General features: G+C 37.4%; 11 protein-coding genes, 1 long non-coding RNA gene and 3 other non-coding genes across 21 annotated transcripts; 6 read left to right on the top strand and 9 right to left on the bottom strand.

The window, feature by feature from the left end:
* Positions 1-5,785: 5,785 nt before the first annotated feature.
* Positions 5,786-11,257, bottom strand: LOC133794341 (tRNAse Z TRZ4, mitochondrial-like). Its single transcript, XM_062231557.1, has 12 exons — positions 10,800-11,257; positions 10,293-10,382; positions 9,690-9,734; positions 9,506-9,560; positions 9,361-9,401; positions 8,850-9,230; positions 8,471-8,736; positions 8,205-8,352; positions 8,026-8,076; positions 7,275-7,678; positions 6,515-7,187; positions 5,786-6,407 (listed from the first exon to the last, which is right to left on the bottom strand). The coding sequence occupies exons 1-12, from the start codon at positions 11,217-11,219 to the stop codon at positions 6,105-6,107; spliced, it is 2,877 nt and encodes a 958-aa protein (XP_062087541.1). The 5' UTR covers positions 11,220-11,257; the 3' UTR covers positions 5,786-6,104.
* A 107-nt stretch (positions 11,258-11,364) lies between these two features.
* On the top strand, positions 11,365-11,438 carry TRNAN-GUU (transfer RNA asparagine (anticodon GUU)). The gene has a single exon. It is a non-coding gene; the product is annotated as a tRNA-Asn (tRNA).
* Positions 11,439-12,326: 888 nt separating this feature from the next.
* LOC133794340 (photosynthetic NDH subunit of subcomplex B 3, chloroplastic) lies at positions 12,327-14,087 on the top strand. The gene is made up of 6 exons (XM_062231556.1): positions 12,327-12,640; positions 12,766-12,876; positions 13,015-13,071; positions 13,298-13,360; positions 13,632-13,694; positions 13,867-14,087. The coding sequence occupies exons 1-6, from the start codon at positions 12,446-12,448 to the stop codon at positions 13,942-13,944; spliced, it is 567 nt and encodes a 188-aa protein (XP_062087540.1). The 5' UTR covers positions 12,327-12,445; the 3' UTR covers positions 13,945-14,087.
* Positions 14,088-16,971: 2,884 nt separating this feature from the next.
* LOC133794339 (aquaporin TIP2-1) lies at positions 16,972-18,255 on the bottom strand. The gene is made up of 3 exons (XM_062231554.1): positions 18,042-18,255; positions 17,645-17,895; positions 16,972-17,489 (listed from the first exon to the last, which is right to left on the bottom strand). The coding sequence occupies exons 1-3, from the start codon at positions 18,166-18,168 to the stop codon at positions 17,118-17,120; spliced, it is 750 nt and encodes a 249-aa protein (XP_062087538.1). The 5' UTR covers positions 18,169-18,255; the 3' UTR covers positions 16,972-17,117.
* Positions 18,256-30,426: 12,171 nt separating this feature from the next.
* TRNAR-UCU (transfer RNA arginine (anticodon UCU)) lies at positions 30,427-30,499 on the bottom strand. Its single transcript has one exon. It is a non-coding gene; the product is annotated as a tRNA-Arg (tRNA).
* A 3,080-nt stretch (positions 30,500-33,579) lies between these two features.
* LOC133794336 (protein JINGUBANG-like) lies at positions 33,580-34,992 on the top strand. Its single transcript, XM_062231552.1, has one exon. The coding sequence runs from the start codon at positions 33,580-33,582 to the stop codon at positions 34,990-34,992; it is 1,413 nt and encodes a 470-aa protein (XP_062087536.1).
* Positions 34,993-35,401: 409 nt separating this feature from the next.
* Positions 35,402-38,405, bottom strand: LOC133794337 (uncharacterized). The gene is made up of 8 exons (XM_062231553.1): positions 38,274-38,405; positions 37,975-38,092; positions 37,535-37,647; positions 37,392-37,457; positions 36,989-37,079; positions 36,738-36,805; positions 36,343-36,380; positions 35,402-36,212 (listed from the first exon to the last, which is right to left on the bottom strand). Exons 1-8 carry the CDS (start codon positions 38,361-38,363, stop codon positions 36,038-36,040), a joined length of 759 nt encoding a protein of 252 aa, XP_062087537.1. The 5' UTR covers positions 38,364-38,405; the 3' UTR covers positions 35,402-36,037.
* A 2,170-nt stretch (positions 38,406-40,575) lies between these two features.
* LOC133794935 (glutathione S-transferase T3-like) lies at positions 40,576-41,493 on the bottom strand. The gene is made up of 2 exons (XM_062232376.1): positions 41,203-41,493; positions 40,576-41,025 (listed from the first exon to the last, which is right to left on the bottom strand). The coding sequence occupies exons 1-2, from the start codon at positions 41,491-41,493 to the stop codon at positions 40,576-40,578; spliced, it is 741 nt and encodes a 246-aa protein (XP_062088360.1).
* Positions 41,494-42,201: 708 nt separating this feature from the next.
* Positions 42,202-42,780, top strand: LOC133794934 (uncharacterized). The gene has a single exon (XM_062232375.1). It carries the CDS (start codon positions 42,202-42,204, stop codon positions 42,778-42,780), a length of 579 nt encoding a protein of 192 aa, XP_062088359.1.
* Positions 42,781-43,523: 743 nt separating this feature from the next.
* On the bottom strand, positions 43,524-83,385 carry LOC133794334 (uncharacterized). Of its 7 annotated transcripts, XM_062231551.1 has the most exons (15): positions 83,254-83,339; positions 82,832-82,895; positions 82,390-82,630; positions 81,978-82,000; positions 81,771-81,904; positions 81,505-81,542; positions 81,344-81,423; positions 75,978-76,045; positions 75,396-75,702; positions 75,049-75,161; positions 74,902-74,967; positions 74,599-74,689; positions 74,367-74,434; positions 73,894-73,931; positions 43,524-45,030 (listed from the first exon to the last, which is right to left on the bottom strand). In XM_062231551.1, the coding sequence occupies exons 4-15, from the start codon at positions 81,997-81,999 to the stop codon at positions 44,760-44,762; spliced, it is 1,296 nt and encodes a 431-aa protein (XP_062087535.1). In that variant the 5' UTR covers position 82,000; positions 82,390-82,630; positions 82,832-82,895; positions 83,254-83,339; the 3' UTR covers positions 43,524-44,759. The 7 variants fall into 7 exon arrangements, with proteins under 7 accessions (XP_062087535.1, XP_062087529.1, XP_062087531.1 ...); XM_062231545.1 differs by having other exon boundaries at positions 44,102-45,030; positions 81,771-82,000; positions 82,390-82,534; positions 83,266-83,370; XM_062231547.1 differs by having other exon boundaries at positions 44,124-45,030; positions 81,771-82,000; positions 83,254-83,338.
* On the bottom strand, positions 46,597-46,703 carry LOC133799105 (small nucleolar RNA R71). The gene has a single exon (XR_009876308.1). It is a non-coding gene; the product is annotated as a small nucleolar RNA R71 (small nucleolar RNA).
* LOC133794335 (uncharacterized) lies at positions 76,026-81,314 on the top strand. The gene is made up of 2 exons (XR_009875188.1): positions 76,026-76,114; positions 81,283-81,314. It is a non-coding gene; the product is annotated as an uncharacterized LOC133794335 (long non-coding RNA).
* Positions 83,386-86,750: 3,365 nt separating the features above from the next.
* LOC133794332 (protein JINGUBANG-like) lies at positions 86,751-88,983 on the bottom strand. Its single transcript, XM_062231543.1, has 2 exons — positions 88,232-88,983; positions 86,751-87,509 (listed from the first exon to the last, which is right to left on the bottom strand). The coding sequence occupies exons 1-2, from the start codon at positions 88,868-88,870 to the stop codon at positions 86,784-86,786; spliced, it is 1,365 nt and encodes a 454-aa protein (XP_062087527.1). The 5' UTR covers positions 88,871-88,983; the 3' UTR covers positions 86,751-86,783.
* Positions 88,984-113,148: 24,165 nt separating this feature from the next.
* Positions 113,149-115,670, top strand: LOC133794330 (uncharacterized). Its single transcript, XM_062231541.1, has 4 exons — positions 113,149-113,613; positions 114,202-114,646; positions 114,747-114,862; positions 115,042-115,670. Exons 1-4 carry the CDS (start codon positions 113,235-113,237, stop codon positions 115,455-115,457), a joined length of 1,356 nt encoding a protein of 451 aa, XP_062087525.1. The 5' UTR covers positions 113,149-113,234; the 3' UTR covers positions 115,458-115,670.
* Positions 115,671-116,016: 346 nt separating this feature from the next.
* LOC133794331 (auxin-responsive protein IAA27-like) lies at positions 116,017-118,516 on the bottom strand. The gene is made up of 5 exons (XM_062231542.1): positions 117,694-118,516; positions 117,044-117,273; positions 116,738-116,879; positions 116,492-116,553; positions 116,017-116,389 (listed from the first exon to the last, which is right to left on the bottom strand). The coding sequence occupies exons 1-5, from the start codon at positions 118,224-118,226 to the stop codon at positions 116,349-116,351; spliced, it is 1,008 nt and encodes a 335-aa protein (XP_062087526.1). The 5' UTR covers positions 118,227-118,516; the 3' UTR covers positions 116,017-116,348.
* Between the last annotated feature and the right edge of the window lie 9,593 nt (positions 118,517-128,109).

The raw sequence follows: 128,109 nt of genomic DNA, 5'->3' as shown, positions 1-128,109 counted from the left end.
CATGTCATTGTGTTTGGTGCTTGCCTTAAACCATATAAGGATTTCACCAATTTACATACTTTTCTTTCTTGACCTGGGGAGGAAAACCCATTGGGTTGTTCCATATAAATTTCTTCATTTAAATCCCCATTTTAGAAAAGCAGTTTTCACATCCATTTGATGTACTTCAAGATTGCGTAACGCAACAATAACAAGTATCATCCTAATGGAATTTATTCTTGTCACAGGAGAATAAGTGTCATAGTAATCAAGGCCTTCACGTTGCTTATAACCTTTAATTACAAGTCGTGCCTTATACTTATCGTTTAAGTTGATTCTCAACTTCGGTCTTATGGAGAACAAATTTCTCTATAGCCTTGTTTTTGCTTTTTAGCAAATACACATAGCAATATTTAGTGCTATCATCAACAAAAGTAATAAGATACTTATTGTCTCCCCTTGTTTAAACAAATTTAAAAATTACATACATCGCTATGTATTATTTTTAAGGGTTCATTATTCCTTTCAATCGTTTTGAAGGATGACCTTGTTAGTTTTGCTTTAACACAGGTTTCACACTTATGATTTTGAATCAATGTGGAATTTTGGTATGTGATTCAAGTTAATTAATCTACACAAAGTGTCATAATTTAACATGTCCTACTCTACCATGCCAAACATAGGAAGACTCAAGCAAGTAAAAAGAAGCGTTATTAACTTTATTGATAATTGGTTTAACAACCATTACACTGAGTTTAAACAACCCATCAGTTACATAACCCCTTCCCACATACATTCCACTTTTAGACAAAACAACTTTGTCTGACTCAAAAACCATACGAAATCCATGCTTGTTCAGCATGGATCACCTCTTCGACTTCCTCCATCGGCTCTATTGCTTTCTCGATTCCCACTCTTGGGTCGAGTTCGTCAAAGTATGCCTCCTGAGCACCCCTAGTTTCTGGCAATACTTCCGCCAAAGGAATGGCAGCAAACGTCTCTCGGACCGTGTAGACGGCTCGGACGGAGACGTTATAACAGCTCCGTGCACTTCTTTGGTCTCCTCGGAGGGTGCCAATACGCCCATCGTCGCAGGGAAACTTCAAGCATAAGTGACGTATCGAGGTTATGGCCCCACAATCGATCAGGACCGGTCGGCCTAAGATGGCATTATACGTCGTGGGGCAGTCGACCACCACGAATGTGCTATGCTTGAAGGCACAAGCGTCGCTTTCTCCTCTGAGGGTGATTGGAAGTTGAATTTTGCCTAATGGCATGAGTGCGTCCCCATTGAAACCTTGAAGCTGGATGGGGCATGGGGCCAGGTCCGTCTCGGTCAATCCGATCGCGTGGAAGGCCGCTTTGAAGAGGATGTTCACGGAGCTTCCGTTATCGATCAGGATCCGTGAGACCTTCTTATTGGCAATCTGGGCTTCCACCACGAGGGGATCGTTGTGGGGGAAGTGCACATGTCGAGCATCGTCCTCCGTGAAGGTGATGGGAAGATCCATCATTCGGGGACGCTGAGCAGGTGATTGGACCAAGGCGCACATCTCCTCGGCGTGCTCTAACTCCCTCAAGTACCTCTTCTGGGAGTTGCGGGTGCTTCCGGCAAGGTGTGGTCCTCCGGAAATGGTGGCGACGTGTCCGTCAACGGGTGGCGGAGCAAGGCCGGGCAGATATGGGTTGCCTGGTCCTGGAGCCAACAAGGCAATGGGCGCCGGAGCAGGTGGAGGAGGAAGTGCTGGGAACTGAGACCCGGGAGCTTGGGGGTGACCGGCTCCAGGAGCGCTAGCGGCCCCCCTCTGTCCCGGGGAATATGCAGCTCCGTGAACTACCCCCTGTCCGGGATAGATTATGGGTATTCTCACCCACTGACCGAGGTGTCCCGCTCTTGCCAGGGACTCGATCTCATCCTTCAGCTGAAGGCACTCATTCGTGGTGTGCCCCACGTCTCCGTGGAACTCACACCTCTTATTGGAGTCTCGCGGACGCCTTCCTCCGTGAGACACTTTCGGGGGCTTCCTGTAGTTGACCATATTACAGGTCGCCCGATAGACATTCTCTCGCGAGTCTATCAAACTGGTATATTCCGTGAACTTGGGCTCATAGTCCTTTCGGGGTTTCTTTGAATGGTCTCCCCGGTTGGAGTTTCTTCCGCTTCGTTTGCTCCGCGATTGGCTCAAACTTCGTTCCGGGGCTTCCGCTTGCGGCTGCGGCATGCTAGGAGCGATACTACATCCGGTTTGTACTGCTCCATACCCAGAGAAATGGGTTTGACCCGGCGTCTGAGCAGACGCGGAAGGCCCATACACACTCGGAGTGAATCGGGCTCCTGGAAGCGTGAGGGCTGGTGCGGGAGCTTGCGAAGCAAAGCTCGGCGCAGTCACGGAAGGGGTTGGAGCCGGGGGAACTCCAAAGGCTTGCTGGTAGGCATCCTCAAGGTTGATGATTCCCTGAGCTTTTGACATGAATTCGGACAGGGTTTCTGCCCGTCTCCTTTGCATTTCCCCCCATAGCAGGGAGCCGACAGTAAGGCCCGATTGAAGGGCGATCAGCTTCATGTCATCGCTGACCTTGGTTTTTGCAGCAGCTTCCATCATTCTCTGAATGAAAGCTTTGAGGTTCTCAGTGGGTTGCTGCTTGATGTTGGTTAAGGAACCAACCTCCATGTCGTGGTCGCGGGCGGCAATAAACTGCCTCCTAAACGCGGACTGTAGCTCCTTCCAACTGTGGATTGATCCGGGAGCTAATCTTTTCCACCAGTCCTCCGCGGACTTGGTAAGGGTGAGTGAGAAGCACATGCATTTGGCGTCCTCACTGACGCGCGCCACTTGCATCATTTTATTGTATTTAGCTAGGTGGGTACGCGGGTCTGTCCTCCCATCATATAATTCTATGTGAGGCATTTTGAAGTTATCCGGGAGGGACGTTTCCGCGATCCTCCTAATACATGGTTCCGGGTCTTCCTCCTCAGAATCTGACAGGGCCCCACTTTGCTTCCGGACCAGCTTGGTCAAGGCAGCAATCTGTTCCTCGAGCCTCTTCGTATCACTTTCCGGGAGGTCACGTCCCCGGAGCTTGTCATTAATATGATTTCGGAGGTCATCTCCGCGAGGCCGGGCTTTTTCCCCTTTGGCTTTCTCATACTTGGCCTCCAACCTTCTTCTTAGATCCACTGTGGACCAGCTATCTTCGGAGTGCGAGTTCGCAGCCCGACCTTCCTGATTGACGGAATCACTGGGGCGGTTGTTCCTTCCCCTAGGCCTGGGTGCCTTAGCACCGGGCCCTTTAGGCACAGAGTGCCCCCTTGGGGCTGAAGGGCGTCTGGGCTTAGGAGCGCCAGAGACCTTCTGCGCGCGGGGGGGGCAGTCGGCCTAGTGATTCACGCCTGTAGGAGGTGCAGGGGCGTCAGCGCGCACAGGCTCTCCAACTTTTTCTTTGCCCTTGTTAGGGGCGGCTTTGGATGGTCCAGCAGCGGCTGGATCCGGCATGGGGGCATCAGCACCACCTCGAACAGAGGTATCCTCGTCCGAGTCGCCTAGATCTCCGAACTTACTTTGGAGGCGTTCCATCATGCGTTGCATTCTTTCGGAGACGCGCTCCTGCTTAGCAAGCTTGGCCTTAGTGGCCACCAGTTCTTCGGCTACTTGGACCAGTTCTGGGTCCTTCTCATAGTAGCAGCCGTCCTTGTAATAACCGTCTTGGACATACTCTTCTTCGTCTTCTAAGTATGTTGTATCTTCGGTACTGACCTGATCCTGGCGGGATGTCGGGTCTTCACCTCGGTAGTCTAAGGGTTCGCTTTGCACCACATCTTCCATCACGGTATCGGGGTTGACCGTAGCATTTTTGTCAACAGCGGATTTTCGCGTAGTCACCATCTCTTTAGTACGAAGTGAATACAAAAAACGTACACAGAAAAAGAGCTGACTAACAACTTCCTACAGCTCTCAATGAAAGCACCAAAATGTTTACCGAGTTTTTCGGAAACGAATAACTAACAGAATAATAAAAAGACAAGAACTGTAGAAATACTGAAATGTAACCAAACAAACAGTGTTTTTACGTGGTTCAGTCGTTAACAAGCCCTAGTCCACGAGTCGATGTTATTATACTTGGAAAAGGTTACAATAAGATGGCTGGTGCATAAGAACTTCACACACTCCCAATGTTTCTCTCGGGTTCTCTTGAAGAAGATGAAGCTAGAGAGATTTTTGTAGAGTTTTTGCTATGTGATCTCTCGGTCCCCCCCTTCTTGTAAAATAAAAGGGGCCTTTATAGCTAGGGTTTCGGATTAGGGTTTTTCTCCACGTACATGAGTCTTAATTACACCAGCCATAAATAGGGGATACAATTACTGTAGTCGCATGGCTACAAGACTCTATGTGGGTATATTTACGTGAAAGTATGGGGAACACACAAAGTCAGCCGTCTTTTCCAAGTTGTCAGCGGAACAGTAGGCGAAAAGGTACCTTTAGGCGTGCTGGGATGTGTGCGGCTTTGTCCTGACGGGCGTGTCAGGCGGGATCCTGTGTCAGACGGATATCATTCCAAATATGCCTTCTCCCGGACTCGACAGTTCGGTTTTGTTCTGTGCGAGGCACGGAACTGTTTCCGCGGAGACCACTTGAAGGGCCTCTCCTGGAAGGGGCCTCCCCGAGGGGTATCCTTCGGGAGTCCGGGAGAGTCAACGAGTTTCCGTGTTGTGCTTGCTTGGAAGAGTAATCCGGATATCAAACAGGGGAGGCGAAGCCTTTCTGTCCATCCGCGAGCTCTGGTCACCTACCGTGAAAGACATCGATAATTCTGCTTCCCCGAAGTCATCAATCTAAACGCTATCCGGAAATCTGGATAACATATAGATATAGAAATATCACTAATAGACATATTCAAATATTATATTTAAACAATAATCTGTTTTAAGATTGTAAGAAAAACATATAACTAAAATCATAATATAAATATAATTCAATATGATTATATACCTTAAAGAAGGAATTTTGATGTGTTTTAAACAACAAGGCTAGACTCCATTATATAGCCCTTGGAAAATGAGTAAAACATTTTGCAACCAATGTGGGACAAAAAATCTCAATTGCTTTTTTCATTCAAAATATCAAACATGAAGTTCGCTTTTATCTAAGTGTTGTGGGATTGATGAAGGTCATTCCCTTGGCGAGTGACGGTGATTGCGGTGTCTCGCCACTTCATTTCTTATTTTGACACATCATCAGCTATGTGGGCACCGCGTGGTATAACAAAGTGTAATTAAGTTATTTTGTATTAATATAAGAAAACAAAATAACAATGTAAATTTTCCTTTTAGATTTTTTAATCCAATCCACATAAGTGCTAATATCCCACTTTGTGAATTTGATTGGATTAAATCGTGCAAATCGTTCAAATTGGATACATTTTGAATACCACTTAAAATAATAGACACATGCAATAGTTCAAGAGTAAATATACATTTTCTACAATTATTTAACAATTAAAAAAGAAAGATGCTTTAACTTGACAATGCAAGGACTATACTCACAACTCAGACTACAACAACCAAAAAGGTGCAATTAAACACAATAATAGAATTAAGATGGTGGAGCTAATTAATAATATTAGAATAATGTTACACATATAAGAGTTACACACATTTACGCATGCGTGAGTCGAATTTTATGATACCTTTGGCTAAGAATAATTATTGTATGCTTCTTAAGAAGTGCTATTCCACTAAACATCATTCGTAACCTCTTTTGCAATGCACACAAATGTACTTTTAGCATAATTACATAAGATTAATACATTGAAGAAACTATGATTATTCACTCAACTTTTTATAAATTAATTCACTATAATAATTATAGGTTTCACAGTAAGATACTCTTAGCCTTCCGATTTGAGAAGGATACTAGGAAAAAAAAAAGAAAGCCAAGGATGACGGTGCTGATGATTTCCAATAAATTCCATTGCTTAGGGGACTGACTATACATGCAGTGAATCCCCTCAAAGAATATTACAAAGATACTTCAAAATAACTACTTTTTTTTTCTTAACCTATTCCATCCGGAGAAAAAAATAGTAAATAAATAAACTACAATGAGATGAAGAAGAAATTGAATTCACTAGACCATAAGAACATCATCCGACTCCTCCAGAGCCATCTCGTTTCTAAACAACATCTTCAGATATGGAAGTACTCTTGGGAGCACAGGCAAATCTGCTACGTTGACGCTCATCATGTCAAATGCGATGCACGTGTTGTGCATGTGTGTCTCATCAAATACTGGGATTTTTGGATATCTTTGGCTGAAATGGGTGAGAATTATTCTATACGCCTCAGCAGAGTTCCCCACTCCTATGGCTTCCTCTGTCGTGCTGTGGTTTTTTGCTACGGCCTCCTCAAACATTCCATCCTCAAATGTTGCCTGCAAAAATCACAGATGTAAATGACTGAGAGGGTTACAATCAGAGTTACCAAGATCAAGCTAGCATGGAAAACTATTTTTGGGAAATAAATTATACAAGTACTTGCCTCGTGTATAAGAATAGTTGCGCCACGGGATGCTACTATCAACTCTTCACAGGGCCTAGTGTCGCCGGAATACACAATCTTCCATCCTGGAATAGCTTTACCGACACTATTAGTTCTCTCAGCTGCCTTAAGCACAACACCGAATGCCTGTGGGCAATGAACAACAGGAAAACTAATCAAGGCCTCCAAACCTGCATCACTGAGCATTTTCTTTAAGCTCTTTATTTCCGTGACATTGTCAACTGGACTAGCAGGTCTCTGCCAGTAGCTCTGCATGCGAGAGCCTCTAGCAAACAAAGTAGAATCGATTTTCTGGGACATTTGCCCATTAGTTGGTTTCTTTCTAATGTCATTGGAATTAATTGGATCTCCTATAGAAATGTGGTCGTTACTTGACTCAAAAATGCTCCTGCAAGCATCCAGTGAATCTTCAGTGGTGTGTTGACAGTCAAGAAACATCATGTCCAAATCTTCTAGTCTTTGATATGCATCTAAATATCTCTTAAGCTGTCTCGGTCCAACAACAAGTATTGGCTCGTGAGGCTCTTCTTTCAACAATTCACGTCTAAGGGCAAGTATTCTTGCCAAGCCTGTGTGGTGATCAGCATGAATATGGGAAATCCAAATACACCTTAGACCTCTCACTGCATCATCAGCACCATCGACACCGTATCTGTGGCACCATAACCATTATAGGTCAGTACATGGGATAACAGTGTTAATATACTCATATGCATTTGGAAAATATGCTTAGGTTTACCTTCGTTTAAGCTGTCCTAAGGTTCCTTCACCACAATCTAAAAGCAAACCCCCCTTTGAGAAAAGATTGATATGGATAGAGCTGACATTCCGATATTTCGATGGCTGAGATGATCCAGTCCCAAGAAAGACAATCTCCAAGTCATCTCTCCTTATATTTTCCAGACAACTAGGAAGTGTATTCTCATCTAACCATGGCTCTTCAACCATAAACTTAACATCTTGAGCAGAACTTATTTCTCCTGTTGATCCAGTGGATGCATGCCACAACTTACTAACATTTTGGGCGGCAGCTACAATATCTGGAATCTCAGAATGTAATTCATCAATGATTTCTGTGGGCACCAACAAACTTGGTACACAAGATTTATCCAATCCGTGCTTACTATGAGGACGCAAAACAAACTGTTCACCAACAGAGGAAGTAGACTATCATTCATCAAAATAAATAAACTCACCCTAGAATATTCCCCTATCTTTACCAGTTTTCAGATCAATATTTCATCAAATCCATTTTGCGAATGATTATGTCAATTAATATGTCATTAACTTCTTTACATAATAGGAAAACAACAGGTTTTCAATAATGAAATTGAAAAGTTTGGGGAGTTTCCCGGATGAAATTAAATAAATGGGGTCATAGTCAAGATTAATATGTATAATGATTATATTCGTAAAACAGAACACTCTGTTAAGCAGACAGATACTGAATAAATTACTAGAATAAATTTAAATAAAGAGGCCTTTCGTACCTTCTGAAGATTTTGAGCAGCAATGCTTTCACAAAGGTTTTGATCAGAATCCTGGTAGATAAATTATATTACAAGTGTATAGGTTTAAAACTTGTAAAAATAACTATCAGTCCAAATGTACGAGTTTTTTCTTAAATACAAATAAAAATTGAAGGCTCTATTGAAAGATTTTGACAAACCTCACTTAAAACAATGGAATTTGATGCTGAGCAAGCAAGGTGCTGAAGAGAACAGAAATCTGGAGCTGGAAAGAACTGGGGACATAAATAATTAAGCCTTGCTGTAATTCTTGCACTTGATTTGAGAATTGGAATTTTCATATTTTTCCTGTCAACAGTACAGGTAGTCAGATGAGCTCACTTAAATAACATTCATGTAATTTATTAATTATTATTATTATTATTATTTTAAGAAAAAGAAGAAAAGACAAGCCAAACTAGCAAACCTTTCATGTCCAGCCATTATATGCTGTGCGGAACCGAATCTCTTCATCCAATTCTGGTAGTTCGGCCTGCTAACTACAGATGTGGGAGTCAAATGAATAATACAACTCACCACCTTAGAACTGTCAGGTGAACCTGAGAAGTCTGCAAAATAATTATTGAGATATTCTGTGGACAACAACTGTTGCAAATGAGATTCCTTGGGGCAGTCTACAAGGATTACAATGGGACCAGGAAGAGAGGGGTCCATTACATCACTTGGATGAACCTAAACAGAATTGGAGAAATAAGCTTACTTTCAAAACAATAAATGCATAACAGATAGGAGATGCATTACAGCATTGACTGAGCCCTTAGTTTCATTATGTTTCTATAACCCACCATGATATCTTGGCGATCCGACTTTACTGATTGTCCTTCAACAAGTTGACTATACTTTCGCCCAGGTCGAACACCCAAAGCCAGGGCTTTTTCTTTGTCAAATCTCCCCTTGATTTCAGGCAATTCACAAACATATACTACAGACATATCACCAGGCTTTCCTTCTGGAAACGTTGGTTGTAAAACAATAGCTGATATTTTGACAACCTCGTCGTCAATAAGAACAATGGGTTTTGTGAAGCTGCGTTGCTCAGGCATAGCGGTTACATCAGAGCCAAGTGAGGGTCCAAAGCTCTTTGTATTAACCATAGCAGCATTTGGGATGAAAGACCTCATTGCATCAACTAAGTACTTCAGATCTGATGGGCCCCATACACAAACCTTCAGAATATTTGAAAGTACAAATTAAAATATTAAATGAAAAAGTATAGAATATCTTTATCAATCTTCAATTAAATTTAAAATAGACGAAGAGGGTAAGAGATAAACAACAAGCCAATCTGATACTCACAGACAATCCTTCACCAACGCCAGCCAAAGTCAAAAGCAAACCTGTAATGCACGCAAAGCATTTTAGGAGACAGCAATAATCACCCTTCAAATAACCATTTAATGTAGTAAAAGCTCACACATAGCTGGAAAATCGAGAAACAAACCTGGAAGACCACCTGCAGTCTCGGAGCATACACGAGAGAGAAATATGTGATCTATCTGAAAAAAACACCATGACCACCAATGAGCTTCCCAACAATACAAACAACCCTCTTGATTTGACAAATAAATTTCGAGACATAATTTTGCAACTGAATGATTGGGTATACTTCTTTAATTAACTCACACCTTTGACAACTTGATCTTTTGCTCTGTGCAAAACCGTTGTAAACCCTGCAACACGAGTCAAATGTTAAGAGACATAAAAAATACAAACTTTATATTAAAGAAAAATAATAAGATGAATTGCCTGGAGAAAAAGAATAGGAGGAGAAAATCTGCTCCACAAAACAAAATTGCTGTAAAATATATTCCAGTCATATGACTAAAGCCAAGCATAGTTTCATAAAAATATCCCAAGCATTTCGTAATATTTTCTCCACTAGTTTCAAACGCTAACAGAGAAATATGAAGTGACATATCTGGTATTCTACAAATGCGCTTGTCAACCGTTGAATCTTCCAATGAAGTTTACAGTTCCAGTATAAAGGAAAAAACTTTTGATAACATAGCCCCTCAAGGTTAAATAAAATCTTTTTGCAATTGAAGACTATAAGTAGCCTTAAATAACTGGAGTAGAAATTCTTGTATTTAGATTAAGTAGATATTTGACATAATCCAATTTTGCATTTTTACCATATACAGCACAATAGACGCGGAAAAAGTTGTCTAAAAAGTAATGAGATCAATTCACATGAATGATTCCTTAACAAATCTGTCTAGAAGACTTACCTCTCCTGCATTAAAGATAAATCTCTGCCTGTCAAAGAAAAGCAACACTGAAGGTGATGTATCTTGGGTGTCCATTCCAGTCCCCAGTATCTACACACAACAAGTAAAGACGGCATTAAAATCCAATCTTATAAATAACTCGAAGTGTACTTTACTCGAGCGATTATAGTAACTGCTAGTGCTAACAATATCCCCCATCCTAAATCGAACAAAACCATTATCTTTCTCAAATAACTACATAACGACAAAGCTACATCTTTTTCAGACTATCAAAGTGAAGAAACTTCACAACAGGAAACTGAATTCAATTCACCCACTAAACAACGATGTAGGACGAATATTGAACAACTCGAATTCGCACAACGTATAACACGAGAAACCTATCAATTCAAATAAAAACACACAAAATGTCTTCCCCCTCTCTCCAACTACTTAATCGCCAATCGCAAATATTAAAAAATAAAATCCAATAGAGGAACACGGCATACATGAAAACTCAATATATACCTGCAAATAACAAATGGTGTTTGAAGGATTGAGCTTGCGCGTTTTCAAGTGCAGAGTCTTCTTAGGCCTATCGTCCTTGTCCCGTCCCTCAGCCCTTCTCTTGTTGAACCCAGAAGACTCGTTATTCCCTTCCATCGGCGCTCCTCCTCCTCTTTCCCGGTTTTTCCTCTCTCTGAAAGTGCTAATGTTTCTTCGGCCAGGGCCACGAGGAGGGTGCGGATTGAAACGGGGTCGTCTTTGAGAGGAGGATGAAGAAGAAGAAGATAAGGCAAGAACAGTGAAGGAGGAGGATGCGTTGGTTTTGGCTTTGGGTTTAGGAAGTAAGGAGAAAGTGAAAGAGGGTTTAAGCTTAAGAGGAGATATAAAAGGAAAAGAGTAGGAAGAAGGGAAGAGTAAGCGGAGGTTTGTGATAGTGGGCATTGTTCCTTCTTCACTCCTAAATCATTTTTTTAAGACCCGAAAGGGTTTTAGCCATGTCCATGGGGGTGGCGGGAGAAGAAAATGTCAAAGATTTTCCCAATATTAATGATATAAATACAATTGTTAAATTCATAGAACATCGAAAGCTGGAATAGCTCAGCTGGTTAGAGCGTGTGGCTGTTAACCACAAGGTCGGAGGTTCGAACCCTCCTTCTAGCGATTTTGTTCCCAAAATATCCTTCTGGGCCGGTCCTCTTTACTCCATTCATTTTCACCTTCACTCAAAAAAAAGTCAAAATTACATTTTATATAGGTTTTTTAATAAAATTTTAAAAAATATGGTTTTTTTTTATAAGTATTATTTTATGGATTTTTAAAACTTGTATTCTCTTTTATGAGATTTTTTTTTCCATAATTTTGTATAAAAATCATTATTATGCCATATTTTTGTAAAAAATCATTATTATGTCATATTTTTTTTTCCTATAATCTGATTTTTTTTAATTAAATTTATCCATACAAATCAAAAAAAGTTTAATGACCATATTTTTGTATATTAATGACTAAAAAGGCATATTTATGAAAAAATCCCCAAAATCAATAAGGCAAAAGGAAAGAAAAGAACCACTTCTGGGCCTGTCTACTTGTAATTTGGCCTCCTGAAAGGCCAGCCCTCTTTCTTTTCCTCTTCATTCATTGTCATACCCATTCACTCAAAATCAGACAAGGCAAAATGAAACAAAAGAACCACTTCTGGGCCGGTCTACCTGTCATTGGGCCTCCTGGAAGGCCGGTCCTCTTTTCCTCTTCAGTTATTTTCTTACCTTCACTCAAAATCAGACAAGGCAAAGGACAGAAAAGAACCACTAATTTAACCGTGCTTTCTTCTCTGGTCAGCTTAACCTCATATTCTTCACTGAAGTCTTTGGTAAGAAAAGTTTAAATATGGCAACTTTTCAAGATGGTTCTATAGGGCTGGACTAACTATCTGTTATTGGGTCTCCTAAAAGGAACTTCATGGCCAGTCTCTCTGTAATTGGGCCTCCCCAAAGGCCGGCCCTCTTCTCCTCTTCATTCATTTTCATACCTTCACTCAAAATCAGATAAGGCAAAATGAAAGGAAAGAACCACCAATCAACCATGCTTTCTTTTCTGGCAGAAATATCCAATTCACTTAGCTTAACCTCATATTCTTCACTGAAATTTTTGGTTTGGAAAGATTAAATATGGCAACGTTTCAATTGGGTTCTATAGCTCTATCTTCCTCCATCTCTTTAAACTTCAATCCCATTATCAAACTATCTAAGCCCCTCAGCTTCTCTAGGAGAAGAAAAATCAGAGCTGTAAGCACCATCCCAGATACTGAATCCGAAGCCACAGAGCCCGAAGGACCTCCCTCAGTTGATTTTGCTTTTGTTAATGTAAGTTTTCTAGTGACAACAATTTACTTAATATAGACACACTATTAAATAAAAACTCCACTAAATATTACTAATTATATTGACCACATTTTTGTTAACTTAATTATATGTGCTTTTCATTTTAGTCTGTGTTACTTCCTGATGGAACCCCAGATGTGCATCTCCGAACAGCAAGTGGTGGACAAAAACTAAGGAATATAATGTTGGACTCAAACATTGATCTATATGGCCCATATGTAAAATCTCTAGATCTAATTATCTCATGATTTTGAATCTTATATTAAATTTAAAGGAAAGGGGTCAATCAATATGTTTTTATATTTTCTATGATTGTTTTTTTTTTAATTTTTATTTTATCAAGCTCAAATTTGCAGGGTAGGCCTCTTTTGAATTGTGCTGGGGGAGGAACTTGTGCTACGTGCATGGTGGAGGTACATACATTTTGTTAAATAAAGATTTTGCCAAATGTATTTCATTTACCATTTGAATTGTATAATAATAAATGGGGTTTTTTTTATCGAGACAAATGACTAAAGAAATATAATGTATTATAATATTTAAAGAATTTTAGGCGCAATTTGATTAATTCATTTTGGTCTTAGTGCTACATGTTTTAGTATTCTTATTTTTAATGAAACATTTCTTGTGTTGAGTTAGGTTGTTGAAGGAAAAGAGCTATTAAATCCTCGAACTGACAAAGAGAAGGAGAAACTCAAAGGGGTAATAATCAAATTGATATGATGCTATCTTGTATTGATTATGTGATCGTTACACTACTACAAATTATGTCTTTCTCATTTAATAACTACTTTTTATGACTAATCTTATGAAAATGCCACGTTATCACCTATTATGCAAAGGGGAAAAATAATTTTTGAGAAAAAAAATAAAATATAAAAGAAGTAATAAAGAAAAATAAGAATTATAATTTTTCCTCATCTGCTGCATATGTGAGTAAAGTTTTAGCTAACGATGCTTTTTGGCTATGCAGAAACCAAAAAATTGGAGACTCGCATGCCAAACCACAGTTGGTCAAGCCGATTCCAGAGGACTGGTTTGTGATTTTGCAATAATACCATTATGCTTGAGAATTTGTACCATAAACTTATACTAATTAGGATACAATATTTTATCCTATGACTTTGAATGATAATAAAAAAAATATATATTTATATGTATCGACCGACCATTTGGTTATGAATAATATTAATTTTGTTTTGATGCAGGTCGTTGTCCAACAATTGCCTGAATGGAAAGTTCACGAATGGAATTATGAAAAAGTAGACACTTCGGAGCTTATTTAAAGACATTTTTGTCATAATTGTAAATTATTAAAACAAAATTATGTATATTGAGTGACATTGTTTACCTACGCAGGAAATATTTGTTACACATATAATACACTAACAGAGAAATTGGCAGTTATAAATACTCATTTTTTGCTATATATATTAAAAGATTGTTAATGTTCCTAATATCGTGTTAGAATGTGAAATGTAGTTTATAAAGTAAAAATGGTGCATGACAAGAAGTATGAGGTTTCATCTCAAAATTAATTGGTAATGCCTAAAATGGTAATGATTCAGCAAATCACTTTGATTAAAGATGATATTATTTATTCTGATTGATTTTGGCAAATCACTTTAATCAAAATTAAGATATTAGAATATTGTATAATTAATTCTAATTAAGTGTCAGAAAATTACTTTGGATAACAATTTATATTACCAGAATAAGTGTGATTAATTCTGATTGATTATCAGAAAATCACTTTGGGTAACTGCTGGTATTACCAGAATAAGGGTAATTAATTCTGATTGATTTTCAGATTTTAAGATACCAAATTTGTTGGATATTTGGGCATTAATGCATTTGATTCACACATTTTTCAACTCTCCATGAAGCCTATAAAATGAGGCTTCTCCTCTCATTCTAGGACACAAATACCAAGTATCACACACTTAGTCTTTATTTTCTCTTCAGTAGTAATTTCTGGTGATAGAGGGAAGGTTTGTTTCGAGTTCGCCTAAGCAGACGCATTCATCCTGCTTGATAGCTGTTGTATCCTGGGAAGTGGTTGCTCACGAATCCTCTAGCACCATTCAGGTAGAGGGGGCAAATTTGTTTTAAGCAAAGCGTGTTTCGCGTGCCTCGGCTTTGGTTCATTCTTTCTATTGTATTATTTTTCATTTCTGTTATTCAATTAAATATATTAATATATATTTTGTTCTTCTCCGCTATATTATTTCTAACAAATTTAAGATATTTTCCATGTGATATATAACGAACCTATAAAAATCATAGCCATTATCAAAAGTATGACAATATTTGGAACAAATGTAAACTATAGTTAGGGGTGTTCATATAAACCGCAAACTGCGGTTTGGAACCAAACCGCACCGTACCAAACCGCCAAAAATCGTAACCAATGAAATTGTTTTTCGATGGTTCGGTTTAACCAGACCGCTCAACTTTAATGGTTTGGTTATGATTTCTAATTTTTTAAAATCAATTAAACCGGACTGGACCGTGATTTTTTCTAAATAAATAATTTTTATGTTCAAAGGTTTAAACCCCTACACATAAGTTAATATAAAGTCTACCAAACCATCCAAGCCAAACAATTTAATTGTTTATGATATGTTTTTAGTAGTATTTAATACATGCATAGGTTTTTAAAACTAAAAAATATAAATGTAAAGTCCCATATTGTTTAGAATGTAAACATTTTTTTTTCTCACTTCGATAAAATGATTCAAAATACTTAAACTTACAACAACAAAAGACAATAAGCTTCTTGTAGACTTTTATAACCTTAGAAGTAAAACTAAAATTATTATTATTTAAATACAATTATTTAGTTAATTATTTTATAGTAAAAAAAGTTTTAAATTTTAATAATTTGGTTATATAATTAAAACTAAACCAAACTGCACAAAACAATTTATTTATGGTTTGATTTAATTTTTTAATTTTAATGGTTTGATTTGGTTTGTCATTTTGAAAAAACTGCACGAGTAATTTGGTTTTCTAGAGAAACACAAAGGAAAAATGCAGAGCAATGAAAAATTGAAAGAATGCAAGAACAATGAGGATGAAAAATATGAGCTCAGCCAACTGACTAAGCTTTGCCTCTGATCATATTTATATATACATAACACCCGCACAGCTGAATTTGTAACTAATTCTATAACATACTAACAATTGAGCTAATAGTAACAGAGAGTCTGAGCAGGGTCTTTAACATTAAGATATAGCTCATATTTTATAGTCATCATAGCTGCTTAATTGAAGACCAAAAACATTTTAGACATTGAAGCAAAAATATTTTGGTAGTTTTCACAATATATTATAATTTAAATGGCTCTTACAAAACCAAAACTATGTGCGTTCGCACGTCTTAATATATTGGTTAGGATAGTGCAATATATTGTAAAGAAATACCATCATGAATATTTCAAATATATATTTGAACTTATCTCAAACATATTATATTATTTATTTTGTCAAATTTGTATATTTTATAACCGTCACGTTCGATGACTTTCTATCACAATGCAATAATTTTATCAATTTTTTTAGTATCTAGAATTATTTGTCTGTCTATTTCACATAGTAAAAAATGGCCGACTATCACCGAAAATTTATCCAACAAGGCAAGGCTGACGTTGATAATTTTTTTAAGTTTTTTTTTTTGAGATTTTTTCATAAATACAATTTTTTCTTTTCTTACTTTTTGACAGTTATTACATTTTAAAAGAAAATTCTCACTCAATTTTTAAAATATAATTTTTAAAATTTTATAATTATAAAAATATGTTTGAAGAAAAATAATTTGAAAATAACTTACTGCATAAAAAAAATAAAAAAACAAAATATAAATATATAAGAACAATTAACATCAACAAAATAAACTTGAAAACAACACAAAAAAAGAGAAAAAGATAAAGTTGTAAATTTTTTCTTAAAACCATAAAATTAAAAAAATATATATTTGACCATAAAAAATGTAATTTTTTTAGCGAAAACGAGTACTTTATGTCTATTTTTTATAACCAAGATTTTAAAATATGCCATGTTTCTAATAATTTTTTGAGGTATGCCAATTTTCCAACAGTTTGGCTAACATCCGAAAATGAGTAGAAAATACGATCATAAAATTTATTGTAGAGAAAAATAAATAAATTGATTTTATGTCTATTTAAAAGTGATCGAGCATTAATTTTCCTCCGGTATTTCGAAAATTATAACATTATTTTTATTCTTTACTCCAAAAAAAAGTCTTTGTCCACTGCACAGTTGCAAATAGCTTGATGTAAAAAAGAGATGAATGAGACCAAATTCATGCATTAATCCCATAAAGCACAAAAGAAAGTTGACAACAGCTACGCTTTACAAGAAGAAAACAAAAGAGAGTCCCAATAAGAAAATTTGATTTTATTACAAAGACAAAACCACACCAATTTCAAAAAATTGATCAGTACTCGCTGCTGGCTAAAGGTTGGTGTTCACAGTTGATGTACACATTGCCGTACACAAGGCCAGCAATGGCACCCCCAACGAGAGGCCCAACCCAGTAGATCCAGTTCCCTGCGAAGTCTCCACTCACCACGGCAGGCCCAAATGAACGAGCTGGGTTCATCGATCCGCCGGAGAATGGACCGGCAGCCAAGATGTTTGCGCCCACGATGAAACCAATGGCGATGGGGGCGATTATTCCGATGGATCCCTTCTTTGGGTCAGCGGCGGTGGCGTAAACGGTGTAAACCAAGGCGAAGGTGATGATGATCTCCATCACTACTCCCTCAATCGCACCCACTCCGGCAGCCACACTGTGGATTGGAACAGCCTATACAAAATAACAGTAGAACTAAGTTTAGGATGTGAAAACTCATATTTGCCCACGTTTTTTTTGAACGAATACGTAACTCACATTATGGTCATTTCAAGTTCTAATTACGACTAAGTACGTAACGTTGTTATTATAAAGGAAAAAGTTATTACCAAGCCTCCGGTGACGAATTTGAGAAGGAAGCATGCGACAATGGAGCCAAGAAGCTGAGCGATCCAGTAAAAGATGCCGGTGAGGATGGTGATTTGGCCACCAACAGCCAAACCTAAGGTGACGGCAGGGTTGACGTGGCCGCCGGAGATGTTGGCGCCGACTGCGACGGCAACGAATAGAGCAAAGCCGTGGCATATTGCTATGGCTACTAAGCCAGCCGGATCAAGAGCTGCGTTGCTCGTTAACTTGTCTGCACGTACACAAACAAATATAATTAATAATAATGTGTTTTAACACAAGGGTTTTTTTTTTGGTAAGAGATCAGCTATGTAAGTATATATAAATATTGTGTGTGTGAGTATGAGATATATAGAGGAGAAGAACTAAAGAACTCACTGTAAGCAATGGCAGAACCAACGCCAGCAAAAACAAAAAGCAAGGTGGAGATGAACTCAGCAATATAGGCCTTAATGGAGGCCAAGCTGAAAGAATCATCGAAACGTCCGAAGGCAATTCTGGCCATATTCTTTGCAAGAGAATTAAACAATTAATGAAGATAAGAATAGAGGGGGAGAGAGAAGAAGAATTAAAGCTTTCAAATGGCACTGAAATGTGAAATGCCTATATTTCTGTCTCATGTATTTATAGTAGAAGCAACTACAATATTATATATTAATACACACATGGAGAGAAGTGGGGTATTAGTTTTCCTCTTTATTATATATATTTATACATATTTTGGATAAACAAGTATAATTATGTGGATGAGTTAAATTAGTAGAAGAGTGTATTAATTAATTATGAAGTAGGAGTTAGAGTTAGAGTTAGAGTGGGAGAAAAAACTTTTTATTTATTATAAAAAAGATAAAAAGGGAATATCTGAATTTGGAAAGTGGTGACATATCCACACACATCGAGTTGAGTTAATTTTGGCGGTATAGTCATAGCTAGCAAGCTGTCAATTGTAAGTAATATTACGATGCTTTAATAGAAATGTCCAGAAGCTCATCAATTATTCACTCCATTCCACCATGTGACCAATCTCCACATACTGACCAAAAAGACAGATTAGAGTGGCCGTTGATGGTGTGTTTGGTGGGGCCATTCATGGCCAATAAAGAAAAAAAAAAAGAAAAAAAAAGAAAGGAAGTGATTCAGCGTGATATCAACTTTTGAAATTGGGCCCACAAAAGGTAACCGACCAAACATGGAGAGAAGTGGTTTGAGTTGAAAATGTTAAACTAAAATGATCAGATGAGTGGTTGAGGCTTATTTTTAGCCATATATACTATGTTATGTTATGTTTATTCAAGTATACACATAAATAAAAGAATAATAATAATGAGGGGGTGGCTGGCTTGTGTTTGGTGATGTGGTCACCCTATATTTTTGTGGTTTAAATTATGCAATTTGGCCGGTCGCTACCGATATCGATCGATGTACAAGAATCCTAAGAGAAAAAGAAAGAAAAAAAAAAACCAGAAGGGCCATGTTTGATGTTTTGATTTAATTTGGACTTATTATTCATTGATGAACCTAATACACATGTTACTTTCTTTCACATTTTAAAAGTTTCCTCTTGTTATTATTTCCACTTCCTTTTGTCGAGTAATTCAAAAGGCTGGATTTTTTTATTTTTTTTACAAAAGTGATTTGATTATATAAATGTAAACATATTCATATAGCTAGGCCGGTCTTCTTCATTGTGCAAATTTTCGTTTGAATTAGCGTATGCTTTCTTGTTGAGATTGGCAAATGATTGTCGATTTAGTTAAATAATAATAATAATTGAGGTGGAGGATTAATTTAGATAATCATAATTAAGCGAAACTGATAAATTAAAATAATACTAGTCGGCTACTGATCGATCTCTGCCCTTATATGAAGCACACGAAATATAGTTGGGTTTGGGTCCTTTTCAGGCAACATTGACATTAATTATTTGTATTTTGTTCTTCTTCCACTACTTAACATGACCTGCACCTTAAATGTGTATTTAATTAAACAACTTAACAAATCAAAATTTCAAGCCTAATTATGTTTGCAAGTACCAAAAAAAAAAGAGTAATGCTGAAGCATAATATCTCATAAAAATAAATTTTTTACTATTTTTAAATGGGAACAACTCGAGCTCCTCTCATCAAGTTAGCAACTTTCCTATATAATTTGACACTAAATTCGCGTTTATGTTTTATAAGAACATTTTCAATGTAAATAATAGTGAGTTTCTAATCTCTCTTCCTTTATTTTGAAATCGTATAGATGAACTAAGATTTCAAGAAAAAAACATATACTAAAATTTAACTTGTATTTCAAGTTTATAAGAGACGGTGATAAATGTTGGGATGATGGTAGTGCTCTCTTTTTTTTTAAAAATAAAATAAAATCGAAGTTATTAAATCTATTCCTATTTTATAATGTGATAATTTTTTTTTTTTAAAAAAAAAAAATGTGATTTGAGACTGTAACGTGTCTCATATGGTTAGATTTAACAATTAACTTAACGACATAGAGTTAAATACAAGAAAATCCACTACTTAAGTAGTTTATCTGTCAAAATTAAATTTTTACACGAGTATTTAACTGACAAAATTGCAACTAATTGAGTAATTTTGCATCATTATCCATATATATAAATAATATAATGTAGGGGTGAACATTTGATCCGAAAAATCCACAAACCCGACCTGACCAAACCCGAATTTTTGCAACCCTTCAAATTCAGGTGAAATCCGATCCGAACCTTACATGGTTCGGGTCGGGTTCGAATTTTGAAATTAAGGGCACATGGGTTCAGGTGTAACCCGAACACACCCGAACCCAAACATAATTAAAAAAAATTATCAAGACCCAATTTGTAAAAAATCAATATTACCAAACTAACAACAAAGTTAAAAAAAAAACACATGTGAAAAGTAAAAAAAAAAATTCAAATAGTGTAAAAAAATTGTATTTTTGAATTTTTTTTACCAAGGCTCATTTTCGACCCATAGCCTATTTTTGGACCAATCACACCCGAAACCCGACCAAACCCAACCCGAAATCACTACAAAACCCGAAAATTTCAGACCGGATTTAGTACTACTTTCCTCTACCCAAAACCCGAAAATCCGACCCATGTATACCCATCATATTGTAAGTGTTTAGAGAAGAGAAAAAATATATATTTATCATTAATATTATCAAGCCTTATATAGGCAGCAAGTACAAAATATTTACAAAATATTCTGTAAAACAAACTCCTGAAGTACTCCTATAATATAGCAGTTTGACTAGGAAAACAAAGAATAAGTAAAACAAATATATATATATATATATATACAGCATATAACAGAAACAAATATTTCCTTTAATTTGTAACAAATTCTGGTTTGTGTATATCTTCGACATTCCCCCGCAAGATGGAAGGTGGTTGAGCAAGGCCAATCTTGGTAAATAAGACATGAAGACGAGTCTTGGGTAATGGCTTTGTGAGACAATCAGCCAATTGATCATGACCTGAGATATGTTGCACACGAAGGGTGCCTTTCTGAACTTGATCTCGTACAAAATGGAAAGCCAAAGCTAGATGCTTCATGCGAGAATGAAAAACCGGATTGGCAGCATAATGAGTTGCTCCAAGATTGTCACAGTAAATAGTAGGAGCTTGGTGGAGATGAACATTTAGCTCTTGGAGAAGAGATTGAAACCAAATAACTTCAGCACTAGTGGTTGCCACAGCTCTAAATTCGGCCTCCGTTGAAGATCAAGCAAGGCTTTGTTGTTTCTTTGAACTCCAAGAGAGAGGATTTCTGCCCAAATATACAATATAACCAGTGGTAGATAGGTAGGTATCACGATCACCAGCCCAATCAGCATCACAAAAAGCATGAAGGTGTGATGGAGATTGACGATGGATGATAATTCCATGATGAGACGTACCATTTGTTGGAAAAAACTTATACAGGATCTTTATTTATTTTCATGTATATCTAATATTAAACAAATTAATACGAGATAGCCTAAAACATGTTTCTAAAATTGAATTCAAAGAGAAACAAAAATAGAATACTTACAGTATACGCAGCGGAATTAAGAGTCCTTCCTTCAGTTTCTCTAACTCTTGTATCCTCTCTGTCGCAGAGTATTATCAAGAAACTGAACCGATCTTCTATTTTCTTCACGATCTTCCAATGTATCCTTAGAACCACCTAGACTAGTGTGGGCAATTCTCAACACATGCGATAGATATAGAGAGAAGAAGAGAAAATAAGAAAGTGGCTTAGAAAAGGACTTGTGTTTAGAGAGAATATAAAACTATCAGAAAATCTGACTTATCAAAAACCCTTGTTTTGACTTCTCTATAAGCACTCCTTTTATAGACTCAATTAGACAATTTAATTTAATTAAAAAATCAATAAAATAGCAGCCATTTTGAAGCCCTAGGTCGAAATTATCATGGGCTATAGGCCCGTGAAATTTCCCATTTGATTATAAGCCCATTGGACTTAAAATCAAGGCCTGTGTTATTTTCTATTGATTTAATTAATTAAATAATTATTTAAATCCTTTATCAAATTAATTATTTATAATTTGAACCTTGATTTAAATTTATTTATTAATTTAGATACCAATTTATCTTAATTAATAAATCTGCCATAATTTCTCTTTTCTTCTCAAAATTACACAACTCTGTGAAACTATCCAAAATTGACCTGGTCAACTTTGATAATTCTAATTGATGATTAAATCAATTAATTGAGACTATCTAGATGATTTTATCCAAGGTACAATGGGGACCATGGGCCTATGAAATCAAGCTCCAATAAGTTATCATAAATCTAACAAATAAATTTACTAACTTATTAATTCCTCGTGACTCCACTATAGACTTGGAATTGCACTCTTGAATTCATAGAACGCTCTATAACAAATATAGATACGCTATTAATTATCCATTGTTACAACCATAATTGTCACTCAATCCTCTATAGACGGTCTACAATGAGATAGGACTAAAATACCGTTTTACCCCTCATTGTATTTTATCCTTAAAACACTTAGTTCCTTGTAAATGATATTTCAGTAAACTAATTTAATTACTGAAATGAGATCTCTATCATTTAACACCTTGAACCAAACTAAAAGGAAACCATCGTTTCACTTCTTCATCAGAAGCTATAGATGTTCATATCTATGATTAACACTCCCACTCAATTATACTACCGAGTTCCCAAGATGTAAGTATGGGCTAGTCCGAAGGGTAAGCTGGTAACGAACAAGTCAAAGAACTCAAATAATACAATCAGTTAGAATACTAACCACTCAGAATTGAGATTGAATTGACCTATGGTCAACTATATGATATGACTAGAATAGATAATAACGGTATGTTTACTTATCTTATCAACTGTCAATATCGGTCATGTCCGATGTAACAAATACATCCGATCTTATCTACTTTGCTAATGTTCTGGAAAGAACATAACACTGTAATGTGTAAGTAGATCATATCGTAGATTGACAAGTCAGTGTAAATCCAGTGCACTGACTAATCTTAGGACTAACTTATTTTGAACATATAATCATATTTATATTCCACTGTGATTACGTCACTATAAATAAGATTAGCTATATGCTCGAGATTTAATAGAAGTTTATATTAAACAAATAATCATGAAAATAAAACATGTGAGCAAAGTGATTGACCAAGTCAAAAAATGATTTCTATTCTTTTATTGATAATAAAATGAGATTACAAAGAATTTGGGTTTTAATTAGGGCATAAAACCCCAACACCATTAAGATAGCGAAGGAGTCTTTTGAGTGCAGCATAGTGAAGATCTGTAGGCTTGTGCATGTATTGAGAGAGCTTGTTAACCGCAAATGCAACATCGGGCCTTGTGAAGGATAGATATTGGAGACTGCCAACTAGTACACGATACTCAATGGGATTGGCCAAAGGCGAGCCATCAGTGAGGTTGAGAGAGGGATAAGTGACCATAGGTGTAGGTACTGGTTTAGCATCAGACATCTTCGTACGTTCTAATAAATCTTGAATATACTTCTTTTGAGTTAAGAACAACCCATGCTCATGAGGCCGGACCTCAACACCAAGAAAATATGAGAGTGATCCCAAGTCTTTTAGGGAGAAGCGGGAGGCCAAGCTAGTAAGAAACACTTGTAGAGCGGAAGATGAAGGACCCATAATAATAATATCATCAACATATACCAGTAGATAAAAAGTGACATTATGAAGCTTGTAGATAAATAATGAAGAATCAGCAATAAAATTGCGAAAACCATAAGACAAAAGATAAGTGCGGAGCTCTTGATACCAAGCTCTCGGAGCTTGTTTGAGACCGTAGATAGCCTTTTTAAGCTTGCAAACATGAGTTGGATTATCTTTATCCAAGAAACCCGGAGGCTGAGACATGAAGACATTTTCATTGAGATTACCTTGAAGAAAGGCATTGTTAATATCAAGCTGCCGAATATTCCACCCATTTGTTACTGCAAGAGAGAGCATGAGTCGAACTGTTGTAGGTTTGATAACTGGACTAAAAGTCTCTGAATAATCAATACCAGGTCTTTGATGAAACCCTTTAGCAACAAGGCGGGCTTTGTAACGCTCAATAACACCTGTAGATTTGTATTTAACTCTGTGAACCCATTTGCAGCCAACAACATTTTGAGATGGGTGAGAGGGGACAAGTTCCCAAGTAGCATTACGTACCAAGGCATCATATTCTTCGGTCATAGCATGACGCCACTGAGGATCTTTTAAGGCTTGAGTAATGTTACGTGGTTCCATCGATTGAGTTTGAGTAGTGGTGGGGTTGACAAACTTTGGGTTGGGCTTAACAATATTATTTTGTAGACGAGTCACAATGGTTCTAGTGGGTGGAGGTGGTGGTGGGGGAGGGGGAGTAGGGGACACAGTAGGAGTGGATAAGGTGGTGGATGGCGACTGTGAGGGTGGCGGTGAGATGGTGAGAGTAGGCAGTGTTTGAGGCTCAACAAAAGATTGAACAGGGGGTTGCATAGGGGGCGGCAATTTAATGGGGAGGGCCACTGTGCACCATTCATCAATATTGGTAGGAGAGGTGGGAGTAGAGGTGGGACTAAATGTGGGAAAGGGGAAGACATTATCCACAAATCTTACGTGCCTAGAGACATATACCCTATTACTTGGAATATGTAAACAATAATAGGCACTTTGAGAGGGAGAGTAGCCTACAAAGATGCATGGAAGAGACCGATTAGCAAGCTTATGATTAGTATAGGGTCGCAGCCATGGATAACACAAACTTCCAAAATTTTGCAATTTGGAATAGTTGGGTGTAGTGCCAAAAAGTCGAAGATAAGGAGAATCATTATTGAGTGTTGGAGTTGGGAGTCGATTAATCAAATATGTGGCTATAGCAAAGGCATATGGCCAATAAGTTAAAGGCATTTGGGCATGAGAAAGAAGGGATAAACCAGTCTCAACAATGTGTTTATGTCTGCGCTCTGCAAACCCATTATGTTCGGGAGTGTGAGGTGGAGTGGTAAGATGAGAAATGCCATTCTGAGCAAAGTAAGATTTAAGTTTTTCATATTCCCCACCATTATCACTAAACACTTGAACTATTGGCTTTTTAAAAAATTTCTCAACAAGTGCTCGAAAATGATAAAAAGTTTGCTCAGTATCAGACTTTTTTTTAAGAGGATATAGCCATGTGTATTTTGTAAAATGATCAACAAAAATCACATAATATTTGTAATTGTCATTAGACAACAGCGGGCTGGTCCAAACATCAGTAAAAATTAAATGAAGAGGGGCACTAGAGGTAAGAGTGGAATTAGAAAAAGGGAGCTTGCGGCTTTTATTTATATTGCATGAATTACAATGCGACATAGAAAAATCAGAAATAGCTAATGAAAACTGGGATTTTAAAAGCCTAAGAATAGAACTAGATGGATGCCCAAGCCGATGGTGCCAATCATGAATGGGCTTTGTAAAACTTGTGTAGATTTGAGGAGGTTTGGGGAGCCATTCATAAATACCAGCTTTAGATGGCCCTTGGAGAAGAGTGGTGCCCTTCGACTGTTCCTTGACACGAAAAAAAGAGGGTAAGAATTCAATGGATGTGTTGTTTTCTTGACAAAACTTTGAAATGGACAAGATATTTCGTGAGATAGACGGAACATGTAGGACATTAGAGAAAGTAAAAATTTTAGAGGGAGTAGTAAGAGAGAAAGAACCAGTATTAGCTATTGGAAGGGATGATCCATCACCAATGACAATTTCATCTGAGCCATCATATGGTGCATGTAAGGAGAGATTGTTGAGATCATTAGTGACATGATGGGATGCGCCACTATCGAGGAGCCAACCATTGGATGAGGTACCATTGTGAACAACTTGCATTATGTGTGCTTGAGGTAAAGAGGGAGGTTGTTGACCCATTTGAGCAGACCGGGTATAGACTGGAGTGGGAACCTCAATGGTAGGAAAAAGAGTCTTGAAGATGTTACATTTGTTGAGAGCATGACCAGTAACTCGACACCATTGGCATTTACCCAAATATGGTCTTTGTGGCTTGGCCGAAGAAGAAGACTGAGGAGTGGGAAGCAAGGGCGGTGATGAATAGTTTGATTGTCGACCCTTTGTATAATTTTTTTAGTATTGCGTAGCATGCACAGTGGTCGGGAATTGGGCAGGAGAAGAGGTGTTAGCAACAACAACCTCTTTTGTGATCAATTTTTCATGTAGTTCCTCGAAGGAAATAGAGGTGTCTCGAGCGTTGACGGCATCAATTACGGACTTGTACACTTCATAATCAAGGCCTTGGAGCACCTTGTCAATGATGTCCTCATGGTCCATAGGCTTTCCCATAGCAGCTAGACGGTCTGTGCACCGTTTGATGGATTGCATATACTCATGAATGGATTGACTGGTGTGAGTAAGTTTGGAGAGTTGGGTCTTGATTTGTTTGAAGTGACCACGTGAGGTACTGGCATATGTAGACGAAAGAATATCCCAGGCCTCTTTAGCCGTGCTAGTTTGAGAGACAAGAGGTACAAAATCTTGGGAAAGGGCTCCAACAAGGGCACCAAAAACTAGTCGATCTTGGCGGAACCAAGTCAGGGCTGCTGGATTGGGGGCAGAGACATCCCCAGTGGTGATGGTTTGGGGAGGAGAAGGAAAAGAGCCATCTATATATTTCCACAGATCATAGCCAAGAAGTGTTGCTTGCAACTGGGTTTTCCAGGCTATGTAATTGGTGGGTGTTAATTTGATGGTGTTGTGCAATTGGAGAATGGTAAATGGTTGAGCAGGCTCAATAATATTAGGAATAGTGGATTGTTCACGTGCCATGGGAAGGGAGAAAAAAGAAGAAGGGAATAGGGTGGGATCGTATGAGCGACTGATACCATGTAAGTGTTTAGAGAAGAGAAAAAATATATATTTATCATTAATATTATCAAGCCTTATATAGGCGGCAAGTACAAGATATTTACAAAATATTCTGTAAAACAAACTCCTGAAGTACTCCTATAATATAGCAGTTTGACTAGGAAAACAAAGAATAAGTAAAACAAATATATATATAGCATATAACAGAAACAAATATTTCCTTTAATTTGTAACAAATTCTGGTTTGTGTATATCTTCGACAGATATAACGTCTATTGTTTAATTGAGATCATGATGGGACATTCAATTTAACTAATCATATTTGAAGTACATATATATGCATCTACATTGATCACTAATCGGCCCATTGAATTGAGATTCATGCTTACCAAAATACTATTTATGATATATTGGCCGTAAGGATTTGAGAGAAGAATGGTTAAGAGTGTGTAGTGGATAAGTATCCATATATCCCTCCTTGTTTTTGTTTTCTCTGAATTGGCAGGTTTTAAGGACCCATAAATTGTCACCATTGGCCATGTTATTGGGGTAATTAAAGTTTCTAATAAACAAAACTCTATTTGATGTACCTCATTACCTTATGAGAAAGATTTAGAATATGCATCCTCATTTAATAAATTCTAACCATTAATAATAATAATAATAATAAATGAGAAACTTGGTTTGTAGTGGAATAAACTTTGGCATGCTCATATAATCGATCCTCCCAAGGTAATTGTGTTCATTTGGAAAATTTATTATTATTCTGAATTGCATGTTTCTGTTAAATTTTGTGCATGCTTGAGTTATCGCAGAGCTTTTTGTGCTCCATCTGGGTCTCCAGTGTTGTCCTTGTAATTTTGTGCTAATGAATAAGAACAAAATTGTCAACTTTAAATAGCTAACTATGATTATAGTTTATTTGCACCATACGATCTGTCTGGCTAGATTTATTTTTTAAAATTTCTTTAGCAGTTGTTGAAGATTTAATTAATACAACTTGTTGTTTAAATTTTTTTTATAATAATAATTAATAAGAAGAAAAAAAAATTGTAAATGAAATACTTTTTTTTTTTAAGACTTTAGCCATGTAGTCTGTGTTTTGTATTGCATGTTTGTATACATGCGATTCAATTATTAAACTTAGCACACACAAATTTATTTTTCAACAAACCCACATAACAAGATGTGGTACTCATGGGGCCAACGTTTTCTTAAAGTGAACAATTATAATTATTATCCATCTCACATTCAGTACTATATTTCTTTTTTGCATATGCTGAGAGTGACTGAACCTGCCATATTCCTAGACAACCATACTTATGATCATCTTCTTGGAGTACGTAGTGTAATGTAAATCAACTAATTCCATCCAATTTCATTAAAAAAAAATGCATGTATATATGTATATATTTTTTTTCTTAAAAAATCACTACTCACAACACTACAAGATACCAAACAAACTAGTCAAATATACCATTACACCATTACTTTACAACTCTTAATCCAACTGTTTCCTAAGAGAAAAATGATAGTAACCTGCCACACAACAAAACTGGCTCCGCCCCGCAAAGTAACCCATCATAATTAATATTAAATGGGGTGGGACGGGTCAAACTCAATGGGGCAGCGGGTCAACCCACTCAATCGGTTAACCTGCTTTTTTTTTTTATAAAATAACATTTCTTAAGTTGTGAGATAACTATTATTCTCTAAAACAAAATACAAAACCAATAAAAAAAATTTCATTGTCAACCATCACAAAATACAAAGTGAATAAAAAAAAAATATATCAATCTTCACTTCTCTTTATACTCTAATTGTCCCAACAACAAAAATTTGCACATGAATAACAACAAAATAAGTCACTAAATAAAAAAAATCACTAAGAACTCAACGTCTTCTCTAGGGGCATAAGTTGTACGAGTTTTCATTTAAGTCCACGTGGCACGCAAGGATTGGCCCTTGTGAGTTCTCAAACTTGATTGCACCCTCATTTCTACAATTGCTCGACGAAATGTCAATAAATTATGGATAAGAAAAAGATACTCCTTGGCTTTTGAGCTATTTTTATTTTTGTTCCATTCTCGTCCCTACTTAAAAAAAAAATCAAAATTGAAGTGAAGATTTATTGTCATGATATTTGGAGAATTACTTGTTAATAAATAGAAGTAAAAAAAAAATACAATATATAAAATAAATATTAATAACAATAAAATTTATAACTTTTTTAAGGAAAATTTGTGTTATATAAGGTAGAAATGCGTAACTGTCTCGTTTTGGTATTTGCTTTTTTTTTTTTATATTGGGGAGGGGATTGGAAGTTGAAACTTTCTCTTTGTCAAGAAAAATATAATACCATTAAGCTATACATATGAACACTTTGGTATTAAACTTTTAATCTAATGCAAACTTATATTTTTATATTTTGACATTTTTTTCATTAGTAGATTTCCTTTTTCAAAAGTATGAACACGTGCTTTATATTTAATGGGGTGCTAATATAATCACTAAAGGTAATTATAATGGGAATGATCGTCAATCAAAAACATAATAATGAAGTAGAAAAAACGAAATGATCGTTTAAACGGTATCATGGCGAAAAGAATGAAAAGAAAAAACTAAATAAAAAATGGGTATATGCAACATAAATATTAATATTTTATATTTGTTACAGTTAAATATGTAATTTTTTTATTTTTACAACAAAAATACACAATGTTTAATATATATTAAAAATAAATATCTAATTTTTTTTCTTTGCATAAAAAATCCCTAAAGTTGCTAAAACATTATTTTTTTCAATATTATCTCCTCCGTTAGTCCATATAAGCATATTGACTAAGTAATATTTGTCATTCTGTAATCGGCCCATTTTATATTTATTTTTTTTAAATATTTTAAATTTGAAAAATGAATTGAGAAGACATTTTAAATTATTACAAATTTAAAAAATACATATTTTGATAACAAAAATACCTAAATTACATAATGATATATATTTGGTGAGTCAACAATTAAGAGTTTTAACACATGAGGTATTGAAAAAAATAATGTTTTAAAAACTTTAAGTATTTTTGCCACAAAAAAAAAAAAGATTAAGTATTTATTTTTACCATATATTCAACATTGAATATTTTTGCCGTAAAAAAAAAATACTATACATTTAACTATAATAAGTATAAAATATTAAATATTTATATCGCAAATGTCCCAATTAAAAAAATAAAACTAACAACAATAACAATTAAAATGAGACGATATAATATTTGATTATGTGTATTATTATTATATTAAAATAGCTGTTGAAGTGTAAAACGACAAAAAGGATATGAATCAATAAAAATTATAAAAAAATAAAAGGAAATTGAGAAAAATAAAAATAAAAATAAAAACTTGCACGCCCAGTGGGACTCGAACCCACAATCGCCTGATTAGAAGTCAGACGCCTTATCCATTAGGCCATGGGCGCTTGTTGAGATGTAATTATATTTGCATAAATATATTCTAAAGTTAATACAACAAAAGTGAGAGCGACATCGTAAGTAAAACGACGGAAAACAAAAGCGATTGACAATTTAATGTTAAACGGCAAAAAAATAAAATAATACAAAACGTAATAAATAACATCATCATAAAGTAAGGATAAAAGAACAAAAATGACAGCACGAAGTATAATTTGTTTCAAACGATCGACATTTGGAAAGGACTTTCATAAAACGACATCATGAACAAAAGAAGACAAGTGAAAAATAAATAAATAATAAAAGTATGGCTAAAAATTCATATAAATATATATAATTCATACAGCGATATAACGTATGTTTAGCAATATAAATTAATTTACAAAAATGATTTAATTTGTGTAATAATTCATGATGTTGCATATTTAAGAAAACTCATTTGTGTAATAATCTCTACAAATTCTTGCAAAAAATTACAACAGTGAAAACTAAAAGAATGAACGAACAACTTTTGAATTAAAATGATTAGAATCAGCCGTATTGCGAATAACCTCGCCGAAATGTAAAATAAAGAGAAATGCTAAATATAGTATAATACATTTTTTTTTATTCTCTTAAATCAATAAATAATATTTAAATTCTACTAATGATTTAAAAAATATTAAAATATAAAAAATTAAATAATATACACATATTATACATGAATGAATGAAAGTGCAAAAGAGAGAAATAAATTATAGATATTTTATTATAAATAGTGAAATTTGCGGCGAAAATTATTAAGTAGTCTGAAAAGTTACACTTAAATTACTAAATAGTATTTTTGGCAGCAAAAATGAATAAGTAAGCTAAAATATTGCATTTAAGTTATTAAATAGATTTTTTGGTGACAAAAGTTAATAAATAATTTAAAATATTACATTTAAGTCACTAAATAGTTTTCTAGTTACAAAAATTATATTTTATACTAATTTTATCTCAATTTTAATTAATTAATAAAAATATATAATTCTAACATTAAAAAATTAGTTGAGATTTGTTTTACAAATAAAAAAAATCAAAGTTATAACAAAAATGATACTAAGTCTTAATTCAATTTAAGTTGTATTATTTCTTAAAATTAATTTAGCTAATATTAAATATTATTTTTATATTAGAAATTTTAAAATTATTAATTATTTTTTAAAAAAAATTCTTTTTATTATATTGATGTTATGAATTATTAGACTATTGTGTCCCACATAGAATAAGTGTAAAAATATTGAACCATTAATAAAAACATGTGTAACTCCACTAATCACCAATTGATTTTTAGATGGAGCCTCATGATTCTTGTCATGGTATCAAGAGCCAATTCCCTAGCGGGCATTCGATCCACACCGATCTAAAAAGAGTGAGTCAAGCCGCAAGAGATCCGTATAGTGCAAAAAAGACACTTGAGATATGAGATCCGCATAGTGCAAAAAGACACTTGAGATAAAAAAAAAATAAGTGAGCTGAAAAAAAAATTTGGCCAATTGTGATCAGGTGATTCAAGATTGTGAGTAAAAAATCGCTACCATCTTGAGGATTGGTTTTTAGATGGAGCCTCGTGATTATTGTCATGAATATATAATTTAATATATTTATTTATTAATAGAAATAAAATTTGTGTAAAATGTGACTTTTGCAACAAAAATAATTATTTAATGGCTTAAGTGCAACATTTTAGATTACTTATTGATTTTTGTCACTAAAAAAACTACTTAATGACTTAAGCGTAATGTTTAAGACAACTTGCCAACTTTTGCTACAAAAAAACTACTTAGTCATTTAAGGGCAACATTTTAACTCCTTAATGATTTTTTATACAAATTTCAGTTATAAATATATATATACCAACAAATTACGAACAGTCTCGAGTCATTATTTTCAACTATATAATTTAATAATATGATCCCATGCACTTTCAAAAAATATTAGTAGAAAATAATAATTAATAATAATCTATGAGTTTTTAAGAAATGATCATATTCATATATAGAATATATATTAGTCGAATCACAATTAATGAGAAGGTGGAGTTGGTGGGGTTAATATTGATCTTGTCTCTTTAAGAATGGGAATAATCCAAGATGAATAACTCGAAACACTTCAAAAGAGATGAATGTTTACGAGTTATAAGAGGTGTTTTAAAGCATTTTTATCCATGTACCTAAGATAATAGTTTTTTCTTTTCTTATCAGAAACATGAATATTAATTAGTCCAGAACTAATTATTTTAAAGTTTATAAACTCTACTAGTATATGATTGAGATTATTTACAATATTTGCATCTATCATTACTCTTACAAACAGAACCCTTCACTTTTACATGTGTAACATAGCTCCAATATTTGCACTCATAATTATTGGCTTGAAAAATGTATTGCAGCGTCTGGATTTGCTTCCAATATCTCTATTTTGAAATGAATAATCATAACAATAATTTTAAGTGCTTGGTCATAGATTCATAGACAATGGCGCATATCTAATATATATATATATATTTATAGTTGTGCACTTGACTCAATCTTTATTCTACTGAAGAGCTGGTAGTTCAAACCATTACTCGGACATTAAAATCTAAAACTACTTTCGACTGTGTTATTGAAAGGGTTAAGACCACTAGACTAGTCTCTCCCCTATGCTGTGGCCTGTGCCCTGTGAGGTATGCCCTTGTTGCATTTTGATTTTTAAGCTATTAAAACAACAAAATTTGCAGCCAAAACCACATAGAACACTTGTAAAATGAGCATTGATAATCAGTTTAACAGTCAAGATTTCCCTCTTAATCAACTTAGCGCAAGTTAGAATATTAATGGCTTTTGGTGGAGATTTTCTTGCATTTTTCTGTATGGACTGGTTAGGTAAGTGCTTTTGATCATTGAAATGAAATGTAGGGATATTTTAAAGATTTAATAGCTTTAAACCAGTGCGGTACTTTCCAAGCTAACTCCCCCAACTACAAATTTAACACCAGGACACACAGCAACGAGACATTTTTTAGTTAACCACTCTTTTAGAAAATTTCAATGTTAGATTGTTCTTTAGCGCATGTTCATCTCCCATGGAGTTCCATGGAGAGAGAAACAACCAATGGACTTTCATGGACGATGAGAGAAAGAGCATCAACTTGCCTCGGAGACTCTCTTTTGGTAACCACCATCACCACCACCACCACCACCACCACCAAAACTCGCCCGAGCGCGGCGGCATTCACTTTGCTCCCGCAAGGCCCTCTGCTGCTACGGCTACGTCTGTTCCGACTCAGCACCTGCCTCAGCGGCCAACGAGCCCCGAGCGGACAGCTGAGACTCCATGGACGCTCTCTCCTGTTCGGACCTCTCCAACTCAGCCACTTCTTTATCATTGCATAGCGTCTCTTCATCGCCATGAAGGTAACATTTTCTCTATTGCTCTCTGTAAAGATTTCATATTCACTGGCTCCGAGAGTAGTCGTATTCATGCATGGAAACAGCCAGATTGCACCGAAATGGGATATATAAAGGCCAATTCTGGTCATGTTCGTGCCATTTTAGCCTACGGAAAATTGCTCTTCACAACTCATGGTGACTTCAAGATTCGAGTTTGGGACGTTTCTGAAAGGGAGAGTTTTAGGCCTAAAAAGATCACGACTTTACCTCAGAGGAGCCCTTTAATGCTGTTCTCCAAAAAGAATGTTCTACAACACAGGGAGTACATATCTTGCATAGCTTATAACCACGATGACAAGCTTTTATATACAGGGTCTTGGGACAAAACGGTCAAAGCTTGGAAGATCAATGAAAAGCGTTGTGTTGACTCGTTTGTGGCACATGAAGGTCATATAAATGCAATCGTTATAAACCATGAAGATGGGTGTGTTTTCACTTGCTCATCTGACGGCTCGGTGAAAATCTGGAGAAGGGTTTTTGGAGAAAGTTCTCATATTTTGACAATGACACTTAAGTTCCAACTTTCTCCTGTTAACGCCTTGGCTTTGAGCTTGTCACCAGGGACTTGTCTTCTATACTCTGGTTCCTCAGATGGGATCATAAACTTTTGGGAAAAAGAGAAGACCTCAGGGAGATACAACCATGGAGGCTTTATGCAAGGTCATCATTTTGCTGTTCTCTGTCTGCTTGCCATAGGAGAGTTGGTCTTTAGTGGCTCTGAGGATGCGACTATTCGAGTTTGGAGAAGAGAAGGGAATTGCTTCCATTCTTGTCTTGCAGTCATTGAAGGTCACCATGGACCAGTGAGATGTTTGGCAGTTTCTCTAGAAACAGAGAGCGGAGTAAAGGGATTGTTGGTTTATAGTGCAAGTTTGGACCAGACTTTCAAGGTATGGAGAGTTAAAGTTTTCCCTTCTGAAAAGGCAAGCTTAGAAGAGCCAACAATTGATCCACAACGAGAAATTGTTGACGATATAAGTCCGGTTTTGAGTCCAGTATTGTCACCATCTTGGGTGGAGAAAAAGCTTCAAGGCAACCATTTTTAGCTAGAGACAAATGGAAAGTTTCAAGAACAAGTAACACTGTTTATATGTTGCTACAAATCCAGCTTTTTGTTTTGGGGAAAGAATTCATAAATTTTATACCAGTGCCTAACCAAACAAACCATGTTCAATAACAACAACCACATAGTAATGAGTCTAGCATAGTTTTTAACTATCTAGTAGTAGTTGCATATCAATTATATACCACTGTCTGAGGACAGACTCATTACATGTGTGTCCCACTTGGATACCAGCTTGAAATGTTAGAAACTTAAATTTCTTTATCACTTATATAACCTCATTACAGTCCCAACGAGGGCAGAGAGGAAATAAATAATACTGCCGATTCTTGTAAGCTGCTAATAAACACCTTGTTTTTCATGCCAATTTTGTTTCTTTTTTTTTTTGTTAATTCCTTCAAGGTCAGTTCAATGTTCATATCTAAATTAGCTATTTAGCTAATCCCACTTAGGGATATTGATAACATAGCTAATGCTAATGATATTTCATAAGTAATAGGTTGAGTAGCAGCTTTTCTATGCAAGTAATATCACATAATGTGATGAAATGTCCTAGAATAGCAATAGCCATGATGAATTATGTCAATATAGATTTGGTTAAAAGCATCGCAGCATTTGGTGCCAACAAAACATAAAGCTGTTTATTAAGGTTTTACAAAGATAACTTAAATTAGCTTTGTGGGGCTCTCAGGTTTCAGAAATTTACAATGTAAAGAAAGGCAAAGAAGCAAAACTATGTTGGGAGAAAAGATAATTTTCAAGCACTTCAAAATAATAAAGAATCAAAGAAATTTACTGGTTTGGTAAAATTACTTACCTATCTATTTTCACTTAAACGATCAATATTACATATACTCAAATTCTCTCAATCTCTCCACCCAAATCCCAATACACCTTTTGATTCTCATTTCTTTTACCCTTCAAATTCACTCTCACACTCTCTTCAAAAACCACACTCATACACACACAAATAATACATGTTTATAGAGCTATAAAACTTGACAAACACACATTTCTGAAAAGGAAAATCAGTCTACATGAACGTTTTCAGGAAATGGCATGGAAGTACAACAGTGAAAATATCCGTTGTCATCAAACTTACCTCTCTGAGACAGGTGAGCTTCACGTATAACATACTCCCCCCATTCCTCTGATCCAAACTGCTTAAAAATGGACTGCCCATCAAAATAATTGAACTGTCCCCTGCTTTGCCAACCCGCCCATAAGAATAATAAATTCTCACATTAACAAAAAAATTGTGCATTCACCATATCTTGTAAACAGCATTGAGAATAGAAAAAGAGAAATTTAGAGAGTCAAAAGGTAATGGTACCATTTCCTATAAATTGTATTCATCACAGTAGCATGCAGCTGTAATTTAAGAAGACAATAAACAGTTAGTGCAACAGTACATATCTCAAGACAAAGTGAAAGTGTAACAGAAAAAATTAAGCTGGTAACTATTAAGGCTGTGCTAATCAAATCCATGTAGTTGGGATGACACTTCATGTGTGTGTTGTTTTTCTGTTTTTTCTTATTCCATGTTAGACTTAAGCCTCAAGCACTAAACACTCTGAATTGTGGCAAAACAATTCATAGCTTTGGTTATAAAGATGTACCAATACATATTAGTTCTAAATAAGGGTATGCTGTTAACATGTTCCATAAACCCATGCATGGCAGTAGCTGAAGGAGTTAATAAATCACATAGAAGATTGAACATCATACCTTCAATCTGTCCTTAGGATCTTTGTCAAGAACAAGTCCAGCTTCGACAAATGCATCGATAATGACATCTAAGAAAGCAGAAAGTTAAAGAAACTACCAAGGTATCAAACTATTACTTTAAAAATATAAGGATACTGAAACCAGGACACAATTTTTTTTATCTACTTATAATATTTGTTTTAAAAATTTCAACTTCGGAGTATAGAAATCATAAAATCAAATGTAATGAAATTCTCCAGAATTTAGGATACGGCAAGCACGTAGGAGTCTGCCCTCACTGCCAATTTCTTCCACAGGTGCATAGACAACTTGTGCTTTATCCCAAGAACCCCTCATAATGTCCTGTAGAAATATGAAGGATTATTTCTTTTTATAACAATATTTTAAAACTCAATGACATTTTTAAGCCAAATGGCTTTCGTTCCAACTTCCAATTTTAAAGTCACTAATACAGAACTTAGTAATTAGAAGGATTGGTTATAGTGACTGAGCCAAGATTAAGATATAGAGGGAGCCAAAAAAAAATTAATAAAAATTATACTAATATATACTAATAATTTTTTTTCACAAATACATTGTGAAAAACATAGAGAAAAAAGTTAAGGGCCCAGGTCACCCCAGTCCCCTAGCTCCGTCATTGATTGGTAATCTTACCAGGCCCTGAAGTCTAATGGAGACAGGCCGATTCTGCAAGGTTTCCATCACTTTAGAAGAGACATTCTGAAAAAAAAAAAGCTTAACAATTAGTACTAAAACTCCCAGTCTCCAGCTGATATCAATTCCTTACTCAAATTTACCTGCAAAACTTTCTCGGCTTTAGCAACTAGATCCTCGTTCCACAGTTTTAACATGAGAACAGTTAAGTGAAGAGATTCTGGCTTAGTGAATATGGATTTGTCGATTCTCATGTCTGTCAAGTTCGTACAACAATTGAGCTTTAGATGTATTAATAACAAATTGAGAGAAGAAGACATCTAACTAATCAACTGAATCATAAAGAATGACGATGATCTATACTCAGTTTCAATGATGATAACATGGAAATAAATATTCACAATACACAGGTAGAGCTAAGAACCAGGTGAATTAAACATATTACAGGAAAGAGATATCACACTAATTGTCCTTTATGCAAACCTCTGATAAATGAAACCCTAAACTGAAACAAATTGTTAGATTATGCTAAATCTTTTAGCATCGGTAGCATCACAAACACAAAGTATGACAAGTTTTGTACCAGATAAAGGATCATCACTTTCCAAAATGGAGTCCTGGAACTTATTAAGCTTGTCAACTAATTCACGATGTATTGCCAATGGAAGTGAAATGAAGTGAGAGTAAGGGCCGTTGACTGCCTGTAGTTCACAAGAAAGTATTGGAAAAGGAAAAAAATAATTAGTTCTGCTCCAAATATTAGCAGGTGAATAGGCTCATGATCAAGAAACTTTAGTTTGTTTTTGTTTTTTATTTTGAAGAAAACGTTAGAGTAGGCCGTAAACAGCTCAAATCATGATAAAAAGATATTCAAATTCTTACCTGAACTGAAATAGAATGCTCTCCACTTGAACTCATTTTGTATATCAGCTCCTGCTTCACTTCAGTTACCTTCACTGCACGCACACACATATATCCTTAATCAATAGCATCGGACTTGGTCAATATCCTTAATCAAGAAGCATTGTATTTGACTTAGTGTCCCCTCAAAAAAAAATTGACTAAGTGAATATCGAAGCTTCTATAGCTTAGTGGCTTTGGCCCAATCATCTTGTGCCACAATAGCATTTGACTTGGTCCATATCTTAAAAAGAAGCATGGAAGATTCTATAGCTTAGTGGGCTTTGGTCCAATCATCTTGGGCCACAAAAGAGAACACCTTAGGGAAGCTTCTATAGCATTTGACTTAGTCAATATCTTTAAAGTTTTCCCTTCTGAAAAGGAAATCTTAGAATTGATCCACAAAGAGAAATTGTTGATATGAGTTTTCCCTTCTATAGCATTTAAGTCCAGTCTTGTCTCCATCTTGGGTAGAGAAAAAGCTTCAAGACAATCATTTTTAGCTAGAGACAATCATTGTTTCTTTGTTGTTTCAAGTCTAAAGCTCACCTCCTTTTCTTTTGGGAAAAGAATTCGTAAATTTTATACCATTACCTAACCAAACAAACCATGTTCAGTGTAATTATCTAGCAGTTGCTTATCAATTACATACCACTGCCTCAGAACAGACTCATTCATTACATGTGTCCCACTTGTCACTTACAGACCCTCATTACAGTCCCAACGAGGGCAGAGGGGAAATATATTATACTGCCAATTCTTGTAAGTTGCTAGTAAACACCTTGTTTTTCCTGCCAAATTTGTTTTGTTTGTTTGTTCATTGAAGGTCAATTCAACAGTTCACATCTAAATTAGCTATCTAGCGATTCTCACTTAGGGATATTGATAATATACATAATGCTAATAGTATTTCATATCTAATAGATTGAGTAGCAGCTTGCAGATTACAGAGTAGTTTGGCATAATGTGATGAAATGCCCTAGAATAGGAATATGGCTATGATGATTTATGACATTAAAGATTTGGTTATAAGCATCGTAGCATTTGGTGTCAACAAACATAAAGCTGTTTATTAAGGTTTTACAAAGAGAACTGTAAATTAGCTTTGTGGGGCTCCGGTATTTGGAAATTTACAATGAATAGAAAGGCAAAGAAGCTAAGCTAGTATAGAAATATAGTTGATGATGTCTCAGTATTGTGCGTCGTCTCTTCCTCTTTCTATTCCTCACATTATTATAAGTTCCAGTAAAGAGAAAAAGAAAATCAGTCTACTCGCATGTTTTCAGGAAATGGTATGAAAGCACAACAGTGATAATATCCGTTGTCATCAAAGATAAATCTCTGAGACAGGTGAGCTTCACGTATAACACACTCCCCCATTCCTCTGATCCAAACTGCTTAAAAATGGACCGCGCTTCAAAATAATCGGACTCTCTTTTGCTTTTCCAACTCGTCCTTAAGAATAGTAAATTTCAACATATTAACAAAAAAATACACTGGATAAGGACATCTGCAATGTAACAACATTTTGCTATATTTGGTGCAGAGATCTCTCCAAGGTAGTATTATTATCTACTGTATTTTGCTGTATTTGCTACAGTACACATCATATATGCCATGTGCTGTAGCACACGGTATTGTCTCTTTTTTTTCTTTTATTATTTTATTATATATATAATTTAGAATTTAGTTTATTATGTGGAGATTAAATTGTATATACCACAAATTATTTTTTTAATTATAATTTAAATAAAACATTATTAAATATTTGTATTTTTTTAATATTACACAATACAAACATTAAAAATTTAACGACACATTAAAAAAATTAAAATTGAACACATTAAACGTCACATTCTCATTATAATCAATAGTATACATTCTCAACATTCACAATCACATTACAATTTTTTTTAATATTAATCATAGTAATGCATACGAAACATACTCAAAATTATACAATAAAACCTTATAAATTTAAATCATAGTCAATGTTACACAATAAAAACATTACAAACTTAAACATACATTGAAAAATTAAAATTAAACACGCCAAAATCAAACGGAAAGCAATAACATAGAAATGAACCTTATGAGATACAAAGATAACAATTCAATAATGTGGAAAATTATTCCCTGTTCCGCCAAGATAGTCAAAATATGGACTATAATCTTGTGAGTCATTTTCAGATCTTTCACCTTGATCTTGAGATCGTTGCCCTTCATCTTGAGCACTTTGTCATTGATATTACGATGCTCGACATTGTGATCCCTGATATTGAGATCATTCTCCTTGTTCTCCAACTTCGGATGTTCGTGCTCTTTCTCTGTAAATTCTTCTTTTTTCACTTTGAATGTATTGGCGAAACTTTGGATCGGATATAGAATCCAAATCCGTGAATAAAATTTTATCTTCAGTCTTTCTATTATGACGTTCATTTCTATTTGTGTTACTCTTTTCAATTACTTGAACGAGTTTTTTACTTTGTTCCATTAGTTTGTTAAATTGATCATCACCTAATTGGTTTGCCTTTGCTTTTTTTACACCAATAGGTCTTTCAGTTGAATTAGTAATGATTTCCTCATTATTTATATTAAGATCAAATGAACTCATACCGGTGGATACTGACGTCGGAGAATCGAAATTGTGAGATGATGATTTGGACGAAGTAAAATTAGGACCATCTTGTTGGAATCTACTTGATGCATTGATGTTGTCATCACTTGTAAATTTCTAAATGTGTTTGAGGATGGGCCACACATGATCAAATTTGAAGCCTCTGCTATATTTTTTTTCTTGGGCTAATAACATCTTCGGTTGATTTAACTATTAAAACATAAATAAAATAATGGTGTCAATAAAATTTAAAAACAATTTAGTAACAATAAGTAAATTATAACAAACACTTACAATATCTTCTTGTGAATCACCACTTGGATTTTTATTTTCAATTTGGTTGATGCATCCCCTTAATTTTGCAACTGCACCAATAATGGTAGTCATTCGAGTTTGCAAAGATCTTCTTGGTCGATGTTGATTACTAAATTTCCCATTATTGTGGTACTCTGATTCAACTCTTGCCCAAAAACTATTACCTGATTGGTTTCTTCTTATGATTGGATCTTGAGAAATGTAAATATATACATGGCATAAGTGCATATCTTCCTCAAGTGAGTATGAAGCAGTGCGACTGGAGGACATTTTGGAAGAAAATGTAGTTGTTTTGAAAATATGTTGAAGAGATGTGATCAGTTTGAATGAGTAGTGTGGAAGAGGTAATCTGTTTGAATGAGTAGTGTTGAATTATATAGGGATGAAAAAGCTACATAGATTTGATTTCTTATCTTCTGATTTTGGATTCAGAAGATAAGATTTGATTTGACAACACAATGCAACGGTTGAGATTGTGGTTAAATTATTTCAGCGGCCAAGATTAATCCGTGAGATTTCTTATCTTCTGATTTGACATCACAATGCAACGGTTGAGATTGTAGTCAATTTATTTCAGCGGCCAAGATTAATCCGTGAGATTTCTTATCTTCTGATTTTGGATTCAGAAGATAAGGATATTTATACTATAAAACATGGATATCACACATGATATAAGGTACACCGAAAAATATATACAGTTTAACTTTGATAAAATATGAATTCTTATCCTGATAGTTCATCTTATTTAGATGATGACTATTATGATGATATAGAAATGCAAGTAGTAGGTAAAATTATTGCTAACAACAATTTTTGCGTTGCTCAACACCAAAAAAAAACAAAGGCTCACGTCGAGGCTCAATTCCTGGTCATATAATTATCAACCGTGACCGGGAGAGTGCTGATCGCAATCTCTTCAACGACTATTTTGCAGAGAATCCTTGATTTACCAATTTGATGTTTCGCCGAAGATTTCGAATGGGTTGTCCTTTATTCCTTCATATTTTGGATGCTATACAAAGACATGACAATTACTTCATCCAGCGAAGGGATGGAATGGGTAAACTCGGGTTATCAGGTTTGCAAAAAGTAACAGATGTATTTCGAATGTTGGCGTATGGTGTACCAGCAGATGCTACCGATGAATACATCAAAATAGGAGAATCTACAACTATAGAAAGCTTGAAGCGATTTTGTCGTGCTGTTGTCGAGGTGTTTGGAGCCCGCTATCTCCGATCACCTAACGCTGATGATGTTGCAAGACTACTCCACATTGGTGAACGTCAAGGTTTTCCAGGAATGTTGGGAAGTTTAGATTGTATGCATTGGAAATGGAAAAATTGCCCAACTGCTTGGGGAGGACAATATGCCGGTCGTAGTGGGTCCCCAACTATTATTCTTGAAGTTGTAGCTGACTATGATCTCTGGATATGGCATGCATATTTTGGTTTACCGAGATCTAATAATGACATTAATGTGCTGGAGGCATCCCATCTTTTTGCTAACCTTGTTGAAGGTATTGCTCCACCTGCTAATTATGTTATTAAAGGAAAATAGTATAATATGGGTTATTATTTAGCTGATGGTATATATCCAAAATGGTCTACTCTTGTTCAAAGTATTCATGATCCACGTGATCCAAAAAAGAAATTATTTGCAATGAAACAAGAAGCATGTAGAAAAGATGTGGAACGTGCATTTGAAGTACTGCAGTCTAGATTTGCAATTATTGCTGGACCGACACGTCTTTAGAATAAAAAAGTATTACATGATATAATGACTTCATGTATTATTATGCATAATATGATAATTGAAGATGAATGTGATATTAATGCATCAATTGAAGAGCGAGTCGAAGTGCCAAGTCCAGAAGTTCAGATGGTAGAAGATAATAATGCTCGGTTTCAAGAATTTCTTACTAGACATAGAAAAATCAAGGATAAGTAAGCTCACATTGAGCTTCGAAATGCATTAATTGAGTACTTGTGGGACGAATATGGTAACTCATAAAATTAAAATATATATTTTCAAGTGTCTTTTAGGTTTAATTTAATCTAATGTAATGTAATATATTTTTTTCCATGAATGTAATATTTTTTCTCTAGTGATGTAATCTTTATGTTACTACATGCAATATAATCTTCTAATTTATCGAGTTTTAATTATTTATATAATATTATTGTCATGTAATTAATGAGTAATTTTATTTAAAACATTAATTAGATATAATAATTGTGATGATTTTGATAAATTAATATAATAATAAAAAGCGTATTCAATTTATTTTAAAAAAAATAATATAATAATAAAGAATATTTTTTTTGTGTAGTTTTTAGTGTTCTAATTGGTGTGAAAATAGTTTTTGACACTAAATTTGATGTTGGTGTGACACCAAATTTGGTATCAAGGTTGGAGATGCTCTAAGTGAACATAGCTTAGTGGCTTTGGCCCAATCATCTTGTGCCACAATCGCATTTGACTTGGTCAATATCTTAAAAAGAAGCATGGAATATTCTATAGCTTAGTGAGCTTTGGTCCAATCATCTAGGGCCACAAAAGAGAACACCTTATGGAAGCTTCTGTAGCATTTGATATCTTTAAAGTTTTGGCTTCTGAAAAGAAAATCTTAGAATTGATCCATAAAGAGAAATTGTTGACAATACAAGTCCGGTTTTAAGTCCAGTCTTGTCACCATCTTGGGTAGAGAAAAAGCTTCAAGACAATCATTTTTAGCTAGAGACAAAGGGAAAGTTTCAAGAACAAGTAACATTGTTTCTATGTTGTTTCAAATCCAGCTAAAGCTCACCTCTTTTTCTTTTTGGGAAAGAATTCGTAAATTTTATACCATTACCTAACCAAACAAACCATGTTCAGTTTAATTATCTAGCAGTAGTTGCTTATCAATTATATACCATTGTCTCAGAACAGACTCATTACATGTGTCCCACTTGTCACTTACAGATCCTCATTACAGTCCCAACGAGGGCAGAGGGGAAATATATTATACTGGCGATTCTTGTAAGTTGCTAGTAAACACCTTGTTTTTCCTGCCAATTTTGTTTTTTTGTTTGTTCATTGAAGGTAAATTCAACAGTTCATATCTAAATTAGCTATCTAGCGAATCCCACTTAGGGATATTGATAACATACATAATGCTAATAGTATTTCATATCTAATAGATTGAGTAGCAGCTTGCAGATTACAGAGTAGTTTGGCATAATGTGATGAAATACCCTAGAATAGGAATATAGCTATGATGATTTATGACACTAAATATTTGGTTATAAGCATCGCAGCATTTGGTGCCAACAAACATAATGTTGTTTATTAAGGTTTTACAAAGAGAACTGTAAATTAGTTTTGTGGGGTGATGAGTCTGTTTTTAGCATAGTTTTTAACATGTGTTTAGGGTAAGTTTGAGTCATTTTGGTGGAGTGTTATGCGGTATTATGCTTGTTTTGGTATATTTGTAGGAAATAGGAGAAGGAAATGTGAAGTATGGGAAATGACTGGAAAATCAGCTTAAATTGGGAAATTTATGCTAAAAGTTGACAAGAAGAAAGTTGAAGATTCATTTGCAGAGATAATTGTTCGCTTTGGAGTTTTGGAACAAGTTTTTGGGAAAATACAAAGGGCTGCGGCGCTTGAATGAAGAGCTGCAGCGCAAGGAAAAAGCAGAGAGGGCCATTTTCTGGAGTTTTGAAGGGTCGCGGCGCATGTGGGAAGAGCCGCGACGCTCGCTGAAAACAAAGAGCAGGCTGCGCAAATCCAAAGAGGCGCGCTGCGGCGCGTGTGTTCGTACGTGGCCTGCAGAAGGGAAAAATTGTTAGATATTTTAGGGTTTCTTTTTAAATACGCTTTTAAGAGTTAATTAGGAGATTCATTCATTATTAGAGGTGTGGAGAAGTTATTAGAGACTGAAGAGAACATTGAAGACCTAGAGTTTGATTTCTTAATTTCTTCTGTATTCTCTTTTCTAGAGTTTATGTTTATATTTAATTTGATTGATTCCATTATGTTTGCTTTGAACTAATCTTGTTATTAGGGTATTAGTGGATTCTTCTTGAAACATTTGATTTCTTAATGAAATGTTCCTGAATTTCTTTCTTCTGCTGTGGATTATTTATCTTATGCTTAATGCTTGTGAATGCTTGATCATCATTTACATGTTTATATGATTTTAACCTATACTCTGAAAAGAGAAGGATAATTATGCTATAGGTAAATAATTATAATTTTATATTAGATGAAAGTACTTCTATGAATTGTGTAGTTTAGGAATTATGTGTTTAAAGCCTGCAATATATCGATTTACCACAGAGATGTAGGAAATAATATATTGTAGAGAATTATAGATCCTAACAAGACTATAATATATAATTGTAATCTGCTACCACAATAGAATTAAGAAATATTGAAAATTAGTTATAAATCATAAGTGGATGGTTGATGAAACTAAAGCCCTAACTTTTACATCCATTGAATCAAATCAAATTTCATCTCTGCATTTCTTTAAGTGCTTAATAGTTTTCTTAATTTTTAGTAATAATTATCTTATTTATAAATTTGAAATTATTATTTAAATCAATTAGAATTAGAGGTTAATTATTGGTAATTAATAGCCGTCTTCGTGGGATCGATACTTTACTTATCATATATTACTTTATTGGACCACGTATACTTGCGTGTTAATTTTTAGAGATCAAGTTTTTGGCGCCGTTGCCGGGGACTGTTTTTATTAATATCAATAAGTTAATTTTTGTTCTAATTTAATTTGTTTTTTTTTTTTTAACATTTATTCGGATCAAGGTTCTTTTGTGTTTCAGGACTTGTTGGTATATGCGAAGCAATAAACAAAAACAGATTATACCAATAGATCGGGAAATTGAAAGAACGTGCAGATAACCGGAAAATAAAAAGGAAATTGGAATTCACCATGGCTGACAATTTGGGAAATTGTGCTAATAATTGTCAAGGGGCTGCAGAAATTCCAAGGGAGCAAGGAGCACGAACATTAAGAGATTATGTACTTCTTATTGTTACAGGAGTGCATTCATGCATTAGACCTCCAACCATTGCTGCCAACAACTTTGAGATTAAGACAGCCATCCTTCAGATGGTTCAAACAACTCTTCAGTTTGGAGGTATGCCGACGGAGGACCCAATTTACACATAGCTAATTTTCTGGAGTTATGTGCAACGTTGAAGATGAATGGGGTGAGTGATGATGCTATAAGACTAAGGCTATTCCCATTTTCACTGAGGGATAGGGCAAAAAGTTGGCTGATATCCTTACAAGCGAATTCTATCACTACATGGGAGGAGTTAGCTCAGAAATTCCTTGCCAAATTCTTTCCTCCAGCGAAGGTTGCAAAGTTAAGGAGAGAGATTAATAATTTTTATCAGTTGGATGGAGAGTCACTGTATGATTCTTGGGAGTGCTTTAAGGAGTTGTTAAGGAAGTGTCCGCACCATGTAATAGAAAAGTGGATGTTGGTACATAATTTTTATAATGGGTTGAATGGGACGACTAGAACAATTATAGATGTCGCAGCGGGAGGTGCCTTTATGAGTAAAAGTGCTAATGAGGCATATGAGCTATTACAGGAGATGGCTATGAATAATTATCAATGGCCAACTGAAAGGGGACAACCAAAGAAGGTGGCTGGAATGATGGTATTGGATGCTATATCCATGCTTACCGCTCAAGTAGCAGCCTTGACGAAGCAATTACAAAAGACTACACTCCCATCTCAAGCTATGCAAGTTCAAAACCTTTGTGAAGTGTGTGGTACAACCCATCAACCAAACCAATGCCCTGCTATAGACATGAATAACATGCCCATGGAAGAAGTCCAAACAATAGGAAATTACCAAAGACAGCCTAATAATCCCCATTCCATGACCTATACCCCAGCTTGGAAGAACCATCCAAATTTTTTGTAACGCCCCAACTCCAGGGACCGTTACGGTGTGCCTTGTAAACAGTGCTAAACTCGTTAACCGAGTCATTTGGCTAAAATCGTGAACTAAGTATGATTAGCGGTTTAGGGATTAAAACTTTGGTTAAGATGTAACGTTTCACTAGAACGTTTAACTTATACATTGGGATCCCGAAAATATAATTTCAGAGTTTATTACATAAAATATTTACAACATGCCATTCTAAGCGGCAAAACAGGGTTTAACCCTAGTTCCACTTTAAACCTCGGCCGTGGCGGACGAGCAGCTGCATATGTACACGTCATCACCTAAGCTCTCCAACTCAAGGATGGTCCAGCTTCCTCTTGCCTTTACCTGCACCACGTAGCACCCGTGAGCCGAAGCCCAGCAAGAAAACCCAATAAAGCATGATATAATATCAACAACAATCATAATAACCATTCAGGACTATCAGTCCAAGCAAATAGGTGACAATAGCCAAAAGTCACAATAATGAGCATCGCTCCTTCTAGCCATGTGACGATAGGGTCACCAGAGCTTAACTGACAAGTGATCCTTTCATAAGTTTGATTAGGACAGGTGCATGGTGAATGGTCACCAACATAACCTTCCTCCCGACCCTAGAGTCGTGCAATGGACAGCGTCCCTTGGCCATGTGACAAACAGTCACCGGGGTCATATACCTTGGCCATAAACATCTGGTCGTAGACCAGGCAAGCGCTTAATAGTTCTTCGACCTTAGGGTCGGTCTGGCATTAATGCCATAAAGCCATTCGATGCATAATTCTCGACTTAAGCTTGATTAGGACAGGTGCGAGGTGTTTAGTCACCAACATAACCTTCCTCACGACTCTAGAGTCGAAACTATGGACAACGTCCCTTAGCCACGTGACAAACAGTCACCGGGGTCATGTACCTTGGCTATATTCATCTGGTTGTAAGCCAGGCAAGCGCTTATAAGTTCATCGACCTTAGGGTCGGTCTGGCATTAATGCCATAGAGTCATTCAATGCAAAATTCTCGACTTTAGAGTCGGTCCCTGACTAGTCAGTGTCAATCACAAGTAGGACATGCCACCAATCACATATTTCATGTTCCATATCCATAAGCGAGGCATTTAGCATGCTTACTAAACAGGTATTAGTGTTATTAGGGCCATGCATAAACACAGAGGCTCAAGCTCTGAACAGTATCATACTCAGTATATAAGGCACGTCCCAAACACATGTTTCTCATGCATCATACGCAACATATCCAGCAATCCAACATGCGCTAATAACAGTCATGCATGTTACATTTAACAGTCAACCAACATGCATCAAAATAACCATGCATGTCATACACATTCACAGGGTGCAGTTTTCTTACCTCAAATCCGAGCTAGAACCAATATAAAAACGACCCTTGAGAACGATCAGCTTTAGTCCTTTAGCGGTCACCTAGTCATAACCAAATACAATCTCCAATTAATGAAAATCACCAAAGATAGGGTCTTAACCTAAACCCCACTCTCGGGACCTCGAAACATGCCCATACGGTGAGTAGATTCAATCCCGGGCCTTAAGGATTGAAACCCCAAGCCAAAAGCCCTTAAAAACACCCAAAACAGGGTTATGAGGAAACAGGGTAGCGCTACAGCGCTGCCCTTCTAGCGCCCCAGCGCTCAAAACAGAACCACAACCGCCCTGCTGAAACCCTGTGTAGCGCTATAGCGCCCTCTGATGGGCGCTGTAGCGCTACCCCCAGACAGCACCACCCCTGAAACTTCCTTCTTCGATTCCCTCAATTCTAACTCGATTCCAAAGCTTCCAAATCCCATTTTTGGTGCCAAATGAACCCAAAAACCATCCCCACATGCCCTAGGGACCACAACCCCAAGAACCCTAGCCAAAACTCCAACCAATTCCCAAGTTACCAACTCAAAAACCAGCTGAAACTTAACTTAGAAAACAGAGTAAAACCAAGAGTTCTAATGGCTAGAAACTCACCTTAATCTTGGCAACACACCCTCTTCAATGGTGGAGCACAGCCCTAGCTTGGCTAAGCTTGGTTCCTTGGCTTAATCCCACAAACTGAGCTTGAAAATCCAAAGAGAAAAGAGGAAGAAAATCCATCGGGAGAGAAGGAAAAGAAAACTCTGTTTTTGATACTCTTCCTTAGCCTTAATGGCTGATATATATCTCTTAGGGTAAAAAGACCTAAATACCCTTAGGTCTAAACAAAACCTTAACAGCCACCAAGGGCAAAACTGTCCTTTCGCACCTATTTCGTTAATCACAATTAACACCCTCCAACTCTCGCTATTCTCAATATTCCCAAATACCAATAAATCATATCCCATTACCCTTTAATTCCCGGTAATGCTCTAATCATAAAATTCACCCCGAGACTCACCCCGAGCCCCGAACTTAAGCCCGTTATGACTAGACCGAACACTTACATCTCATGATCGTCTCATGTCAAATAGCTCGAACCAATCCACCTTATAATGTGGCTATATTAATTCATCACAATCACGCACCCAAAATATACAATTACGCCCACAGTGGCCAAATTACCAAATTACCCTCATAATTATCATATGAGCCCATATGCATGCATTCACCATCATATAATAATATAATTCACATAAACATGCATATAATCATTAAATACTATAATAAATCAATTATGGCCCTCCCGGCCTCCTAATCAAGGTCCTAAACCTTATTAGGAAATTTGGGGCATTACATTTTTCCTGGTCTAACAATCAAAACACCATACAACCTTATCCTCCACCTCAGCTGTAACGCCCCAAACTCCAGGGACCGTTACGGTGTGCCTTGTAAACAGTGCTAAACTCGCTAATCGAGTCATTTGGCCAAAATCGTGAACTAAGTATGATTAGCGGTTTAGGGATTAAAAACTTTGGTTAGGATGTAACGTTTCACTAGAACGTTTAATTTATATATTGGGATCCCGAAAATATAATTTCAGAGTCTATTACAGAAAATATTTACAACAGGCCGTTCTAAGCGGCAAAACAGGGTTCAACCCTAGTTCCACTTTAAACCTCGGCCGTGGCGGACGAGCAGCTGCATATGTACACGTCATCACCCAAGCTCTCCAACTCAAGGATGGTCCAGCTTCCTCTTGCCTTTACCTGCACCACGTAGCACCCGTGAGCCGAAGCCCAGCAAGAAAACACAATAAAGCGTGACATAGTCTCAACAACGATCATAATAACCATTTAGGACTGTTAGTCCAAGCAAATAGGTGACAATAGCCAAAAGTCACAATAATGAGCATCGCTCCTTCTAGCCATGTGACGATAGGGTCACCAGGGCTTAATTGACAAGTGATCCTTTCGTAAGTTTGATTAGGACAGGTGCATGGTGAATGGTCACCAACATAACCTTTGCCCGACCCTAGAGTCGTGCTATGGACAGCGTCCCTTGGCCATGTGACAAACAGTCACCGGGGTCATACACCTTGGCCATAAACATCTGGTCATAGACCAGGCAAGCGCTTATAGTTCTTATCGACCTTCCGGTCGGTCCAGCATTAATACCCCATATGAGTCATTCGATGCCGACCTCGATTAGATCTAATCTTTATTTGGCCCGGCGTTCACAACGCACTGCCACCTCTGACCCTTGGATCGGTAAAACACGACCAGTGCTCAGCCCGTGGTGAACTTAACTAATAAGTCACAGCTTCACAGACGGACCTGACACCATTGTCGATTCTGACTAATAAGTCAGCGCCATACACAGGTAAGCCATGCCACCAAACATATATCACATGTCCAAGATCCATAAACAAGGTATTCAGCATGCTTACTTAACAGATATTAGTACAATTAGGACCATGCGCAACCACAGAGGCTCAAGCTCTGAACAATATCATACTCCGTATATAAAGCATGTCCTAATCACATGTTTCTCGTGCATCATATGCAGTATATCCAGCAATCCAACATGCACCAATAACAGCCATGCATGTCACGTTTAATAGTCAACCAACATGCATCAAGAATAGCCATGCATGTCATACATAATAATCAACCGACATGCATCAATAATAACCACGCATGTCATACTCAGTAATCAACCAACATGCATCATAATAGCCATGCACGTCACATATACACAGGGTGCAGTTTTCTTACCTCAAAGTCGAGCTAGAGCGATTAGAGGAACGACCCTTGAGAATGATCGGCTTTTAGTCCTTTAGCGGTCACCTAGTCATAACCAAATAATCTCCAATTAATGAAAATTACCAAAGATAGGGTCTTAACCTAAACCCCACCCTCGGGACCTCGAAACATGCCCACATAGTGAGTAGATTCGATCCCGGCCCTTAAGGATTTAAACCCCAAGCCAAAAGCCCTTAAAAACACCCAAAACAGGGTTCTGAAGGAGCAGGGTAGCGCTGCCCTTCTAGCGCCCCAGCGCTAAAGACAGAATCACAAACCGCCCAACTGAACCTTGAGTAGCGCCCTTTGATGGGCGCTGTAGTGCTACCCCCAGACAGCACCACCCCTGAAATTTCCTTTTTCGACTTCTTCAATTATAACTCGATTCCAATGCTTCCAAATCCCATTTTTGGTGCCAAATGAACCCAAAAATCATCCTCACATGTCCTAGGGACCACAACCCCAAGAACCCTAGCCAAAACTCCAACCAATTCCCAAGTTTCCAACTCAAAAACCAGCAGAAACTTAACTAAGAAAACAGAGAAAAACCAAGAGTTCTAGTGGCTAGAAACTCACCTTAATCTTGGCAACACACCCTCTTCAATGGTGGAGCATAACCCTAGCTTGGCTAAGCTTGGTTCCTTGGCTCGATTCCTTAATCTGAGCTCGAAAATCCAAAGAGAAAAGAGGAAGAAAATCTATCGGGAGAGAAGGAGGAGAGACTCTGTTTTTATTACTCTTTTACAACCTTAATGGCTGATATATATCTCTTAGGGTAAAAAGACCTAAATACCCTTAGGTCTAAAATGAAACCTTAGCAGCTACCAAGGGCAAAACCGTCATTTCACACCTATTTCATTAATCACAATTAACACCCTCCAATTCCCGCTATTCCCAACATCCTCAAACACCAATAAGCCATATCCCATTACCCTTTAATTCCCGGTAATGCTCTAACCATGAAATTCACCCCGAGACTCACCCCGAGCCCCGGACTTAAACCCGTTATGACTAGACCGAACACTTACATCTCATGATCGTCTCATGTCGATAGCTCGAACCAATCCACCTTATAATGTGGCTATATTAATTAATCACAATCATGCACCCAAGATATACAATTACGCCCACAGTGGCCAAATTACCAAAATACCCTCACAATAATAAATTATCCCATATGCATGCACTCACCGTCATATAATAATATAATTGACGTAAATATGCATATAATCATGAAATACTATAATAAATCAATTATGGCCCTCCCGGCCTCCTAATCAAGGTCCTAAACCTTGTTAGGAAATTTGAGGCATTACATCAGCCACCATATCAACCTACCCAAAATAGGTCACCTTATCCACAACAATATGCACACCAAAATCCTCCACCTGGCTATTATCAACCACAAAATAGACCACCTCACCAAATGCCAATGAAACCAGCCGAAACCCAACCTGATGTACTTAACCAATTCATGACTGAAACTAGGGCATCCATAAGAAGTTTGGAGACTCAAATAAGGCAATTGGCTACTTTAATGTCGAATAGAGCTCAAGGAAATTTGCATAGCACTACAGAAGTTAATCCTAAAGAGCAGTGTAATGCAATATCCTTGAGGAGTGGGACTAAGTATGATGAGCCTATAGTAGAAAACAAGGGCAAGAAGAGTGAGGATCGATATGTCACTAGTCCAGCACAAGAGGAGGTTACTACCGATTTTCTAATGAAGGAGAAGTCTAATGAAGAAAAGGTTACTGAAGACCTTAACAAGAAAGAAGTGGTACCACCAGTAAGCATTGACCACTGATAATCGTACAAAATATACGCTTATTTATAACATTTTCAGATTGATTTTGTTGTTTTTCTCAAGAGATTGTTTCTATTTAATCTGTTTGGTGAACTTGTGCAGTGTGTCGTTATAATTCTGATTTGTTCGAGAATTTGGATAAATATATGTTTTAGTAGTCGAAATTGGTTATTATTTGGAGATGTGGTACAGGCGATATATCGCCTGTCTTGGGCAATATATCGCTACTTGAGGAATTTCAATTTTCGGCTTAGCAGAAACGACATCAGAAATTGCGTTTTTATCGAGTACATTCAATAGGCGATATATCGCAGCATTATAGGCGATATATCGACACAAGGGTATTTTTTGAAATTTTTATGGAAATTCGTAGGTTTTCAGATTTTTGTAAAAAGAATAAAAAGAAGATCGAAAGAGACAGAGAGGGAAAGCGTTCTGACGGCAGAGAAAAAGAAACAGAGAAGAATTCACTTTTAATTTGTTTGTTTTTCTTTATGCTTTTGAATTTTAGATTGTGTGATGAAGTTTAATATTATGAACTAAATTCTTATTTAGAGTATTTTAATGTAGTCACTGGATATTCTATTCATCTTTAATGCAATTTCTATGAATCTTTGAATTTATGTTTATCTATTGTTCTTATGTTTAATGCTTGTAATTGATTGGCCATCTTTTGCATGATTATTGGTTTTAATTTAATATCTGAAAAGTGAGAATTGGAATAGCTTTAGACAATAGACATAGATTTCAATTTAGAATGAAAGTATCAAATTGGTTTGTGTAGCAATTAGGTTTTTGTTCTTAATGTGGTTTATGTGTAGAATTTATCACAGACATGTAGAGAATTCATAGGTAAACTGAATATTTTATATCTTGAGAAAGAATAGAATTGTCAATAGTAAACTTGCTATAATCATAGATCAAAGAAATATATTAGTTGTATTATTGATTGAATAGAATTGAAGGTTGATGAAATTAGAATGCTCTAATATTTCGCTTATATTAAATTTCGTTAATTAAATTTTGCTTTCCTAGTTTATTGTTCATTGTTAATTGTCATTAAATTTTCATTAGTCAAATAGAAATAAAAGTTTGCTATGGGTAATTATTAGATCAATTCCCTGACGGAACGATACTGTATTTCCACTATGTTGACGCCATTTTTCGTCAACAGTGAAAGAAGAGCACGTAAATAACAAACAGTGATGGCCAATATAAATATGATAATACAAAACATAATTTTTACGTGGTTCAGCAGTTAAATCTGCCTAGTCCACGAGTCTTTGTTATTAAACTCAAGATGATCTCTGAAAATTCTTCAAGTATGAATTCTTCAGAGATTTCTCTCAAGATTCAGAGATTCGGTCCCTTACAATGGTGCATGACCTTTCTATTTATAGAGAAGGTTGCAGAGTACTATCCCACACATTTCGGGTAGTTACTCTTTTTGTGCAAATAAATCAAATGGCCTTAAATGTCTGTAATCCGATATAAAAGGAAACGTCCCCTGAAGACCAGGGGGCGTATAACTAATCAAATAATATCCCATGATTTTAGGGGATTTACAGTAATAAATGTAGACCACGTCTCTTATAGACAACACTTTAAGATATTCAAGGTTATTATCATATATCACCAAGGCCTTATTCTCCCAGGTCTCACATCAACTTTCGAGCTAATAACATCTCCCGAGGTCACATGGCTTTCGAGATCGTACGTGTGTCAGGCTCGGAACCCATGATCCGAGGTCATCCCTGAGGACAGATGCATCTCGGGAGCTACCCTTCGAGATCATGTGGATTTCGAGGTTACCATATTCGAAGTCGTCTCAGCTTTGCAGGCTCGATGTCTAGTCTTGGAACATACTTCAGACTTTACGAGTTCATTCGCTGCGAATCCAGCTTTCGAGGTCACATTTATCATGGCTCGAAATCTGGGTATAACATCTTGCCCCCTCAAAAGTATTTGTTCAAATCCTAAGAGAAGGAAACTTTTGAACTACTTTCTTCGGGAACCGTACCGTCACACACTTGAGAATGGACACGCGTCAGTTGGATATTGCTCATTTATGGTACTTGAGTACCTTGGAAACCTGTCCACGATCATTCGTCTGCCACCTTTTCGGTACCATCATGTCATCGACCCCTGACCGTTGGATTTCATGAGGATTCTGGCCAATGGCCCAGATTAATCCTCATTTTTTTTTTTTTTCACTTTTCTCCCTTTATATACTCAAGGTCTTCTTCTTCCTCTTATTTTACACACATCAGAAACAAAAAGGGAAGGGACAAAATCAGAGGCCATCCCAGAGAACTTCTTTCTTGTGCATGTTCTCTTAGCCGAAAAAACAAAGGACCTCCGGTTTGTTCGAGTCCGTGAGCTCATATTTGCAGCCTCTCCTTCAGTCAGCAATTTCTCTGCAATCACCATTATTGTGTAAGTGTCCAATCTTTGTTTTCCCTTATCCCAGTTTTTGTTCATATTGTTCTTGTTATCTCTGTGAATGTACTAGTTTATTTTCTTAGTACAATACGTTAGGGAATTTTTATCCGATAGGCTTTTATGTTTTAAGTTCCCATACTGGGTTTACATCACTGGTTCATACCCAGTTTTGATGTTTGAGCAAGATCTCTGTTTTCTGGGTTTTAAAATTTTAAAAGACGTTTCTTGTACACCAAGATATCGGGTATAAAACATTGGCCTTGACAAATGCACGATACCCAAGGTTACCTTTTCTGGTCATCCGCCACTCTTTTTCCTCTGATTTTCGGGATTTTCAAAAAAAAATTGTCCACTCTCCTTCCTTTCTCGTGGAACGCACGTTCTGACTCTTTAATAAGGGTCTTAGTATCGAGCTTGTTTTGTTCCTAAACTCCAAGCTCGTCCTGTCAAGCTCGTAATTCTTGCATGCATGGCCCTCACCATTTTTTCTTTCTCGCTAGATGTCACAGAATCTGGAAAGACGGTGGGGGTCGTTGCTGGCAATCCCTTATTCGCCCAAAACCCCGAGCCCGGAATCGCTGTTTGCTCGAAATCAACGTCGAATTCGCGAGTACGATCTCGCCCGCGAACGGGAGGACATTCGAGCTCATTACCGCCGCCAAATTGACGAGGTCATAGAGAAGAAGAGGAGGACCCTTCGAGAGGCTATTTACCCAGAATCCAATTCAAGGCCCAGGCCGATCCCACTCGACCCTAAACTGACAGTGACTGTTGCGTATAGCCCGTGAGAGCTCCAATTTTCACTTATGGGGGAGCCTTCTACCTCGCAACCGAGGAGAGAAATCTTCGAGGTCGTGCACTATTGGAGCTCGGCTACCTCGACAAGTCAGATAACTGACATTCTGGCCCTCCATGGCCTCAGGTTGTCAGGTTCCTTGAAGAGTCGAGCTCCGGCCGCTCACGAACGAAGCTGTTACGCCCCCGGGGACCGTGACAACAGGCTGAGATACGCGGCATGGAGCCAGGAACACATGAAGGCAGGGGCGCTGTTGCCTTTGAAGTCTTTTTTCAAGGACTTCATGGATTTTGTTGGGTGGGCTCCGTTCCAGCTCAACACCAATTCTTATAGGATTCTGTCTGCCCTGAGGTCACTATACCACGAGCTGAAGTGGAAGGGGCCTTCACCGTAAGAGATTTTATATCTCTTTTGTCTGAAAGGCAATCCCTCCCGAGCTCGAGGAGGAGATGGCTTTTATTACCTTTCGAGCTATCCCAAAGAAAAAAAGGTATTTGAGGACCTTCCCAATCACCCACCTGATTTTAAGAAAGCCTTCTTCTGGACAGATGGCTTGTCTCCGTCTCGATGCTACTCATTCAGGCGGATTCGTAAGTATTCCAACCCTTTTTTTTTTTTTTTTATCTCTGTGCTTGGGATTTTAGTTGGAAGATCCGTACTTAGTTGAAATGTGTCTTGCTTTCCAGCCAATTTTCAGCGTCCTACTCCTGACGAGGCAATGAAGGGGCATAGAGAGACCCTGCTCCAACTCCCTCATGGCAGGAGGTCTCTCTTGTACCTTTTACATGAGGATAAGCTCCGAGATTGCGGACTTTTGGGAAAGGGTCAGTCCACCTTTGACTGGTCCAATAAAAAGTATGAACATTGGGAGCAGGTGCCTTTGCCCACAGGCATCCTCCCTCCGAGGAGAGAGGTGAGGCCCCCACCTCCAGTTCGAAGAAAGAGTCCGCCATCGGGGAATGAGGCTAATGATGAAGCCTCGAGCTCAGACTCGGATGAAGAAGGTAAAGTCATCCTTAGCTCGAGAATGTGGTCCCCCACCTTACTAAAATATAAACCCGATAGGTTAGTCTTGTGCCCTGACGATAGGGACCACTTCTATATTTGGACTTGGGTAGACAACCGAGTTCATAGGTTTGATAGTTGGCTCAGGAAGTATGACTCCATGTATAGTCTGAATGAAGTGTGGGACGGGATAGCCGTCCAATATGGGACAAACGACTATAGGGACCTTTCGAGGTTGACGTCCACCTATAGGGAAGGTACTCCCCCCGCCTCTTCTGAAGATGGGGGAATTTCATGGTCCCCGAGCTCTAGTTCGGGGGAGAGTTCCAGTTAGGTCTTTCTTTACTTGGTTTTTCTTTTTTATTTTCCAAGCTTATTATCATTATGTCTAACTTCGATTGGAACTGTGCAGGTGCCATGGATCCCGATCTCGACGCTGTGCTTTTTAGTGATGAAGGAGCTGGAGCTCAGAAGAGCAAACGCCCGAGAGCCTCGCGGCGGTCCGACCGACCATCGAAGGTCCCCAGACGCCTCGAGAAGACCCCAACGGCTCAGGCTACTGTGAGCACAACCGACGAGCCGATTGTCCAGGTTGATGCGTCTGGTTCAACCGCGCCCATCTCGCTTCCTCCGACCGACACTCAAATAATAGTCGGCCGACCCCCGAAGAAACCTTCCGTCTTCAAGGTTCAACTGCCGACGACCCGACCTCATATTCAGGAGTTCGTGCTTGACGGTGCCGCTGGGACCCAAGGGGTTGTGCTTAGCTCGGACGTCCTCTCTCGAGTGGGTCAGAGTTTTTCAGGCTTCGGCGCCGACCATTGGGACCTTGTGCACAAGGCCTCGGACTGTAATACTCTTTATGATAAGAGTATTGAACTCACTGCCGCGGTAGCCTTCGCAACTCTCCTTTAACTGTTTGTGTCTCAGCTCGCGATCTAATTCGTTCTTTGTATTTCAGGCCCTTGTCGTTTCAGCACAGCTTAATTATAAGCTGACCAACGAGGTGCACACGAGTATGTCTCTGGCCCAAGAATCAAGGGATCTCCAGCTTAAGATGGCTGATGAACTCAAGGACTCGAAGACCGAACTTGAGAAAGTGAAGACCCGTCTCGCGGAGCTGGAGAAGACGAAAGCCGAGCTTGAACAGGCGAAGACTCGTCTTGCCGAGCTGGAGAAAGCTAATGCTAAGCTCGAAGAGGAGAAAGCTGCTACTTTCGACATCATGGAAGGCGAGAAAGCCCGCCTCCTGAACGAGTTCAAAGAGCAGAAGGAGAAAGCGGTTGACCAGGCCATGTACAAAATATGGGTTGACAATGCCGACCTCGATACTAGCTTCCTGGGTCCTCTCGAGGCCAAGTATGTAGAGCGGTGGAGTGCCCGTCTTGAGGCGAGTGAAGCCGCTCGAGAGGCTGCTCAGAAGGATAGTCATGCTATTCGTCCTGGAGGGTCTAGTGTCGTTGACGCCGGAAAAGCCAAGGGCTGCTTCTTCTTGATTCTTACCTCGGGGCTGCGTCCCTCTATTGTTTGTAACTATTTTTATTTATGCCCGTAGGGCTAATACAATTTTTTTTTATATATACTTACATATGCTTTACATTTCTTGGCTCGAAATATTTTGCATATTTTATATTGATGAATCATTTATGTTTATATTCATACAAACATAGTGTGGATTTAGGCTCGAGACTCGATGCATTCATGCATCGTTTGCTCGAATTATCCGCTTCCGATCTCGTTATTTATCAAGGTCGGATATTACTTTAACCATGAACCCGAAAGTTCTCACATGGTATGTAACGTGACTGGTTTAGTTATATCTTTTTGCTTAGTTACTTTTCCTCATCCTCGGTTATCTCCCCGAGGTTATGAGTTCGAAACTATTTTTCTTTAAGGTATTCCAGCCTCGATCTCGACTTATTTCGAAGTAGGTTTAAATTCCAACTCGTCGATTAGTTTTAGCTGGTTTGTTCTAAACCTATTTAAATCCAAACGTTATTATCTTTTGATAATTTGGTTGTCCAAACTATCTAATCTCGCGTATCTGGTTACATCCAAATACTTTTATGTTTTTGATAATTCGGTTATGTCCAAACTATCTAAGCTCGCGTATCTGGTTATATCCAAATACTTTATTTTTTATTTTTTTAAATCAATGGTATATATACCAATGATGCCCCCTTAATATCCTAAGAGTGTGACCATAGGTTATTAAATTAAGAGTGATTGCAAAAATAAAAAGAGATAACATATTGAACGAAATAGATCTTTATTTGATGGAATTCAAAAGCAGACAAACTACTACAGATAATCAATCATGGTTACAAGCAACACACTTCCTACACTACTGATAGTAAGGTCTAAGGTGTTCGCCATTCCATGCTCGCGGTACCAGGCTCCCGTCCAATCTCGCAAGTTTGTACCCACCGGGCCGAATGACTGACTCTATCTGGTACGGTCCTTCCCAATTCGGCCCGAGCACTCCAGCTGCCGGATCTCGCGTTGCCAAAAATACGCGTCTCAACACCAAATCTCACATTCCAACTTTCGATCTCGAACCCTCTTGTTGAAATACCTGGTAGTTCGCTGCTGGCAGGCAGCGTTTCTTAACTGAGCCTCTTCTTGTTTTTCTTCAATCAAGTCTAAGGTCTCCTGGAGCTGAGTGTGGTTTGAACTTTGATCGTAAATATGAGTTCAGATCGTTGGGATTTCAACCTCGATGGGCAACATTGCCTCGCAGCCGTATGCTAGAGAGAACGGGGTATGTCCTGTTGATGTTCGAGTTGTGGTCCTATATCCCCATAGGACTTGGGGCAATTCTTCGGGCCAACGTCCCTTCGCCTCCTCCAACTTTTTCTTCAGAGAACTTTTGAGAGTATTGCTCACAGCCTCGACCTGGCCATTCGCTTGAGGATGAGCTACTGATGAAAAACTCTTTATTATGTCGTTCTTTTCACAAAAGTTGGTGAACAAGTCGCAATCGAACTGGGTTCCGTTGTGATACGATCTTCCTCGGCATCCCATATCGGCACACGATGCTTTTTACTACGAAATCAAGGATCTTTTTTGAAGTTATAGTTGCCAATGGTTCAGCCTCCGTCCACTTCGTGAAGTAATCCACGTCGACGTTTGGGTGAGGCAAGACCGACAACCGTCACTCTACAACTAGCAGATCGATCGGTGAAACATCCACGGGGAATTATTGAAGATGTTCTTGTGAAGGTGGATAAGTTTATTTTTCCTGCTGATTTTATCGTTCTGGATATGGAGGAGGATATGGATGTACCTATCATTCTGGACAGGCCATTTTTAGCTACTGGGCAGGCTTTAATTGATGTTAAAAAAGGTGAATTGACACTTCGAGTCCAGGGTGAAAAAGTGGTATTCAATGTGTTTAAGGCGTTAAAGTTTGCAAATGTAAATGATAGTTGTTTCAGAGTTGACATGGTAGAGAAAGCGGTGGCAGAAATTAATCTTACAGAGGATTCACTTCAGAAGAGCTTGACAATTAATGGTATAGATGCTGAGTTCGACAGTGAGGTCCAAGAGTGTGTACAGTGGATGAATTCTAAAGGGCCAATTTATAATCGAAAATATGAAGATTTGGGCCAAGGACCTGAAAGACCATTACCATCAGTTCAGAAACCTCCAGAGTTGGAATTGAAATCATTGCATGCACATCTTCAATATGCTTTTTTGAGTGAGAAGGAGACTTTACCAGTCATTGTGTCTTCTTCTCTTTCTAATGAGGAGATGGAAAAATTATTAAGGGTGTTGAGAACCCATAAGTTGGCAATTGGATGGACGTTGGCAGATATTCAGGGGATAAGTTCATCCACAGTTATGCACAAGATCTTGATGGAAGATGACAGTAAGCCCTCTATTGAAGCACAACGTCGATTGAATCTAGCAATGAAAGAGGTGGTAAGGAAGGAGATCTTGAAGTGGTTAGATGCTGGGGTGATCTATCCCATTTCAGATAGTAGTTGGGTAAGTCCAGTTCAGGTAGTCCCTAAGAAATGAGGGATTACAGTGGTGAAGAATGACAATAACGAACTTATCCCAACGCGTACCGTAACTGGTTGAAGGATTTGTATAGATTATCGTAAACTAAACAAAGCAACCAGAAAAGATCACTTTCCACCGCCTTTCCTTGATCAGATGTTAGATAGATTGGCTGGACACCAGTATTACTATTTTCTGGATGGCTATTCAGGGTACCATCAAATAGCCATTGCTCCTGAGGATCAAGAAAAGACGACTTTCACCTGTCCATATGGTACATTCGCACTCCGTCGTATGCCGTTTGGTCTGTGCAATGCCCCAGCCACTTTTCAACGTTGTATGATGGCTATTTTCTCTGATATGGTGGAACGAAGCATTGAGATCTTTATGGATGATTTCTCTGTTATGGGGTCTTCTTTTGATGATTGTCTAAGGAATTTGGAGGCTGTGCTGAGAAGATGTGAAGAGGCGAATTTAGTCTTGAATTGGGAAAAATGCCATTTCATGGTAAATGAAGGCATAGTACTTGGGCACAAGGTGTTTAAGAATGGTATTGAGGTTGATAGGGCTAAGATTGCTACTATTGAGAATTTGCCACCTCCAGTTTCAGTGAAAGGGGTGAGAAGTTTCCTTGGTCATGCGGGGTTCTATAGAAGATTTATAAATGACTTCTCCAGGATTTCTAAGCCACTCTCGGCATTGTTGATGAATGGGGTGCCATTTGAGTTCGATGAGAAGTGTCTTGAAGCTTTCAGGATACTAAAGCAGAAATTGGTGTCAGCACCTATAGTAATTTCACCGGATTGGGACCAGCCATTTGAGTTAATGTGCGATGCAAGTGATTTTGCAGTGGGTGCAGTACTGGGGCAGCGTGTTGTCAAAGTATTTCGGACTATTTATTATGCCAGCAGAACACTAAATGGTGCTCAGTTGAATTATGCCACCACTGAGAAAGAGTTTCCGGCTATTGTATATGCATTCGATAAATTCAGGCCTTATTTGATGGGGGATAAAGTTATTGTGTATACTGATCACTCAACAATCAACCATCTTATTGCTAAAAAAGATGCTAAACCCAGACTTATTCGTTGGGTACTTCTTTTGCAAGAGTTTGATATGGAGGTTCGGGATAAGAAGGTGATAAGCGTACAAAATATATGCTTATTTATAACATTTTCAGATTGATTTGGTTGTTTTTCTCAAGAGAAAGTTTCTATTTAATCTGTTTGGTGAACTTGTGCAGTTTGTCGTTATAATTCTGATTTGTTCGAGAATTTGGATAAATGTTTGTTTTAGTAGCCGAAAATTGGCTAATATTTGGAAATATGGTACAGGTGATATATCGCCTGTCTTGGGCGATATATCGCCGCTTGTGGAATTCCAAATTTCGGCTTAAGCAGAACGACATCATAAACTCGCGTTTTTATCGAGAACATTCAACAGGCGATATATCGCAGCATCATAGGCGATATATCGGCACAAGGACATTTTTGGAAATTTTCATGGAAATTCGTAGGTTTTTGGATTTTTAAAAAAAGAATAAAAAGAAGATCGAGAGGGACAGAAAAGGGGAAGCATTCTGACGGCAGAGGGAAAGAAACAGAGAAGAATCCACGTTTATTTTGTTTGTGTTTATTTATGCTTTTGAATTTTAGATTGTGTGATGAAGTTTAATATTATGAACTAAATTTTTATTTAGAGTATTTTAATGTAGTCACTGGATATTCTATTCGTCTTTAATGCAATTTCTATGAATCTTTGAATTTATGGTTATCTATTGTTCTTATGTTTAATGCTTGTAATTGATTGGTCATCTGTTGCATAATTATTGGTTTTAATTCAATATTTGAAAAGTGAGAATTGGAATAGCTTTAAACAATAGACATAGATTTCAATTTAGAACGAAAGTATCAAATTGGTTTGTGTAGCAATTAGGTTTTTGTTCTTAATGTGGTTTATATGTCGAATTTATCACAGACATGTAGAGAATTCACAGGTAAACTGAATATTTTATATCTTGAGAAAGAATAGAATTGTCAATGGTAAACTTGCTATAATCATAGATCAAAGAAACATATTAGTTGTATTATTGATTGAATAGAATTGAAGGTTGATGAAATTAGAATACTCTAATCTTTCGCTTATATTAAATTTCGTTAATTAAATTGTGATTTCTTAGTTTATTGTTCATTGTTAATTGTCATTAAAATTGTTAGTTACTTCATTGACAAAGCAGTTGCAACAAAACAAGATCTCAGCTCAAGCCCAGGCTATACAGATGCAATCAGGGTGTGAAATATGTGGAGGGCCTCATTTGTATGAACAGTGTACAACAGCCAACATGTATGGTAATATGCCAGTTAATCAGGCTCAGGTACAGGCAGTTGGTAATTTTCAGAGGCCTTATCAGAATCCGTTTTCCAATACTTATAATCCTGAGTGGAGAAATCACCCAAATTTCTCATGGAGAAACAATCAAGGCCAACAGTCACAATTTCAAGGGCCATACTAGCAACACATGTCACAACAGCCTATGAATCAAGCCTCATCATCACACTAGCCTAGAACGCAAGATCAACCAGAAAAGCCTAATGAGTTGCAAGCAGCCTTGTTGACCCTCACTAATACTCAGACTCAATTCATGACTGAAACCAGATCCTCTATTCGAAACCTTGAGACACAAGTGGGTCAGTTGGCCAACATGCTTAATAACAGACCGCAAGGGAATTTGCCTAGTAATACCGTGGTAAATCCTAAAGAGAACTGTCAAGCAATTTCATTGAGGAATGGTAAGCAAATGGAGCAGCCCAGTGTACAAAAGTCAGTGGTTCAGAATGAAGAGTTGGGTGAGAAATCAGATACAAAAGCGAATGGGGTTACTGAAGACCACCAAGGTTCAAACAAGTGTCCTCCCTTTGTTGATAGTCAACCACTTCAAGTTCCATATCCTCAGAGGCTTAGAAAAACTACATTGGATAAACAGTTTTCTAAGTTTTTAGAGGTATTCAAAAAGCTGCACATCAATATTCTATTTGCTGAGGCATTAGAGCAGATGCCTAGTTATGTCAAATTTATGAAAGAGATTCTGTCAAAGAAAAGAAAGATGGAGGAGTATGAGACGGTGGCACTCACTGAAGAGTGCAGTGCGATATTGCAGAAGAAGTTGCCCCAAAAGTTAAGAGATCTGGGGAGCTTTACCATACCTTGCACCATTGGCAAATTTGAATGTAAGCACGCTTTATGTGATCTGGGGGCAAGTATTAATCTGATGCCCTTAACTGTGTTCAGACGACTGGGTTTGGGTGAGGCAAGACCGACAACCGTCACTCTACAACTAGCAGATCGACCGGTAAAACATCCACGGGGAATTATTGAAGATGTTCTTGTGAAGGTGGATAAGTTTATTTTTCCTGCTGATTTTATTGTTCTGGATATGGAGGAGGATATGGATGTACCAATCATTCTGGGCAGGCCATTTTTAGCTACTGGGCAGGCTTTGATTGATGTTCAGAAAGGTGAGTTGACACTGCGAGTTCAGGGTGAAGAAGTTGTATTCAACGTGTTTAAGGCTCTAAAGTTTGCAAATGTCAATGACAGCTGTTTCAAAGTTGACATGGTAGAGAAAGCGGTGGCAGAAATTAATCTCACAGAGGATTCACTTCAGAAGAGCTTGACCATTGGAGATATAGATGATGAGTTAGACAGTGAAGTCCAAGAGTGTGTACAGTGATTGAATTCTAAAGGGCCAATTTACAATCGAAAATATGAAGATTTGGGCCAAGGACCTGAAAGACCATTACCATCAGTTCAGAAACCTCCAGAGTTGGAATTGAAATCATTGCCTGCACATCTTCGCTATGTTTTTCTGGGTGAGAAGGAGACTTTACCAGTTATTGTGTCTTCTTCTCTTTCTAATGAGGAGATGGAAAAATTATTAAGGGTGTTGAGAACCCATAAGTTGGCAATTGGATGGACGTTGGCAGATATTCAGGGGATAAGTTCATCCACAGTTATGCACAAGATCTTGATGGAAGATGACAGTAAGCCCTCTATTGAAGCACAACGTCGATTGAATCTAGCAATGAAAGAGGTGGTAAGGAAGGAGATCTTGAAGTGGTTAGATGCTGGGGCGATCTATCCTATTTTAGACAGTAGTTGGGTGAGTCCAGTTCAGGTAGTCCCTAAGAAAGGAGGGATTACAGTGGTGAAGAATGACAATAACGAACTTATCCCAACGCGTACCGTAACTGGTTGGAGGATTTGTATAGATTATCGTAAACTGAACAAAGCAACCAGAAAAGATCACTTTCCACTGCCTTTCCTTGATCAGATGTTAGATAGATTGGCTGGACATCAGTATTACTGTTTTCTGGATGGCTATTCAGGGTACCATCAAATAGCCATCGCGCCTGAGGATCAAGAAAAGACGACTTTCACCTGCCCATATGGTACTTTTGCATTCCGTCGTATGCCGTTTGGTCTGTGCAATGCCCCAGCCACTTTTCAACGGTGTATGATGGCTATTTTCTCTGATATGGTGGAACGGAGCATTGAGATCTTTATGGATAATTTCTCTGTTATGGGGTCTTCTTTTGATGATTGTCTAAGGAATTTGGAGGCTGTGCTGAGAAGATGTGAAGAGGCGAATTTAGTCTTGAATTGGGAAAAATGCCACTTCATGGTAAATGAAGGCATAGTACTTGGGCACAAGGTGTCTAAGAATGGTATTGAGATTGATAGGGCTAAGATTGCTACTATTGAGAATTTGCTGCCTCCAGTTTCAGTTAAGGGAGTGAGAAGTTTCCTAGGTCATGCGGGGTTTTACAGAAGATTTATAAAGGACTTCTCCAGGATTTCTAAGCCACTCTCGGCATTGTTGATGAATGGGGTGCCATTTGAGTTTGATGAGAAGTGTCTTGAAGCTTTCAGGATACTAAAGAAGAAATTGGTGTCGGCACCTATAGTAATTTCACCGGATTGGGACCAGCCATTTGAGTTAATGTGCGACACAAGTGATTTTGCAGTGGGTGCGGTTCTGGGGCAGCGTGTTGACAAAGTATTTCGGACTATTTATTATGCCAGCAGAACACTAAATGGCGCTAAGTTGAATTATGTCACCACTGAGAAGGAGCTTATTGCCATTGTCTATGCATTCGACAAATTCAGGTCGTATTTGATGGGGAACAAAATTATTGTGTATACTGATCATTCCGCAATCAGGCATCTTATTGCTAAGAAAGATGCTAAACTTAGACTTATTCGTTGGGTACTTCTTTTACAAGAGTTTGATATGGAAGTTCGGGATAAGAAGGGTACAGAGAATTTGGTGGCGGATCACTTATCAAGACTTGAGTTGGAGGATAAGTCAGAACTTGCTGCAGGAGAGATTAATGAGAGTTTCCCAGATGAACAATTATTTGCAGTGGAGGATGAGTTTGTGACATGGTTTGCGGATTATGTGAATTATTTGGCAGCCAACGTAGTGCCATCAGAATTTGTAGGGCAAAGATTGAAAAAGTTTTATCATGATGTGAAGAACTACTACTGGGATGATCCTTTCTTATTCAAACAATGTCCGGATTTAATTATCAGAAGATGTGTGCCTGAAAGAGAAATGAAGGACATCTTGTTTCATTGCCATGCTTCGTCTACTGGTGGACATTTTGGGGGAGCAAGGACTGCTGCAAAGGTCCTTGAATGTGGATTTTATTGGCCTACTCTGTATAAAGACAGCTATGACTGTGAAACAGTGTGATCGTTGTCAAAGGGTATGTAATATCTCAAGACGTCATGAAATGCCTCTCACTAATATATTGGAGGTTGAATTATTCGATGTTTGGGGTATTATTGACTTTATGGGACCCTATCCACCGTCGTTTGGTAATTTGTATATTTTGTTGGCGGTGGATTATGTAAGTAAGTGGGTTGAGGCAGTTGCTACTTCAACTAATGATGCTCAAGTGGTAGTCAAGTTTCTGAAGAAGAATATTTTCTCTCGTTTTGGCACACCTCGAGCTATTATAAGTGATGAAGGGACTCATTTCGCCAATAAGATTTTTGATTCTTTAATGGAGAAGTATGGAATTAAACACAAGATGGCATTGGGATATCATCCGCAGTCAAATGGGCAAGCGGAAGTGTCAAATCGGGAGATTAAGCTGATTTTAGAGAAGACGGTGCAAGTTAATAGAAAGGATTGGTCGAATAAGCTTGATGATGCGTTGTGGGCTTATCGGACAGCTTTTAAAACGCCAATTGGTACTTCTCCCTACCGTCTTGTATATGGTAAAGCTTGTCACTTGCCATTTGAATTGGAGCATAGGGCACAGTGGGCGTTAAAGAAGTTGAATTTCAATACGGTCGCTTCGAAAGCATTAAGGCTAGCTCAACTGAATGAGTTAGATGAATTGCGTCATGATTCCTATGAGAATGCAAGAATCTACAAAGAGAAGACAAAGAAATGGCATGACAATAGTATTGTCAATCGGACTTTTCAAGTGGGCGATAAGGTGCTACTATTCAATTCCCGTCTCAAGTTATTTCCGGGAAAATTAAAGTCTCGATGGTCAGGGCCATTCAATGTTACAAAAGTTTTTCCATACGGGGCTTTGGAGATTTAACAAGGTGATTCTTCGCCGTTTAAAGTTAATGGACAGTGGGTGAAGCATTACTATGGAGGTGAAATTGAGACGAAGGTCAATATTACACTGGTGGATTCTTGAAGGCAAGAAAAGCAGCGTCCGGCTAAATGACGTTAACGACAGCGCTTTTGAGAGGCACCTCATTATTTTGTAATTTATTTTTGTTTTTGTTTTTGTTTTCGTTTGACATTATTATTATTTTTTTCTTTTAGTGTAGTAGAACCGTGAAAAACGTGAAAAAAAAATGTTGAAAAAAAGTTGATAATTTTGAACAGTGTTTAGGCAATATATCGCCTACACCAGGCGATATATCGCCTGGACAACAGATTTGGATGGGATTTTTGGTTTTAAGTTGGAATTTTTTTCGGTCCCAGGAGATATATCGCCTACCAATGGCGATATATCGGCATCAGTGAATTGGGAGGCGACATATCGGCAGTGCAAGTGGCGAAATATCGCCGTGGAAGTCAGAGACGCTGTTTTGGTAAACAGCCTATGGCGATATATCGCCTCATATATGCGATATATCGGCTCAGATGGAATAAGGCTACGCTATGTCGGGGTTGGTCGAGGCGACATATCGGCATGGTGGACAGAGGCACAGTTCGGCTATACTACATGTGGCGATATATCGCCACTTACAGGTGATATATCGCGTGGTCGAATTTTTTTGAAAATAAAAAAGGCACGTGGGGAGCACATGCTGGCTACATATCAGCTATTTTCCCCAAACATAAACCCCAATTCAACCCTCTTCCAGAACCGAACCACTACTTCAACCATTCATATTTTTCACTCATTTTTCCTCTCAAACAACTTTCTCTCTCAAGCACTCAAGGGGCCGACTATTGCTGTGATTCACCACCACTATCATCATCATTTTCAAGGTACTTTGCTGAGTTTTTATGTGCTTAAAGATATATTGAGAACTTAGATTTTGTGTTGGGCATTGGACGAAATTTTAGAATCTATTGCAAGATTGGCTTGTGTGTACTGTTGTTATTATCTTGGGAGAATATTCTACACAGTTGGGACAAATTGTGGGGTTAATTGAGTATTGTTGGCCATTGTTTCACGATTGCACACTAGGTATTCGATAAAAGTACTCAGTGAACGGTTTTGGAATATTTTGGACATGCTTGTGTGTTTCTGAGTTGCTTTGGGATTATTAGTGTGTTCAGAGACTATTCCTTGTGTTCTTGAGATTCAACTACTCCATGGCTCCAAAGAAAGCAAAGACCATGTCCACCGTCGAACGAGCCAATGTAACTATTGCCCATACCTTTGTTAGCCCCACCGCCCAAAATAAATTCGAGGAATGGATAGTTAAAAATAAAACAGTGATTGTGGAGTCTCACTTTAGGCCGAGTGAATTGGATGGCATACTCCCACAGATGATTATAAATAGGAATTGGAAGCAGTTGTGTGAGCCAAAACTTTTGGCTAATATCAGTTTGGTAAGGGAGTTTTATGCCAACGCTTTTGTCGAGCGGGATGATCACACAGTGTTAGTTCGGGGTAAAAAGGTTTGCTATTCTCCGCAAGTAATCAACAGGTTCTACGGCCTCAATGATCCATGGGATGACGATTATGGCGCAGGAGCCGCAGAAAAGGACTATGATTTGCTCTTAAGGGAAATGACGAAGCCCGGTTCTACTTTCAAAATGGGGAGTGACATGGTTACTCCAAGATCAATCAGGGCTACATGTTTGAGTCCGTATGGGAGGTTGTGGAACAGGTTCGTCATTAGTACTCTCATGCCTTCCACTCAACAAATGGAAGTGACTACTGAACGTCTCTACTTGCTCTATTGTATTTGTTCGAGCAAGTCGATCAATGTTGGGAGGCTCATTGCAGAGAGTATCGGTTACATTGCGCGAGGGGGCACATCTGGTGGTCATGGACATGCTTCATTAATTACCAGTCTATGTAAGGATCAAGGCGTGCCAATGAACGTTAATGAAGTCTGTGAACAGTCTCCAATAATTAGTCATCAATCAGTGTTGCATCAGGATGAGAATTATGGGGGTGTTCCTCGACCCACTGGTTTGGGATATGAGCCTGTTGATCCGAGTCTGCTGTCCTTGCCACCGACCGATGAACAGCCTGAGTCCACAAGGCCGAAGAGAAAGGGGCGTAAACCATCCACTTCTAGAGCTACTGAAGGCTCTAGTTCTCGGCAGTATAGTACCATCCAACAAGACATTGAAGAGTTGAAGAGACAACAACAGCTGTTGTTGCATGGTCAGCTGGATATTCGAGATCGTCAATTCCACAGCTGACCATGCAACAACAGCTGTTGTTGTCTCTTCAACTCTTCAATGTCTTGTTGCATGGTACTATACTGCTGAGAACTAGAGCCTTCAGTAGCTCTAGAAGTGGATGGTTTACGCCCCTTTCTCTTCGGCCTTGTGGACTCAGGCTGTTCATCGGTCGGTGGCAAGGACAGCAGACTCGGATCAACAGGCTCATATCCCAAACCAGTGGGTCGAGGAACACCCCCATAATTCTCATCCTGATGCAACACTGATTGATGACTAATTATTGGAGACTGTTCACAGACTTCATTAACGTTCATTGACACGCCTTGATCCTTACATAAACTGGTAATTAATGAAGCATGTCCATGACCACCAGATGTGCCCCCTCGCGCAATGTAACCGATACTCTCTGCAATGAGCCTCCCAACATTGATCGACTTGCCCGAACAAATACAATAGAGCAAGTAGAGACGTTCAGTAGTCACTTCCATTTGTTGAGTGGAAGGCATGAGAGTACTAATGACGAACCTGTTCCACAACCTCCCATACGGACTCAAACATGTAGCCCTGATTGATCTTGGAGTAACCATGTCACTCCCCATTTTGAAAGTAGAACCGGGCTTCGTCATTTCCCTTAAGAGCAAATCATAGTCCTTTTCTGCGGCTCCTGCGCCATAATCGTCATCCCATGGATCATTGAGGCCGTAGAACCTGTTGATTACTTGCGGAGAATAGCAAACCTTTTTACCCCGAACTAACACTGTGTGATCATCCCGCTCGACAAACGCGTTGGCATAAAACTCCCTTACCAAACTGATATTAGCCAAAAGTTTTGGCTCACACAACTGCTTCCCATTCCTATTTATAATCATCTGTGGGAGTATGCCATCCAATTCACTCGGCCTAAAGTGAGACTCCACAATCACTGTTTTATTTTTAACTATCCATTCCTCGAATTTATTTTGGGCGGTGGGGCTAACAAAGGTATGGGCAATAGTTACATTGGCTCGTTCGACGGTGGACATGGTCTTTGCTTTCTTTGGAGCCATGGAGTAGTTGAATCTCAAGAACACAAGGAATAGTCTCTGAACACACTAATAATCCCAAAGCAACTCAGAAACACACAAGCATGTCCAAAATATTCCAAAACCGTTCACTGAGTACTTTTATCGAACACCTAGTGTGCAATCGTGAAACAATGGCCAACAATACTCAATTAACCCCACAATCTTTCCCAACTATATATGATAATCTCCCAAGATGACAAAAACAAGAAACACAAACCAATCTCACAATAATTTCCAAAAATCCGTCCAATGCCCAACACAAAATCTAAGTTCTTCAAATTTCCTCAATATATCATTAAGCACATCAAAACTCAACAATGTACCTTGAAAACTTGAAGAGGATGATGAAATTGGTGGTGAATCACATCAATAGTCGGACCTTTGATGCTTGATCGAATGCTTGAGAGGAAAAATGGGTGAAAATTGGGAGCCTTGAAAGAATGCTTCGGTTCTGGAATAGGGGTTATTTGTGGGGGAAATATAACTGATATGAATCCATCATGTGCTCCCCACGTGCCCCTTTTTTTTTCAAAAAAATTGAACAGGCGATATATCGCCACATGCTGTATGGCCGAACGGCGTCTCTGTCCACCATGACGATATTTCGCCTCCACCACCCCCGATATATCGCAGCCTCATTCCCTTATGCCGATATATCTCCATTGTTAGGCGATATATCTCCTGGGCACATAAAAAAAAATGTCAAATTTGGAAAAAATCCCATCCGAATCTGTTGTCCAGGCGATATATCGCCAAAGATGGTAGTGGAAACAGATCTACATCTTCATTGTTTCGGAGAGACCACTGATTTACCAACGCATTGAGCTGGTCCACATGAGTGATTTGATATTCACTTTGCTGCGCCAAGTACTGCTGCATATGTTGGTTTTGCGCAATCTGATAATTATTCTGTTGCACCAAATATTAGAATTGATTCTGCATCATCTGCATGTATGGATCAAAAGTACCAGCTGCAGGTTGAATAGGTGGCTGTACAACTGGTACCTCATGCGCAGTCTCCTCTGGAATAGTACCCTCCACATCTGCTTCATTATCCTCTTCTTCAACATCATCTAATCGTTGTCTTTTATCAGTGGCATGCTGTCGAGGTGGTGGTGCTTCTAAGGAAGGTGGTTTATAACCAAACACCCTATTTTTAGAAATTGCCGACATAGGCTTCCGAACGACATCACTTTCAAACATAACAACTCCATATGTACGGCATAAATTTGTGATTAATGAGCCATGACCTAATCCTCCCGTAGTGGTTAACATACTACTATCTTTCATACTCGGCCTACATCAATAGTCATTCCAGCCATAATGGCATATACCAACAACAACCTCTCTTTGTTGATATCCGACATATGAGTAGTCGGCATTAGTCTTGCACTCACAAAATGCACCCAAGCCCGCGCTACATGATTCAATTGATAGCGCCAAAGATATTTCGGAACACCACCAACGACACTAAACCGGGCTCCTGGTATACTTAAAGTTCCAGCCACCTCTACCCAATTAATATTATTCCCAAGAGCCCATTGATGATATTGATCCTCCTCTCGTTCATACATTGGCATATTGTATAGTGCAGCAATAGTATCTATACCGACCGGAACTTGGACACCTCTAACAAATACTTTTGTATTTCTCATCTCCACATAATTTGCATAAAATTCTAAAACCACTGAAAAATTTGCATGACTGACATCCTCTGCAACAAACATGGCCCAACCCCTTCTTTGAATTTCTCCCCGAATATCTTCATAGGTTGAGATTTCACAGGGTGTTTCAGTATACTCAAAACCCCGCTCACTTATGACCTTCCTCTTACGTATCCTTGTGTATCGCTCAAAAGCTACCTTACTTACAAATTTCGTAACATCATAATCTGGGGGTTGTTAAGGTTCCTTAGAAGAAGATGGCCTATTGGTGTTCCTAGAGAATGATGCCCTAGAAGGATTTCTTTTAGGCCCCATAATATTCTACAATAAAGTTGACAGCACCTCCCCTGTTTTTTTCAATATTCCCCAAATTCCAAATGTCGTTTCAAATAATGCATGGGGCCCCGGTATTTGGAAATTTACAATGTATAAAAAGGCAAAGAAGCTAAGCTAGTATAGAAATATAGTTGAAGATGTCTCAGAATTGTGCGCGTCTCTTCCTCTTTCTATTCCCCACTGTATTATAAGCTCCAGTAAAGAGAAAAAGAAAATCAGTCTACTCGCATGTTTTCATGAAATGGTATGGATGCACAACAGTGATAATATCCGTTGTCATCAAAGATAAATCTCTGAGACAGGTGAGCTTCACGTATAACACACTCCCCCCATTCCTCTGATCCAAACTGCTTAAAAATGGACCGCGCATCAAAATAATCGGACTCTCTTTTGCTTTTCCAACTCGTCCTTAAGAATAGTAAATTTCAACATATTAACAAAAAAATTTATGGAATCAGCTATCTCTTGTAAACAACATTAAGCAAGGAACGAGAGAAATTTTAAGAGGGTCAAAAGGTAATGGTACCTTTTCCTATGACTTGTATTCATCACAGTAGCATGCAGCTGCAATTTGAAAAGGAGAATAAACAGTTAATGCAATAGTATATACCTCAAGATAAAGAAAACGTGTCACAGAAGAATTGAATGGGTAACTGGTAAGTATTAAGGATGTGTTAATCCATATAGTTGGGATGACACTTCATGTGCCAGTATGAGCAGTGTGTGTTGCTTTTCTGTTTTTTCTTTCCCATATTAGACTTAAGCCTCAAGCACCAAACACACTGAATTGAGGCTGAACAATTGTGACAACAGTAACACAGATTGGAAATATGCACCTCTCAAATTCATAGCTTTGGTTATAAAGAATCAAAGAAAATCAAGAGTACAATAGATATTAGTCCCAAATAAAAGTATGCTGTTAACATGTTCAATAAACCCATGCATGGTAGTGGCTGAAGGAGTTAAACATATAATCGTATTGAAGATTTTACATCATACCTTCAATCTTTGATTAGCATCTTTCTCAAGAACAAGTCCAGCTTCAACAAATGCATCGATAATGACCTCTAAGAAAGCAGAAAGCTAAAGAAACTACCAAGGTATCGAACTATTACTATAAAATATAAAGACACTGACACAATATTTTTATTTATTTATAATTTTTGTTTTAAAAATTTCAACTTCCAAGTATAGCAAATCATAAATTGAAATTCTCCAGAATTTAGGATACGGCAAGCACGTAGAAGTCTGCCCTCACTGCCAATTTCTTCCACAGGTGCATAGACAACTCGCGCTTTAGCCAAAGAACCCCTCATACAGTCCTGTAGAGATATGAAGGATTATTTCTTGTTATGATAATATTTTAAAAATTATTAACATTTTTAAGCCTAATGGCATCCGTTCCAACTTCCAATGATAAAGTCATTAGTACAGAACTTAGCAATTGGAAGGATTGGTAATCTTACCAGTTCCAACTTCCAATGATAAAGTCATTAGTACAGAACTTAGCAATTGGAAGGATTGGTAATCTTACCAGGCCCCGTAGTCTAATGGAGACAGGCCGATTCTCCAAGGCTTCCATCACCTTAGAAGAGACACTCTGGAATAAAATAGAACAGCTTAACGATTAGTATTAAGACTCCCAGGCACCAGCTGATATCAATTTCTCACTCAAATTTACCTGCAAGACCTCAGCAGCTGCAGAAACTCGTCCCTTGTTCCACAGCTTTAACATGAGAATAGTTAAGTGGAAAGTTCTTGGCTTAATGAATATGGATTTGTCAATCCTCATGTCTGTCAAGTTCATACATTGAGCTTTAGATATATTAATAACAAATTAAGGGAGGAAGCCTACGTAAATAATCAACTGAATAACAAAGAATGACGATGATCTCTAGTCAGTTTCAATGATGATAACATTCAAAATAAATATTCACATACAAAGGTAAAGCTAAGAACCAGGTAAAATAAACATATTACAAGAAGTCCTTTATGCAAACCTATCACAAAGTATGACAAATTTTGTACCAGATAAAGTAGAAGACGTGGATGTTTTAGCCTTAGGTGCATAACTGACAACAGGTACATTGGTTAAATTCACTTTAACACGTTCTTTGTCAGTATCAACTTTTAGTTCAACAGCAACATCAGGTCCTTTATCTAACTTCTGGCCTTCATCTACAATTGAATCACTGCCTGCATTCTTTTCTAGGCAAGGATCATCACATTCCAAAATAGAGTTCTGGAACATAATAAGCTTGTCAACTAATTCAGGATGTATTGCCAATGGAAGTGAAATGAAGTGAGAGTAATTAAGGCTTGGGCTTTTGACTGCCTGTTGTTCAGAAAGAAAGATTTGGAAAAGGAAAATTATTAGTTTTGCTCATAATAGTAGGTGAATAGCCTCATGATTAAAAAATGTTAGATATATATTTATATATATATATATATATATTTGGAAGAAAACAGTCACTACGACACATAATAACTAAGAATTACAAAATTTTGAAGATGACATATTTTAAGATGTTGCAACAAAAAGAACTGAACCACAGACTAAAATAAAACGGCATTGCCTCGAACTATGTGAATTACTAATAGGTGACTCACCTGATCAATGATACTTTGGATTCTTGCTGAAGCTTGAGTTACACTTTCAATTGAAAAACCTTCAATGACTATATCAGACAACAAGGTTAACACTATTGTAAAGGAGAAACCAAACATAATGCAGCTGAAGATGTCAGGTGTTGACGGTGAGAACTCGTCAACTAAGTTGAGTTGGAAGAAATTATCAAGTCAGGATCGTCAATAAAAAAACTATAGAAATCAAAGCAATAACTCAAGAATCATTACAGAATAACAATGGAGAAATCAATCAATCTTTCATTAACTCTCAAACCTTTGCTACAGTAAAACTTCCAACCCCCTTTCAAGTGGTCTTAGAGTTCATTTTATAGTAGGCTCTAATGACCTTAGGTACATAGTGGTCCAGGAGACCATGGGGTACATAAGTACTATGTCAGGGGAGTGGCTCCAGAGGTTGTGGTCGTACATCCAGTACAGGAGCAGGTGTTAGGAAAATGCCTCCACTACTTGTCTGTACCCATGTCTGATGAGTAGTGGCAGGTGTAGTGGCGCAGGTGGTAATGGTGTCGACTCTGACCCTTGGCCCTAGACGTACGGGCCATAACTCTTATCCCAGCAGTCCCACTGGCACTGGTATCCGTACTAGGTCGTACAAGTGTGTCCCATTCGACTCGTACTGGAGCCTCTAAGCATAGGGGTCTCAAGGTGTAAGGAATGGGACCCTTGGTGTGTGTTATGGTCCTGGCGTGAGGTGGAGATCTTGGGTCCTTGGCACGAAGCCTCCCGAGGTCACTCACGAGTCTGATTGATAGGCATGTGACCTTGACGAATGTCTAAGAATGCGTAGCGAGACGCCCTCCTTGTGACCCCCTTGGCGACGCGACTCCCTAGCTGCTTATGAGCCCTTCCTCCTCTCGCGAGGCCACGTGAGGCCAGGCTTGGGCGAAGCCATGCGAGGCCACGTGGTGCCATGCTTGGGCGAGGCCACGTGGGGCCATGCTTGGGCGAGGCCCTCCGAGGCGAGGCGGCCGGTGCGAGACGGTGGCACGGGCTTCACAGCTGGGCCATGACAAGGGGCCTCGCGCATGATGGCCGAACGAGGCCATGGGGCGTTGCGCGCGGGTGGCCGAGCGAGGCCAGGGAGCGTCGCGCGCGGGTCCAGCGAGGCCAGGGCAGCTTCATGTCTGCGTCTTGCAAATGGGGGTCATATGGCAACGATCCCATGAGGCACGGGTCTAGATTCGTAGCGTCATAGCATAATGATTTCCCGAGACGGTGGTGGCCCAAGGACCTCACATAAGTCTCATATTTTGCCTTGGTAGAATTTGGGCGTTCACACTTGCCCCCCAGTCTAGGAGAGGACCTTTAGGTGCTCTTGTAGACTATTCACCTTGATTCCTATAAATAGGCCCTCATGCATGGCCTAATATTTTCACCTTACTCCTTTTGATTATTGGTTTGGAGAGCCCTTCTTTTTTCAAGAGATGAGGGGTTCAATCCCTCACAATCTCATTTTTACCATAGTTCCTTTTATTTGTTTTATTTTTTTTCACTTCATTTTTTTTTTTTTTTTTTTTACATAGGAGCTAGTTTTATGGTGTGTCTATTTAGTGACTAACACATCATTTTTGCCTATTTTTTGCAGACACGCCTTTTCGACCCTTTGGTGCTTCTCGCTCCTCGATCTCTTTTTAACCCCAACTTCGCTCTCTTAACCGCTTGAGGTATATTTTCTTTCCTTTTCTCTTTTATTTTTATCGGGTCCAAACTAGCAGTACTCGGGATTGGGTACCTTAGCCTGAACCTGTAGTGAATTTGACCATATGCACGCCCCTCTTTTTTTTACACCCTGTAGTGGGCCATTTAGGGCGTTTGCACCTAGAGATATTAAGCCTATTCCTTTGTGTTTTGTAGCTTTTTCCTCGTTCATACGTGAACCCCCTTTTCGCCTTCGGGACGAGGTCTCATGGCCAGTGACGACCCGTCCAACATACCTCCGGGGGCTGAATTTATCGACCTGTCCTCAGATTCAAAGTCCCCTGAGGGCAATCCTTACCAAGAAAAAATGGAGGGTTAAGTGTTCTGCCTCTTCCTCACATCTTTCTTTTGATTTTGCAGATATGCCGAAAGCACGCAAACAGGTGTCTGTCCAGGAAGAGGACGACGCCCCTCTACTGGCGTCCAGTCTGGTGTCACATGTGTCTGCGAACAAATTGAAGGAGATCGTGAAGCACTACCGTGTCGCTCCAGAATACACCCTATATGCTCCTCAGGAGGCATGCCGGGCCGACCGCCCTAGGAAGGGTCATGTGGCTTTGAGTGAGCATATTTTGAAGGCGGGTGGTACCATTCATTTGCACCCGTTTTTTGTGGCGGTTCTCAACTATTTCGACTTGGCCCCTCTTCAACTGTCACCCAACAGCTGGTTGACTCTAAGTTGCCTTTTCATTTGGTTCAAGGAAAAGGTCGAACGCGCCCCGACGGCGCAAGAGGTGCACTCCCTGTACAACCTCATGGCAGTGCACAAGTCCAAGGGCTTCTACTACCTGCAGAAGGCCAACAACGAGCTCCCCTCGATAGAGGGCTCAGTGTCCAACACAGGGTCTTGGAAATAAGACTTTTTCTGGGTAGAGGGCCCTCTCTCTGTTCGTGAAGACTTTCGCGTCGGCCCTAGTAAGTACCCTGGTCTTTCTTTTCTTCTTATTAGAACTTACTGTTTCGTACTCTTGCTTGTATTGACATTGGCGTGGATCATGCAGAGCAATTTGCTGATCCTTAGGTCATTGGGCCGGAGGCGGAGGCCATAAACAACCTCATTAATGCAGACTCTGCCCTGAAGAAGGCAGCGTTCCTATTTACTATGGCGAACCTCAACTGCCACCAGCTGTCCCCGGTCTCTGACCCCAAGCTCCTGTGGTCAGTTACTGGGTCTAAGAAGACTACGGCTACGCCGTTCCCACACGATGGTGAGGCCGAGGGGGAGCCGGGGATGCCCCCTTGAATGTGGGGAATCTCATCAGCGCCCCCTGTCCCCCGGGGATGCCCCCCTATGGCTCCTATGACCAGGACATGACCTTTCAATCTCTGGACCCGCAGGTCGCAGCGGGATGTTATGCTCCCCCTGGCCTTGATGGCTGTGACGCCTTCCCTCAGATTCCTCATGATATTGGCTTACCGGGGGCTGATTTCATCGACCTCACGGAGCCCCCCTCTAATCTACCAAGGTCTCAGTTTTTCTCCTTCCCTGCGCCCCCTCCTGCTTCGGCGAGCAGGTTGTCCGTCCCTGTCCAACAAGATGCTCCCAGTACGGAGGCAGAGCCTTGGGTGACAAGGATGGCCTCATCTTATGGACAACTTTATATTCAAATTGCCTCGGGCCTCCCTGTTTCCGACTGGAGGGGTCTAGGGAATGTGACTCAGCCAGACCTTGGGGATACCTTAAGGCGCGCCGCGGCCTGGGTGAGTTCTTGCACCTTGCGTCGATTAGTATTATGTATAGATGTACATGTGTTTTTCTTTTTGTTACTTATCGCTGACGCCATTGACTTCCTTGTGCAGATCTACACCGTGTCTCTTCGGTATGCTGACACGTCCCGAAGGCGAAAAGGGGGAAAACTTAACGAAACCAAGGTCAAGTTGGAAAACTTAGTCCGGGATGGCCCCACGTGGCCGCGCCCAAGCTCGCCCAAGCAATACCTCAAGCGGTTAAGAGAGCGAAGTTGGGGTCAAAAAGAGGTCGAGGAGCGAAAAGCACCAAAGGGTCGAAAAAGCATGTCTGCAAAAATAGGCAAAAAGGATGTGTTAGTCACTAAATAGACACACTATAAAACTAGCTCCTATGTAAAAAAAAAAAATGAAGTGAAAAAAAATAAAACAAATAAAAAGAACTATGGTAAAAATGAGATTGTGAGGGATTGAACCTCTCACCTCTTGAAAAAAGAAGGGTTCTCCAAACCAATAAGCCAAAGGAGTAAGGTGAAAATATTAGGCCATGCATGAGGGCCTATTTATAGGAATCAAGGTGAATAGTCTACAAGAGCACCTAAAGGTCATCTCCTAGACTGGGGGGCAAGTGTGAACGCCCAAATTCCACCAAGGCAAAATATGAGACTTATGTGAGGTCCTCGGGCCACCACCGTCTCGGGAAGTCATCATGCTATCACGCCACGAATCTAGACCCGTGCCTCATGGGATCGTTGCCATATGGCCCCCATTTGCAAGACGTAGACATGAAGCTGCCCTGGCCTCGCTGGACCCGCGCGCGACGCTCCCTGGCCTCGCTCGGCCACCCGCGCGCAACGCCCCATGGCCTCGCTCGGCCATCATGCGCGAGGCCCCTTGTCATGGCCCACCTGTGAAGCCCGTGCCACCGTCTCGCACTGGCCGCCTCGCCCAAGCACGGCCTCGCGTGGCCTCGCCCAAGCACGGCCTCGCGTGGCCTCGCCCAAGCATGGCCCCACGTGGCCTCGCCCAAGCTCGCCCAAGCATGGCCCCATGTGGCCTCGCATGGCTTCGCCCAAGCCTGGCCTCGCGTGGCCTCGCGAGAGGAGGAAGGCCTCGTAAGCAGCTAGGGAGTCGCGTCGCCAAGGGGGTCACAAGGAGGGCGTCTCGTTACACATCCTTAGACATTCGTCAAGGCCACATGCCTATCAATCAGACTCGTGAGTGACCTCGGGAGGCTTCAAGCATCTCGTGCCAAGGACCCAAGATCTCCACCTCACGCCAGGTCCATAACACACACCAAGGGTCCCATTCCTTACACCTTGAGACCCCTATGCTTAGAGGCTCCAGTACGAGTCGAATGAGACACACTTGTACGACCTAGTACGGATACCAGTGTCAGTGGAACTGCTGGGATAAGAGTTATGGCCCGTACGTCTACGGCTAAGGGTCAGAGTTGACACTACTACCACCTGCGCCACTACACCTGCGCCACTACACCTGCCACCACTCATCAGACATGGGTACAGACAAGTAGTGGAGGCATTCTCCTGACACCTGCTCTTGTACTGGATGTACAACCACAACCTCTGGAGCCACTCCCCTGACATAGTACTTATGTACCCCATGGTCTCCTGGACCACTATGTACCTAAGGCCATTAGAGCCTACTATAAAATGAACTCTAAGACCACCTGAAAGGGGGTTGGAAGTTTTACTGTAGCAAAGGCTTGAGAGTTAATGAAAGATTGATTGATTTCTCCATTGTTATTCTGTCATGATCCTTGAGTTATTACTTTGATTTCTATAACTTTTTTATTGACGATCCTGACTTGATAATTTCTTCCAACTCAACTTAGTTGACGAGTTCTCACCGTCAACATCAGGCTTACAATTTTCCATGAAATCCAAAGACAAATGAACTTAAATGAGAACCTAAAAACTTACTAACAGAATCTTCCTTTTTTGACGATGGAATTTTAATGCTCACTCCCATCTCCTCTTCAATTTGTTTCTGAGTAGATGCTCTGAGAGAAAATATTATGATTTACATGGAAATATAAGCACACGTATTATAGTCTGAGTTTTCTTTAAGCACAGTATTGTACCCTTTTCCTATGATGAATCCAAATAATGAAGCCCCAACCTGCAAATGGAAGAAAGAAATTTAAGGGGTAGCACTGAAAAAGTAGAATACCAAGACAATGACGGTGTAGCTCAAATTAAGTGGCAATAACAACATCCGATGTAGGCAAAGGGCACCTAAAAAAAGGGTGGGGATGTGGGCAATGAAAAATGATAAACTGAAAGGTTGTAAAAAAAAAAAGGCAGTAAACAGCTCAAATCATGATAAAAATATATTCCAAGACCTTACCTCAACTGAAATGGAATGCTTTTTGGCGGAAATGACTGATTTTCCTTTTGAAAATCTATCACTTTCGATACCAACCATTCCACTTGATCTCCTGATTGAGTCTGTTATTTCAGCCACTGCTTCAGTTACCTCCACTACATTTTGAGCATTTGAATCAGAAACAGAAGATAATGAGCTGCCAATAATGATTTCACTTTCTGACTCAACCTTGACATCTTCTGATGAGCATTCTGCAAAGACAACATTGAAGGTTACGATCCAGCAAAAACAATAACCAATATGACCCTTGGCACATTAAGAAAGGCAGATCACTATGCATAGGCATACCAAATGTAGAAATAAGCACAAGATCCTGCACATATAACAATAATTTTACAGGAACAAGGCCAATACCAAGTGGGAAACTTTTCAAGAAATTCATGAAGTGAACATAAAAAGATAACAAGAAGATTTTGAAAATATCTGCTTGATTGGATCACAGGGATGAACACTTATTCATTTCTAGCTTAGCGTTATCCAACAAACATAACACACATTACTAATGTTTGACCTCATAAATTTAAACTAAAAAAACAAATAAGAAAAGGTTAGATACGCATTGGTCAGAGTCAAATTAAACCTTGATAGGAACTGGCTTGAGTAGTTACTGGTCTCCAAACAGGATTAATACACTTGAGCTTTCTACTCTTTCCTCCTTGATTGTGCTTATCCTTTCTATCGGCCATTTTAACTCTATGGTTCAAAATATCACAAGTTCCATATCCCTGTCGCACGATTCGACGCTACAAATGTCAAAACTAATAGGCAACTTTGAATTTGATCAGAAGTTCACTTTCATTGACAATGTAATTCTTGAGAATCTGTATTGAAAAAAAGGATAAAAATGATCCTTTTAGTAATAAATGTTCTTAATTTCTAAAATATTATTTCTTTCATTTGTGGCTGCAACTGCCAAGCGATGATCAAAAAAGTAATTTAAAATTCAATTAACTACAAAATTATTAAACAAAAATCCAAAGTACCTCCACTAATTCTTGCTATAAATAATTAAATAATCCAACCTGAAAATGACCTACTGGCTTCAATGCACTACAAGAATTCGTTAATTTAAGAAGACGGTCCGCTCTGCAACCATAGCATAACCAACATTAAGGTATTAAAAATAATTAATTTTATCTAAATAAATATGTTAATATGATAGAGCAGGGTAGATATCAGATAAGTTAAGTGTGACAGTGTAAGTGTTTGTAACTGCTGATATTAATTTGAGCCACAATAATCTGTTTGGTAGACGGGAAAATGAAAAAGAAAATATAAAATTTAGCGGTTTTTGCTTGTATAAGTTTCAGAAAGAGAAGAAGCAGTTCAAAGTTGAGTGAGTGACATATATGTGCAGAGAGAAAGAGTTGTAAGAGGGTGTTTAGTTTAGTTATTCAGTGAAAACATGGTGAGAAATTGAAGGTGGATTACAGAGAGAGCATACCTGAAGAGAGACCTGCAAGCTATCATTGGTGTGTCGTTCTTTCTTTTTCGTCGTCAGTCCTAATCGCCGAAGACGAAGAAAAAACCCCTCTTTGCACTCAGTATAATTGCCTCCCTCCTTTTAAAATATCTACCAAATCACAACTTTTTCTATTAGTAAATGTAGATAGGTATTGATGGGAGTTAGGGTTAATTATTATAAGAATATGTATAAAAATAAAATATGTTTATGTGACTTTTAGACAAAATATATTACTAAAACATAAGTTTTTATAATTTATCTTAAATTTTTATATTATACTATACACTAATTTTTTTATTTTTTTTATATTATTTAAATATTATATATTTTTTAAAAATATTTTATTTATTTTAAGAAATAAAATAATTAAATATAACACTTATATATTAATATATATACAAAAGTTTATAAAAAAAATAATAAAATATTTATAGCTTGATGAATAGTATTTCCCTATATATATATAGAAAAATACTATTCATTTAGGTAAAAAAATATGTAAGTTTACATCACTTATTGAAATACTATTTAATCATTTTTTATTTATATTATAAAGAATTAGACATTTTAGCTTTTCCATTAGAAATACTCTCACACTTGTAATGTATTTATTCTAGATATTTTTTTTTTTGGGTATCTAGGGCTTAAACACGAAATGTTTTAACTAGATACAGTGAAATACTTCATCTTTTATTTTTAGTGTAACAATACTCAATGTTCATAATATGTTAAAAAATAATTATCTAATTTTTTTTTTTGCTACAAAAATATCTAAAGTTGCTAAAATATTACTTTTGTCAATACCAAACTGTTGAGCATATTAACTAACCAGATATTTATCTCTCTGTAATCAGTACATTTCATATTTATTTAAAAAAATATATATTTCAAATTAGAAAAATGAATTGAAAAGACATTTTAAATTAATACAAATTTAAAAAATACATATTTTGATAATAAAAATACTTAAATTACAAAGTGATACATATCTGTTGAGTCAACACTTAACAGCTCCAACAGAGTAGGTATTGAAAAAAGTAATGTTTTAAAAACAGTAAGTATTTTTGACGCAAAGAAAAATGATTAAGTATTTATCTTTAACATATATTGAACATTGAGTATTTTTGCCGTAAAAATAAAAAATTAGGTATTTAACTGTAACAAGTATAAAACATTAGGTATTTATGCCGCAAATATCAATTTTTGTTTTATTTATTTTCAAAATTAATTCATAATATGTTATTAGAATCTGAAAAAAAAATATTTATAAATAAATATAAATATTTGAGTAAATCGCATCTAAAATACTTAATATTTTCAAAATTTTACACTTTTATACTTAATTTTTTTTTTTGCGATCAATATACTCAAAATCTTCAAAATGATGTATTTTTATCAAATATACCTAATATTTTTTAAATGTTGAACTTTTATATCTATTTTTTTTTATTATTTTGATAAATAATAAAAAATTAAAGGAAAAATATAATTTTTTAATTATTTTTTCTTTCTTATTCTTTCTCAAAATAAATATTTTAAAACAAAACTAATAAATATTTTATTAAAATTAATAAAAAATAATTTCAAAGAAGTGAAAACTTATATTTTCCATCAATTTAAAATATAACTATTTTAAAACAAAGTGAATGAAAAATATAACCTTTAATTATTTTGATTAAAATTAAAATTTTTAATGATTTTTTTTTATTATTTTGAGAAAGAATAAGAAGGTAAATATAATTTAAAATTAAAAAACCTATATTTTTCTTTGGCCTTTACTATTATTTCTCAAAATAATAATAAAAAATAAGTATAAAAGTGTAACATTTTAAAAATATTGTGTACATTTTAAAAAATTAGGAATAAAAGTGTAATATTTTAAAAACATCTAGTATATTTTCCACACAAAAAATAGGTATAAAAGTGTAATATTTTGAAAATATTAAGTATTTTAGTCTTAATTTAATCTAAATATTAAAATACTAATATTATCAAATCAGGAAACTAGCTCGATCGTACTAAAAATTAAAAGTATTTAATTGGTTTTTTTTAAATAAATAATATATATAATTTGGGCAATAACGCATCCCGTACTGAACAACATCCCCTAATTTTTATTTATTTATAGAACTTGAGTTATAAAAATAATCTTATAGGTTAAAATTTTGAATTTTTTTTATCAATAAAGTCCTTTTAAAAATAAATAAAAAATCAATTTCTGTCTTATCTCTCTTATTTCTTTTAGGTGGAGAAGAATGCTATAAGATTGAGAGAGATTTTTTGATGAACTAGCAAGAAATTTACTTACATAGATCGAGTCCCATACATAATCTGAAATGATATGGATGTAGCATAGTGCCATTTTTGTCTTATAATTTAAGCTAAATTGGGTTAATTGCAAATAATATGAAATAATAATACTAGTAATAATAAGTGACAAAATTGATTTTTGTTAACTGATCAAAGTATCGAGTTTCAGCGGAAGTATAATACGGGACGAATCAATTGAAAAAGAAAAAGAAAAAAGTTCTCAAATTATGAATACCGCATGCGATAAATATATATATATATATATATATATATATATCATCATTAAATTAATTAAAAGTGATAAGCTAGTAAAACATTCGGTGTTAAGATTAGACTACGAGGAATATTGAAAATTCTTTCTAAAGTTTAAAAATGAATAAAACTAAAAGGGAAAAGGTGTTATACATATATATATATATATATATATTATAGATTATCTTTGTTACATAAACTATTCCAAACTTGATAGACAAGTAGTGATTACATATAGTCTAAGTAGAAGGCAAGAATACATGATCTGAAATCCTTTCATTGCATATATATATTTCCACTATACCTACCTAACTAAGAACAACCTCAATATAACTTGAACAAGAAAGGAACCCTACCCTAGCCATATCAAAAATATATCCCATTAGTCATATATATATATATATATATATGTATGTAAAATTTGGTTGTATGTACATAGCTAGCTATGGTGTGCTTAGGACTTTTCTGCAGCACCAAACAATCCCATTCCTTCAAAAACTATGTTCTATCAGCTTTGGTGATTATAAGCATTCTATTTGGTCTACGTGTTCTCTATTACACCCTTTATCATTGCCTAAAGAGAAGAAATTCTCAGCCTACTGATGATCAAAATCTCAACAATGGTTTAGAAATGCAGTCAGAGTCCGATCATCACGATGGGACCACGAGCCATGTGATCCCCTAGATTTATCTAAACAGATCAATATAACAAGTAAGTATCTTAATTAGTTGTAAAACTTTTACGATAATGTCCATATCAGTACTACATGATCTTATAATTAAAGTTTTAATTGAAAGATCTTAAAAAATAACCATTCTTGTTGTCACTAGATTGAGGGCCCCATATGGGGTTAACTGATTGTATGTACAATTTTTGTATTGGGGTTAGATTAGAATAGAAAAGAACAATAATATAGTATACTACTCATCAAAAAGCTAAACTCTTATTAGAGCTCAAAATACTCACACCCACTTGGTGTGGAACACCGGTTAATATTGCCCACACACGCCACGCGCCACACTTTAAGCACGCCGTCAAGGCTGCCGGTGCAAATAGTACAACCATCCTGGTCACTCTCCTCCCCGAACCGGCCCGCGAAGGCCGTGACACACCTAACGGGCCCTCTATGGCCCACTAAAACCGCCAAACACGTGTGCTGACCGTTTTCGGCTTCTCGGGCCCAAACCCGGCTGGTGGAGTCGGCAGAGCCGCTGACCACATAGTTAGCCACGCTGGCCAAGCACATAACTGCATGTGTGTGACCCTGGAGGGCCCCGCCGTACTGGAGCTGACCCGAGTACCAACCCTTGAGCCAGTAGTGTATGTACCCGTCGGTGCATCCGCCGTATAGGATTCCACCGTCCTGGGTCAACGTTAAGGCTTTGACCGGGGAGTACTTGGCAGGGAGGGTTACGGTGAGGGAGTGGGGCTGGTCGCCGGGGCAGAAGTTACGGCGCCAGACTTTGACGGTGGCGTCGTCGGAGGCCGTGAAGAGAACCCCGTCGTCGGCGACGATGATGGCGTTGATGGGCTCCGGGTGGGCATGGATTGTCTCGATGCATTTGAGGTCCGAGATTCGCCATACTTTAACGGTTTTGTCCACTGATGCCGAGTATAGTATGTCGTCTGAGACGTTAATGGCTAATGATGTTATTGGCCCCATGTGCTTCATCTGTTAATTAAATTCGTTCACCAAAGTTTTTGCTTATGCATGAGTGTATATATATATAATCCTTACATGTATGTACAAATTAAAAAGGTTTACAAAGGACATTCAATTTGATAAAACTGTCATAATAATTAATTGATGAGATGGATTTTGCAGGTACTCATGATGTGCTGACTATGTAATGAACATGTATATCCATATTAAATACGATCCAAATGTTAGGCTTATACTCAGTAAAGACTAGCCTATACACTGCAGTACAACAGTAGTCCCCGAGTATATATATATCAGCTCATATGTATTACTTGTCTTATGTAATGATGGTCATAAAGGGAGCCACCAATATTTCTGATTCCATTCTATGGTTTTCATGAATGTTTTCCTAATATAAAAAATTTATGATACACCAACAAATTAAACCATTTACATTTTAGACGGATAGCTATATAGTCGTCTCATTATGTTCAACCTACTCCCTATAATTAATATATAACAAATGCAAACGTATAGATTTGGTTGTTCAACATCAATAATATATTTGGGAAACACAATAACTTTTGAATATCTGAGCAATTTATACACGGCTTAATTGGAGTCTAATATACAGTTGTTAGTACGTACCAAATTATAATTTTTTAAAAAGGAAAATATTGTTATAATTAATCTCTAACTCTAAAGATGCACAATAAATGCAACTAAATTTTCAGAAGTTAGTTGAAATTTACCATCTTATCCTTGCCGGAAATATAGCTCCGGACATAGTTTCCGGTTCTGGGAATGGTAGCTAGCCGAACATGCTTCAACCCATCATCCCAAGTTCTCTGCCAAACCCTAATCTTGGCATCACCATAAGCCGCGTAAACCCTATCATGGGACACCTCTAAGGCCACCACCATGCTGGCCTTCGTCTTCAGCTGCCCGCACTCGGAAAACTCCGGAATCCTCCACACCCTTATGACGTTTGTATCGGAGCCCGTGTAAACCAGGCCGTTGGATGCCGCAATGGACAAGATCTGGCCGTCCTTTTTGAGGACCGACGAGATGCACCGGTAGGCAGCGGCGTGAGGGTCCCCCACGCCAACGCCCACGCCCACGCCCACGGCCAATCCAACAGTGGTCTGGTTCTGATTTTGTTTAGAGGAGGGGGGCGGAGAGATAGGGCGGAGAGGGGAGGAGACTGGGGAGGCATGGAGGCTTTGGGAGAGGGAAGGAGAGCTCCGGCGCGGCGGCGTGTAGGGGAACTCCGAGAAGGAGGCTTCTTTGGTGGAAGTGCTTCTAAGGAACTTGTTTTGGGCTGTTGTAGTTGCTCTTAGTGTGAAAGACGACTGGTTTGAAGGAGAGTTGGACGACTCTAACGATGCCATTTACAACTATGTTACTTCTTTTTTTCTTTTTGGTCTTCTTTTGCCTTTAAAATGAAAGGAGGACTCGTTATGAAAACTTATATATCTATATTTGTGTGTGCTTATTTATTTATTTATTTTGATAATATACTAATAATGTGTGCTTATTATTATTATCATGAGGAGTGGGAGTTATGTTGGTAGGGTGGGGAATTAATAAACAATAAATTTTAAGAATTTGATCATATGGACTAAATTAATAATAGCTCTCAGAACCGAAGTAGTTTGATTGAAAATTAGAATGCATGTTAACCTATATAAATGTGTATAGTTTCGTATGATATTTCAATGTGGTTTTAAATTTAATTTAGTGATTATGAACTAGGCTAAATAACTGCGCTTCACGCGGTTTTTATAAGAAGCAATAGTGTGGATTTTTGTTTAACATACCCGTACAATTTGCTTCTTATATAGACACATGAGGACATTTTGACCATAACTTTTTTTATGATAGTGTTTATTGTATAACGAACCTCTGGAAGGTTTTCGAGAAATTCTGAATTATTAAAGTGTTGAAAACAAAGTTTAAACAACTTGGTGTACACATGCTTTTATTCTATTATTATTATTATTATTAGGGAAAATACTATTTTGACTCCTGTGTTTTATCTGTATTCGCGATCGACCTTTATGTTTTATTAAATGACAATTCACCCATTAATGTGTAAAAGAAGTTACACATCTTGAATTTGATTTTCATCAGCTATAATATTTTATAGTTGTTGTGTGCATATTTCTAACTCCCAAGGGTGTTTGGTGGAATTAGAAAATCAAATGGTGGATGAGTGCTCTACAAATATAAACTATATTTGCTCACTTGGATGTAATGTGTGAATGTGAAAAAAACACACTACATAGATTATTATAACACTTGTGATGACATGCTCATCTTTAGACAACACTATGATGAGAATGAGAGAAGACTTGTGTAACGCCCCAAATTCCCTAATGTGGCTTAGTGCCTTAATTAGGGGGTCGGGAGGGCCATAATTAATTTATTATGTAATTAAATAATTATATGCATGATTATGTGAGTTATATTATTATATAATGATAAATGCACGCATGGGTCCACTTTTCATAGTAAGGGTATTTTGGTATAATTTGGCCCATTGAGAGCATATTTGTATATTTTCATGTATCTTGGTGACTTATGGATGAGACCACATTATAATGTGGATTTGTTCGAGTTATTCGGCATGAAACGATCTTATAATGCAAGTTAGCGGTTTAGTCATAATGGAATTAAGTACCGGGCTCGGGGTGAGTCTCTGGGTAATTTGATGCTTAGTACATTACCGGAAATTAAAGGGTAATGGGATATGATTTAATTATTATTTGAGAATATTGGGAATAACGAGAATTTGAGGACATTAATTATGATTAACGGGATGTGACGGGAAATGACGATTTTGCCCTTAGGGATTGTTAAGAAGTTAAATTGACCTAGGGACATTTTTGTATTTTGACCATGGGTTATACTAGAAAGTTGTAAAAGGAAGCCTTAGACAGCAAAAGCAGAGAACTCCCTCTTCCTCACGATCATCCTTCTCCTCTTTTCTCCCTTTGGATTTTTGAAGCTCAATTTGAGTATTCAAGCTAGGAGATCAAGGTTTGTAGCTTAGGACCTTAGTTCAACCATTGAAGATGATTCAATTCAAGTCTGAGGTAAGGTTTTAGCTTGAGATTTTCTAGTTTGCTATGTTTTTTTGAGTTAGTTTATAAGCTTTGGATTTTGATTATAGAAGTGGCTATTTGAGGTGGTTTTAAATGGTTTAAAGCTTGGGTTTTGATGAGGTTGAGGTAGTGATGAGGTTTTTGGGTTAAAATGTAAGTTTGGAGATGTTTGAGTATGTTTTCGGAATGATTTAAAAGTGGAAAAACTAAGGTTTTTGGCTGGGTTTCAGGTGGGGTCGCGGCCTTGTTCTTGGGTGCTGCGGCCCAAGCTTAGTGAAGAAAAAAGGTGGAGCTGAAGGGCCTTGGGGCCGCGGCACTTGAGAGGTTGGCCGCGACGCGTGGTGTAGGCAGTGGAGGCTGGCGCCTCTGTTTTTGGGGGGCAGGCGCTACTTAGTAGGGTGGGTTCACGGCGCTTAAGGGCAATTGTGGCCAGAATGGTGTTTTAATCGTGGGAACTCGAACCTTTGGCCTCAGGATCGTTCTTACTACCCAGTTTAGTAGGATTCAATGTTCCGGAGACTAGGTCTTGGTCCGGGAACCTTTTATTACTCATTTTATTGATGGGTGTTTATTATTTGGTTATGACTAGGTGACCGCTAAGGGATTTAAGGACTGATCATTCTCAAGGGTCATTCTTTTATTATTTCACGCTCGAACTAGAGGTAAGAAAACTACACCCAGTATGTGACATGCATGGTTATTAATGAGGCATGTTGAGTGCTCTATATGTGGACATTGATTGCATTATAAATGCTTAGCAGTCTTGCTTATCTGTGAATGATACTGACTTATTAGCCAGAATCGGCAATGGTGTCAGTATTGACTGTGAAGCTGTGACTTATTAGTCAAGTTCGTCAGTAGTATTGAGCACTGGTCGTATGGAATTGACTTATGAGTAAAGAACGGTATTAGCGTGTTTAACGTAAGCCGAAAAGATTAGATCTAATCAACATAAGCAATAAATGCTTGACCGACCTTAAGTTCGATGAAAACAAAAGCACTTGTCTAGTCTAAAGGCTAGTTACTTAGAGCCAGAGCGAAAAGGCTAAGGTGATTGACACATCACATGGCTTAGGGAGCGGATCCGCAGAGATGGACATATTAGCCATCTATTTAAGGAGCATAACCCTAGAGATTGACTTATTAGTCATCTATACAGGGGACAGATCCTTGAGGTAGACTTATTAGTCACCTATCAAATGTGTGACTCAATAGTCACTTAAATAATGTGTGATTCATTAGTCACTCATTTGATTTGGGCTACAAGCCCCAGTATGATTATCATAATCATTCATTGATATTGTATACATGCAGTAATGAGTTTTCATGCTGAGCCTGGGCTCACGGGTGCTATGTTGTGCAGGTAAAGGGAAAGAAAAACTTACCCAGCCTTGAATGGAGAGCTTAGGTGGTGATTTGTACATATGCGACCACTTGACCAACACGACCAAGGTGGTTCTCAGAGGAACTAGGGGTTAACCCTATATTTTGCCGCTTAGGCCGGTGGGTTGTAATTTTTTTACACTGTAATTGTAACGCCCTGGGTAACCAAGACCGTTACATTGTCTATTTAAAATAGTGTAAGACTCACTAATCAAGTCATTTAAACAAAATGTGAATCTAACGTCATCAACGGATTAGGAATAAAAGATTTTGGTCATAAACAGGTTATTTTTGTTAAAAATTAAAGTTTAATACATGGAATCTCAAAACAGGGTTTAGATGACATATTTACAAAATTTCCAGAAGTTATAGATAACCCAGGCCACTCTAATGGAAAAATACACATTTTAGGTTTTCGTCCCTCTACAATCCCTCGACCGTGGCGGCCGAGCAGCTGACAATGTACACCTCGCCCCCAGAGCTCTCCAACTCATGGTTGATCCAACATACCCTGGCCTTTACCTGCACCACGTAGCACCCGTGAGCCGAGGCCCAGCAAGAAAACATGATATCATAGTATGGTCAATATAAATAACCAGACATACAACAATTCATAACATCCACCTATTTAGTGATAACAATCGACAAATCAACAATTTGTCATCCAGATAATCAACATATCATGTTCATCAGATTAACAACAATAATCACATTCACAATCAGCAGTTTATCACAACCATTACACAATATTCAAGGTTGGCGCCCTTAGGCCGCACCCGCTGTTTAACCCACTGTCTTCGGCTCACTTAGGCTACCCCCAGTGTAATACCCACTGACTCCAGCCAGCTTAACCGAGCTCAGTGATTAATAAACTGTCCTCAGCTACCAGTGGTTGAGCAGCGCCCTGTGCGCAAATATTGATTCTGGCACTCTTAGGTCGTTTATCTTATGTCCCCATGGCATAATACCATCTCATGACATCACATACAAATATAGGGAGCTCTTAGTCCCATCATATTCACATGGTTTATTATAATCATATAACAATGCATACAAATATAGGGAACACTTAGTCCCAACCTATCCACATAAACGAGTGCAGTTTTCTTACCTCTGGTTCGAGCGAGAAATAGCAGATAATTAACCCCTGAGAACGATCGACCATTTGGTCCCTTAGCGGTCACCTACTCATAACCAAATATGGAATCCATCAATAAAATCAATCAATAAAAGGTTCTCAGACCAAGACCTAGCCTTCAGGACATCAAATCCCACTAAACCGGGTAGTAGGAACGATCCCGAGGCCTAAGGTTTGAGTTCCCATACTGAAATCATCATTTTGGCCAAAAATTCCACTAAGGGTCGTGGCCCTACCTCCACCATGCTGCGGCCCGCCTCCCAAAACAGAGGTGGCCACCCTTCAATCCCCAACACGGGTCACGGCCCTACCTTTCCCATGCTGCGGCCCAACGACCTTCTTGCACCCACCTGCTTCTTCATCGAGCTTGGGCCGCAGCGCTCTAGAACAGAGTCGCGGCCCCACCTAAAACCCAGTCAAAAACCCTTGTTTTTCCTCTTCGAACCCAATTCAAAACCTCACCAAAACACTTCCAACAACACCAATAAAAATTCCCAACTATTACCACAACTTGTCCAACATATAACCAACAAAACTCAAGCCTTAAACCATCAAAAACCACACCAATTACTCAGTTCTATAATCAAAAGTTCTAACTCAAAACTAACTCCAAAAACAGAGCAAGGAAGCAGAAAGTTGAACTAAAACCTTACCTTGAACCCGAATTGAATCATCCTCTATGGCTGAACACAAGCCTAAACCCTCGATGTAACACCCTAAGTTGCTAATAAGGTTTAGGACCTTGATTAGCGTGCCTAGAGGGCAATAAGTGAATTAATATGATAATATATGAATTTAAATGAATGTGTGATTAGAATGCATGTTTAGGTGATATAAATGTGCATGTGGGCCCCGTTTGTATGATAGGGGTAAATTGGTAATTTTAGCCCGTTGAGGGCATAAATGTGATAATTATATTGTGCGGTTTATACCACGTGGGTGTGGTGATACTAATGTGATGCACGTGCCAAGACGGTCCTAGAGAGCTAGATAACTCAAAAGTCACAACGGGGTTTTATACCCGGCTCGGGAGGAGCCTAGGGGTACTTTGGGGATTTTGTAAATTGAGTTCTTGTGAGGTAATGGTAACTGGTAATCTGGTAACTTGTGTAACTGTTAGTAACCACTGAGAGTAACAGGTTCAGATGGAGAAATGGTAGAATTGTAATATAGGTAGAAGGACAAGAGTGCCCTTGAGGTTTAGTTAGGAGAGGATAAATATGAGAGGATAGGATGGTAATTTGGCAGGGGTTTAGATCACTTCAGCTGAAGGAAAAAGGATCATACACGTTATTTCATTTGGAGCATGTTTTGTTTATGCTGAAATTGGGAGAAACCTAGAGGAAAAGAGAAGAAAAGGAAGGAAGCTGAGTTTGGAACCTAGAGGAGAAATCAAGGTGGGTTGAAGTAATTGAAGCCAAACAAGAGTCAAGATTTGTTCTGAGGTAAGAGTTGGTCCTGTTTTATTGAGTTTTAAGCTTGATTTCATAAAGTAAGAGTAGAAATTTAAGGATAGTTATGGCTGGTTTTGTGAGAATTCAGCTTGTGGAATTAGAAGGCTTAGCTTGGAGCTGGAAGCAAGGGAGCTTAGGGTTGGATTCTTCATTCAAGGTAAGGATTCTGTGTAATTATAAAGTTTATTTCTATTGTGAATTATGGAATTTGAAGTGTGGTTTAGGTTTGGGTCTAAGCTTTTAACTTTCTGGTTTGAATTATTAAGGCATGAAACTAAAGTGTGATTTATGGGAGTGATTGTGTAATTGAGCTGGGTTATGATGTTTATAGGTTGTTGAATGGTCTATTTGGGGTTTTGAATTGGGTTTGGGGCTTAGGTGTGAGTTTGGGATGAATTGGGAGTGTTTTGGCTCGGGGAAATGCAGGGGAAAAACCCAGATTTCTGGGTTTGCGAAGGAGCGTCGCAGTCCTGTTCTTGGGCGCCGCGGTGCGAGATTACATCAGGATGTGGGAAAGCCGCTGGGCACCGCGGCCCTTGAAGGGAGTGTCGCGGCCCTAGGCCATTTTTGACAGCCAAAAATTGTATTTTTAGGGATTTTGCCCGGGGACTCGGGGGATGGCTCCAATGCGTTGTTTTAGGGAATTAGGGGTCCCGAGAGTATGGGGTTGGTCCCGAGAGTACGGGGTTGGTCCCGAGAAGTGGTTTTGGGCTTGGTTAGTATTGAAAGTGTTTTATATGTGTTGTGACTAGGATTTTGGAGAGGCTCATGGTAGAGGACCGTGCTCGCGGCCTTGGTGCATCAGAAAGCTCGGGATACAGGTAAGAAAACTGTAGCACCCGTTGAGCAGGGCTTGAGCCCTTAGAATTGTTGCAGGGCGCGACCCTAAACTGTATTATTGCTAGGATGTAGCTTAATATGGATGATTGTATATTTGATTGTTATTTGTGAATGTTAGATATGGTAAAAGCAGAATGAATATGGATGATTGTATATTTGATTGTTATTTGTGAATGCTAGATATGGTAAAAGTAGAATGAACGGTGAAGGGCCGAGAACGGCGAAGGCCGAGAACGGCAGTGGGGCCGGGAATACCACTTAGCACATGGAGTGCTCGTGGTTAGGGTGAGACCCCAATGGATACAAGGGATATCCTTACGGTGTAGACCGAGATCCCAGGCTTTGGTAACGCTTCTGGGACGGCATGGCTGTATATGTGTTAGATTTTATGGACTGTCTGACTAGATATGAGCTATTTGCTGTGATGACTGTATTTTATGCATATGTAATGTACTGTTTGAGTTTTCTTGCTGGGCTTCGGCTCACGGGTGCTCTGTGTTGCAGGTAAGGGCAAAGAGAAAGTCAACCAGCCATGAGTACGGAGAGCGTGGGGGCGGCGCGTACATATTCGACCTGCCCGACTGCTTTGGTTAGGGATATTTTTGAGGAATGGTTGTATAAACCCTAGTTTTGATGGTTAATTACTTATAAACTTGCTTTGAGTTGTAAATATTTATAAACTGAATTATGGGATCCCGAAATGTTAAACTTTTGAACTTTTAATGAAATTGTAGAGTCCAAGAACTTTACTTAGCTAGTTAGATAGTAGTATTATAGTATTTATAGTATTATCTTTATGACTGTGGATTTTTGGTTCAGACCGGGAATTATTTGGACACTCATAGTAGTACTTGTAGATTTTCTAAGTTTAACCTATAGTTTAAGAATATTAATTTTAACCTAAGGTTTGATTAATATGACTGATATTAAGGATAATATTTATTATACTATAAGGTTTAGACAACAACCAATAGGATTTTAAGCACATGTTATGAATGGGTGATTAAGGATTAAGTATTTTGAGGATTAAATTTAATAAAGGTAAAGTTTGAATGCTCTAAGGTCAGTCAGCAGCTTTGAATACGTTTAAGGGCTTAGTCAAGGTTGTTTACTCCATTCAAACTTAACTAAAAATGTGTAATTTCGTGTTTAAATAATCAGCGTGTGCCGATATATCGCTGCTATAGGGGGCGATATATCGCAGCACGTAGATACGGAAAACACGAAACGATGCACGACAGCCTCGGGCATATTGGCCCAGGCGATATATCGCCTACAGGGGGCGATATATCGCCCCTCTCAGATTATTTTGAAAGTTTTTGAATTATTTTTCCATTCAGCCATTCAACCTCTTGATAAGTCCAGCACCTTTTTGAACGAGTCTTCAGCCTCTGCTGAACGATAATTCAAATTATTTTCACCTAAAAAGCTATTATTTTTATTCAAGTAAAATTAAGATCCTTTCGTTCCTAAACTCTATAAATAGGACCTAGTACCCAGCCATTATTCATCTTTTGCTCTAAGTTCAGAGGCTGCAAGTTACTAGGTGAGTGTGAGAGTTAAACACTTGGGTGGGGAAATCATAAGCTTGATCATCATAAGCTTATCAAACACTTGGGGAACCATTGACTGCAGAAGGAATACATGGGGAACCATTGACTGACTTCGACATGATACTGGGTATGGACTGGTTAGCCAAGTATGGGGCAACCATTGACTGCAGAAGGAATATGGTCACTTTTGAGCCTGAAGGTGAGGATCCTTTTGTATTTGTTGGTGCTGTGCATGGACCCCGTATTCCTATGATTTCGGTGTTGAGGGCTAGGGATTTATTGCAAGGGGGTTGCATTGGATTCTTAGCCAGTGTGGTTGATACCACCCAGGTCATGCCAGTGAGACCAAAGGATACTAGACTTGTATGTGAGTTTCTGGAAGTGTTTCCAGAGGATTTGCCAGGGTTGCCACCACACAAAGAGATTGAGTTCGTTATAGAACTGGCCCCAGGGACGAAGCCAGTGTCTAGAGCACCATACAGAATGGCCCCAGCTGAGTTGAAAGAATTAAAGGTACAGCTGCAAGAGCTGTTGGATTTGGGTTTTATCAGACCTAGCTTTTCACCTTGGGGTGCGCCAGTTCTGTTTGTGAAGAAGAAAGATGGTTCTCTGAGGATGTGTATAGATTACAGGGAACTGAATAAGTTGACAATTAAGAACTGGTATCCTTTGCCAAGGATAGACGATTTGTTTGATCAATTGCAGGGTAAGACGGTATTCTCTAAGATCGACCTTCGTTCTGGTTATCATCAGTTGAGGGTTAAGGAGGGAGACATACCGAAGACCGCTTTTCGCACCAGGTATGGGCATTATGAGTTCCTAGTTATGTCATTTGGGTTGACTAATGCCCCTGCCGCTTTCATGGATATGATGAACAGGGTGTTCAAAGATTATTTAGACCAATTTGTGATCGTTTTCATCGATGATATTCTGGTGTATTCTCAGACTGAATCGGAGCATGAGCAGCATCTGAGGTTAGTCCTACAGAGACTGAGAGAGCACAGATTGTTTGCAAAGTTCAAGAAATGTGAATTCTGGTTGTCTCCGGTGTCCTTTCTTGGGCACATTGTCTGTAAGGAGGGGATTACAGTAGATCCATCAAAGATTGAAGCGGTCAGAGATTGGCCAAGGCCAAAGAATGCTTCTGAGGTTAGAAGTTTCCTTGGATTGGCAGGGTATTACAGGCGTTTTGTGGAGGGGTTCTCAAAGATTACTACTTCGTTGACTGAGTTGACACGCAAGGGTCAAAAGTTTGTGTGGTCAGACAAATGTGAGAACAGCTTCCAGGAGTTGAAACAGAGATTGATAACAGCTCCAGTTCTGAGTCTTCCTACAGATCAAGAGAAGTTTGTGATATACTGCGATGCTTCTCATCAGGGTTTGGGCTGTGTTCTGATGCAATCAGAGAGAGTTATAGCTTATGCTTCTCGTCAGCTGAAGGGGTACGAGAAGAGGTATCCTACCCATGATCTAGAGTTGGCAGCGGTGGTTTTTGCTTTAAAGATATGGAGGCACTATCTCTATGGAGAGAAGTGTGAGATTTATACAGACCACAAGAGCCTGAAGTACTTCTTCACCCAGAAGGACTTGAACATGAGGCAAAGGCGTTGGCTGGAATTAGTGAAAGATTATGATTGTGAGATTCTGTATCACCCGGGGAAAGCCAACGTGGTAGCTGATGCTTTAAGCCGGAAGGGTCCGGGACAGGTTCATGGTATTAGACTGATAGCCAGAGAGTTAGCTGATGATATGACCAGAGCTGGTATAGAGTTGCTGGTGGGCCAGTTGGCCAATGTTACGCTACAGTCTACGCTGTTAGAGATGATTAAAGAGGGTCAGTTGAGTGATCCACAGCTGATCAAGATTAGAGAGGATGTCTTGGCTGGAGTATCCAGGGATTATACAGTTTCTGATTTAGGATTATTGAGATACAAGGGACGGATATGTGTTCCGTTAGACATTGAGTTGAGGCGGGAGATTCTGGATGAATCTCATACTACACCTTACTCTTTGCATCCGGGCACCACGAAGATGTACCAGGATGTAAGATCATTGTACTGGTGGCCAGGGATGAAGAGAGATGTAGTAGAGTATGTGGCTAAGTGCTTGACTTGTCAACAAGTCAAGGCTGAGCATTAGAGGCCGGCAGGGTTATTGCAGCCTCTGGATATCCCGGAGTGGAAGTGGGAAGACATCACAATGGACTTTGTGGTGGGCTTGCCCAGGACTGTTGGTCAGCATGATTCCATTTGGGTGATAGTGGATCGCTATACCAAGTCAGCTCACTTTCTACCAGTGAGGACTACTTATACTGTTGACCAGTATGCAGATCTCTATGTGAGAGAGATCGTGCGTCTCCATGGAGCCCCTAGGTCGATCGTGTCAGATCGGGACCCTACATTCACTTCCAAGTTCTGGAAGAGTTTACAGACGGCCATGGGTACACGACTGAAGTTCAGTACAGCTTATCATCCTCAGACAGATGGACAATCTGAGAGGACGATCCAGATATTGGAAGACATGCTGCGGGCATGTGTGCTGGACTTTGGTGGATCGTGGAGTAAGTATCTGCCTTTGATAGAGTTCTCCTATAATAACAGTTATCAGTCTACCATTGGAGTTGCACCTTATGAGATGATATATGGTAGGAAGTGTAGATCTCCCATTCATTGGGATGAGACAGGTGAAAGGAGATACTTAGGTCCTGAGGCAGTTCAGAGGACTAATGAGGCTATTGACAAGATTAGAGCTCGGATGCTTACTTCTCAGAGTAGACAGAAGAGCTATGCAGATCCCAAGCGCAGGAACGTGGAGTTCCAGGTAGGAGACTATGTCTTCCTTAGAGTCTCGCCATGGAAAGAGGTGAGAAGGTTTGGGAAGAAAGGCAAGCTGAGTCCAAGGTTTGTAGGTCCATTTGAGATCCTGGAGAGGATTGGTCAAGTGGCTTACAGGCTAGCTTTGCCTCCGGCGTTGTCGGCTGTGCATAATGTATTCCATGTATCCGCTCTTCGGAGGTATGTATCTGATGAGAGACATGTCTTGAGTTATGAAGATCTGGAGCTTGAACCAGATCTCTCCTTTGAGGAGCAGCCTGTTCAGATACTTGATCAGAAGGATAAAGTCCTCAGGAACAAGACGATACCTTTGGTTAAGGTATTGTGGAGGAACAACAAGGTCGAGGAGGCGACCTGGGAGCTGGAGTCTGATATGCAGAGTCAGTATCCCGAGCTGTTCAGGTAAATTTCGAGGACGAAATTTCTGTAAGGAGGGGATAGTTGTAATGCCCCGGATTCCCTATTGTGGTTAATGGCTGGATTAGTAGGCCGGGAGGGCCATAACTGTTTAATTATGCCATTAAATGTGTTTATGCATGTTTATGAGAATTATATTATCATATGATGTTAAATGCACGCATGTGAGTCCACATTTGTTTACAGGGGTATTCTGGTAATTTGGCCCATTGAGGGTATAATTGAATATTTGTTTGTATAATAATGATATATTGTGAGACCACATTATAATGTGGATTGGTTCGAGTATTTCGACATGAGACGATCCTTAAACATGATTTATCGGTTTGGTCATAACAGGTTTGAGCTCGGGGCTCGGGGTGAGTCTCGGGGTGATATTAAAGGTTATAGCGTTACCGGGGATTTTAGGGTAACGGGATATAAATTGTTGGTGTTTGAGGATATTGAGATTAGCGGGAATTGGGAGGCGTTAATTATGATTAACGGGTTAAGCTAGAAGTACCAATTTTGCCCTTGGGTTGGTTTAGGAGGCTTTGGATGGTATAAAGGCATTTTGGTCATTTTAGGGGTGGATATACTTGTTTTAAATGGCTGAAGGCTGTAGAATAATACAGAACAAAAACAGGGGTTTGCCTCTCCCTTACCCGTACATCATCTTCTTCAATTGCTCCTTTGAGGGTTTTGAGTTCTTGGTGGAGATTCAAGCTAGGGAAACTTAAGGGCTGGATTGGAGACTTGTGTTAGCTTGTGGGGAAGGTTCAAGACAAGTTTCAAGGTGAGTTTTGGCCATTAATTACAGCTGGTGCTCTGTTTTGCTTATAGTTTTTAATTCATGGTTTTTGATGTGGGAAATGAGAATCAAAGGAGGCTTTTGGTGTTAGTTGATTGGGGTTTAATGTGAGTGAGCTAAGGTTGTTATTTGGGGGTTTAATTGCATGTTTGGGGGAGGTTTTATGATGGTTTGAGAGGCTGGTTTGAGAGAAAAACGCACAGGGGGAAAATCTGGTTCGTGCATGAGGCTTAGGCTGAACTGGGCTGGGTGCCGCGGCACAGCTTTTTCGTGCCGCGGCCCATGCGCGTCTGGCAGATGGGGCTTGGGGGCGTGCCGCGGCACGGCTTTTGGGGGCCGCGGCCCATAAGGCCAAATTTTCTAAAAAGTGGTTTTTAGCTTAGGGATTCAAACCATAGGCCTCGGGGTTGGACCTAGTACCCGGTTGGGTAGTATTTGAGGTCTCGGGGGCTGGGATTTGGTTTGGGAACCCTCAGTTATCATTTTTATTGAATAAATCCTATATTTTTGGTTATGACCAGGTGACCGTCGAGGAATTTAAAGGTTGATCGTTCTCAGGGGTCGTTCATATAATTATTCTCACTCGAACCAGAGGTAAGAAAACAGTGTAAGAATATAGTTGCACCCTGTAAAGATATATGGCATGTTTGGTTTGATATTTGAGGCATGCTGGTTGATATATGTGGACATGGATTGCATATTAAATGCTATTGAACGCTGATTACCTGCTTGAGACACTGACTAGTCAGGGACCGACTCTAAAGTCGAGAATCACGCATTGAATGGCTCTATAGCATTGATGCCAGACCGACCCTAGGGTCGAGAAACTTACAAGCGCTTGCCTGGTCTACGACCAGATGATTATAGCCAAGGTATATGACCCCGGTGACTGTCTGTCACAAGGCTAAGGGACGTTGTCCATAGTTTCGACTCTAGAGTCGTGAGGAAGGTTATGTTGGTGACCAATCACCATGCACCTGTCCTGATCAAGCTTATGAAAGAAATCACCTATCAGTTAAGCCCTGGTGACCCTATCGTCACATGGCTAGAGGGAGCGATGCTCATTACTGTGACTTTTGGCTATTGTCACCTATTTGTGGGACTGATAGTCCTGAGTGGTTATTATGAATGTTGTTGATATTATATCATGTTTTATTATGTTTTCTTGCTGGGCCTTGGCTCATGGGTGCTTTGTGGTGCAGGTAAAGGAAAGGAAAAGCTTGGCCAGCCTTGAGTGGAGAGCTTGGGCGATGTAATGTACATACAGGGCCGCTTGATCGCCACGGTCAAGGAGTTCTCAGAGGGACTAGGGGTTTACCCTATTTTTGCCGCTTAGGCTGGCGGGGATTGTATATATGAACTGTAGCAACTCTTTTGTAACATGAACTACTTGTAAACATTTTAAAAAGGCTCATGAGCAGTTTATTTACTTAATGAAAAGTGCCCTTTCCTTTTTACTGGTTTTACACCTTAACCTGTTAACGACACTTAGATCACGTTTTTAGCCAAAGGACTCAGGTAGCGGGTCAAATTTCCGGTTCACCGTTCTCCGTAACTGTTCTGGGGTAGCCAGGGCGTTACAAATATGCATACGAATATACAATTACGCCCTCAACGGGCCAAATTACCAAAATGCCCTTACAACAAAATATGCACCCATATGCATGCATTTATCATCATATTATAATATGATCCACATAAACATGCATATAATCTTATAATAGCATAATAAATCAACTATGGCCCTCCCGGCGTCCTAATCAAGGTCCTAAACCTTATTAGGAAATTTGGGTTGTTACAGTAATGACTATTTTGGATTGTAAATAACTGGTAAACGCTTTTATGGGCCCATGTACAGTTTAATGTTTTAAATAAAATATATCCATTCCTTTTAATAGAAAATTTTCACCCTGGCCTATTTGTTAACCGAGTTTTTCGGCAACTATAATTATGAAAGATAAGAGATATTAAAAAGAAAGGATTTCGAAAATGCAAACATGATTTTTACGTGGTTGGGGCATTAATGAGCCTTAGTCCACGAGTCATTTGTATTAGAGCTTAGAGAGCTTTTGACAATGGAGTTCTCTGCAAATTTGAGCAGAGTAATCGCTTACAAGCCAAACCTAGGATCCCCCCTACTGTGCACAACTGGCACTATTTATAGGCAGTCTTGTGCCATGGGCTTGGGCTGGACTAATCCTGGCCCAATAGAGATGTAATCATAGTTTGCTCACTAATGGAGCCATAATACAAAGGATTTGAAATATACAACATATATTAACCAAGGCCCATTGGACCAGCCCAAACATGATCACATTATAAGACTCACGACAAACATTTGCTTCAGTCTGGGTGTTACGATCCACGAGGAAGATTCGGGGGACAAGATCTGTCAGTGCAGTGGCAGCACTGTTTCCCAGGAACAGTGTACGCTCCATGCGTAACTTCGTGTTCATAGTTGAGGAGACCAACTTCTGTGTTTCTCGGGGACCTGCCAGCTTCAGGGAAGACCAAACTTTCCCTATCCGAACATATTGTCCGGGTTCATTTACTAATGGCCCGGTTCGTTCTGGACGGGGACACCTTGTCCGGGATCATCCCTTGATGGCCCGGACCAAATGGACGGGGACACCTTTTCCGGGATCATTCCTTGATGGTTCGGACCATTATGGACAAGGTCTATCAGGACTTTCTTCCCTGTTCATTAGGCTCAAGGTGGGCCTGGATCTCTTTGAGGGAGCCCATGTACCCATCGTGTCACGCCACGCGTCCCGGGGGAAAACAGGGATAACACTATTAATAACACCTAGATGTACGTTTATAACCTAATGACTTGTTTAGCGAGTTAAGCACTGTTTAAAGTTCACAGTAACGGTCTTGGAGTAACCAGGGTGTTACAACTTGATAAATCCTTATAAGCATTTCTAGAGAGTATTCCCAAAGTGTTCTTATGAGGGAGAAATAGTTTTTAGGACAAAGGTTTTGAACCATGTTTAAGCCTTGTGTTGCTCTTGAGTTCTTCATCTTCTACCTTCTACTCCTATGATAATTGTCATAAGTTATGTAGTCTCTTCTCATCTTTTTCCTTCACTTATCTATAATATCATTTGTTAATGTTATATATATTTTGGGTCATTTTGATTGTAATCATCTCCTTTGTTTATATATTTCCAACAATCAGAATATGTCGTCTCCTACCCAAGCAACATATTTGGGGAACAAACAGAAAAGCCAGAGGGCAAAAGAGCGTGCACGACGTCGGGAACGTCTTGAGGCCTACCCTCCGTCAAGAATTTCCTAACTCACTCCTCTTTAGGGATTTACATCCACGTGTTGTTTCAGGAACACGGGGGACAACTAACAGATCCACTCATCGCCTATAAGTAGTAGCGGCAGCTCGTAGGGTATGTTGCTTCATCTGTACAACCGACAACGTGGATATCAAGGAAAATGGGCGATTTTCTTTGAAACTTGTGCTCCCATCACCTGACAATTCGGTGCATTGTCCCAATGTACTTTCCACTCGGAGAGAACGCGAGTGGGCCACAAGAGCTATAAGGATTTGATATACATGCGAATATCTTAGTTGGCAGGGCAAGACCTCCCCGAGGAGCCATCACATCTATTTTCCTATTGTAAAAACCTTGTAAATCTCCCCCAAAAAAGGGATTAGTGCACATAAAGTAATATAGCTGTAACGACCCAAATTTACTAATAAGGCTTAAGGGCCTTGATTAGTGTGCCGGGAGGGCATAACTGTATTATATTTGATTTAAATGATTAAAAGCATGTTTATATGATTATTTGGATATATGTGATGAATGACTATGTGTATTAGTATGCGTGTAGGCCCTGATTAGGTTATAATGGCATATTCATAATTTTGGCTCGTTAAGGGCATAACTACAAGTATTTGTGATAAATTGTTGAGACCACATTATTATGTGGATATATTTGTAACTTGTGACTCGAGGCGATCCTAGTGAGCGGTCTAGCGAAAAAGTCACAGTGGGAATTTATACTCAGCTCGGGGTGAGCCAAGGGGTATTTCTGGGAATTTGAGAAGTATATTGGAGATTATTTGATATTGAGGAATATAATTGGTGACTAGTTAGGTGTCAGGATATAAGCGGTTAATATTAGAGACGCTCGAGGAATTAGCGGGAATTGGGAGCAAATGATCAAAATGCCCCTAGATTGATTAAAGGCTGAGGATTTGTGGAAGGGCAAATTGGTCATTTTGTTTAAACCAGAGATAAGTATTGTTTTTGGCTTTATTGCTTTAGTGGAATGTGTAGAAAACTTTAGAAGTCTGAAGGAAGGAAATAGACAAAAGGAAAAGAAAAGGAAAAAAGGAAAAACATAAGTCCTTTTTCTCTCTATCGGTTTAGGTCTTCTTCCCCATTTCTTGAAGGAATTTGGAGCTAAAATTCAGAGGAGGCTCTAGGCAAAGGCTTCACACTTGAGACCTTGATTTGGCTTGAGGAATTAGTAGAAGTTATTCATCCATTTGAGGTAAGGTTTTAAGGTTGTTATTCAGTTTTTGGTTTTTGGTGTTGAAATGGATTTTTGAGCTGAGTTTTGATGGGAATTCTAGGGAATTAAGGCTGAGGTTTTGAGGAGTGAAATCTAAGGAGGTGTGGAGGATAGCCTAAGGTTGAATTTCCCCATTAAAGGTAAGGAACTCTGGACTTGGTACTTGAATTCTAAAGCTTTTGGTGTTCTGTTGAGTTTTTGAGTTTCAAGATCAATCATGGCTTTTTCTTGGTTTGATGATGCATATGGTTGAGTTTTGTATGGTCTTGTTTTGGTGTTTGGTTGAGGTTTGGAAGGATTTTGGAGGGTTCTGGCTCGAGGAAGTTCGAAGAGGAAAAATCAGGGTGTTGTCTGGCTGTGACTAGCGCTGTAACGCTAGCCTTAGGGTGCTACAGCGCTAGGCTTAGGTGCTTGGGGCGCTTTTGGCTTTGTTTGTAGCACTATACGCCTCTTTATGGCGTTGTAGCTGTAATGCTCTGAATTCTCCGACATGGTTTAATGGCGGGATTAGTAGGCCGGGAGGGTCATACTTGTTTAATTATGCCATTATTCGAATATATGCATGTTTATGAGAATTATATTATAATATGATGTTAAATGCATGCACGTGGGTCCACATTTGTTTACAGGGGTATTATGGTAATTTGGCCCGTTGAGGGCATAATTGTATATTTGTTTGCATGTCAATGATATATTGTGAGGCCACATTATAATGTGGATTGGTTCGAGTTATTCGGCATGAGACGATCTTTAAATATAAATTATCGGTTTGGTCATAATAGGCTTGAGCTCGGGGCTCGGGGTGAGTCTCGGGGTGTTTTGGTGAATAGAGCGTTACCAGGAGTTAGAGGGTAACGGGATAAGAATATTTGGTATTTGGGAATATTGAAATTAGTGGGAATTGAAGAGCGTTAATTATGATTAACGAGATAAGTGGGAAATACCAATTTTACCCTTGGGATGACTTTAGAAACCTTAAATGACCTAGGGGCATTTAGGTCATTTGGCTTGGGTTTATATGAGACTTTAGTTGGCTGTAGAAAAATAGAACAAAAACAGAGCCCTCACTTTTCCTTCCCGTACATCATTTTCTCTCATTTCTCCTTTGGAGTTTTTGAGCCCAAATTGAGGAATCAAGGAGTTGAGTTTATAGAGTTGGTTCATCCATTGAAGGGGGGGGGGGGTTTAATCTCAAGTTTGAGGTAAGTTTCAGCCATTAGTTTTCTGGTTTTACTCTGTTTTGGTTTAAGTTTTCAGTTTGTGATTTCTTGGTGGATAGTTTGAATTAATGGAAGTTTGGGTGGTGTTTAACTTGGGTTTTGATGAGGGTGAGTTGTAGATGAAGTTTAGGGGTTGAATTGGATGTTAGGTTGATGTTTGGGTCTGGTTTGAAGGGTTGTTTCCAAGGAGAACGCAGGGGAGAAAAGTCTGGTTCCTTGCTGTTTTGCATAATGAGCCGTGGCATGGCTTTGGTGAGCCGCGGCCTACGTTGGCTGGCAGGGAAGGGCCGCCTCTGTCTGAGGGGCGAGCCGCGACGCGGCTAGGGAGGGCTGCGGCCCATAGGGCATTTTTGGCCAGAAATTAGCTCGGGGATTCAAGCCTAAGGCCTCGGGATCGATCCTACTACCCGGTTTAGTAGGATTCGATGTCTTGGAGGCTAGGTTTTGGTTTGGGACCCTTTGTTAATCATTTTCATTGATGAATCCTATATTTTGGTTATGACCAGGTGACCATCAAGGAATTAAGAGATTGATCGTTCTCAAGAGTCGTTCTTATATTAATTTTCACTCGAACTAGAGGTAAGAAAACAATGTATGAATACAACTGCACCCTATATATGTATATGACATGCATGATTGTTATTAAGGCATGTTGGTTGATAAATGTGGACATGGGTTGCATATTATATGCTGGTGAATATTATGTATATGTATATAGCACTGACTAGTCAGGGATACTGACCTAAGAGTCAGAAATGGCATAGCGTTGTGAACGCTGGGCCAAATGAAGATTAGATCTAATCGATATCAGCATTGAATGACTCTATGGCATTAATGCTGGACCGACCCTAAGGTCGATGAATCTTATAAGTTCTTGGCTAGTCTAAGACTAGTTACTCAGAGCCAGGGCATGAGGCCCCGGTGGCTGTTGTCACATGGCTAGGGAACGTTGTTCCAGGATTATGACTCTATGGTCATGGGGAGGGTTATGTTGGTGACTATTCACCATGCACCTATCCTGTGCAAGCTAGTGAAAAGTTCTCTTATCTACTAAGCCCGAGTGACCCTATCGTCATAAGGCTAAAGGGAGCTGTACCCACTTTTGTGACTTTTGCGACTATCACTTATAAGTTTTGGACTGATAGTCTTGAATGATTATTATGATCATTGTTGATATTATATCATGATATATTGTGTTTTCTTGCTGGGCCTTGGCTCATGGGTGCTATGTGGTGCAGGTAAAGGGAAAGAAAAGCTCACCCAGCCTTGAGTGGAGAGCTTAGGTGGTGATGTGTACATATGCGGCCGCTTGACCACCACGGCCAAGGAGTTCTCAAAGGAACTAGGGGGTTTACCCTATTTTTGCCGCTTAGGTCGGCGGGATTGTAAATTTGAAACAGTAGTGACCTTTTTGTACTGTAAAGAACTTGTAAATATTTTGAATAGCTCATGAGCAGTTTATAATAAAATATATACTTTCCTTTTTATTGGTTTTACACCTTAACCTGTTAATTATACTTAGAGCACGATTTTAACCAAAGGACTCGGGTAGCGAGTCAAATTTCCGGTTCACTGTTCACCGTAACTGTTATGGGGTAACCAGGGCATTACAGTAGCGCTACCCTGTTTCCAGAAGAGTGTTTTTGGGATATTTCTTAGGGTTTTTGCCCGGGGGCTCGGGGTTTGAGTCCACCACCCCATTTGGTGGAATTAAAGCTTCCCAAGGGCTCGGGATTGGTGCCGAGGTTAGGTTTTGGAATTGAAGTTTGGTATGGTTCTAACTTGTGACCGTGACTAGGTGTACGCTAGGGCTCGGAAGGGATCGTGCTTGAGGGTTGCCATCATTGATCAAAGCTACCGGAATCCAAAGGTAAGAAAACTGCACCCGGTTATGTGATTATGTTGGGACTAAGAGCTCCCTATATCTGTATGATGTCATAGATGGTATTATGCCATGGGACATGTGATAAACAACCTAAGGGTGCCGAAATCAATATTTGCGCACAGGGCGCGACTCGGCCACTGGTAGTTGAGGACAGCTTGATATTCACTGAGCTCAGTTTAAGCGGGCGGGAGTCAGTGGGATAAATAGGGGGTGCGACCTAAGGGCATCGACCCTGGGTGTTATTTGTGAAATTGGTTATTAATGTAATTGATAAGCTTGGTATGCTTAATGTTTAATTATATGATTGTGTCCGGACTGTTGAGTATATGGCTATACTGTATGAATTATGTGATTGTTTGATTGATGATTGTGCTCTGTTATTGTATTTTCTTGTTGGGCCTTGGCTCACGGGTGCTATGTGGTGCAGGTAAAGGCAATGGTAAAGTGGAACAGTCCTGAGTGGGAGAGCTTTGAGGCTGAATGTACATAGTCAGTTGATCGGCCGCCACGGCCGAGGAGTGGTACAGGACAAGAAGAGCCTAATTGTCTGTTTTGCCCTTAGAGTGGCTAGTAGCTGTACTTTTATCCTAAAGTTTTGTAAACTGTCTTTTAACGTTATTACTTTTGGAATCCCATGTAAAAATGTTTGATTATAATAAATGAAACTTTTGTGACCAAAATCTTTTAACCCTAGTTCAACAATCGTTTCAGTAACACATTTCTAACTAAATGACTTGATTAGCAAGTCTTGCACCTTTGTAACGGTCTTGGCTATCTAGGGCGTTGCAATAGCCTTGGTTAAAGGCTTATAATCCCTGCAGTCGCCTATAAAAAGGGGTGGAGGTGATCATTTGTAAGGAGGAAGTTAGGTGCATACACATACATTACCCACATTGTAAAAGTATGAGAACTTTGTTTGTTCTTTTGCCTAATACAAATTAGGGTTCTTTATAAATATTCATGACCCACCCAAACCAAACTGATAAAAAAATGCAAACTGAATAACCCAACGAAAATTTAACTTGTGACAGTTAGTATCCCGTGATCCGTAGGGGGAAAGACCGGGTAAAAGTTGTACAATCCCACACCGCCTGGGGAAAGTCAAGTTTGATGATTCTAAGACTGTGTAGGTATGAGACTACACAGTTGAAGATGGCTTAAAAGGATTGATGGGTACTACCTATGCCAAGAAGATGCATCTTATTTTCAGTAGCCCATCACTTGAGAACTCCAAAGTTAAGCGTGCTTGACCTGGAGTAATCTCAAGATGGGTGACCTCCTGGGAAGTTTTCCTAGGAAGCGTGCGAGTGAGGACAAAGCACGCTGGAAAGACTTGTGTTGGTTTGTAGGGCCATTCGTCATTCCAGAAAGCAACCATAGTGACGTGGGGCGTTACAAATGGTACCAGAGCCTTGACCCAGCCGGAAGTGTGGCCAACAGGGACGTCGGACTCCTAAGGGGGGGGGGGTGATTGTGACAGTCAGTATCCCGTGATCCATAGGGGGAAAGACTGGGTAAAAGTTGTGCAATCCCACACCACCTGGGGAAGGTCAAGTGTGATGATTTTAAGACTGTGCAGGTATGAGACTACACAGTTGAAGATGGCTTAAAAGGATTGATGGGTACTACATATGCCAATAAGATGCATCTTCTTTTCGGTAGCCTATCACTTGAGAACTCCAAAGTTAAGTGTGCTTGACCTGGAGTAATCTCAAGATGGGTGACTTCCTGGGAAGTTTTCCCAGGAAGCGTGCGTGTGAGGACAAAGCACACTGGAAAGACTCGTGTTGGTTTGTAGGGTCATCTAATATGTATATTTGGTGAGTTGAAAATAAGTCCCAACTCACCCAATTAATCCAAACAAACTGAATAACCCAATTAAGGATTTTTTTTTTTTAAAGTATGTACAAATATTATAATTATATACACAATATAATAAAAAGTAAAACTTAAAAAATAAAAAGAAAAAAGAAATCCTACCATTCGACCTCTTTCTGACTGCACTCATGCAACCAAACATGTATTACAACCACTAGAACTACTACCATTACTACTACTTCTACAAATGCTCCTAGTACTTTGTGATCCTTTTCATGAAATCATAAGATGGTTTGTGGTGTTTAATGGTTGGACTATTTATTAATATTTGAACTTTGGACTAGTTGTGTTATGTTTAGTGGTTGGATTATTTTATATTTGAACTTTAGAATTTATGGTGGTTGATTTTGATTCTATTTGGACTTTGAAGTTGAACTTTAGAATTTAGACTATATTATTATTTTATTTATATATTAAGGATGAATGTTTGTTTAATACTTTAGTCTTTAATGTTTAAACAACTAATGCTTGTCTCTTTTTTTTTAAGCTTTAAAAAATAAATTTAAAATAATGTTTTCATGCTTGAAAGATGTATACTATATTTTTAGTTTATTCAGTTTGATTATTTGAACACTAAAAAAAATAGTGTTGGTTTGGGCGTGTTAACCCAACCAAACTGATCAAATTGTTAGTCAGATTAATTTTTTTTCCCGCTTATTTGGGTAGATTACATTTGGATTTTTGCAACCTAATGTTTGGTAAATATATGCTATAACTCGACCAAACCAACCGATGTACAACTCTAATACAAATATAGTGGTAAGTCACCCGAGCCACTTAAAAATCTCAAATCTTTCATTTCATATTCAAGCAATTATCTTTTTTCCACATTAAATCGAGTTAGCCAAAAACAATTGTATTTTCAAAAAAATCTAAAAATAACCCTATATTATTTTGAATATACAAAAAATAGCCCATTCCTCAAATTTTTAGTAAGAAGTTTCTATAAAAAGGCAAATATGAAATTGGTTAACAAAACAACTTTTAAAATAAAATTAAACCAAAATATAAAAATTAGATTTATCATTTTTATGCATTAATATATTTATAATATTTTGTATTTTTTTATAAAATTGATTAATAACCATAAATTATATAAAAAAAATTCAAAACTAAAACTAAAAAAAAACTACTTATTTTGGTTTTGAAATTTATTAAGATTTTATGTTTCGTTAATTAAATTTATAAAAAAAAATTAAAGATATTAATGAATTTTAAATAAAATCATTTTTGTCTTTTTAAAGAAAATTTTAACAAAAAACTTGTGAGATTATTTCTATCTATCTAATATAATAAGGGTAACAAAATAATAATTTCTCTTTATTTATCTAATTTTGTAACTATTTTCAGGTTTTTAAAAAATATCTAAGTTTTACATTCAAATTCAAATGTAACAAAACTTTTTCTATAAATTGGTGTTTATTTATAAACATTTAAGAGCACTCCCAATAGATGCTTTACTATTTTTTGTTAAATACATTACCAACATATTACTTTTTTTTATTTTACATCAAACATTTATTTTCTATTTATTCTCTATATTTTTTTACATCATTTAAATATTATTTTTATTCATTAAAATACTAAAAAATAAAGAGAAAGAAATAGGGGTGTTCGTGGTGCAGTTGATGTGGTTTTTTTCTAATTTTTTGGACTGCACCGCATATGCAGTTTGAAAATTTTCCAAACCGCAACCTGCACCGCATAGACCTTAACGGTGCGGTTTTGGCGGTTTATACATATCGCCAAATAATTTAACAATTAAATATTATAATTAAGAAAGATTCATAATAAATCTCATAATCATAGAGTGTTTAACAAAATAATTAAATGTACATCAAACTAATAAACTTTAAACAAAATAATAAAAATATAACAAACTAATAACAAATAAAAAGTGTAATATAAAAATAAATATTATTTTAATTAAGGGGGAATATCTTTAGATTGAATTAGAGTATGTGTTAGCATCCTATGAAACATTATATTTCTTTTTAGATTTTGTGTATATTATATTATACTATATAAATATTTATGCATTAACTTTAAATGTAGTAAAATTGAAAAAAAAAAAAAGTTAATATATATTATGATGCGGTGCGGTATGATTTGAACCGCATTTATAATATTTAAAATCGCAAACCGCACCGCACCGCATGGTTTGACAAAAATACAAACCGCAACCGCACCGCGAAGGGTTCTAAATCGCAAATTGCGGTGCGGTGTGGTACAGTGTGGGCAGTTTGTGCGGTGAGGACGATTTTATGAACACCCCTAGAAAGAAACAAAACAAAATAAAATATAATTAATATAAAAAAAAAAAGAAAAAAAAAAAAAAGATTTAAGTCAATGAATAATTATTTCTACATGTGAATTAACTCAAGGTAAAAAATGTGTAAAATAATTCAAATTTAGCTTATCCATTGAAAATTTATTTTTACTATTTTTGTCTAAATTTTAGAAATTTGAATGAGTGCTCACTACTTTTTTCTTTAATGACCTAGGCTCATACTTTCACACTCGATCTTTTTTTTTTCAAAATACTAATACTCAGAAGAAAAAAAAAAAAGAATCCATGAATAATCTCAATATTAAAGAAAACATCAAATAAAAATAATTATAATAAAAAGATATCCTCAAATATAAATAAATAAAAAATCGATTGAGTGAAGTAGAGTGTAGTAGTTTGAGATCCCAAATATTAATCTTGCTGGAACCAAATGCCGGTTACTCACTCGCATCGCCCCCCTAGTCCAACCCAATCAGCCAAAATGCTGGAGCGGGTCCTCTCCTCCCGCCGAGCGGCGCCGCAAAGTGACGAAGTAGCTAACGACGACGATGCAGCAACCGCAGACGAGTCCAAGACTAAGAAGCACCTCCCTTTTTTCTTCTTCATCACCCGTCTCATCAATTACTTCCGAATCGGACCCCTTTGGCCTTGCGTTGCCGCGCTCTTTTTGGTCCTCTTCTTGATTTTCTCCATCGTCTTCCAGACTCGCAGCCTCGTTTGCGTTTCTCCTCACGACCCCGTCTATCGATCCGGTTTCTTCGGCTTCGATGCTCTTGAATCCGACTTTGGATCCCTCGGCGTGCCCTGGTGTAAGTCTTGCTCAGATCTAATTTTATGGGGCTAAATTATTGTCTCATTTTTGGGCTTTTTTTTTTAGTATCAATGGTTGTGATTGAAACTTGGAAAATTACTGGGAAATCAAGTTCGAACTTTTAATCTTCAGGGGTTACATTTTATGGGGTTTTCATAGGTTTACAAAAAGTATAGGTTAGCTAAGTTAACAAATCGAAGGGCTACTATTTATTGATTTTGATTCTCTGAGTTTCTCACAAATGAATGGTTGAAGTGAGTAATTTTGGGAATTTGGCTGATTAATAAGAAAACTCAAGAGATAATTCAATTGAAAAAGATTTTTAATTTACTGTTAGTTTCCACTACATTAGATGCGTACTGTGTAATTTGAGGTTATGTCATTGTTGATCTAAATGTTAGCAATCTGGTGAGTGGTGATTTTTTCCCCTTATATGTATTTAGTAAAATAATTTCTCAATATTTGCGTTGAGATAATTTATTTGAGGTTATATGGATTTTGTATTTGTTTTAAGCTAAGTTGAACTGTGTAACATTTTGAATTCTTGAGTTGTCGTTGATTCTTATATTCTTATCCTTGGCAAAAGGCAGATCGAAACATGGAAAAACGGTTGAATGGACATCGAAGGATCTAATCAAGGGCTTGGAAGAGTTTGTACCAATCTATGAAACTCGACCAATTAAAAACAATATGTACGGGATGGGTTTTGACCACAGTTTTGGTCTTTGGTTCATTGCTCGGTGGCTGAAGCCAGATCTTATGATTGAGAGTGGTGCTTTTAAGGGACACTCCACTTGGGTTTTGCGACAAGCAATGCCTGAAACACCTATTATTTCTATTACGCCTCGGCATCCAGAGAAGTATCTAAAGAAAGGGCCTGCATATGTTGATGGAAACTGTACATACTTTGCTGGAAAGGACTTTGTAGACTTTGGAAGCATTGATTGGAAAAAAGTGATGAAGAAACATGGGATCATTGATTTCACCCAAGTTCTTATTTTCTTTGATGATCATCAAAATGAACTTAAAAGGTAGTCACCGTACCTCAATACAGTATGTTCCTTTCATTCAGCACTGCTTCTCCTTTAGAATTGCTCAGTATCTCTTCATATCTTGTGCTTTGATTAACAGAATACAACAGGCTTTGGCAGCTGGATTCCGGCATCTAGTCTTTGAGGATAACTATGATACTGGAACGGGAGATCATTATTCCTTGAGGCAAATATGCGATCAGTCCTATATAAGAGGTTCATGCCTCCCCGTATTGTGTTTGCTTTTGCAACTTTTTCAGTCTTTAGAAACAATAATGCTTTATTTAGATTGCATGTGCAATATAAATGTTGGTATGATTTTTTGTATTGCGGGCTTTATTATTTACTCTTATCAGTTTTACTGATAATCAAGGTTATGTGCAATAATGCTTCAGGAGGTGGCCATAGCTGTTATAAAGACAGTGACGAAGCTAGGATCAGGTCAAAAAGAAAGAAGTTCTGGGAAAAAGCAGTGGATATAGAAGAACTTTGTGGACCAGGTGAAGCATGGTGGGGTGTTAGAGGATACACGAGGGATAATTTCAACCACAGCAACAAGCTGATTTCCTATGAAGAACATTTTCAGAACAGTAGGATTGTGGAATCGATGCTGGATGTTTATTGGGAGCTTCCTCCTGTGGCTGGTCCTTCTCTCACTCACCAAACTCGATATGACCCTGCTCGTTCACCACCTCCTATCGTTGAAGATGGTCGCTATGGTTTATTCCAGCGCCTTGGATTAACCAGACTTGATAGGTCTGTTTTCAATGGATACACTCAGATGGTTTACCTCGAGATATCCAGACAGTAATTTTTGTCTTTTGGAGCTGTCTGGATGAAGAGTCGTTTAGTTTTCAGTAGTGTGTTGATATTACGTGCGCATTTTTTTCTATTTTCTTTTCATTTACTTAGCAATTTAGCCTGGTCGATTTCTTCGACCTTTTATTTCTTTTATTTTTCTTTTCAATTTTCAAAACTAAAAATGGGAACGTATGCTGTTCTATATCATTGTAACTTTTATCAACCATGTTGTCGTTACAGCTGTTTATGGTTTCACCTTAACTAGTAGAGTTTGACTTTTGAGTATTAACAAAACTTGGCATTCTAATTGCTGTATAGCACTTTTTGTTTATTTAAAATCATTTACATGAAATTCAAATTGGGTTTCAGGGATCAATATTGTTGTAGATGTATTGTATTACACGCACGATTATGCATGAACAGTGTGAATTTTGGTGATTCGGTGAGAAAAGAGTTATAACATTATGACTTTCAACACAAGGGTGGTATCTATCCCAAAATTCCTTGTCATATTCAACAAGTAGCATCAAAATTAATCACTATGGACCAAAAGGAGAAACACCCCAAAATTAATGCCTATGGACCCAAAGATATTAATACTATATATTTCTCTTTCAGAAGCACAGAGTTCTGGAAGCAGCAAAGTGTTACATTTACACACTAAACAGAGTTTATGAAGCAGATACAATAAATGAAAATAACAGCAAAAACAAACGTATATAATATATGGTATCTCCAGTGAAATCCTTCAAGCTGTGAAAATTCTCAAAGTGCACAAAATACACAAAATCTAACATAGTGACAAACATATGTAACATTCTCTCACAGGCACCCAGCTTAGAATCCAAGTAGGGGTTAGCAGCCATGGAGAATGCCGTCTTGTCCTGCCGGTGTTTTGTGCTTAGCAGCTTCGGTTCTTGCACTTCTCCATGGCCCTTGGAGCTGCAGCCAAAGAAACAAAAAAAAATGTTGGATCAATTTTAAAAGATAATGTATGAACAAAAAAAACATGAGATGTTGAAGCAGGCATTTTAGGATAAATACCTAGTCCAATAGCTTCGGAACCTTTCATAATCCTCAATCGTCTACATGTATCAGTAAACATCCTGTTGAAAAACAAATGGAAAATTTAGATCAAAATATCTAATGGTTGGACTTCAACCAAAAATATCATGGTCTAATATAGCCTACTCTACAAGGCAGATACTCTGAGTCTTAGCCAAGAATTACACAAACAAATTGTCAAAAGATGATTTCAAGCAAAACACAAAAAGGGGAAGAAACACTTACTCCCAAGGGACATCACCAACCAGCATCCAGTCCCCATCCTTGTCTTCATAAGTAACCACATATTCAGAACCATGGAGAAGATCCATTAAACGGCTCTCAGTTAGACCGTTTCGCTCTGGAAGTCCAGGAGAACTGCACTGCCCTGTATCAGCCATTAGAAGTTCGAGTTAATGATAAGAAACTCACCCTCTAATACTGTGTATATACAGAACAAACTGGAGACTTTAAACTAACCAAAAACAGTTGCTTTAAAATCTTAACATATATATATAGAGATAGATAGAGAGAAAGAGGGAGAGGGGTTACCGATTGTAAAGCAGCTGAACATCTTCTCAAGAGCCAAGGAGAGTTCCAGATAGTTAGTACAGGTTTTAAGGTCGACCTTCCGTAGGTACGGAGCACCGTCCATGCTGACCTTAACATAAAGACATCCCAAGCCAGATTTTTCCTCAGTGTCTTCATTAGTTTTGGCCAAGTTAGAAGCCATGGTGTTCTTTCGAAATGATCGGATTGGTGGCCATCCTACCACTTGTGCCCTGTTACAAAATATGGTTTTATGCTCAACAGTCAGCTTGATTCGTAAATTTCAACACAAAGACAAGACTTCGTATGGAAATATGTAAAAATTCAATGCCAACGACAACTTGGTAAAGATTTCATACTCAGTACTACGACTTTCTAATCAAAACAATACAAGTACATCAAAGGGAACAGCATAAAATTAATTACTATTTAAACGAGAAAATCAACAACAGTACATACATGGAGTAAAATAAACTAACATCACAGTATACATGTCACCTTCCTTATATGAATATAGTAAGGAGAAGCAACACAATATGAAAACACAATAAAACTCCCACCTATTTCTTTCGTTATTTGCTAATTTTTTCGGCACAAAAACCTGTCAAGACTAAAGAGAAACGATTAAAAATGAGCAGAGTGGGTGGAATTACTTGGCAGCAGGAGCACTGTTGTGGTCAGCAGCTTGTGGCTTCTTCTCTTGTGCTGACTTCGGAACAACCTCTTTGGTGGTTGGTGTAGAAGAGCATGACTGCTGGTTCTCCAAACCACCACGAGGTTTCCCTCCATGCCCACCTCCAGTAAAAGGAAAAACAGCTCCTTTCCCCAAATCAGCCTCAGATCCATTAGAGACAGAGAAAACCCATTTGTCAGAGGAGCCATTAATGGTGTCAGAGAAACCTCTCTTAACACCAGACTCAAAGTTCTTTGACACGTTTGGAGAATACCCATTATGCTTTTCCTCCAAATCTTTGCCAAAAAGAGAGACCCCAAATCCCAGTTTCCTTTCAGGAGACTGGGAACCAGGCAAGCCGAGCCTTAGCTCAGTCTCTTTGAGGTTACAAGCAGAGCTCTTCTCATCCGAAAGAGTAGAAGAAGAAGACGACGACGAAAGCTTGTCAGAGCTTTTTTCCATGGTAGAAGGCTCTGTTAAGCCTATGTAATCATGTTCATGTGGCGTAGGCATCAAAATGACCTCAAATGGAATGCCCTCAAAAAAAGTAATAATAAAGCTTCAAAGTTCAAAGCAGCTGAGGAATCGAAGAAGAAGAAGAACAACAACAAAAGTAGCTTATTCAGAAGTGAGAAACAGAGATACCCAGAGAGAGAGAGAGAGAGAGAGAAAGACTAGTACAGTAGGCACTATGATTTGCACTATGCTCTAATTTAGAACTGTTTTTTGTTTTCAATATATATAATCTTTTGATTGATACAGAAAAGAACCTTCTTTGGCCAATCTATAGCTTACAACTCTTTCCTATTTTTTTCTCATTTGAAAAAAACAAATAAAAATAACAACAACTCATTAAGTTCTTTTTTGGCTACTACAATAATAACCCTTTTCCCTGGGGTCTTCTGGTTAATGATGTTAACTAATTATGTATAAATATATAATAAAAAATACATCGTACTGTAACTGTATTTATTTATTTATTTTTCAATGAAAAAAAAATAGAGAAAAAAGAAGAAGAAGAAGAAGAAGAAGGATATTGGGCAATAGCACCGACAAGTCACAGAGTATTCCCCGGCAAAACTTTTAGATACTGTTCCCATATCGCTATTACTTTAATACACAAACACTAAACTATTACATCCTTTTCCCCACGCCCCTTCTTACCTTTCTTCAAGTATTTGAAAAAAAAAAACTAAGAAAGTGATTAGACGAGAAGGAACAACAACTGTTGTTTTTCTTTCTTTCTTTCTTTCCCAAGTACTTTTATTCAGTTTGTGATTTAAAATAAGTATTTTTATTTAATGAAATGGTCAGAGTTATTTGAGTAAATTAATGAAGAAGGGGTTAGTAAGGGGTGAATCTTGAGTTTCACCACGCCCGTATCTGTGGGTAATAATTGTGTGATTCAAAAGTGGGAAGGCGTGCGAGTCATCTGATCTGATCTGACGGTGTAAGACAACCTCACGGTTTTGGTCTCTAAAACTCAACTGTGCGGTGGTTGGGAGACATAACGGCGTTCTCTACTATCTACCAAATTAACCATCATTGCCTCATTGACTTCTTTCACTCCAGTCGTACACCGTTTTAACGCTTACCGTCAAAGTCTTCTCCCCAAACCCAAAAGTTTTACTCAAACTTGAATCCAAACCCCTTTTTTGTCTTTTTAACTTTTAATCTTGACTGGATGGAATCTACTAACGTCGTTTAAATAATAACAACGGTAAATAGCATCTACCTCAACTTACACCCTATCCAAAATTATTTTGGTGGAATTTATTAGATTCCCAAATTTAAGATTTCATATCACTTCTCTACTTAAATCACTTTTTTTTTCATCCAATAACTTTACTTTTTTTTTTTTATATATATATAGATAAATGCCACATATCTCATAAAATTATAGGGAATATTTTACATAAATAGATATTATTTATAAACTTTTTTTTTTTCCAAAGTAGATAAAAACTACCATTTAATAAGTTTTGGTAGAAATTTGTTTAAAATTGACTGAAATTTAATTAAATTAGATCAATAATATTTAGTTATTCAAAATAAATTTAATTAACTTAAATTTATTTCATTTTGCTCCAATACAAAATAACAATGTAAAATGACATATGTATAAATACACAATCTAACCATTTTAAATACTATTATTTAAATACATTAAAATGATAATATTTACATATTTGATCTGATTTTATTTTTTTAAAATCAATTTACGTTCAAATAATCTAAAATAAATTTTGACTAAAACTTGTTAAATTATATTTTTATTTATTTGAAAAAAAAATGTTTATTAAATAATAACTAATGTTTATTTTTCAAACTTTTTCATGTGTATCACTAAGTTATGTGCATGACACGTGACATTCAACGGCCAATAAATAGAAAAGGGGATTTAGGAATTGCCGTGATAGCAAATTATAAATTTAGAAATCTAAATGATAAAGAAATTAGTTTGGGGACCTAAACTATATGATCAGAAAAAGTTGGGGATCAAAGAAAGAAAAAAAATTATAAAGAAGGTAACTGGACAAAAAAATTCAATTTAAATATAATACAGTATTATCATACAGCTCATAAAAGAGGTCATAAACTATTATAAATTTATAACTTTTGTAATTAGTCTTTAAAAAGTCATTTTTTAAAAAATAATCATAAAAAAAATTTGACTTAATTTTTTCCAATTAGTTTCAAATACCAAAGAAGGGCTCGATCGTTCGAAAGAGATATAATATTTTATTTTATTTGTTAGAAAATAAGAAAATAATAGAATCGATTTTTTAGATAATAAGTCATATATAGCTAGTAAAAGATGCGCTGAAAATAATTTCAGCTTTTACTAAAAAAGAAAAAATATATAATTTTAATCTTATAGAGCTTTCAAGATTGTCGTTCACTGCCACTGATGACGTAAGTTCAAAATCATTTCATAATTACAAATTTAATGAACAATTTCCTACATTAAAGTAATTTAAATATCAGAAAAAGCTTATAATATTGGGATCAGAACAGAAAAGCAACACCTTTTGTGCACAAAATTTAAAATCCTTAAAAACCCAAGAAGAATTCTTTAGGCTTTAAATATGTTTTCTTTCATCATATATAAAAAAACGCAGTACATTGCATCACTTAAAGAGCCACCCCACTCATACCATTCGATTACAAATTGATATGTACATATCTTTGGAAAATGACTTATTATTTTATAATCATTTTGAATTTTGACATAGTTTTAATAATTTTCTACAAAATAACTCCACTGACATTTCAGATAATTAATCTGAATTTTTAGACATAGACCGTTTTGTGAAATATTATCAAAAGTAAATTAGGATACAAAATAATTTTAAAAAAGATGTTATTTTCACTAATTAATCTATTTTTATAATATATATAAAAATAATTGATGAAAATTGCTTCATTTTTTTAAGTCACCCCATTTTCTTAATAGTTAGGTTATTATTATATATATAGTCCATCCCATTGTCTTAATAGTAGCTTATTATTTCCACAATATCATAATGTGAGGGTTGAACATTGGAGCTCTTTTAGGTTGGATTTTTCTTCTTCTATTTTTTTTTTTCTTTTGAAGTATTATATATAAAGTATATCTCAACCGCACTGCGCATAATCTCCACGTATAAGATGCTGTCACATGCACCGAGATGAGCTAGTGATCATCAGCTTGACACATACATACATAAATATATATATATATATTTATATATGACCAATAACGTTCAAAGCAAATCCCATGCTAAGCATGCTTTATTAATCATAATCTCACCTATTGATTTGGTATCATCTAAATTATATATATACTATATAACCACTATCAAATTAAGCTAGTTTGGGCCAAGATTTGGGTATCATTTTTTGTGCAAAGAAAATATCATGCCCTACCATTCAAATATATATGTATATGTATCATGCCCTAATGTGAAAGGAGAAAGCAGCCAAAAGGCTTAGAATAATTTTTATTTTTTACAATAAAAAATTAGATCCGCGCTGCTGGTCCACGAGTTAAGAGATATCAAAGTATTTGTTTGGCATGATATTAATAAAATATAAAATAATTAAGAGTAAACCTCTAAAAAAATAAAATAAGAAGAATTAGCGGCAGTACCGATACATATAATATTATATTGGTCACACATCGAATTAATGACATATAAATATATACATATTTGGTAAATGATGGTGTATAGTATAGGTTTTTAGAATATTAGGTAAATTTTTAAGAAATTCTGGATAGTTTATAAAGTCGAAAATAATGATTAAACTGTCAAATTTTATACGCGTACACAAAAAAACAGACACGCATGTAATATACAGTTTAGACCCTGATTTCGGTACTATAATTTATTTGGAATTTCTTGAAAATTGTAGGATATTCTATATAGCTATAATGTAAAAAGTTGTATATTTTTTTTTTAGATTATATCTATTCAGGTACCCAAAATAAAAAAAGAATGAACCGATGTTGCAAAAAAAAAAGAATGTAGTCGCTACCATATTTATATTTATCTTTATATAATTAAGTAAGTTTTTGAGAGTTGTCTATTAAGTTTTAATCGGTACCAATTAATTAGGTATGTATACTGTGTGGGAATTAATCTTTTTAAAAATGCATCCTACTTTTTTGCATCGTGGATCAGGCATCAACACATGTAGTACGGCCTTGGTAATATTGTCAAGAAACAAGAATCTTCTTTATTTGACATCTAAATTTTCATATAATAAAAAATTAGAGGGAGTGTGATAAATAACGACAATATATATATTTAAGACACTAAAATATAAATATATATTCATATGAAACTCTCTGAACTACGTACTAGAAAATATTTGGGAATTTTCTTTTCTTTTTGGTTTTTTTCAATATATAAAAAAAAAACCAACGAAACTACTTTAAAATAGAAAGAACCTGATCTGGTGAAAAAATGATAAAGCTATAGCTGTTCCTGTTTGTGACAACTTATAGCTTTGAAATACTTAATGATGATTCGATGAATGTTGTTTGAATTCAGAGTTGCTACAAAATCTCAATTTTCTTAAATCAACCGCACGATATATTTAGTTAAAACTTCTATATATATATATGACATGGTATGAACCATCCATGCACACGTGGAAGGCACGTGAAGTTCATCACTAACTATCTACTTGATTAGTTAGTCTTAATAAATAATCGTATATTCTCGATGAAAAGGGTCTGTTTGGACGCAATAATACAAATGTTGATCGATGTATAATGTATATATATATATATCTTATCTTTTTTTGGCCGGCCATATTGTTCGAGTTGTAGTACTTTAATACATATATATGCTTTGAATATATATATATCTTTAAGTAATAATTGTGGTTCTCTTTCAAACGATGCTTTATTTTTAAGGGCATTAGCAAATAAATTGACTTGAGTACGAGCCATATAGTGTCCCAGTTTGCTCCCCACGCCACCCCAAAAGTTTACATATATTTATCGTTACTTTTAATTAGTGAGAACAAAAAAACCCTGGCTCTCTCTAAATATAAATGGATAAATCTATGTAAATATATGTGTATATATTTATGTATATATATATATATGTAAAAGCCATTTAGCTAGTGCTAGTGGAAGTGCTAGTGCTAGTGCAATTCTTACGCACTTGATCTGATCTAATTAAAACTTTTTGAGTACGATACACACAAACACATGACATGCTATATATGAGAGGAAATCTTTTAACCATAGCTTTAATTTGCTCTCCAATCATAACGCTTCACATATTCATAGATGTTCGGTTACTATTTATCCATTAATATTCATCACCATCTTTTTTTCATATCATGCATGCATATTTATATATGCTTAAATAGCTATAGTTAATTCGATGATTCGATCTCATATTCTATGACTTGATTGTTAGTTACAATTGTCCGTACAGAAGCACACAACAAAATAATCATGGATCAATCAACTCAAGAAAAAGATTGATATACAGCATATTTATATTTAATATATGTGTATTAATTGAGCGTTTGGATTTGAGAATAAAGTCATTCCTCTATTTAGCTTCTCTCTTCTTTTTTTTTATTTACTTTATATAATTTTATGTTCAACAAGGCATGATGATCTAAACTTATTGTCTTCATTGGACTAAACTTACGAAACTATGAACTAGCTTGTCAAATTATGACCTTGTTTTTTCTTGCATTTAATTATTAGACCACATTTAATTTAAATATTTATTATATCCATAATTTTGAACTTAATTGATTAATTTATCAACGAGTGAATACCGGCCTTGGCCTTTATAAATCAAACCTTTTTCAATTCACAAAAGGGTTCTCATGAATTCATCTTTCATTTCGCAAAAGAAGAATGAAGAAGTGATGGTTCAATATTTGTCTTAAGTGATCAAACACATGCATGCTACATAGTAAGAAGCAATAACATGATCTTAGCATATATATATATATAAATGTATATATATATGGAATATATATCTTTCGTTACTTATTATTATTATTATTAGTAGCCGCTTTATTTGACTACTTGCAATTAAGGGGTAGCATCCACCATTAAAGTGGGTCCACGTGGCAGTGTTCTTTATCACAAGATGATGAGTTACAAATTTTTATTTATAAGGAACTCTTTCATTTTTTTTAACTTTTTTTTTTGAGGGAAGATGGGGACTAAGTGGGGGTCATTCTCAGCTAAAAACATAGTAGCCAAATAGATATGATTTTACTTAGTTAATAAAAATATAATCTTCTTGTATTGCCCAGCTATAGCTTTTTCTTCGTCTTAATCATATGATTAAAGTGTGATGTTACTTGTGGGGGTAACTGGGGTCCAATTGCCGCGCACCATTGCTACAGCAAATTCTACCACTTGCAACTAGATAAGCAATACTTACCCTTTTTATTTTTCATTTAGAACCAAAAACAAAAAAAGAAAAGGAAAAAAAGAGAGAGATTCAAATGGTTCCCCAATTCTAATATTCTCTTTTCTTTTTTCTTCTTTAAATTCTCCTATATTCCTTTCCAATTAATTCTAAGTTTGTCACGTTGTAATAAACATTCCTACTTTTGGGTTAAAAAAAAGAAAGAAAGAAAGAAAGAAAGAAGAAAAAGAAGAAGAATAGGAGGCTTAGTCAATTAATAAAAGCAACTTAATCGTACTTGCCACCAAAAAGAATAATAGTATCGCTTTCGGATAATGTATAAATATATTTTTATATACATGTATATATAATTAAGAGCAATAATATCATTTTCGGATCCCCTAAAAAAATCTGTTTCGGATATATAATGTCTATATATAATTAAGAGTGATAAATTCATGTGTATATTTTTATTTGGATATAATTTAGAGGCTATATAATATAAGAGGCTCGATTAAATTCTAAGCCTTTTTTTTCTTCCTTTCATATATTGCACTAAAAAGAATATATAAGATAAACAGTAAAAAATAATATAACCGAACCTTTAAGAAAATTAAAAATATCAATATAGATTCTAATAAGTAAATAATGGTGTATATATAGGAATTTTTTGATAGGAACATTTTTTATTTTTGATATTTGAAAATATTATAATCTAATTTTTTTTTGTAAGATGAGGAACATTCAAGTTATAATAGATATTCTATCTTTTAAAAAAATTCAAATAATTTATTCTGTCTATATCTTGATATTATTAGTGATATTATATATATATATATTAATTGGAGTCAACTAATTAATCTCCTAAGTCTGCATCTTGAATCAATCCATTGAATTACACATTATTAAGTTGGGAAAAGGCGAAATAATAATAATAATATATATACAACGCGGTTTCATCCATTTGGCAAACTAAGCATATGCAAAATTTTGTTTAATTTATAATAAATTCCTTTATTATTAGATCTAAGGCCTTTATTTGAATTATCATTAAAATAATTCATTCTCCTTATTAAAATCATAAAAATTAAAAACTAAAGCCTAAAAAATGTTAAGCCGGTCCTCTATATTGGTTATATATATAATATAGTACGTAGCCAAAGTCCATATGAAATAATTTGATCATTTTTTTGACCTACAGGATTAATTTTATTATAAATGCTCGTTCTTACTTTGAAGAGTCTGCTCAACTGATCCTAGACCGCTATTATATAAATCTATTTATATATATATATATATTAGCAAAGAAATTCAATATATATTTTTTTTTACAAAATTGAATATTTATTATTGATTAAAGTCTTTCGGGGTAAATTATAAAATCTAGATTTAGATATATATATATATATACTAGGTAGAATAAGTTTGTTTATTTTAAAGTTGTAAAAATTATATATAATATATAATAGAATGAATTATAGTTCTATAGTGTATATAAATATTTATATCAATAATGTCTACATATATGATATTTAAACACAACGTTGACATATATATATTTACATGGCTACATGACATATATATATAAAATACAATAATATTTAAAAAGAAATTAATAATAGTATACATGCATAATCATTATTATAAAATATCTGAAAAATATTATATTTTAATTTATTTAATTATTTATTTATTTAATTTTATTTAAATTTAAGTCATATTTACAATTTACCGTTAAATTTAAGAATATTCTAATAAATATAAAAATATTATATTAAAATTAACAAAAAATAAATAAAAAATTGTTAAAAACAAAAATTTCTGTTAACAACAACACATATTATATAGAAGAGATATAGGTAAGTTTAATCCCAAAATATATATATATATAATCGCTCATAAATGTATATAAAAAGTTATTGCCTATAATTATGGCGTAGTTATGCAATTTAATTTGGTGGAGGCATAAAGAGTCTACGTTATCACGTGAAATAGGAGACTGAATTGGTCACAGGAAGCCAATCAAATAATTTGGTGAAAGACATAAGTATAGATGAGTATTAAGTGATCCATCAATTGAGATCATATATATATAAAAGAATGTCGAACAAAAACATTCCACAAACCACAACACACGGTTCCAATGGAATAACACACCCTTTTCTCATTAATACATATATTAGCTATATGTACAAGGACAATGATGGAAACCTATATATATATACTCATCAATCCCCCTCATATATATAACAGGTAGTTATGCCCACAAAACAGTTGTCACGTAGTTGGCTGTTGCTTTACACTCTGATGAAAACTATTAATATGATGATGATTCATATATATATATATATAGGATATTATTATGTGTGTGTATATGTATGTATAAATACGTGGATATATATACAGATATATATCATATCAGTTGTCAAAGAATACAGTACTATATGTCGCCCACCCATCTATATGATCTTTTTCAATCTTTATTATCTCTTACTCTTAATATGCAACTTTTTTCAATATCTAAGGGTTAGAATATTATATACATGAAACTTGACGACTTATAATAATGACTTTACCACTTAAATGTTCCCCAAATGGACCTCACATCACGCACGCGCCAAACCCTAATTGGCTACGAATCTTTTAAAATTATATTAGTATGACCATTGACCACAGTTTCTCTTTACCTTAATATAAGTAGTCATAGTCAATGTGCTACTCCAAAAAATTTGAAGGAAACAAAAAAAATTAAAAATTAAGGACGTGAAGCTTCAAACCCACTATTCTTTCCTCTCGAAAGACGCGTGGTGATCATTACAAAAAGTGAAAAGAGACACTAAATTATTATTAGTATACAACTAAATATATATGTCATAACACGTACGGTACTATTATGACAGAGATATTAATTACATAACAGAGATATTAATGTTACAATTTACTACACGTATTTACTAGTAAAATCATAACGAGCGTTTTATAATATATATATATGTGAAAAAAAATAAGTAAATGAAGTAAAATGATATCGAGTATATTATATATATATATGATACAAGTTTTTTCATATAGTATATCATAATGTGTCATAATTCATATAATTGAGTGAATGTCCATCAAAATAAGGTGGCTTTTCATGATGTCGGTCGATCCATGCCAATACTTACATCAACTTCGTAATTTTTCAATATATATAGGAGAATTATTACGTGTCAAAAAAATTGAAATTGCAGAGGCTGACACAGAGGAAAAAGATACTGCTGATGTAGAATGCAATGATACGTGAATGAAGCAATCCCAAAGAAGATTTTATTGTTACATTGTTTTGCCAATTCTATTATGTAATGATTTGTAATATTCCCTTCTATGTACACGTGTCTCTCATTCTATGGGTTTGTTTTATACCCGTTGTAATTCCTCTGCTATATGATGAGAAAGCATCTGCTCATAATTGTTGAGCTGATTTAATCATTACTGTGTATATTTCTATAATTTGTCTTGGTATCAGAGCAACACAG

The sequence above is a fragment of the Humulus lupulus genome, chromosome 8 (genome assembly GCF_963169125.1).
Source record: "Humulus lupulus chromosome 8, drHumLupu1.1, whole genome shotgun sequence".
In the NCBI taxonomy this organism is placed as follows: domain Eukaryota; kingdom Viridiplantae; phylum Streptophyta; class Magnoliopsida; order Rosales; family Cannabaceae; genus Humulus; species Humulus lupulus.
Note: the sequence above shows the minus strand (reverse complement) of the source record. Positions and strands in the feature narration are given on the sequence as shown.

Bases quoted from the DNA above. Each gene is read 5' to 3' on its own strand.
- LOC133794339 (XM_062231554.1), bottom strand. From the start codon at position 18,168: ATGGCCAGAATTGCCTTCGGACGTTTCGATGATTCTTTCAGCTTGGCC. The intron at 17,896-18,041 runs GTGAGTTCTTTA...GTGTACGTGCAG, and splicing joins TGGTTCTGCCATTGCTTACA to ACAAGTTAACGAGCAACGCA. The intron at 17,490-17,644 runs GTAATAACTTTT...TATTTTGTATAG, and splicing joins AATTCGTCACCGGAGGCTTG to GCTGTTCCAATCCACAGTGT.
- LOC133794341 (XM_062231557.1), bottom strand. From the start codon at position 11,219: ATGCCCACTATCACAAACCTCCGCTTACTCTTCCCTTCTTCCTACTCT. The intron at 9,735-10,292 runs GTAAGTCTTCTA...CTCGTGTTGCAG, and splicing joins TTATCTTTAATGCAGGAGAG to GGTTTACAACGGTTTTGCAC. The intron at 8,737-8,849 runs GTGGGTTATAGA...AATTCTGTTTAG, and splicing joins CGGATCGCCAAGATATCATG to GTTCATCCAAGTGATGTAAT.
- LOC133794340 (XM_062231556.1), top strand. From the start codon at position 12,446: ATGGCAACGTTTCAATTGGGTTCTATAGCTCTATCTTCCTCCATCTCT. The intron at 12,877-13,014 runs GTAAAATCTCTA...TCAAATTTGCAG, and splicing joins TTGATCTATATGGCCCATAT to GGTAGGCCTCTTTTGAATTG. The intron at 13,695-13,866 runs GTTTGTGATTTT...GTTTTGATGCAG, and splicing joins AAGCCGATTCCAGAGGACTG to GTCGTTGTCCAACAATTGCC.
- LOC133794934 (XM_062232375.1), top strand. From the start codon at position 42,202: ATGGGTTGTCCTTTATTCCTTCATATTTTGGATGCTATACAAAGACAT.
- LOC133794337 (XM_062231553.1), bottom strand. From the start codon at position 38,363: ATGTGTGTGCGTGCAGTGAAGGTAACTGAAGTGAAGCAGGAGCTGATA. The intron at 37,080-37,391 runs GTAAGATTACCA...ATATTTCTACAG, and splicing joins CCATTAGACTTCAGGGCCTG to GACATTATGAGGGGTTCTTG. The intron at 36,213-36,342 runs GTACCATTACCT...TTGGCAAAGCAG, and splicing joins AATACAATTTATAGGAAATG to GGGACAGTTCAATTATTTTG.
- LOC133794935 (XM_062232376.1), bottom strand. From the start codon at position 41,493: ATGTCCTCCAGTCGCACTGCTTCATACTCACTTGAGGAAGATATGCAC. The intron at 41,026-41,202 runs GTAAGTGTTTGT...AAACACATTTAG, and splicing joins GTGATTCACAAGAAGATATT to AAATTTACAAGTGATGACAA.
- LOC133794330 (XM_062231541.1), top strand. From the start codon at position 113,235: ATGCCGGTTACTCACTCGCATCGCCCCCCTAGTCCAACCCAATCAGCC. The intron at 113,614-114,201 runs GTAAGTCTTGCT...CCTTGGCAAAAG, and splicing joins ATCCCTCGGCGTGCCCTGGT to GCAGATCGAAACATGGAAAA. The intron at 114,647-114,746 runs GTAGTCACCGTA...TTTGATTAACAG, and splicing joins CATCAAAATGAACTTAAAAG to AATACAACAGGCTTTGGCAG.
- LOC133794336 (XM_062231552.1), top strand. From the start codon at position 33,580: ATGGAGTTCCATGGAGAGAGAAACAACCAATGGACTTTCATGGACGAT.
- LOC133794331 (XM_062231542.1), bottom strand. From the start codon at position 118,226: ATGCCTACGCCACATGAACATGATTACATAGGCTTAACAGAGCCTTCT. The intron at 116,880-117,043 runs GTAACCCCTCTC...TGGCTGATACAG, and splicing joins GTTCAGCTGCTTTACAATCG to GGCAGTGCAGTTCTCCTGGA. The intron at 116,554-116,737 runs GTAAGTGTTTCT...GTTTTTCAACAG, and splicing joins GTTGGTGATGTCCCTTGGGA to GATGTTTACTGATACATGTA.
- LOC133794332 (XM_062231543.1), bottom strand. From the start codon at position 88,870: ATGGCATCGTTAGAGTCGTCCAACTCTCCTTCAAACCAGTCGTCTTTC. The intron at 87,510-88,231 runs GTAAATTTCAAC...TTTAATTAACAG, and splicing joins TTTCCGGCAAGGATAAGATG to ATGAAGCACATGGGGCCAAT.
- LOC133794334 (XM_062231544.1), bottom strand. From the start codon at position 83,279: ATGATAGCTTGCAGGTCTCTCTTCAG. The intron at 75,703-75,977 runs GTGAGTCACCTA...TCTGAACAACAG, and splicing joins TCCAAAGTATCATTGATCAG to GCAGTCAAAAGCCCAAGCCT. The intron at 74,690-74,901 runs GTAAGATTACCA...ATATCTCTACAG, and splicing joins CCATTAGACTACGGGGCCTG to GACTGTATGAGGGGTTCTTT.